The following is a 144,179-nucleotide window of genomic DNA, read 5'->3' on the forward strand; positions in this document are numbered from 1 at the left end:
ACAGAGAGGGAAAGAGTTTTCGTGAAGAAATTTGGAAGTCTAGGCATTTACAGGGCTTATGACCTGTCATTGGCTGGTTTAAGTGGCCACTTTACACACTGTGTAACATTCACCATTCTGCCCATGTTTGAACATCCACATTTCCTCAACTCTTCCATCTGTTGACTTTTGTGAAGTGAAAGAGCTGAAACCTTTATCACGTGGGTGAGATTCATCCGGCTGAACCAAATCACCTACTAGGCAACGCCTAATACCAACCAGCCAATGACAGGTCATAAGCCCTGTAAATGCCTAGACTTCCAAATTTCTTCACGAAAACTCTTTCCCTCTCTGTTGAAATAAATTTAAATATGAACAACTCCCTAGGGAGGAAATCCAGCCAGTCTGCAAGCATTTGGACATAATCAAACATTGTTTAATATTATTTTTTGCTAAAAGACCTAAATAGTTCTAAATTATAAGGAATTTAAGGAAAGAATCTGATTGGGATCCATGAAAAATAAATGTTATTCATATCCAAACTTTTTTTGTATGCAAAAAAAATACCATCCAACTATTTGTTTAGTATTCTTGTCAAATGTAATCCTGGTTGGTCGATGAATAAAACACTCCTAACTTGTTTTCTACAGATTGAATTAATTATATAAAAATCATATTGCAAAACTCATAATTTTGCGAAAAAACTTGCGTAAATCGATCCAGTAGTTATTTAGTCTATCGAGTGCGCACATACAAACATTGCCTTTTATATAAAACAAGCTGAACCCGCCAATACTTTGCTATTGTTAGATTTGAGTTCTTGCTAAATTGATTAAATGAACACAATCGAAAGTTTGATATCAATTATCAAAATAAAATTTTCAGTTCCGGTATGTTTTGCGTTTTTCAAAAATAAATATATTTGTTTACCGTGCGCCGTGCGCCCGAAAACGGCAGATAAAACTGTGCTTTTTAACGGGTTTGGGTGGTTTTAGTTCCCAAATTAAACATTTTTTTAAAAAAGAAACAATATAGGGGCACGCCAATGGTAAATATCTATAATGTGTAAAAAAGAGCTCTGCGCTGGTTTGGACATGTAGAGCGAATGGACAACGAAAGAACGGCTAAAAATATTTACAATGCAATTTTTTATGGATGTAGAAATAGAGGAAGACCAAGAAAGACATGGCATGACCAAATCCAACAAATACTTGATGGATATGGCAAAAGTCAGAATAATTGACGCGCGTGCATGAGAAGATCTATGAATGTAGAGGAAGCGAGATCTGAATGCAAAGATAGAGTGATGTGGCGTTCAGTCCTCTCTCCATACCCTTACGGGGAAACGGCGTGATAATTTGTTGTAGTTGTTTTTGAAAAAAAAACATTTCTCTAATGGCATAAATCAGAGAAAATAATTCAGAGAGAAAATACGTGAATCCGTTTGTATGAAAAAAAGTGGGACCACGTTTCCTCTTAAGGTTAAACATAATTCAGTATACTAACAAAACTTTACTAAAAAATCTTTAGTTGAAACCGTTCGGATAAACGTAAAAAAGATGTTGTCATTTTCCATTGGTAAGTAGGTACCTAGGTACATGTTTATAATTGAATTCCAAATCTAAAAATAATACGATTTTTAAATATTGAATTTAAGTAGGTACCTAAGTACTTGTTTATGTTTGAATTCCAAAACATAAAATAAAGAATTCTTTTAGCAAATGTCAAACTCTGCTCAGGGATGCACTCTAGTCAGAAATGTGATTTTCAAAAATGTATAGAATGTCAGTTGATATTATTTTAGTATAACCAAAATTCCAGTAAAAAGAAATAAATCAGTAAAAATTATAAGGAATTCAGTGAAATAATCTGACTGGGATTCATAAAAAAACTGATGTTGGCTGTAAACATTCAAAAACTAACTTTTTTTGTAAACAAAAAAATAACGTCCTTCCATTTTTTTGTATACGCATTCTCGACGAATGCAACCCGAGTGAAGGATAAAAAAACATTCACGCTCCTAAATTTTATTCTACTTAATAAATTAAAGATTTTATGAGCTATAAACCTTCTCTCGGCAAAGATGTACATTTATCTGAAAATCACAGATGTACATTTATCAATAAATCGGTCATGTAGTTATTCAGTCCATCGAGGATAGCCATAAAAACATTGCCTTTTATACATATAGAAGATATAGATATATAGATTCAATGAATCTTATGTAAATAATATATTAAACAAAATTAGGAAATACATGAATCAATGATTGGTGATTACTAGGCAGTGAGATTTAAAAATATGTTTTGTGATTGAATGGCGATCCAATATTTATCTTTACCACTCAGAAAATTCAAATTTACCCCCTGGTTGGGAGCCACTGGACCTAAAACAACTGAGCCGTTTAAACATCAGTAGACAGTAGTAAGTACATATTTAAAATGTATATCAAGTTATTAACATTCTCAAAATTACTGCAAGGAATCATTCTCGTATCTTCATTGTTTGCCAAGGCTAAGTATCCCAAACTAGTATCGAGGTATCCGTTGGGCATTGCTGTGTTTAGTTTAAAATTTCGTTGTGTCATGCCGCGTAAGATAAATATTGAAGTTACTGGGCGGAATCAGTCATTGCGATTACAATCGGGCTTCAAAAATTCACTTCTTCCGTTCTCAGTCGTGTCACGAATGTAGAGCCGCTTCCTGTGCTGTAGTGTAGATATATTTATACACATTTATATACCTACTATGTAAGAGCGTGGAATGTTCTTAATCACGAATTTAATGAAAATACGTGAAGACCGCTTCTGGGCGGTTTTGCGGAACAATAGATAGAAAGGTCAAAGTACCTTACTTCGGCGAGGCATCTTTGCTATTTCTCTTACGACTTATTTTTACATATTAACGGTCTTGTTACATTAACGGAGTGGTTATTTAATTATTCTCCCTATAAATTTAATAAATCGTATAAATATACCCTTATTCGTAATTACTGCTTACGAGTACGTGTATCACGATTAATTAATTTTATGATGGGTCTTCCAATGTTTGTGATTTCAAAATCTCTTCAATTTTTTAAGAGAATGATTAATGTATCATAGTGTGTAGCGATTATTGAAAACCATCTAAACTTAATAATTTTTCGTGATTTATAAAAACAAGCATGTAATTTAGTCCTGTTATAACAAAATAAATTACAAATCATAAATACGCCGCACATTTTACATGCATGCGTCTCCCATCACTGGCGGCCTCCGTGATGTAGTGGTCAAGACGCTTGACTCACGCACGGAAGGTTCCGGGTTCGATTCCCGGTGAGAACACAAAAATTAAAATGTGATTTTTCTCAAGCCTGGTTGTTCTGTAATGTAATTCACCACTGTTATTGTGCCTCCTGGCCTGTTGTGGTGCAACAAAAAAATTAAATGAAAAAATAAAAATCACTGTCAATAACCGACAGAATTTGTTTCACACAAACACCGGTCACAGAACAGCGAATCTACCTTCCTTGTTATGAGTTCTACTTTCGTGCTCTCTCTTTTACAGATTTATTGTTTTATTGGCGGACATTCATTCTTTGCGTAGTAAGAATAAATATTTTTGTATTAAAATCCAGCATAGTTATAAAAAAAATACTTTCCAAATCCGATGTGAAAATGTCCATTTAAAGATTGTAAAAAATATAAGTTCATCGCTTAAAAAAATAACAGAGATACTATATATCAATTGAATGTAGTTATGCAGAAAGCAGCCAGCCATAGAAAAGTGAAACTGAGATAATAGCACTTTTGTGAAAAGGGTGAATAATCTAATCTACACAACAGTTGGAATGTTTTTTACTTTGACAAATGATAAACAATGAATACACTAGTTTTTTATTTATATTAAAAACAAGAATCTAATTATGTGTTTGACCAGTTGTAACGATTTCTACAATACCGTAAGATTTTTTAGTGCTATGGGTGTTTTCTGCAAATTAAAATATGCCATTTCGTGATCGACACAATTTTCAGAAGATGATTAATACCGTTTTTTGTATGAAAGCGGTCTGGCTGTTTTTAGCAGGACATAGAATTGACTGTACTGCACCCAATAACATCAATATCTATTTTTTTCAAAATTGTGAACTGGCTGCTTTCTGCATAACTACGTTCAATTTTTGTATCGTATGTAGACTATTGTGACATCCAGCCACACAAGAGTTAAAAGCCTAGATTTTTATTTTTTTAAACAATATATGGGAGATTTACCTTGTTGTGAATATGTACAAGGTATACATTCACTTAAAATAAATAGTTATTTATTTATTTACTTTAACAAATACTTCTAAATTAACTTGCAAAGAAAAGCTTTATATTTCAGTTATTATATGTTTTCAATATGAGGATCGGATGAGATGTGTCTGTTGCACCGGCGCGGCGGACTGACCTTTGTCAACAGTCCTTCCGATCCACTTGAAGAGTGTTCGGTATTAAGCGTTGTCACGCTACCCTCTTATTACCTTAACTATATCTATCATGTATAATATAACACCGTGTAAATCCTCATACCGGCTTCCGCATCGCGCTTTTAGTTGTATTATCTGTAAGGACAATGCATCAAGAGATCATTTCATTTTAATTTATTTATTCAGATATTTAGAACATTACAGAAAAAAGACCCAATTCATTCTAAATACAATAAAAGATCACAAATTACAGTAGATAGTTATGTTATTAAAATAATATAACAAAATGTAAAAAGAAAAATTAAAAGTTAGAAAGTGCTTTTTTTAAGGGAAGGCCCACTGTCGTGAAATATGTCGACATCCGAGGCGATGCGATTAAGTGGCAAGATTGCTCTACCAACCGGCATAACCATCGGCAGGTTGGTTCTGCATCGTGGTAGGTAAAACAATCGATGCTGTCTTTGTCGAAGATGTTATCAGGAACGAAAAGACCTACATCCATCAGAATTTCTGAGTTATGAACACCCAAATGAACGTCCCTCCTCCTCCATAATGACTGATAGCCTAGCATCACCAGTAAAAAGTCGGTTGGGAAGAGCCAAGGATAATATCCACACTCTTTTAGGTACAGATAGCGCAGAAATTTTTTCTGCACTCTCTCCACCATCAAAGAGTATCGAGCCTCATGTGGCGACCAAATAATGGAACTAAACTAAAAAACTACTCTTTACCAAGAAATTATACAATATCCTCATAATCTGAGTGTTCAGAGTGAAAAGATCTTGGCATTTCTAAGAACAAAACCAAGCATTTTAAGGGAGTCATTACATAGATTAACTATATGAAGATTAAAAGATAACTGAGCATCTAACAACACCCCGAGATCTCTGGACGTTGAAGCCCTTTCAAGCCTCACTCCGTCCATGAGATAACGATAGTATATTGTTTAGGATGCTCTTGTGTATGCCATTACAAAACATTTGGAAACACTGAATAATAATTTGTTTTGTTTGCTCCATTGAATTATATTTTGAATGTTACACTGAAGTTTAATACAATCTGAGGAAGTCAGTATTTCACAAAAAATTTTTAGGTCGTCAGCGAATAAAAGAAAATTTTAAAATTTTATGACTTTACCAATATCATTTAAAAAGATTATAAATAACATTGGACCCAAATTAGATTCTTGAGGAACTCCTGAAGAGGTATTAAATGTTTCAGATTGATACAGTCCATATGACACATTGCTTACGATCTGTAAGATAATTTGTGAATAGTTTCAGAAGAATGTCACTAAAGCCAATCCTCTGAAGTTTCAGAAGCAAAAGTTGGTGATCTACCTTATCAAACGCTTCATCTTCGACAAGACATCTTGGGGAGTAGCATCATCACATAGGCAGATAGCTCTTGGATAGCTTGGATTTGTGCAGATAGCTCCTACCATAGACCGTCAGGGTTTGCGTAAGATCGTATCCTGCACACCGCATTTACCTGAAATCAACAGTATGGTGTAAACAAATAAAGATCTTTAAAACGTTTTTGTTACCTGTTAACGAAACGGCGGACTGTAAATGAAAAACGAATTTCATTCAGTTTTGGGATAGGGAAATATTTGAAGAAAGGATAGGAACATGGAATGGATACCTACCTTTAATATGATGTGAATGTTCTTCAATTTCGGGCACTGGATGACAAAATGCACTCTAAATGTAACAATGTTTTTCACGACGCGCGACGAATCCAAGCACTTTTTTCCGATTTAATGTGAAGTGAAAAATATTGTTTTGTTTTTGTTTTTAATCCGAATCTTCTAATTTTGAATTTCTTCTGTCTTGATGTTAAGTAGGTACCATAAGGATGGGTCAAGGGAAGGATGGAAATGAAACGTAATCGGTCAGGAATAGTATCGATAAATGCTGTTATTTACTTAACATTACCTTTCCTGCAGATTCTGTTAAATAGCGATCATTTTGGAGCAGTCAGGTTCTGTTTTGAATTTTCTTTTTGGCAAAACATATCGAAATCATGAGCTGTCTTCTAAAGAGTTGCATCCCGAGCCTTTTAGTCCTCTCTTTTACTAACAATAATTTCTAATGTACATGTTATGTGTTTTTTTATCTACATTTATTCGAATATTCATGACAATAGGGTTGATCGAATTACGATCTGCAATCGCATGAACATATTATTAAAATTGTATTTGGTATACCTTTTCTCTATGCGGCTAACCCTCTGAAACCAATATTAAATCTGGCAGTTGCGAAAAATATTTGATATAGGTAAGAGAAATATTTGGAAATTTTGCTTGTTTTTTTTCCTTTTAAGTTTAGAAGTTTTTACTATGTTAGTTCGAACATACATTAGGTTTAAAATGTTTTTTTTTATTAATGTGAGAAATACCAGTACCGACCAGCTAAAGGAAGGTAACCCCAACAGAAAGAAGAAGAAGTATGAGAAATAAATACCAATCGAAATACATACTTTAACCTATTTTATTAAATAAAAAACAACAATTATAATGAAAACATTTAAATGACACACGTAAATTTAAACATATTAGGTCACGTATAATTGTTTTGTTTATGGTTATTTTGGTTTTCCTGTGGACGTTACGTGATTTGAACACTAGCAGCAAAGAAAAGTATGTTTTGTTGGCTGCTGTGATTATTTTTCTGATTTCTGCTGGATCCTCATTATTCTCAGTTATACTAGAGCCCAGGTAGGTACGTGAATTGCTCGACCACTTTGAAGGAGTAGTTATCTTTGTATTGGACACAGCCTCTTGCTCTGTGCGATGAGTTTCTGCTCAGTGTCCTCATTTTTGTTTTATCAACATTGATTTGCAGTCTCACATCTCGTGTAGCTGTTTCCAGGGGATCAAAGACCTCTTTGATGGCTGTTATTGATCTTCCGACAATGTTGATATCATCCGCATATCCAACAAGTTAACTACTCTTATAACAAATATTGGAGCTAGTGTCTATCAGAGTTCTTCTTATGACATGTTCAAGCACAATATTAAAAAGAGATGGGACCAGGCCGTTTCCCCGTTGTAATCCCTGTGATACTGCAAATTCTTCCGTTAGTTCTCCGTCTATTATGACTTGACATCTTGAATCTGACATGGTTGATTTGACAAGTCTAATCAATTTTGGAGGGATTTGAAACTGTAGCATTATTTCGTATAGACATTCTCGATCTATACTATCATATGCTTGTTTCAAGTCAATGAAAAGTTGGAGTATGTCTATATCAAAATCCCAGCATTTTGCCAAAATTTGTCTTACGGTGAATAGTTGATCTGTTGTGGATCTACCAGCTCGGAAACCTGCTTGATACTCTCTCAGTATATTTCCTGCGTATGATTTAATTCTTTGTTTCAATATTGTGGTAAAGATTTTGTGTGCTATGCATAGAAGTGATATGCCTCTATGGTTTTCGCATTTTAATTTATCACCTTTCTTGTAGATATTATACTTATTTTCCACTCCTCTGGTATTTTCTCTAGAGTCCATATCTTTGTAATAAAATTATGTAGTAGATTCCTAAGATGCTCATTTACATATTTTAACAGCTCGGCAGGTAGATTGCAACAGATATACTGCCATTAAGGGGTTAACGAAAACAATATATTTTTTGCAACAGAAAGGGAAAACGTTTTTCATGGTTGCCAAATTTAACTACTACAAGTCGAGGCAAAGAAAATATTTACAAAATTAAGTATCTGCCGACGTTATAGATGTAAATTCAATGAAAAAACAACTAAATAAAAATAATTACAATTTGGAATTAAAAGACTTTACGTAACAATAAACATTTATATGAAACGTAAATCAACATCACTGCATACAAATTTATTTTTTCTTTGGATGGGGTCCAAAATATATTACATTATAACGCACAACAGTAGAACTGATCCCATACTGTATGAAAGTACTTTACGTTAAAGTAGAGACCCGAAAGCCACGCAACAATGTAATTAACCAGACTGCAATATTTTTTATTGAACTTAAAAATCGCACCTGTGCTCTGAGGGTAAATCACAAATGAAAAGCTAATAAACGTGACCATTATTCAGACAACTTATATTGTTATATTACAGTTACTCACGTGTACTTTATTATCGTTAAATTCGTCATGCCGAAGGAACCATCGTACAGTAATTAAACTTGTTATTTCATCCTTTTACTAACCGAGCATTTGAATATATATTAACTATTTTAGAACTGCTTTTTATACTAAAATACCGTTAGATTTCAGTATTTAAAAAATCTTTTTACACTACCTACATACACAAATACATATATTCATATATATAAATGTAATATAATTAATTTATTTATTATCTATTAATCAATCAATAAATAAACTATAAAATTAATAATTATTATTTTTTTATTTTATTGATAATTTGTTAGGATCATTTTTTTATATGTTTGGGCTCTTACGCTAAGGGTAAACCAGGGGTTATATCGAAAACACTTTTTGATTAGGACGTTACTTTATTTAATCTATGTTACTATAGATTACTATATTTACTACAAGTTATTAGTAATGCCTCGTGGCATGGCTGGGACCGACTCGCTTCGGCGAGGTGGCGCACGAGTGCGTACTCGTGTACACACGTGCTAGCCTCCTCGCGTGAACTACCAGACTGTCTCTCTTATCTTCTGCCCCCACATCTACCCTCTCCGAGTGAATCTCTTTGACCTTAGACTCGCGTTACTGGAGGTCTTGGTGGTGACGGTGGGGGCTTAGCTGCTTCCAAGTCCGCTGTGACCCTGGCTTCTACGGGCGACGGCAATGGCAGTATATGCTCCACCCCGCCATGATAATTGTAATGGCTACTAACCACCCCAGCATAACTCGCTGGGTGTAGTCGGTCACTGGCGTTGGTTGTTGTGGTATCAGATTCTGCGTCTACTGGACGTTGTGCACCGTCTCTTCCATTGACTTGATGTTGCCCATGGCTGCTCTACTTTGGAACTAAGGTCGGTCTTGCAATTTTTCCTACAATCGCTTGTTTTGCACAAAAAAAAATTGCCTTAGTAAAATTAATGTTATATTGAATTCAAAAGTTAATTTATATCATCAGCATAAAATTATATCTGAAAACTCTCTTTAAATCTTTTCGCACGATATTCTATACAACTATTTGCTTATCTGCTAATCGTGCTGCAGAGCAGCGTTTATTTTATAATTGAAAAAATACATACAGGAATTTGTTACCCACTAAGTCTAAAGACTTTTCGGTGGGACACATGTTTTTTTTTACGACAGGTTTATATTACATTTATTTTATTTATATTTTACAAATTTATTTATAAACAGGCACTATGAAGTATCTAGAAGATATTTTTTCAGTTCTTTTTTTTCATTTGAAGATCTTTCATGTTAATGATGGTTTGTGGGAGATCATTGAACAATCTTGGAACAACGCAATTTAATGTTCGCTCTCCCAAAGTAAATTGTCATTCGGGGAACAAACGTGGAGCCCTTAGTTTTTAATCTAGTGTTGTGAGTGTGGAAAACTCTTTTTTTATATTCCGGATCAACAAAGTGATCTACAATCAATTTGTAGTCACAAAGTTGTTTTACCGGCAAAAAAATTTACATTTCTGCTAACTAATTCATTGCTAACTCTGCGTTGCACCTTGGATGTGCGAGGAGTGCTGCTTGGGCCAATTCTTCTTTACACCGTTCAAAAGCAGAGGTCGTTTCTGTCGTCCATGATACTGGATGTTTTCCTTTCACGTTACCTATGAGAAGATCGTTTAAAGGTGCTTGCATCTCGGCAGCCTTGGGGATGAACCTTCTATAAAAGTTAAGAGTCCTAAAGAATCGTTACAAGTCTTTAGTGGTCTCTGGTTTGCTGTACCTTCTTATGGCTTCAACTTTGTCTGGGAGCGGGCATGTTCCTTTGAAGGACACAAGATACCCGATGAACTTTACCTTGGATTTGCCAAAGTGGCATTTCTCGGCGTTGACCACAACACCATATTCATGCAACCGCTTGAAGAGCGTACTCAAGTATTGCTGATGCTTTTCCTCTGTCTCTGAGGTGATCAAAATATCATCTATGTAGGCATAGCAGAAGTCCAGGCCGAGAAGAACCTCGTACGATGTCTTCTCTCTGCGTCCGCTCACTCCTGTACGTGGATATACGCAGAGGTCTACGCCGGTGTCAACCAGGTACCTGATTTTGGTACTCTGGTCCGTCGCAAATAACCGGCCGGACTTGGCCTCGGAGTCACTTGTCCCCATCAGTGACTTCCGTTGGCGTTTCCCTGCAGTGTGCTTTTCATACTGCAGAGCGAGCGGCATCGCGTTGATCGCTCGCCGAACTTTTGATGGTACTAGCATACCTCGCCTTGTTGGAGTGATTGCTGGTGTCTCCTCGGACTCTGATTACGCCTCGAGCTATTTGAAAGAGTCCTGCGACCTCTGAAGTTACTTCTGTTGTAACTACGGTCACGTGCTTGGTCGCCTGCTTGCAGGGCGGATATTTGGTCTCGCACCACTGCTTACTCCTGTTTCATTTCTGTTCGAATGAGTTCGAGGATATCTGTTGTCTCTGGTGTGGATGCGGCTGCTACTGAAGGTCTTAAGGACGCATCCGCTATAGCGTCCGCTAGTTTAGCAACTTCATCTAGCTTCTTGCTCTGCTGTGTAGCCAGGACTATCTTCGTGGCTTGAGGTAGTCGTCCTGTCCACAAAGTTCTCAGGAGTTCATCGTTGATGGCTGTGCCTGCCAGCATCTGAAGATGTCAGAGGAATTGGGACGGTTTCCGATCTCTAATTTCTTCTTGCTCCAAGAGCTGCCTGATCTTCTGTTCCTGGGATGCACTGAGGCGGCGGGTTAGCTTCCGCTTCAGGATCTCGTACCTTCGGGAGGTTTGAGTATGACATCCCGAACTTCGGCACTCCCTCGACTGTCGAGTGCGCCAATGACATGGCAGAACTTGGTGTTGTCGAGCTGGACTCTGGCCAACTCGAAATTTCTCTCCGCCATTGAAAACCATAGCTCGAGATCGCTCTGGTTGAAGGCGGGCAGCTTGACTGCTACCCTCGCCATCTCCGGCTTTCCTGCTACCTCCTCGTAGGAAGCGTCTTCCTGCATCCTCGCACTTTTCATTTATTTTCAGAAACACATTTTATATTTCGCACCCGAGATAGTTCATAAAAAATATTTTCGCACTTTTATCGCCTTAAAATAATAACATGGTTGAATTCATAATCTTATTTGTCAAACGCCCACCGCTTGGTCTGGCCAAAGAAATGTCATTGTTTTCTTATCACACTTCGCCCAGCGGTGGTATCAGTTTCTTATCTTTAACAAAATTCCACACTGGTTATTGTTCTACCTTCACCAACTAACTCGTGGGAGGTCCTTTACACTGAGTATCGGTGGCGGCGGGAAAAACTGTCTTTTACACACAAAAACCAACACTAAAAATTACACTTTTTTTTTTAACTTTACAAATCGCGCTGGTCTAACCCTAGTCTCTCATCACGTCGGGGTCACCAATTTGGGCTCTTACGCTAAGGGTAGGACCAGGGGTTATATTGAAAACACTTTTTGATTAGGACGTTACTTTATTCTCTCTCATATATTCTGCCCCCACATACGTGTATATTTTTTTTGTTTAAATTCTTTACAAGTAATTTACGATTTTTTTTTTAATGCTAACACTTTTTTTATTTCCATATTTTTTCTTTTTTAATATGCAAAGTTTCACTTTTGATTTTGCAATGCAGTATGCTTTGTATTGTTTCTACATGTATACAAAAAAGCGTTGTTTATTTTTTAAATTATTACTGACTACGTTTGTACTTACCTGTATAATTTTAGTAAATGCCCCTTGGGTGTATTGTGAAATTAAATAAATAAAAAAATAATGTACACAGTGTTTCAGAGCCAGATCGCGAAACTTCAACGGTACATTCCTCATCATAATTTCTTTTTTTTAAATTAATTTTTAATTTTTGTAATTGGAAAATCGAGTAAATCTTTTATTTCTCGGGGAAGCATCCCTTTTACAAACCCCTACCACTCCCCTACAAAAAAAAAGAGAACTTAATTGACCAACGAAGCGATAGGTACGCACCAAACGCGGACATGGGAAGCGGCTGGGTAGGGGCTTGTGGATGGGATGCTAGTTCGTGAAATTAAAGATTTTTTAGATTATAAAAATAATGTTATTTGATCAAATTTTTTTGGATTTTTCAAAAGTTTACCGTGAGGAATGTTCTTCTAAAGTTTCGCGGTCTGGCTCTGAAACGCCGTGTAGTGTATGCATAGTGTATGATCAAAATGTGGACAACAATGTTTGAGTATGTCCAAATGCTTGCAGACTGGCTGGATTCTCTCCCTAGGGAGTTGTTCATATTTAAATTTATTTCAACAGAGAGGGAAAACGCTTTTGAGACATGCCTAGACTTCCATATTCCCTTCTCAAAAGTGTTTTCCCTCTCTGTTGAAATAAATTTAAAAATGTAGACACTTCACGCGGGTGACAATAACTATTTCTACGGCAATGAGGTAATTAATGACCGTCTCTGCAAGTGCTTGTGATTCTGTATCACCCCGGCATCGCTGGAAAGGTATGTATTTGAGTGATCCCAATTGTTAGGGGATCTTTGCAACGCACAATTGCTTTTTAGTTATTTAAGTAATTTAAATACGTACAAATCCATCGTGTCGTCACGCGCGACTATTTTACTGACCAGAATAAAGCTTTTCAAAAACGAAATATTTGAACAATAAGGTGGATGACCTCAGTATAAGGTGAGTATTAGTTACCAATTTGTATTGGAGCTCAGAGCATATTAATAACGCAATTTATAACCGAAACATTAAACCCCGCGAACTCACTAGTAATTAAAGCGAAGACACGAGTAAAACCCCAACTTTATAACAACCGAAGTTTCTAGGTTTTAATCCCTGAGTAATACTATATTATTGGGTGTTATTTTAAAAGTAAGATAACTCTAAATTGAAATTAATGAAGCAATTATAAATTTATCACTGGGAGTTTGTTTTATAGTGTTTGAAAGAATGATTATAAACATCAATTTTTAAACATGATATCCGCCAAATAATGTCCTCCGCGATTATCAGTTACGTAGCGCCTGCTATCCAATTTTTTGCCAGTTTTTCCAGCAAATCCGGCGTTATTTCCGAAGTGCTGCGTGCTGTGTTGGATGAAATACTTCAAAAAATGCTGTTTTAGGTTTATATATAGACTTAACGCAACTCCATAGGAAATAATCTAATAGCGTCAAATAACAGTCGTTTAGGTAAATTAAAAAGACCATTAAATTATTGAAATAATGCTGTCGTCAAACTTTTCAAAATATAAAACAATGCACTCAATATTATTATACTGCAATATATTAAATAACAACAATTATTTATTAAACAATGTTTAAAGTTGTTGATTTTGGCATTTTACAAATACAATATATTAGGTTTGTCCAAATGTTTGTAGACAAAAAACTGGTTTTCAAGTATGTGAAATAATTTAATCAGATGAATATCTCACAACAATAAAGATTTCAGCTCTTTTACTTCACTAAAATCAACAAATGGAAAAATTGAGGAAATATGGATGTTAAATATTACAGAATGTGTAAAGTGGCCGCTAAAACCAGGCAACCAGGCAGCCCAATACCCCAAAAAAGATTATTTATACCACTCCGGATGGCAGACAAAGCAGAGGCAGACCAAAATTAAGATGGCTGGATAATGTAGAAAGTGACATTAGAGCGATTGGCCTGACGAACTGGAGAAGAGCCGTGGGGTGCAGGGACGAATGGAGACAAATTCTGAAGGAGGCCCACAACGGGCTGTAGCGCCACTGATGATGATTGTTTTATATTCATCTGTGGTCAAAACTTACGAATGTCTAAATCTTACGAAATCCGCGATGTCAATTTTTTCGTAACATATTTTTCATTAATTAGATATATTATACTGATCATATTGTGTTATTATTCTATTTTTAATTTTTAAATCTCCTGTAAAATTTCTAAAACACTAGACTTTAAAAGTAATCCAACAACCCATTATCTTTTTTTGCCAATGGAATAATTTATGTTATTTTATCATATTAAATAATAAATTATGTCACTCGTCTGAGTCATAATGTGCATTATGAAACCGCCGCGCCGGTATCAAACACACGTCTAACTACATTATATTAGAAACGTTATGATCGTCCATTCTGGGCGTTTAGCTTTATTGTTTGCTAATTTATTTAAATTGCATAAACGTTAACAAGACATGTGCGCTGGCGATCCAACTGCTGGGCAAGTCCTCCCAGTCGACACTGTTGGGGGAATAATCGAACGGGAACAGTACAACATACCTAACGTGTATTGAATGAAATTAATGCTTTTTTTTCATTTATCTAGTGCCGCTAATAATTCTGATGCTAATTTTTTTTTAGTTAATAAATTTAGGAATAACAACAGATCATTAGTTTTAACATAGCCGTCTAGCTAGTCTCGGGTTCGGTTCCCGACATGGTTGACATGAAATATTCATTTAAAAATATTTTTTTTACTTTAAATTTGTTGCAACAGAAAGAGAAAACATTTTTGAGAAGGAAATATGGGAGTCTAGGCATTTACAGAGCTTATGACTTGTCATGATATTTTTATTCTTGAATCAACTTTTGACGCGAAAGTACCTATTTTTTTATTTTTTTTAAGCTAATCAACTGGCTTAAGTAAGCCCTAATAGATTGGCATTAATGAGTAATACTTAATCTAAACATTCTTAAAATCTACTTAAATTAACAAAGTGTACAATTAACAAAATGTATGTATATAGCATAATCTAGGCGGAAATGGCAAGTGTGACATCGCGAGTCAGGAGAGACAACACCACTTGCTTCTTAAATGCCTGCCCTTGCTGTAGAAACACATCGACAGTACCGTTTAGATTGATTTAATTCACTTTTCTGAGGATCCTTGGCAGAGGGGAAAAGAATCCGATGTTAGTTTTACAATTTCCCACAGCAAAGACAGGATTGGTACGCAAGTTACGGCGAGGTAGATCAATGTTTATCTGAGCAAGGATATCATTGGCCTCTATATAGATATTAGTTTGTGCAAGAATATCAAACCAGCCAAAACCTTTCTGAATTCTACCCTAAAGATGTGAAAGTACTCTAGACGATTATAATAGTTGATTATGAAAGTATTTGACCCAATTCTAAATATTAACGATTTTAAAAATTTACGTTGCATCGATTCAATTCGCGTTATATGAATATTATAATTAGGAGATCATATTATAAAATTAAATTCAAGTAATCTACGAACAAATGATTTATACTATGTAATTGCAATTTTCGGGCTTATGAATGGCTTAGATATTCGCAAAATAAATCCACAGATTTTGGACGCTTTCTTTGAAATGAAAAATCCTAATTAATAAATTACAACAGAGATACTAAATGTGAACTTACGTTTATTGATAAATACCTACATAAAATGGAAAATACCTACTTTTTAATTACACGCGAAATGATAAATCAAACCTCGCATACACGCGTTTGTCTAATATTAATGTAAAAAGGTGAACTGAACAGAAATGTCACGTCTCAAAACGAAACGATACGGACCAAAATGGACACATTGTCGTTGGAATAATAGGCATCATCCCTCTGTAACTACACATGTGCATCAACCATCTTCCTAGAAGTAGCAAGCAGTCCAGTAGGCTACATGGCGGCGGTATCTACTTACTATCTACAAAAGCTACTCTTCGGACATCTATCTTTATTTTGTTAACCATAATGTTGAAACAGTGCTTTATTTATGTAGTTTTTTGTTGCTTACTTTTTGGCATGAACACTTCATGTATGCTCTATGTTTACGTTTAATTTTTGTAAATTTATGGATATTATTTTAACTTGCTAGAATTCCACCCATTCATGCGCTTTGTAACTGCACGACGATTGGTAATTCAGCATTCATGTTATCAACTATAAAATACCTAAATTTTGTACATGGGATAAAGAATTCTTGTATGTAATGTAACTTATTAGCTACAAAACGTGTTGTTATCTAACTCCTTTTTATTATTACTATTTGGTTTTGTTATTTTTTTAATTTCCTTAATACACATAATTTCTTGGTCAATTTTTTAAATGTGTAAATGCGGGATAGATTTCTTACCGCTCATGCGTTCTATAGATGCAAGACGTGCTGTAATCAATCTCCTATCTGGTATTATTTAAATTTATCTTAATTGGAAACTAAGAACTAGAATCCCAGCCGTTTTTATCTCGTCTTTTCGCTTGGCACGATTTTCATTTTATACCATCAGAAGGTGCTATGCTACTATTAAATGCACACTGCTAAATATTAATGATTAAATGCTGTTTTATTGAATTTGGCTATATAACTGAATTCAAATTCATGAGCAATTTATAAAATTTAGCCACTTCAATTAACATTTGTTAATGCTTATTATATTTCGTTGCTAATTCACAATGCTAATTTTATTCCAACACTGCCGCGTGTACCGTGCAGACATGTCTTCCCTTGCGAAGCTGGCCCTTGAAAATATTATTCATTATTCCGCCGACCTTTCACGCGATCTCGGAATATCATCATAAAACTCAGTTTAATTCCGACATGCGCATTACAGATTTTTTCCTCGGTGCACTTTTAAAACTTAATAGAATGCAACATTCCCCGACGATTTTTTCAACACTTGAATTAAATTGTTTAAACCGTTGCTGTTGCAAATAATTATTTATTAATTACCTTTTAGCAGTATTTCACGCGGCTATCCGTACTTCAATACCGGGAACCACTTTGCAGAAGTTAACTTAGAGTTCAAATTTTTTTTTGTTTACGAATTTATCGTAAATCAATAATTACAATTTGAATTAATACAAGGCAAATGCAAAAAAGGAAAATATTTTTTCCAGAAATGAAGAACTTCTTTGAGAAGAGAATATAATATTTTAGGAATTTATATAACCTGTTAATGGCTGGTTTTGTATTGTCTTTACACACTGTAACAATCACTATTCTATTATTGATTAAATCGGCATTAACGTTTGTGGAATAACAAAATTCAGCGCATGATTAATAAAACACTTTGTCCTTAGACCACTTGAGTTTATTTTAAAGCACTAGTTGTTTCAGAAAGCACAGATCTTTCTGTACCTGTTGATAGAAAGATCTGTGCTATCTAAAACCTGGGGCCTATTCTGAACTACTCTCACATAGTGTCTTATTATTATATATTAAAATTTAATTTAACTAAGAGGAAAAACATTTTTCAGAAGGGAATATGGAAGTCTAGGCATTTACAGGGGTTATGGCCTGTCATTGGCTGGTTTAAGTGGCCACTTTACACACTGTGTAACATTCACCATTCTGCCCATGTTTGAACATCCACATTTCTCAACTCAGGAAATCCAGCCAGTCTGCAAGCATTTGGACATACTCAATTATTGTTTTTTATTTAAATTTCATTGATAAACCCTTACGGGTTACATACATTTAACAAAATATTTTCACTTTTAAAATTCACATTCTACTGTTAATAATAATATTTTAACATCTTTTGTAAAGGTTATCTGAGTCTTTTGTTTAGTTTTGTCTGGTAGTTTATTATATACTTTTAGTCCATGGTTTATTAGTCTCGATTGTCCTTTTCGCGTTTTAAAATATTGTAAATTATATTTTTCTGATATTCTCGTATTGTGTTCATGTTTACTACAGTTTTTTTCTTCGTCTACAATTACATCAGTGGCTAATTTATGAATAAATTTTAAGGCTTCTAGTTTAAAGAGTTCAGTTACATTTAATTGTTTGGTTTGTTCAAAAAATTCTTAGTTGCTGTTAGATAGGGAAGGTCATATACTAACTTTAATATTTTATTTTGCTGTCTTTGTAGTCTGTTTATGTCATTTTGATTTCCTGTTCCCCATAGTAGTTGCATATTACATATTTTAGTTTTTACATAGGCTTCATACATTAATTTTTTTTCCTTTATTGGAACAAAGTTTTAGATTTTTAAAAATAGACTCGAAAAAGTCGCCACTTTGCTAATTAAATTGTTGATATGGATTGTCTAATTATATATTTATTCACCATTCTGCCTATGTTTGAATATTCATATTTATTCTGTTCTTCCATCTGTTGATTTGATAAGTTCTCTCTCTCTGTTGGCAATGTTGGCATATCTATCAATCTAAATAAACACGTGTGTGTGTGTGTGTGTGTGTGTGTGTGTGTGTGTGTGTGTGTGTGTGTGTGTGTGTGTGTGTGTGTGTGTTAGAAGTAATCAAATAGTGGAAATTTTAAAATATCTTTCTCGCGCACTTTCTTGGAGGTTCCGGGTTCGATTTTTGGTAAAAACACAATAATCAAAAATTTATTTTTTCTGTAAACTGGGATGTTCTGTGTTATGATTTGCCCCTGTTATTGGGCCTGCTGGCCTGGCCTATTGTGGTGTAAAATATTCAGGGAAAACTGGATGTTGCGAAACAAAGTGCGTAAAAAATAAGCGTAGAAATGTAATTTCTCTTCAATTTTGCGCATTTGGAAGTACTAACAATTCATTATGCTTTCCCTAACACGGAACTGGCTAGGAAGGATGAAAGCAAAGTGAACGCGGTCAAAATGCGATCTCAACGAATGTGTGCGAAATCAATGTTTGACGGGGTACTGATTCCGAAACCAGAAGAGAGTGCAAATCTGAGACAGGTATAATTTATTAGATCAAGAAAGGGTCACTATTATGGTTTGGTCATGTATAACGTATAGATGACAAAAAAAGATATTGTATGACAAGGACGACCAAGAAAGACGTGGCATGATCAAGATATATGAATGTGGAAGAAGATTACCCATTAGTACCAAATACTCACTCGTACAAGCATTACTACTACCCATTCCAGTGTTGCTATTCCAAACGCTCTCGCGGCCGTAGGAAAAGCTTTTATCTCGTGTGTTTACTTACAAAATACGCGAGACGAAAGCGTTTTCTACGGGCGCGTGACCGTTTGGAATAGTTGAAATTTATCTTTAATTTTATCTACAAAGTAAAATTAAGTTTTCTGTATGAAAAATAGAATATGTGTGAAGGTTTTTCCGGTCACTGTTATCAATATGAGTCTGTTTTGGGTAATACCGTGCGTATTGGATTCGTTCCGACGTTTTGGCTACCATTGCAGGAGCCATCTTCAGAAAGACGACGGGCTTAAATTAACCTCAACATGGTTCCTTGCACTACATACTACAAAACGAATAGAAATGTGCTGAAACATCGGAACAAATCCAGCACACACGGTATCACCCAAAAAAAACGTATCGAAAATAGAATACGTTCACAATTTTCTTTCTAAACATGTTACCAATTACAGGTTACCGACGAAGATACTTGAATTTTCATACATATAAACACGTTTCATACACGTGTACCGATAAAGATAGCGTTCATAATCGCGGCGCATATTACGCTGATGTTAGCGGAGAGGCTATCACTCCCTCTCGCTTTTGTTTACTGCACTTCATCGTCCTAACGCTCTTATATACCTCCGTTAAAAATTTCAACGCTTATCAGTTCATGATTTACCTCTTCGTTCTTATTCTCAAATCACTCTCTTAATACCCATCCACAAATCCTCTTACTTCTCTAACTCATATAGTGTTCGTGCGGCTCGACTGTGGAATCATTCACTATCAAAGATGTTTCCACCACGTCTGAAGAAACATGTCCTTTCTATACCTTAGTCTCTTCTCCTTTCCTCTTTTCTCTTTATTCATTTTCTCATTGAATACTAGTATTGATGTTGGCTTATTTATATACAAATACTGCTATTTTTATTATTGTCCACCTATAGTTTTTTTTCTATTGACTACGTGTTGAAACTTTAATAATATGAATAACACCTTCATTTTATTGAATAGATTGAAGAAATTGCCTTTTGGTAATAATCCCATCAATGTACAATTTATATTATGTACAAGAAGTTAAATAAATATATAAGAAGCTAGAAATGTACGTAGGTATGTCAGGATAAACGTGTGTTGCGGTCCATCCTCTCTGCCTACTCTTTATAAATTAATAAATATACCTGTCTTGAAAAGGTTGCGAAAGCAATAAAACCAATCACTGGTTGTTCCAGATTTGTAAATTAAAGTATTTACTTTAAGTAGTCTTTTCTGTCTATAAAAGACTTAAGATTATTCAATTTTCTCCCAATTAAAAAGTAAGAATAATTATGATTCAGCATCAATCTGCTCTGGGTAGTAAGATTCGTGGCAAAAATAAGCAATGATATTTTATTTATATAAGGGTTTCAGTTAAATGTTTCGCAAATTTAAGAATTGAATACAGGTTTAAAACAGGTTTTCTGACTAGCAAAATAATCGGTTAGACGCATCGACTTACCACATAGAACCAAACAACGACTAAACAGTTATTATTGAGACATATTTTTAAACATTACCAATTCATGCCCCCCAAAATTCATAAATAAATATGGAAAACTACTTTTGAATAAATTATACTCGTAGCTTCCTAAAATATAGAAAATGCCCCATTGAAATTAAAAGGCATGATATCAGGCATACCTGTTCAAGACATTCGTTGTTTACATTTATTAGGCAATCAGTAACCTTACTTCCCTTTTCATACACAATCATTTTGACTACAATAAACGAGTGACTCTTTCAACATTTGTAATTTCACGTGTCGTGATTTTAATTGAATTGAACTCTAGTACTTTTACTTCCTCTTTCACTGAGAGTTTGAAAAATTATATGGAGGTCATTTCTCAGATATTGTCATTAACCCTTATGACCATATTCCAAATACGAATGTTAGCAAAAACTTAATTTACCTGTAACACAATAGCCCATGTCCATCATTTATTTGTTTATATATACGCCCAATGGGCATTTTTAAGGACATATTTATAAATAGAATTATCACAAATAAAAGTAGAAAGACACAATGGTATTTAGTAAACGTGGTGGGAGTGGAAGCAGGAGAGAGGTATTTACGAAAGAATTTGATTCAGTTATTGTATCAAAGAAGACGACTTGTTATCAAAGAAATCGAGACTGGTATGTTTGTTGGCAGACCTTAGAATTTTGGGCATAGGGAAATGAAAACCAAAGTTAGTTTTATGATTATCGGCATGAAAGAGTAAGTTTTGTCTAAGATTTCAAGTTGTGATATTTAATTTTATTGAGCTCAGCAGTTCAGGCCCATCAAAGAGTGAGTTAAGAATTTTAAATAGGACTAGAAGATCAGAGTAATACTATCATAGTAATTTTATAAATTGAATAACGTCAGATGAGATCATTATTATCATACTTTGACGTCCTTCATAAAAGTCACCAAAAGAATAATATCATCATCATACATGTAGCATCGCTTATTTAAATGTTATTAATTACATCAACTTGTTCAAGTCACAGTGGAAGGATTGTTAGTAGGTAGGTACTACGTTTGACAATTTCAACACAAACACTAATTTCAACACTACTTCTCCTTGATGGGATATATATATATGTACTTCACTTAACCTAGCCGGACCGAAGAGAGGGATTTGAATATCCCATAGACCGATTTTAATTAGATAACTCAAGTATTATTAAAGCTATTTGCCCTATATTTGTAATCGTGAAAAAATAGAAAGAAGGATTTTCCTGTTTTTTTTTTTTAATTTTCAAATATTGTTTTTTTTTTAAATATTGAAACATAAAAAACGCAAATAATCAAGGGTCAATTTCACTTCATGTACATTAGCATTCGGCAAACTAACAAAAATGAATTAAATACACGAATGAGTAAAATATGTTTAAAATATGTTGAATAAATTAATTATTGCACATCATAAATACTCGTACTTCCAACGTTTTATTCTCCTGAGACCATATACAAGTCTTCGCTTGGGTCGTTTGGTTCCCCCGTTCAGATCATGTGCAATTTTTGGATGCTTAGTGAGGAAATGGTTGAGGTGATATAAATAATTGGTGGTTACAAATCAATTTAAGGCAATTAATAGGTACTACTAGGTAGGTTAGTAGGAAAAAGATAACAGACGGAATAATTAAGGAAATATGGATATTCAAACCGAAGTGTAATGGCAAAAGTTACACAGTGAGTAAAGTTGCTAATTAAACCAGCCAACGACTGGTCACTAGCCCTGTAAATGCATAGATTTCCATATTACCTTATCAAAAATATTTTCCCTGTCTTTTGCAATAAATTTTGCGCTTTTATGTATTGAGTTTTTATTTTTGATTTTCTTTAGATCATTTTGTATTAAATTTCATCATATCCTGTCTTGTTTCGATATGTATTTATATTGTGTATAAATATTTTTTTTCATAGTTCTTTTTTCTAAGAAGAAGATAAATCTTCTTCTTCTTCTTTAGCCTTATTCTCTTCACTGCTGGATGGCGGCTTCTTCCAAAAAACGTATCCATTCCTTCCCATCATCCATATTTTACCAGCTTTGAGGCAATGTCATCGACCTATCTTTTCTGTGGCCTTCGAACACTTTTTTTGTTTGCTCATGGTCTCCAGTTTATTATTCTGGGTGTCCACCTGCCATTTTAATTTTGCTGCACAATCCATGATATCCACGACTCCGGTTCAATGCCTTATTTTTTCGTTTATTATTCTGTCTCTTAGACATATACCGAGCATCTGTCTTTCCGTGGAACGTTGCGTGCATTTTATTTTGTCTACTTATCTGTGTGACAGATATGATCACTAGACCGTATGCCGTCACCGGCAATATGCATTATTCTAAGACTTGTCTTTTCAAGCATACAGGGACTTGTTCATTTTAAAAAATACATTTTAGTTTGCCGAAAGCAGCCAGAAAAATATATAATACGTACATATGTATCATCGGATCATAATTATAAGCACCTGCTGTAGATTGAGGAAGTTCGGTGATTTAAAAAAATATTATATGTACATACATATTTTATTTTTGTGTATCGTATCACTACGATTTTTAAAAGTTTTGTATTTTTTATTGCTCCGCGCATGACGTCACTAGTTCTCTTCGGTGAGTTGATTAGTGGGTTGGCTTCCGGATTTTTTTTTTTAATAAAGAGAAATACTAGAGTTCTTATTAATTACTCAAATATTGAAATTTTCAGATCATTTCCTAAAAATCGTAAATAACTTGTGCTGGAAAAATGCAAATCGGGTTGTGGTAGAGTGGGATTTGAACCGGGGGCCTTTGACCCATAAGTCCACAATACTACCTCGGGACCACGACCACAGAATTATATCATTGGTTATTGTAGTAGAACTTGTGATATAATTTAAAGTAGTTCATTTTTATAGATTTTTTTCATACATTTTAATGAAACTTAGCAGTACAATTAACTCCTCTTATTTTTACCGCGTGTAAGAAAACATTTTTTATATCCAATTTCCCATAGCACTGAACTTCCTTATTGCATTGATGCAATTCGGTGATTGTGTTTTTGGCAGTGTTTTTTTCATGTATTTATATTGAAATAATTTTTTTTTTTTTAAAAAACGCATGTTAATTAAACAAATTTTTAATATTGTATGTACGAGTATATGAACATTCACCATTCTGTCTACATTTGAGCATAGATGTTTATTTATTTCTTTCAATTACTTTCATGAGTAATCCACTAGTTAAATCATTTTGCCAACAAACGGAAAGATCAAAGAAATATTAAGGAATAAAAATAAGGAATATTTTAATATTTTTTTTCCTTTTTAATTACTTTAAAATAAAAAAGGACCTTCTAATCTTTTACACAATATTTCATTTTCTCTTTCTTATATTATACAAAATATTAAACCAGTATATTTATTATGGGAACAAAAAAATTATAAATATTTCTTGTACACCCCCTAACAAGCCATGCCTTAGTGATTTTTTTTTGTTTTCTATTTTTACTGTTAATATATATTTCAGGCTGGAATTCTTCCCTAGGGAGTAGACAGAGAGGGAAAACATGTTTGAGTAAAGAATATGCACACTGTTTAACATTCACCATTATGCCTATGTTTGAACATCCTTATTTCCTCAACTTTTCCACCTGTTGACTTTTGTGAAAAAAAGAGCTGAAACCTTTATCTTGTGGGTGAGATTCAGATTTAGAATTATCTACTTGTGTAACAAATGGAATTGTATTTACGAATTAAACCATATAATATCTGTTCTGCTTTAAACAGTTAGTGAAGTTAAATTATTTTCTCATCACACGTGCCGGCATTATTTTTCGTAGCGCCACGTCCGCGATACGCCATTGTTAGGCGTTGGTTTGGCTTTGTAAGGAATGTTTAACGACAAAGGTTGCAGCAACCCTCGGTGACAACTGTCATCAAGCGGAAGCGATTCGGATGGCTGGGTCACATACTGGGTATGTTCCTCAAAGACCTTAACCACCCTTACCTTATTTACAAGGCATTAGATTTTCGTGATCGTGGACATCTTCGGCTGACATTTCGTCGGGAGTTCATTTCTAATCCAAGGGGCGCGGATCTGAATTAGGAGGACTTACGGGAGTTGTTCGCCGACAGAGAAAGTTGAAAATACTTCGTCGACATCATCAGTGGACATGGGTTGACCCATTGCTCCCAGGACGTACATATTTGTTCAGGTGTAAAATACCTCATATGTCTCTTACATGTGAATGCATTCGATGTAACTAATCACTGTCGGTACATATTTGGATGTTTAAGTAGAATCAACTATTTTGAAGTAATTAGTTCCAAAAAAACTCCTGGGGATTCGTTTTGCTTAGAGCTGTCCCCCGTTTGGATGTGTAAAATTACTATTCCTTCACAAACTTTAATATTATAATTATAATAGCAAGTTCTTTTATTAAAAACGTTTTTGTGGTTTGATGTGCGGGTTTTTCATTTATTTTTGTAAAAATAACAACTTTTTATATTGCAATTCCCTGTCGTACAAATTTTTTACCACGTTTTAATAAAAAACAAGAAAAATATGTAATCGTTTTCAAGGTATAAATAACATAATTCAAAAAGAAAAAAGTTTATAAACTCTAATATATCTATGTTCAGGGGGCAAACGGTTAAGCCATTAAAATGTACCGACAAACATATTCTTGTGTTTATTTTTTAAATAACATATATATTACAAAAAAATAGGATTACAAATTCACACAGTTTTTGGAAAAAAAAAGAATTTAGTGAGACAAATTACAAAGTTTTTTAATAAGTAGATTTAAAAAAAAATACATGTAAATAATAATTTAAAATCGCGATCAATATTTTTTTTAATATTCATAGGAATTGTTTTTAAATTTATTCATTTTTTATTTATTGATAACATTGTACATACATTTATTAGGGATAGATACACATTTAATAGCGACTCAATCGGGAACGAACTATGCCTGTAAACTTGCCCCGACTCGCTAGAAAATCCGTGTTGATTCGGGGCAGTTAAATTAAAAAAAGAGTAAAAATAATAAGGTAGGTTTAGATCATAATTCAATTTTTACTCTCTGGATATGGATATGTGTTAATAAATTTATATGATTGAAATATCTTTAAAATGTTGATAATATGGCATGACTTGAATATGATGAATCAGTTGCAATTATCATAACGATACCAACTCTGAAATGCTTGGAATCGAACTGGAATCTGGTTGGAAACATTTGAAGCAGCCGCCGCATCAGAGGACAGGACAGATGTAGGGCTAGAGGGGGTGGGTTGGGGAGGCGGGGTCTCGGTGGGCGGAGCGCGGGCGGGGCTGAACTCTTACAGGGGTAACAAACCGGTGGAAAATTATGGCTTTTGTCATATACTCGTAAATACTACATCTTTTTTGTTTTTATTCTCAATTTACATATGCCTACCAAAAATAATGCTTCTACAAAATACTCGTATCATTACAAAAATAATACATGACTACATTAAAAAAATACACAATTGAATTTATAAAAACTAGTTTATTATTTGTGTAAATGTTAGTAAATATTTGTATTTTGGTATTTAAATTCGCGAAGTATTTATGTTTTGCATTTGAATATATATAATTGATTTTGATGACAATTTCCAAATAAATAAATTTGTATTAGAGTAGGTACTTACCTATCAATAAGAATTAAATGGAATTTACTTTTAAAACCATAAATAAATTCATTTTTAAATAAGATTTAACGAGATAACGCAAAGGTGGTAAAAAAACTTCGGCACGATGAACGAAGTGTTTTCAATATTTTTTTTTTCTACAATAATTATTCTTAATATAATGCCTTTTTTAAAAAAAACTTCCCACATCCCACGTCTTTGCTTTGAACCCGGACTAAAAAAATATCTATAAACTTGTAATTGAAAATAAACTTGTTTTTACTAGAAAGTATATTATATTTTTGAAAATGTGTATCGCACATATTTTTTTTTGTATTTACCATTGATGTATTAGGTCAAATATTATTGACCTATTTTTCTGTGCATATCATTATTTTTACAGCTTGCATTGCGTGATAAATTGAATGAACAACACGTAAGGTAATGCAGACTACAATATTGTCTAATAAATAAACCATTTATATTTATTTAATTGTGTAATTGACATATTTTTTGTCATACGCTTTTAAAACCTTTTGACTGGCTTTCAAGTATAAGTGTATTAAAATTAAAGCTGATATTGTGTTGATAATCAAATAAAAAGGTAAAACTGATAGCCGAAAATTGTACTTTTAATTTATAAAAATAAAATGCGCTTATTTATTTTATAAAGATCATGATTTAGTTTATAATCAATAAGCAGTTTTATTTCAAACTGTCATTTTTAGTACGCGAACTTATTTTTACACAGACTTTTAATAGGTTTTTATTTTAAAAGATATCCAAAGATTTAAATTTATTTCAACAGAGAGGAAAAACATTTTTGAGGAGGGAATATGGAAGTCTAGGCATTTACAGGGCTCATGACCTGTCGTTGGCAGGTTTAAATGGTCACTTTACACACTGTGTAACATTCACCATTCTGCCTATGTTTGAACATTAACATTTCCATTTTGTGAAGTACAAGAGCTGAAACCTTTATCACGTGGGTGAGATTCATCTTTTACTTCATAAAAGTCAACAGATGGAAAAGTTGAGAAAATGTGGATGTTCACACATAGGCAGAATGGTGAATGTTACACATTGTGTAAAGTGGCCATTTAAACCAGCCAGTAACAGGTCATAAGCCCTGTAAATGAAATGCCTAGACTTCCAAATTCCCTTCTCAAAAATGTTTTCCCTCTTTGTTGAAATAAATTTAAATATGAACAGCTCCCTAGGGAGGAAATCCAGCCAGTCTGCAAGCATTTGGACATACCCAAACATTGTTGATATCCAAAGATGAAACGAATATTATTTTATGGAAATATTTTTAATGAGGTAATAATTTAAATGAAATAATAAATTTATGTTTCAGTTGATCTTTTAAAACTAGCCACCTTCAAGAAACGACTGAAACATTATTATATATCCCTAGAATCGTGAACTCCTAGAGTTTTTACTACTTTTTTTTTCTCTAATATATTTTTTTATCCCTTTTTCTTTCCTTGGTTCCTCTTTCTCTCTCCCTCCAAACTCATTATCTGATCCCACATGCCTCATTATTTAATACGTATAACAACCATAACTTTATTTTTTTAATAAAAAAATGTAAATATGTGTCAACCAAGGAACTACAAAACACTAAATCACTTGTTCAGTTTAAAGTAGGTTTGAGGTCTTGGATTAGCGTGGAAGTAGCAGATAGACACATTCTATAAAAAAAAAAAATGTATAAATCATAATTTCGTAATTTCAGGATATGTCAATTTGGTTTTTCTTTTATTTTATTTTGTTTTTCTTATCTTTTCTTTTCATGTTCATGTCATACCATATACATGTGCCATATAGTTTTTAATATTTAAAAAAGGAATAGCCTACGCTCAGACGCTGTAATTTTTTCCAATTCACGTTATAGCTTAATTTTAAGATGTATTTTTCTAAAGTGTATTTTTGTAATTATATTTCTATGTAAAAAATATATGTATGGAAAAACAAACAAATTTAAAAAAAAAATAAAAAACAGCTCTTACTTTTTAATTAATTAGGTTTTTTAAATTTTATTTTAACAGATGTATGTATTACCATATTCGAGTTTGTCAAAATGTTTGATGTATGTATGTTTTGATATATATTTATGGTTTTTTAGTACAAACTTTTAACCAATCTCTTCTTCTGACCAGTTTGTTTTTTGGTTGGCTCGAAGATATTGCTTTTAGCAATAAGTCCGCCAAAGTACTTATTTTTTGTACTTGAAGTTTTAAATAAATAAATATAGCGGTTTTTCTTTCAAACTCTCAATTTCAACACGCGCGACTTATTTTTATACTCAAACCTGCGAACTTTAATATTATAAAAACTGTTTTTATTTTAAAAGATATCCAAACATGAAACAAATTTAATTTTATATAAATATTTTAAATGGGTTAATAATTTAAATGAAATAATAAAAATTCTGCTCAAAAAACTCTCAATTTCAGCTCGCGCACCAATTTTTACGCAGAACTGTCTACAAGATAATGGTGACGCAGAAAACGATTTTTCTCGCACGTTCTTTTCTCGCCCTAATCCTATGTGGCAGAACGAGATAACGACACGACATGTGACTTCTTCGCTTGGAATCTCTTTTTACGTCTTGACCAAGTTAAGTAGGAGGAAAAGAGACGAAAAGAAACCTCCGGGAATCTGGCCACACAAAAAATTGGACCCTGTTGTCGATTTTTTATAAATATATACGAATTTCGATGGTTTAGTCGCAGGACTATTGTATTGAAATGAATTTCGATTTATGGGTAGTTGTTCAATTTATTTTCTCTTTTTCTCTTTTTCTCTACCTCTTGCTACCAATGGTCAAGCGCAGGTGTCGACTGTGGACCTGTTTTGTTTTCTGAACTGTTGGCTACAAATTATTGATAATTTACTGTAAGTTTTGACCGGTATTTTAAAAACTTAAAATGTATCTCTTTGACATTTTGTAAGTGCAAATAAAACCACGGGGAGCATTCCTTATGTTGCCTAATAGCTGGCAAAACATAGGATGCGAGACATGTAAATGTTGTTTATTTTTATGCCGTGTTTTTCAGATTCTAGTGAAATGTTTATTTTTAACTAAATTTAAATTACAGGTTTATAAATTTCAATATTACGTATATTTATATATAAATTTATACAATTTACAATAGGAAATATCACATACTACGAATATCAATAAAAATATGTGAAATGGATTTAGAAAAAATAATTGTGGTTCCAAAATCAATATGGATATTGTGGACTCATTTTTTCATACATAACTTTTAAAACAATTTTTTTTACCCGACAGTATTTCTTAGACCTTTAATTATTTAAAATTGTTAAAAAAAATCGTGATATTTCCCAATTATTAACTTTGTAAGTCGTTCTTTGATATTTATTGTTTCATCCTATAGGTGGGTAGGTATACTGTTTAAAAACAAAACGTTTTTTAGGGGAGGCCGGGGCTGAAAGTTCAAATTTAAAAAAAATACAAAATTGTCATATCAAAATAATGTGTTGGCTTTGCGACTTACACATCTAATGAAGTAATGTTTAAACGTGCAAAAGGATATGTGATCATTAAAAAAAAGTTATTGATGAAAATCAAAAGAGAATCTGCAGATGCATTATTTGTGGCAAAAGTATAAGAGAACAATTGACCGCAGTGGGGCTGGTTGTTCCGGCATTGGAGTAAGTAGTTCCGCCTACATTTTGACCACAATAAATCAAAATTAGGTTGGTTTTGATTGAATTTTACACACATACTCGTACATAATTTATTGCTATTCGCAGTCATATTTGAATAAAAAGTCTACAAAATAAAAAATTGAGAGAAGATGTAATTTATAGAGTACGAATAATCAGCATTCCTGAACTTAAACTTCATAATTTGAAATATATATATATATTCAAAGAAGATATTCATGATTTATATTATATATAAACTTTTAATTGAAAAAAATCTCTTATTGTTTTTATGTATATTTCATTTTTACTTTTTATGTTTATTCATTTACATATGTTTTATTTTTCTTTTTAATACTAGTATTTTACACGTATCTTATTTTTTTAAAATTATAAATGGTATATTCTGTAATTTATTTTTGTTCTTCAATTTTTAATTACTAACGATACATTTTCAAATTTGTATTTATGCTTCAATTTTTATTAGTATCGGTATGTTTTCCAATTTATATTTTTGTTTAATTTCTTTGTTACTAATGTTATATTTTATGTGTATTTGTGGTTCAATTTTTATTATTATCGGTATGTTATCTAATTTATAATAATTATATCTCATTTATTTACTATTAATGGCATATTTTCTAATTTATTTTTATGATTCAATTTTTATTATTATTACTTGCATGTTTTCTAATTTATATTTATATTGATTTTTTCTAATGTTATTATTATTCTTTGAATTTATTAAGCATCATTTAATGAAATTTTAAAAAAAACACGTGAAAAAAATAAGGTCCTTCCTAAACACAGGAATTTCCTAGCTAGTCGGGACCTGAAACGAATAAACTCTGTACATTTTAAAACTGTGAAATACATAAATAAATAAATAAAATAAATATATTTTAAAGCAGTGCCTCTGAAATGTTTACAGCTGGAAGAATAAACACCTTCGCTGCCCTACTTCGCCAAAGAGCCTGGAGCCTATGAGAACGCCTGAAAAGCTCTAATAACGAAATTCTCCAAGCCACTGCAGGGTGGATCCATTCACCGCTGTTTGAGCGATGGCGCAATATGCTAAGACCACCATAAGTGCTGCAAATATAAAATTTTATTTTATGTTTATATTTAGGTTTATTGTTATATTTATGTTTACATTTATGTTTATGATTATGTTTATAATTATGTTCATGTTTATATGGTAGAATTGGCTCTGCGCTATATAGCTATTTTACTGGAATAAAATAAAATAATAATAATAACATTAATTATTGGTAACAATCATATTTATAAAAATGTGTACTTACTGTAATATTCGTATCATTGAGATTAAAGCAACTAAAAAAACATTTAACAGCATACATTATATTTAACCTTAGTACCACATCAAAAAATGTAAATATAATTATTTATTTATTTATTTATTTGACACTTTATAAACATATACAATAAATATACATATAAGGGCGTGCATATTGCCTTAAGGCAGTTTCTTCCTACCTACCCAAACCGTTCAGTTAGACAAAATTATAAATACATGGACAAATTGAATCTTACAATTTTATACAACACTATACTATGAAGAGAGGAGAGGGGATGGGAAGGAAAGAAGAAGGATAAAGGAACAATTTCAATATTTAGATAGTGACATTTCAATCTTGACTTAAATGTAAATAAAGAAGGGGCGTCTCTAACATTAGTGAGTAGATTATTCCACAATCGAGCGGCTACTACTGTGAAAAAAATTAGAGCGATGACAGGGTATTAAAAGGGTTCTCTCGTTACTAGAACGAAGAGATAGTCCGTGTTGTGAAAGAAGTTGGATGAGTTCTCTCAGATAAACAGGCGAAGTGGGATTATTTAAAATATTGTGAAGAAGTGATAGAATGTGAATGTTTCTTCTATGCCTGATACTGAGCCAGTGTAGTTGCGTGCGATACTCGGTTATGTGGTCAAATTTGCGAAGATTAAAGATATAACGAATACAAATATTCTGCAATCGTTCTACCTTATCAAGCAATTCAGAGTTAGCATCTGGATAAGATACATCCGCGTAGTCAAGGAGTGGAAGAAGTAAGCTCTGGACTAATATTTGCTTAACATCAATTGGCAAGAAATTCTGTAATCTTTTAAGTGAGTGCAAACTGCTATAATGTTTACGACTAACTTCGTTAACCTGATCGTGCCACCCTAAATGCTTATGAATGATAATACCTAAGTTTTTGACTGAAGTCATGAATGGAATTTCTGTACCATCTATTTTGAAAAGAGGAAGTGTGGAAAAATTCACTTTTGAATACATTTGTATACTACCAACATGTACAATTTGGGTTTTTGTTGGATTTATGAGAAGTCCATGTTTTTTTGCCCATGAAGAGATATGGCCGAGTGCAAGTGACATTACTCTATGTGTTTCAACAATGTCGACGGGCTCGAAATGAATATACAATTGCAAATAATCGGCATATAAATAGTACGAACAGGGTAATTATTCATACAAAGACAAATATTACAAAAAAATAATAACCTAACCCTAACTCTAAAAAGCCAAGAGCCCTGTGTTGAGTTGAGATACAACAAAATAGAAAGTGGAAGCATGCATATTACTAAAGAATACTACAAATAAAAAGTATTACACAAACATGAATTTCAATAAACATCTGAGCAACACGCTTAATCATCATTATCATTCCCTTTCCGCACCCAACAATGCTAAAACACTGCATTGATGCGCCAATCGCAGCGTATCTTGATAAAAAAAATGTTACATGAAGATAAGATGATCAGTCTCGCGCTTCAGGTACCTGTCTAAGGACTATGAAATGTTGTGTGAGAACACCCTTTTCAGTCAATATTTCATATCACCCATGTCGGGAATCGAACCCGACACCTCTCACGTTGTAGGCAAACGCACTGACCATTACGCCACGAGGCTGACTAAATATACGCTTAATAGTACCATTTAAAAGCAACTTTGGGCATATTCTAGCCTTATTGATAGTGTTAATTATGATTATAGGGGTTACTGCTATATGCTGTACGCTGCACTCTTATCATAATTCCAGGTATTTTACACATTGACTTTATTTTACCTGGATTGTTGTGAAGTCAAGCTTTTTGGGTCTTGACACAATACATTTTAAAAGGTCCGTACTCTTCTCATATCTGTCTCTTGCGTTTGTAGTTTTGCATTCTATAACAGCTTGCCCACCACTTACCGCACACCGCATCTGAGGACATAAATCTCCTTGGCGGTGCCCACATACACGGAAAATTTTCTCGTTGTCAAACGAGATTACAAAAAAACATTCAGTTAGTATCCTAAATCATCTTACCAAAATATGGCTCATTTAAAAAAAAATTAATTCAAACCCATCGCGGCAAACCTTACCCTTAAAAAATATTTTTTTTATTCTACGTACTAGAGAACATCTTTTCCGTATAGGGCCGTTTTGATAATTTCTTTTTTTTTTCTCCGATCGATCTACCGTCTACCTTTGATCTACGTCAAATATCATAGGTTAAAGTTGTTTAAATCATTTTGAATAATAATTTTAAATAAAAAAATGGTATTTAGTGATATTTTGCAAACGTGTCGAAAAAGTTACATTTCTTCAAGGAAAGTTTCAGTAATAAAGACATTCTTAAATAAAAGTAAAAATACTTAACAGGAAATAGCCAAAAAGACACACGTTTTGGAAAAAACTGTCAACAGAATAAAAAAATCGTACGGAAAGGGGGAAATTATGGGTATAATCGCCCTGGTAGTTGATGGTGGAAGAGGAAAATCACCCCCAGAAGTCAAAGAAATATATTAAAATGGTGTTGATAAACCGCAAAGCCACATCTCAAGCACTCTGTGACCAGCAGAAAGATGTTGATGTTCAGCTACAGTAAGGAGAAGACTCTTTGAAAGTAGTTTGAAAGGAAGTCATTCAAGAAAGAAACACAAGGCAAAGCTACAATGGCTATAATGGGATAAAGGTTTAAAGAATTGGACAATAAAAAACTGGAACAACGTACAATATATCTAATTGAATTTTAAAAATAACATGTAATTAAAGAAAAACATTTACGTATACTCGTATTTGAAATAATTTTATAAAAGATTTTTTTTTAATGTATAAGGGTATTACTTGTAAATATTTGAAATCAACACTGGTATGAAACGTACAAAAATGCTGTTTTTTTCAATTATTGTAAAAATTAATAAAGTTTATTTCATGCGAAGTGTATATTTGATTATTTTGTATGCTTCAGTGACAAACCCATATTTTCGGTATTGGAAGAGAAAAAACAGAGAAGGCGTTCGCAGCAGATTGTGTCTAGCAAACTGAGAAACATTTAAACCACTGTTATGGTGTGGAGTGTTATATTTGATCATAGTTCTGGTAGACTATATATTGTAGAAGGAAACATGAATCATGTGCAGTACACAAAAATATTTGAAAATAAGCTTTTACCTCAAATAAATGCATGGTACCCATAGGAGAGCTGCATGTTTATGCTAGATGGGGCTCCATGTCAAAAAGCGGAAAGTGTCACAACATTTTTAGCAAATAAGAACGTCAAAACATTACGTTATGTATTACATTATGTATAAGATTGCTTTGGGAATAAATATTAAATATTGATGTGGTCTTCATTATTATTCATATACGTATATATGTTGTAACGTTGTAAAAAACAAGTCCAACGTACCCCGTTTTGAAAGCATTTTAGTACTGGATTATAATTCTAAGTTACCTGATTTAGCGCCATCTGACGGCCGCGGTAGTAACTCATCCATACGATATCCATGCATTAGAAGTAGATTCTTTCATTCATATTTCTTTCATAGATTATTTCTTTCTTTCGCAAGGACTCAAAGAGAGGCGACCGCACATTTCAAAAATGTAGTCCTTCAAGAAAGGAAACGTTCAACGTAACGTAAGCCTATTTGTTTTAAATTTATTACCGAAATTATTTTAGAGAGAGATATAATATTCTAATGCGATTGTATTTTATACATGTTTCCTTTTCTCTACCTTTTTTTACCTTTTCTCTAGCTTTTTTTACCTTTTTCTACCTTTTTCTATCTTTTTACATTTTTCCACCTTATTCTATTTTATTTACTCAACCTTTTATCTACGTTGTCCGATGATAAAGATTTTACAATGTAGTATATTTACTCCATGATTCGAATGGATCACTAATTATTACGAAGTTTATTCGTAAATACCTGGAAAAGTCGGTGTGAGACTTTAAAGTTTTCTTCAAGATCATGAGACACAAATTTACAAATGCGAGGAAGCAGACGATCATTTACTGAATTAAAATGTCGACAAATAATCTTCTGGGAAATCATCAACTGAGCCAACCACGAATAAAAATACATCAACCGAAGACATCGCATTTCGAGTTCCATCTGCGGATTTTATATTGTAAAATCAACATTTTTTCATATCATCTCGAGAAGAAAACAATCGAGAATCTATTTCACTTGTCATTATTATTGTTACAAATATTTATTTCTTAGATAAATTTACTGTCAACCACTTACTCATATTAGCTAGGCAGAATTCTGAATTTTTATACTAACTAATCTTGGTACATTTGTAGAGAATTGCTTCTTTTATTAAAATTTTGTAGTTCACTAACGAGTGTTTATTTCATAAAATCTAGATCTTTAAGTCATATTTGTTCCATTTTACAGTAAGGTATTTTATATATAACGTTTTTAATTTCGTTCATAAAAATAAATTCATACTTATTCTTTTGGAGAATTCTCATGTTCTTGCCGATTGAGCGAAACTGGTGAATGGTAAGTTGTTTGTAGGTACTTTATTTGGTTATCTGCATTATTCTTCTTAATCTTAATAATTTGCTTATTGATTTTTGATAACCTGCCTCTATAATGTCGCCCACCTGGAACCAAATAATTTATTTCAACCTACACTGACCGTTAAAATGTATATCATCTTTGAATAAACTTAATAGTGGTGCTTAATTATTTGTAAATTTATATTTTACCCATTGCTAATCGAAGCATAAAATTATTTATTATTATGTTTATTAAATTACATATTCTACTATATAGATGTATTACTATTATTACTTTACTGTATTATTTCGTTTTTTTATTTTATTTTTTTACTATCAACTAATTACCGAATTGAATTATAAAATTACTATAAATTATTAATAACATATTGCTATGTACTATTAAATAACTTTTCTGCATTCCATTTCTTAACATGGATAAATTTTTATTATTTGTATTTTTTTAAAAATTATTATTTTGTTTATTGTTTTGATTATTTTATATATTGTTTAATATGTTTATATGCGTTTTTGATTTATATATAGAAGAGTCCCGACTTAACACGGAATTTTCTAACAAGTCGCGACGTAAAAAATTGTGCTTTGATAAAATTGTGTATTTTGTGCATTAAACAATTTTTTTTTTAAATTACCGTCACCAAATAATAGTCCAGACATGACCCAATAGCAAACTTATAAGCAATAGCTAAAAATGACATTTTAAAACATAGCATTATCAGTAAACAGCGGTGAATTGAAAAATTCATTGAAATTTAAGATCAGGACCCCAATATCCACAATTTCAGTAAAAATATTATATCGAGTATGCCGAAAGTATAAAAACGTTCATAAATAATAGAGGGATGCATTCAAAGTACTTATAGATTAACGCACTCTGAGTTGTGCCTTTTTTCTATCAATAAATTCTTAAAAACAGAAAATGTGTATAATTCTAATAATTTGAACACGCCTGTAGCTATGAATTTGTGCCATTTCTCTGAAAATTCATAATTACCGTGACGATAAAAATATTTAAGAGATTTCTCTTCGATTTTTCTGGTGTCTCTTAGACACCAATTTTCCTTCCTTTTGAACTTTTCCCACGAAATGCAAACGTTTGGAAATACCTTGTCGAGTCATATTTTATGCCTCTGCAAGTTGATATTATGTTGGCGTATCATCTTCATCCAATAACGCTTGCAGGTCAGCGTCTGTTCTTGCGGAGTGCAGCTTGTCCCCAATTATGGAAGAGCCACTTCTGAAGCGTTCAAACTAATCTTCACAGGTAGATTTTGGTATTAGAACTGATTATTGTTGATAGCTGTTTAACCTTTAAAACAAACACAACTTTTGGCATGTATGTTCACTACTCGTACGGCTAGTGCCATCTATGTGTGAAAACTGGAAACAATTTTCTAAAAAAAATTACTAAAACTTAGTAAGCCTTATGAAATACTGCATTTTAGGCTGTAATAATTAATAAGAGTATTTTTTTGCGATATCAAGTTATAATACTGCATTTTAAATAGTTTTGGACAACTTTTTGCTTGTACTAACTGATGCAAATTTGAAAATCTTTTTGGTTTTTTTCTCACAAAAACGTTATCGTAATTAAATTTTTAAACAAAATAATTTTTAATCATTTTTAAAAAGGGATATGCAAGTCTAGTCATTTATAAGGCTTACGACCTGCACATTAGCTGGTTTAAGTGACTTAACATACTATTCTGTCCATGTTTAAACATCCACGTTTTGTTAATTCTTCCACTTCAACTAGCTAATAATAGTGCATAAGCCCTGTAAATGCCTAGACTGCCATATTACCTTCTCAAAAATGTTTTTCCTCTCTGTTGCAATAAATTTAAATCATATTAACTCTCTGGGAAGTGAAATCCAGCTCAAAATATTGTTGAACACTTTTGTTTTTACACGGTCAGCATATTATTATACGGTCGATAATCTTGAGATTATGATGAGCATTAGCTTGTATGTTCCGTAATAACCTAAGACAGCATCAGCATAGATTGTTTCATATTCCAATATACAGGACCAACCTGCCGATGGTTATGCCTGTTGGAAGGGCTACTGTTATGCTTAACAACATCGCTCTGGATGTTGATCTGTTCCATTCCGAAGGGGTTTTCCGGACCAGTAGCTCAATCACAAATAACTATCGACATGTTTAAAAACATGCTAAGCATTTGAGCGATCACAATGAACAGTAATGAACATGCTTAAGTTATCACAGTTATAAGTCAACGCGTGTGTAATCTCAAAGTCAACGCTAGTGTCGGTTTGTTTTTTGTTTCCTCGTAAATAAATACAGTACACTGGCGAAAAATCGGCGTTTACTATAAAAAATAATACAATAGATTGCATTTGCAAAATAGTAAGGAGTATTTTATACAAAAAACGTGAAAATTAAATTACAATTACTATGGCGACTGCTTTTCTTAACATATGTCTTGCCAACCGCCGGCTAAATGCAATAAATAGCACGAAAAATAATTAATAAATTAATAAAAATAGCAGTTTTGGAATATTTTCCATATTTACACCGGTCAAATTCAAATATATGATTGTGCAGGAGGATTATACGTCGCGAAACGTAAATACTTTGACATTTAATATTAAGTGTGCACAGATATTCCATTGTGATCGCGAATACGATAAACAACCATGGTGAGAAATTGTTATCACGTCACTTATTAGCACGTCGATAGTTATTTGTGATTGAGCTACAGGATTCTCCTACTACTTTGACAAGAGTCTCTCTTTTATATATTTTTTTTATTATAATATATACGTCTTAAATTGAAGTTCGTAATGTACATATTATTAATGAAATAAATTTATTTGAATTGTGATCGGTGATTTAAAATATATAAGCCACTCGTATATAAACAACATAAAAAATAAAACAACTATTTTAGAATAGTTACTCTCCCGAAACAGCTCAAACCTTTTCTCCAAAACAAATAAAACTCTTATCAATTAACCAAAACGCCATGTCTAACGCAAACGTATTTTTATTTAAAAAGTTCTTTGTTTTAAATAAAAATAGTTCAAATAAAATGACTAGACAATATTAAATTTCTAATGTAACCTTAACGGGTTTTTTAAAATTGTAAATAAATAAAATAAAAATAGTAAAAAAATAAACATTGTTAAAAACAATGTTTAGTAATAAGCATAAGTAAATTATTTTTAATTAATGCCAAACTAGTTTTAGTGTTTACCCGTATACCGTAAAAAAAAAAAACATAATTGCAAGGTTCACCAAACAAACGAAATAACATTTTCTGAATTTAGAGGCATCTATTCGCGATAAATTAAAGTATTTAATTTTAAAAAGATAATAATTTTATTTCTTTGAATTGGGTTTCTATAAATTACAAAGAAAACGTTGAAAAAAGTAATTTTCTGTTTCTTTATTAGCACCAATTGGGAAATGGCAAATACTTTTTGGCAAATATTTTTTTTAAAACTTGAAGTGAAACACCAGTATTCCGTTAAACGTATATTTTGAAATTGTTCTACGAAATAGTTTAATCTGTGAAACGGTAACTGTTACTGCTCTTTTTTATCAAATAACAAAAATCCCATCTCTATTACAATGTATGTAGTGTAAAAATATCGCAAGAATCGAACGCGGACCTTACACATACTAGATCACCAGGCGGACATCTCCAAATCACCCAATCTCGTTTTTTACGATTTATTCCTGAAAGTAGCCGTCGACTTGAAAACAATTGCCTTGGACCTCGATTAGAATGAGAGATTAACAGTGATATCTTAAACGGTCGTAAAAATAGGATCGAATTCCCTGTACAAAAATGTGTATATTTGTACAAAAATTTGAATAATCTTCGTCAGTATTCTGTAATAACTGAAGAAATTTTAGAAATATATTAAAATGAACATTACATTTTTCTCATAAAGAAATTTATTTTACTTAATACACAATTGAAGATGACTTTATACTTCCCAATGTAATCAGGCCCTGGATTTTTGACCCCCACCTAACTGCTAAATAACTTTATTCAATATGCATTAATAAAAAGTAGTTTGTTTTCAATTACCCACACGGAAAAATTTGAAATAAAATGAGAGCACAATATGTGATTTGATCATCCTGCATTATTCTGACGTGTTCGAGAGGGGCTCTATCATTGGTGGGGTGAAGTAGAGGGAACGTAGGGATGAGATTTAGGGGAGGAGCAAAGCGACGCTTCTCTCTAGCGCCGGGACGCAGTTTGAATTGGAGCGTCGGAACACGAACGCGTCATACCGACCACCGCATCGCCGGTATCAATTGTACCTCTCGATCAGTGCGATCACTTAACACACGCTTCATTACTTTCGAGTGACACAATTCAACACAATTGAAATTATTTACGTAAATTTATTTTAATATTAACTAACGTGAATCCAGCTTTTTGCCAGAAATTTTGAAATGTTATTTTTGTGTAATTCGTAAGACGGTGATGGATCAGTGATTATTGAACCTAAGTTCAGCGTGGCTCCCGATATGCTTAAAGACAGAGAAGCGGTTCCAGAACAGTCTCCCGCACCCCCAGAAGGCTGTGCAGGATGTGGAGGGCAAATTCACGATAGGTTTTAATATATTACTAAACATCTTGTCTTAGAAATAGACTTTAAAATTTTAAAATAAGTGTAATGATTTTACTAAAACTGAGTATTAAAATAAGACTGGTATTTTTTTGTCATTTTTGAACATAAACAAAACATATTTACTTAAATTTTACAGTTTAAATGGATTTAACTAATTATTTTTATGAGTTATTTATTTATTTACTGGGTGGGCTTATATACCATGTTAACTTATTATGATAATAAATCTTTATTAACCATGATATGTAATGTGAAAAATACGAAAATAAAATAAAGCTATACATGGTTAAATGGCGGATATATTTTAAATATTATTTTATTATAAACGCGATAAAAAATCAACATATTGAATAATTCAAGAAATATGGATGTTCAAAGAGACGAAATGGTGGATGCTAATAAACGTGGAAAGTGATAAATTAAATTGGTCAATTCTTATCTTGATTTTTTAATAAAAAGAAACAAACATTTATGAGGAAAAAAAAACACAATTTAAACTCAACGCTTGATAATTTATAAACTATATTTATAAAATGTTATTATTAGAACACACATAAAAAATATCTATATATATGAGCAAACAATTACAAGATTTAAAACAGAAATAAATAAATATTTGTCTTCTATAGATTTATGCATGCATTTGCATTTTAAAATGCATTTTAAGGCCGCTGTTGTAAATAACTCGATAGTGAAAAATGGGAATTAAGTTGTGGCAGAGCAGGGTTCTTGCCTCGGAACTTTAATCTGTGGTCCGCGGCACTAACTTCCTTATTCCCTTTTTTAAAATATGTGTATTTATAGTTATTATTTTAATCTCTAAAAAACATAAACGTGTTGATTCGTTTATATTTTTTTCACAAATAAGTAACGAAGCGTAACAAGTGTATATTCAAAGTTTTTAAATAGTATTCATACAATATGCATACAAACCGCACATAAAAAGTTTGATCGGTTAAAACAGAAAAATATGAAACTTTTGTCAACAATGTTGCAATTGTCTAGTTGTTTTTAATGACATCCGTGAACTTGAATCAAGAATTGATCCGAAAATATCCATCCTTAAATAAACTCTAAAATAAATATTTTAATAAGATGATAGATTATGTCAGCGGAACTTTAATGAAACTTGCTCAATTCTTGTTGCGTTCTTAACAACGGAAAATACGAGTACAAGAAATACCTTTTAATTTTAGGAAGCTAAAATTTAAAAAAAACTCTACTTAAAGTCACTATTTAAGCCAAATAGTTTAAATATAGGCTGTTTAAGAATACAGTTATTAGTATTACTACTACTAACTATCACGCCATTTTTCCATAGGGATAAGCAGAGACGATGGACCGCCACACACGTCTTTCCTAACATACATTCCTAGCTTCTTCCGCATTCATACATTTTGTAATATCTGCCCTTCGGTTGCGTCTGCTTTGGACAAGATCACGCTTGAGATTTGTTATTTAGTTTATCTGATCATGCGACTTCTTTCTAGGTCGTCCACGTCCTACGTTACCATACATTTATTTTCGCCGTGTATCTGTTTTACCATGCTTTTATCGTCCATTCGTTTAATATGAATATGAAAATTTAAAGTCTGGTCATGTCAAAAGCAGACAGAACCGAAGGGCATGTATGACAAGATGTATGAATGTGAAAGAAGCTAGAAATGTATGCCAGGATAGACGTATGTGGCGGTCCATTCTCTCGGCCTATCCCTACGGGGAAATGGCGTGCTGGTAGAAGTAGTAGTAGTAGTCCTTGAACTAGTACCTGAAGCGTAAGCGTCACCTTACCTTTTCGTATCGAGTTATCGCATTCAACCATTAAGCCCCCTCGAGTGTGGATAAGGGTTTGGTGATGATGTATTTTGCGAGTGCACTTATTTTTAAATAGCAGGAAACAGTCGGATATCGTTGAAATCGCCTAATTTTCGGCAATTAAATGATTGCCAGAAAATTCGGCGCTTCGGACAGCTTTCGAACTGTTTGACTTTGTCCTTTTATATTGCTATCTCTTTAGCTTACCACCATCAAATTACGGAGAAAGCGGTAGGCTGCGAGTCAGCAACTGAAGGCTTATTACTAAGAAATCATTAAAAAATTATGTTGCGCTATTTATGCGAAAGATAATACTAAATTCGCTTTGTAAATTCTGTCTTATAAGGAAGAAAGGTGTTTTGCATTGTACGATTGTTTCCAAATTTTTCTGATTACTCTAAAATAAATACACATTTCATAAACCTTATTACATTGCTTGCACAAAAAATATCAATTATACCGGATGGTTCAATTTACCCCAACCCCTTTTTTTTAAATACTTAGTTGAATAATTCTTAATCCGCTTTGCACTAGTGAATTTAAAAACTAAAACCAAAATAAATATTGAGAAAGCGTCGCAAATACAAATATTTAAATTCTTTTGCAAGGTTTATTAAACGCGGAGACCAAAGACCAAGGCATTTTTAAAAACTTTTTGCTTGAAAATCAAACAATTCGCTTTGGCTTTTGCTTTGAACATCACTTGTGAAATGAATGGTGGGTGGTGATCGCGCCTCGGTTCCCGCTCTCTAATGCACGTTTAAATGTATTAACGTGGTATGCAGTGACGGGTTCTGGGTATGTTGAGGAGGTGCAATACGCCTCGATGTTCTTCATACTCCGGTCTACCCTACGGTCCAAAGAAAATAATTTGATTTTTACAAAGTCCATATTATATACGAGTACATTAACTGTACTTCAAATTGTGTTCACATTAGTAGTAAAGTTATTTTACTAAACGGTAAATATACATTTTTAAGCAAAAAAATTACATTAATTTAAGCTGCAGAAAAAACTTGACGTGACAGATGAAAGAATACAAAGACAACAAAATAAAATTCTTAAACTAACATACAACCTACCCTACCTGACCTCTACGACTGAACTGTACAAAAAAACACATCAGTTTGACTCAAACTACTTGACTAAAATTGAGACCTTAAAAATTGTGCACAAAATAACACTGGGAAACATACAAGACGACGACATAATATTAGTCAAAAATGCTGACATACAAAAATATAACACCAGACAACAACAACACTATCATATTGAAAAAGCAAAGACAAACACAGGACAGTCAAAAATACTACATAATGGACTTAAACACTACAACGACTTACCTTACTACTTGAAAACTTTTACTGGAGACAAATTTAAAATCAATCTGAAAAAGCACATGATGACTGAACTAACTAGACTAGACGAGACATAAAATGACTAGACAATATTAAATTTCTAATGTAACTTTAACGGGTTTTTTAAAATTGTAAATAAATAAAAAAAAACAAACCAAAGTTTAAAATCGGCATGCCTACTTAAACTTAAAACAGCTGAAAAATCGAACTAAATTGAAATTTATTTATTTATTATTTATTTAACACTTTATATACATATAAATTTTAAAATGCGTGGGCATATTGCCTTAAGGCAACTACTACCTACCTAAACCATTCAGTTTGAGAAAATTACAAGTACATGGACATATTGAATCTTACGATTTTATACAAAATTAAAAACAAAGATTAACAAGAAAAAAATATTTAAAAAATTAACACTATACTTTGAAGAGAAATTGTACTAGAAATCGAAATCACATTTAAATAAATCGAGTGATAAAACTCACTATGACAAAATCCTAAATAAGGAAATCGAGTGGAAGATAAGTCCGCCAGTTGTGCAGTGGTTGGCGCGTTTGTTCTTGAGGATTTTGGTTCCCAGACTGGGATCTAAAATGTAAAGCTGATCACCTTGCCTTCACGTTACAGATGATCGAAATACGCTGGATTACACAAACACATTGTATTACATATTATATTTCGCAACGCAATATTATTTGCTAAAGATGAGATACGGTTTGTAAGGCAAAAAACGTGTCTATTTTTTGTCAGTGACTGTACCTAATATATATTTTGTTAGAAATGGCATATTCCAGATTTGAGGTATGGTTTTATTTTTTCGTTGTGGTTTTTTCAGGTACTACCTGTTAGCAGCCGACCGTCAATGGCATGCTCCATGTTTACGGTGCTGTGAGTGTCGCCTGTCACTCGACACGGAGCTAACATGCTTCGCTAGAGACAGGAACATCTACTGTAAAGATGATTACTACAGGTAAATGCAATTTTTGATCCAGCTAACCGAACAGATTCATTCGACTCATGTCGATAAAAAGGTCACAAATCTTATTATTTCGACACACTCGTTAACAAAACGTTTTTAGTACAATTATTGCAAAAGTGACTATCACTTTTATCATTCCATACCGAAAATGTTTAGAAACAGCAGTGAATATGGTGTATTTATTGACATGTTATTTGTATTTTTCAAAATTGTTTCATAGAAACAGACAATTCGGTAGTCAGAAGGGACCATCTGTATTGTTGTCTATGTTTTAGTTTTCAAAAGTTTTAATTAATATTTCAGTAAATACACGCAGCAAAAAATAAAAGAATCAGCGTCATTTGGAATGGTAATTTATTATTGAAAAACAACACTAAAATATTTTAGTTTGTGGATTAAAGTCTTGAAATTGAGACGTATTTCAGCTCTCCTGAACATTTTTGAAAATAACAGATGGTCACTTCTGCCAACTGACGACCGAATTATTTCTCATGCTTTAAGTTTTTTAAGATATTTTTTGTTGTAAAAAAAAAAAAAAAAACAAAACCGAATTTACACACCAGCTCTCCGTCTATACTGAAATACATTTATGTACGTTTAAATTGCATATGTATTACAAAAATGTTATAGCATTGTTCGGAACCCTTTCACGTATTTCGATTTCTATGTATTACCTAACAAAATACGATGGAATTCTGCCAAAGATTTTTTTCAGCGTTATTAGGAATCTGATTAATAATGACATCTTTTGAGTTTCCTTTTGAAATATTTTCCTCAACGAAATATATTTTTAAGCTACCAAATTGGATATTCTCCATTATTTTTATTTGAGATACTAAATCGTTAGACATAGTTCCATACATAATAATAATAAAGTATGGACATAATATTCGATGTAGATTTTTATTTTCTCTCCCTGGGCTCGTATTGGGTTAGGGAATAAACAAAGTTATCTTCATTTGTCTATAAAATTAATTTGAATCTCATGTACGAAAAATTGGTTTTTTTAATGTGTTTTAGACATCGTAAATTACAATTTTCCGATACTGATACTTCAAATTTTCATAAAAAACATGCACAATTGAACGTTGTTACTCTGTAAGCTTCCCATTATAACGAAATAAGGGTGCTGTGAATTAATTGTACGATTTTATCTAACTTGTTTTTTCATTGAAAAAGTTGTAAAAGATAAAGTAAAAAAAATATTACCGCGTTAAAATAAATCAAATAAAATACGCATGGCTTAGTAACAGGGTAAACGAGCAATACAAATCTTCTATACTATTTGATTTTATTAATCTATTTATATGAAGAATATTTTTGAGACACCCTGCTTCGAAATTATTTAAACATATTATCTTCATTAAGAAAGTGATGGGTACCTACATTGGATTGGAAAGTATAAAATAATATACAAGTATACGTAAATATTTCATTTGTAATACTATTTTGTAAAATGCATATTGTTTGCAATTAAATAAACATAACATTACAAAATATATCGGACTCGAGGAATAATAGTGACACAAATCCGAAATAGACATTTATTATTTAAGTAGGCAGAAATGTTCCTGGGTATATTTTTTGTGTATGCATCATTAAAACATAATTCTTTAAAATATTTGTGTGGCCTTAACAGCAAAAATGCCAACATTAAATGTTTTTTGGAGCATTTTTTTTTAAACTCAAATTTAAGAAATAAAAGTGGCACAATGATCAATTTGCCATTGTTATTTCAGAAAAAAATTAAAAATTATATGGTTGAACATTAAGTTGTGGGAATTATAGTAATGTTAGTTTAGTGATAGCGCGGGCACGTGTGTAACTGCTCTCTTCTAAAAAATATTTATTTGCGTTGAGTCACTATTATTCCCGGAGTGCGATGTATTTATGCTGATTTTTTTTCAAATGTTTCACATGATTATTTACGAGTATTTTGAGTTTGAATATATGTTGGATTTTTATTTATTTTAAGTTGATATATAATTATTTTCATATAAACATTTTTGCACGTGCATGTTTACGTAAACAATATTATAATGATTTTTTGCCAATTCTTATCTACTGCAGCTTAATAACATGACTTTGACCTCTTGTCAATTAAGCGTTAAAACGCGTACCTATCTAAATATATCACTGAAAGAAAAAAGGTTTTTGAATGCGATACTTGCGACCTAGAAATACATATAAATATTTAAAATTTTCTTGTAGATGAGCGTTTTACACACATATTTATGTATTTTAATATTTTACTATGTGCGATTTTTTTCTTCTTTTTATTTCTTTCACTGCGTTTTTTTATGACTCAGCCATCCTAAAGCAGTGGTACTATAAAGTACCTAATCTAAGTCAAAAATTGTATTTTTACTGTTGATAAAAAATATTGCCCGCTGATTCGCGATTGAGCCTAATAATTACATATACAATATTTTGAGTGCGTTCAAATGTTAACAAATGACTTTTTTAAATTCAACAGCTCTTTTACTTCACATAAATCAACAGATGGAAGAGTTGAAGATAAACGAATGTTCAAACATAGGCAAAATGCTAAATGTTACACCGTTGTCCGTAACGTGATCATTTAAACTGAAACCAGCCGCTGACGATCTATTACCTTCTCTAAAGTATTCATTAACAACAAAGATGGAGAACATTAAGAAAATGTAATATGGAAGTCAACGCATTTAAAGGGCTTGTGACCTGTCGTTGGCTGGTTTATGTGGTCACTTTACACGCTGTGTACCATTCTCCATTCTGCATATGTTTGAACATCCATGTTTCATCGATTCATCGAAACTTTTATTGATGCGGGTGAATTTTAACTAAATATTATATTTTTCAACTATGTATTATTTTACACAAACCAGGCAACACCCAAAAAAAAATAAGTTTTCATTTGTACTAGTTGATACGATCAACAATATTTTGAGTTTATCTAAATGTTTGCAGACAAGAACTGGATTTTAACCCCTTGGTAGTTATATTATTAAATTTGGAGAAATAAAACTTATACTTTGTTTTTTGATACACTCACTTTATTTTTATCAGCTAGTTTCGGTAACCAACTGTTACCTTCTTCAGGGTATTTTTATAACTAAACATACATAAAAGAAACAGTGAACAAATTAGTGGGTGTCGATAAGGATATTTATTTTCTTTATTTCTCCAAATTTAATTTAATTAGTTATAAAAATACCCTGAAGAAGGTAACAGTTGGTTACCGAAACTAGTTGGTAAAAATAAAGTGAGCATATCAAAAAACAAAGTATAAGTTTTATTTCTCCAAATTTAATTTAAAATGATACCCAAAGTTATCGTAGAAAATATTAAAAATAGTTATATTATTTATTGAATCAACATAAACTTTGTTGAATGAAATAATTAAATATATAATTAATACAGAACTTTGTTTTTAGACCACTTGAGTTTATTTCAAAGCACTACGAGTTTTGGAAGGCACAGTTCCTTCCATCTACGGGTGATATTATATCTGGTATTATGTTATTATGAGTTGCGGATTATGATATTATGTTAATATGAATACACCACCTGTAGATGAAAGAAACTATGTCTTCCGAAACTAGTAGTGCTTTGAAATAAATTCAAGTTGTCTTAAAATAAAGTGTTTTATAAATGACATATTTAATCGCTAGGGAGTTATTTACAACAGAGATAGAAAACAGTTTAGAGAAAGGAATAATAGCCATTTACCGAGCTTATGACCTACTCGTATCTATCATTGAGTTGTTTTGAGTGGCCATTTTACACACTTTATGACATTCACAATTCTTTTTTTTTATTTATTGAGTGTTTCATGGTTAAACATATGTATACATGCATATGTCTTTAAATACGTCACCTTTGTATAATGTATGTGAGAACAGAATGTCAATTTCATTGACCGCTTTCATAAAATGTGACTTTTTAAATTAAAAACGTAAAGGAATAAATTGTGTGTTGATTTTATTTCACAAAATGATTGATAAGTTTTGTTTTAATTTCCAAAATTCTGATTTTTTCCAATCCCAGTGCTGGGAGAAACGCCAGCTGTGAAAGACTGCTCGGTGTGAATGATGTTCTTTAGTTTTTTTTAAAACAAACAGTAAACAATATTGTAAAGGTAAATACGTATAAAGTGTTAATTCTCAAAACGAGCGGATATCCGAGTTTATTAGATATACGCTTCACAATATGTCTTTTTACTTATAATTTTGTTAAAGTGTTATTATAAAACGTATTTCATTCATATCAATTAATACATAAAGCAAATAAAATGAAAATAGATAATAGATTAGGTGCGCTTTATAATATTTATTCATCAACAGAAACAGAAATATTTATTTTAAATAAGACATTAGGTTCACAATTTTTATTAATTACATGTAGACAATAAAATAAACATTTACATGAAATAAACAATGTAAATGATTGTAGTTAAATTAAATTATTTTTTTAATCAATCAATCTAATACATTATTATTCTAAAATTTTCGTTTCACACGTATAGCGCCAATTCACTCAACCCGGTAAAATTAGGGTGGGTGAACACATTATTATGTACATGGTGTACTGTTTCGTGTTTTTACTTTTTTAATGAAATAATAAAAAAATATATATAAATTAATCCACCCTATGTTCTTTCGTTGTTCAGTACAATGTTAAACGTGCCAGTGATAGAACACATACATCATTTTGTAAAGCGATTACACATGCGTCCTTAATTGTATTGTAAAGCGCTGTCTCTCTCTTTCATCACCGGAATGGTGGAATACACATGCGTCCGATTAGGCACGCTGTTATGTCAAATATTTGAGGTTATACAATTAATATAATTGATATTACTTTATGTTAGTTTGTTTATGAGTGAAAATATTGTGAACTGTGGTCATATTTAAACGAGTTAAGTTATGTTTGCTGTAATTAAGAATGTTTTGAAAAAGAGTAAAGCCATTTTCGATTATAAATATTTGTTTTTACTTGTCTATCTCAAAACTTAAGTAGCAACCCTCGTATGACGCAATAAAATTGGAGTGTGAGAATCCAAGATAAGTCATTCCACGAATGCTGCGATTCGAGTTAAGTTTAAAAAGCCAAAATTGTTTTATCGAGTTTCTCACGCACCTCTTTCAAAATGCAACCACCAAACTCAGTCATCAAAAATCATATTCTATAAATTAAAAATAAAAATATACCACTTTGTGAGATCTCTCAGATTTACTTAGGAGAATAGTTTGGAAGTTAAAATTACAAACGATCGAATGGTGTTCACTATGTTTATTATTACAATACAAATACAATACAATCTTAGTCTGCCTCTTTAAACTTATGTTAACGCATTTTTTGTATTTATTAAACTCTAAATTATCCCTAGTTTTATTTTATCACTGGTTATATAATTTATAAGAAATAAGATACTGTTGTAATATAATTTGAGTACGCTCAAAAAACACTGGAAATACGAGTATAATATGTCGTTACGGTGAAATTTTCGTTTAATTTTGTCACAATAAACGTAATCGTGTGTTAAATTAGAAACCAATAAACAAAAATAATCATAATTTCAAGCGAAAACATATCCGTTTCACCTCCGTAAAATATCTCGACGGCCCGGCGCGGCGTAGGCGTTTTGAAAATAGCATCCAAATCTCAAAATATAGCCCTTAATAGGATAATTTAAAATGATATAATAAATCAACAATATTTTGAAAATGTGCAAACGTTATTTATTAAACGAAACTGATCTAAAATGTTATATACGAATAAAGGCTACATGATATAAGGGATAGATGTCAATTTTGGTTTTAAACCAATAATGGCAGACGGCAGTTTACATCATCTACATATATGTTCAATAAAATTTGTCGTAAAGGCTTTACTTTCCAAGGTATTAAACAAGAAAAAAATACATTCAGGTGACAAAGGATGGATGTCAGTTGAATACTAGAAATCAAGCGATAATTAAAAATATTTAAGATGTCATAAAATAGTATAGACTATTTAGATTATGCAGGTTCATGAATGCCCAAAAGGTTAGAATCCAAAATCACATACAAGTGAAAGCTTATAAAAGAAATATTTTTTAAAAAAGGTTAGAAAAATTAAAAACTTTTTTGACATTCATCCTTTGCATCCTGTACCCTTCAAATTAAGAAGTATTTTCAGGCCATGCCAAATAATTCAGCCAGATGAATCCCACCCATATCAATAAATGTTTCAGATCTTTTTTTCCCCAGATGTCAACAGATGGAAGAGTTGAGAAATGAGGATGTTTAAACGAAGACAGAATGGTAAATGTAAAGCAGTGTGTAAAGTGCCAACTTAAACCGGCCAATGACAGCCCTGTAAATGCTAAGACGTTTATTGTGCCTCCTCAAAAATGTTTTTCTCTCTGTTCCAATACATTTCAAAATGTGTAAAAATACGAGTTTGGTTTCTATGTTGTTTTTATTGCATTTTATGATGCATTTATAGTTCCATAACTAATTGGAATATAATACGAATCTTTGTATTATATTCTAGTAAATAATTATTTTTTTTAAATCGAGATTATTAATTTACGAGTACATAAAACGTATTTGGGTTTAAATTATTTTTAACGTTTCCAAATCAAAACATCTTTATTTGAATAATACTCTTGTATTTATTAGAAATTGGAATAATTCTGAGAATAAGGGATATATGAGGCTTTTAAAATTAATAATACCACTCTCTTGGGTTTAACCGTACTCGTAAAATTGTGCCATTGCCTCTACACTTTTTTAGGCGCCCTGCTCCGCATGATTTTATACTAGAATGCACCCAAATTATATTCGTTAAACATAGATATATATTTATTCAGTAATTGTGGTCAGTATTACTTTACGAGTTATTTAACACATTTCGTAATGTACATTGAGAATAACCGGAAAAAATAACATTACGAATGAAAAGTTAACGAATAGAACAAAAATAACTGCTAAATCGCGATATGTACAGAAAAATATGACCATATCATGTGCAGAAGTATTCAGTAAGCGAATGGCCTATTTGTGGGTTAGTTATGACTTGCGTTTGTATGGCTTCTGGGTGTGTAAAATAATACATGTGCCTGCTCTGCATTGCGATTCTGGACGCTCTCTAAAGGGTAGAGAAATCATTGCTGATATGTAATCCCCGAGAGAGCGTTCAGAATCGCACTGCAGGTGTAGTTATTGGCAACATACGAGTACAAATTGATATCATTCAGTATATTGGGATTATATTTGCTCAGCATACAATTTTTTTCATTTTATCTGGTTTAATTAATGTTACAATATATTCCGTATCAACGAATAAACTCAAATTTTCAGTAATTGTATCTATGGGTTGAAAATACGGGAAGAAATTTTGGTAAACAAAGGACTAAATGAGAGTGTAGTAATGTGATAATATGGGTGTTCTTTTCGCAGAATGTTCTGCGTGAAACGGTGTGCGCGGTGCCAGGCAGGTATATCCGCCAACGAGCTGGTGATGAGGGCCAGGGACCTGGTGTTCCACCTCAGCTGCTTCACGTGCTCCTCGTGTGGAGTTCCCCTATCCAAAGGAGACACATTCGGCATGAGAGATGAGGCTATATACTGCAGGCCCCATTACGAACTAATCTTCAGCGAGGCGTACTGCGAAGAGGAAATTGCAGCCATGTTCAGGTAATTTTAAACTCTTTATGCAACGAGTATTAAAAGGGGGCTTTTTTAATATTTTTCCAAGACAACAAAAATAATTGTGTATAATGAAACTTTATTTCTGACGAACTGACTGACGAAGTGACAATTTGCGGCGTATTGGTTTCTGTTTAAGTTCTAGTATAAAATGCCTGGAGATCAGAGCCGCGATTACAATGGGAAGTTAAGTAAGTTCTTCACTATGACAGTATAATTAAAAATTCATTTTCTCTAGCGATTACGAAGATACATTACCGATCATTAAGTTTTGGGTAGGTACATCGATATGTACCAAAAGAACGCGTACGCCACGGTACAAAAATCTACACACTAAAGTGACATACCTTTATTATGACGTCATAGTTAAAGATAATTCTCCCGAGCGACTACAAAGATGCACTACTGCCCCCCCCCCCCCCCCCCCTTTAAGTTTTGAGGTAGATACCGACGGGTCTAGTACCTCACAGTACTCATCTACTCATTAAATGTGACAAAAACTTTGTTCCCCCTAGCAATTTTTGCTTTAATTACAATTTATTTTATTTTTTAATCATTCTGAGGTGGTTGGTTTTAATGGTATATTTAAAATATAAGAAAGAAATAAGTAAATTTTGTAGTCGAATTAAATTCTGACATAACTGTTAGTTTTGAATCCGAATGATGATCCGAGATAGATGATTATATGTTAATAGGGTAGCATCTAACCGTAAAAACATTGCAACGACAAAATATAAATTTCATTATTATATTTTTTCTATATGTTTTACTATTTACCTGAATGTACGTATCGAGATGTCAAAAGAGCCGGCTCTGTAATACCTCGGTAGATAAATACAGGCAAAAGTTACGCATACCGTCTCGGTAATTCGCAAATGTCATAAAAAAATTATGTACAAGCTATAATGTTTTGCTTGAATTGTGATTTATTTGAGTAAATAATTGCTTTGAAATAGCCACTTTTATCACATAAGCCTATTAAAAATATTAATGAGAAGGAACTATTTAAAATTTTAATTAAGTAAAGAAAGCGGATTTCATTTTTGTAAAGTAAAACTCGTTTAACTATGCTGAATTTTAATACAAAAAATATTTAACCTTGCTACCCAAAAAATTATGACTGTAAATACAACAATACATTTGTATTCGAGAGAGCACGAAGATTGAACACAAAACACAATAAACAGAGACGCTGTTCTGTAGCCGGTGTTGTGTGAAACAAATTCAGTTGGTTGTTGACAGTAATGGGGGACGCACACGTGAATTATGAACGGCGAATTTATGTTTTTTGGTTGCCATAAATTTTTATAAATTATGGAAAATTCATTATTAAACTGTATGTCCCCATGTTTTTTTTTCAATATTTGAACTTTAGAATATTCCGCATTTTGCTTGTGGTAACACGGTGTTACATCACCGCCCGCAAAGAGATTATTTACCGCAGTCTTTTAAAAGTTAACTACCTTAATGAGAAAGTTCAGTGGTTTTTTTATTTATTAAAAGACTTTATCTTAACTAAGCAAAAAAAGGTGTGTCGTAGATAACATTATATTATTAGCGCTATAATTTTTAAAGTTTTGTAAATTTTAAATTACTCCGCCTATGACGTCACAAGTTCTAGACGGAGGTTCCTGATGATAGGTGAGTCGGCTTCCCAGAAACCGGAAATCTATCATAACAATCTGCCTTTGTTGATTCTTAAAAACTCGTGATATAGTTCATTTTTATTTATTTTATAAGAAACTTAGCCGTACAATTAAATGCTCTAGTTTTTACCACGTGTAAGAATACATTTTTTATATCATATTTCCCGTAGCACTGAACTTCCTTGTTGACTAAACATATTTTCTACTAAACATATAAGTATATATTTATTTGCAAACTGTTAGTTGCAGTTGATAGAGTATAGTGGGACGATAAAAACTGAACTGCCCTCATGAGCAAAAAGGCAGCCATTTCAAAAGTCATATTTTGTGATATTTGGTACTTATCAATTTTATGCAAATTATTAAAAATCACTTATTCCTAAGCATTAAACCAGTTTGTGTCATAACGACACTGCGCTTTTGCTTATGAATCTCAAGATAGTAGGTATGTTATTGCTAAAAAATCTTTAAAAAACATTATGAATAGATTATCTATTTTATAACTAAAATATTTTTTTACTGCTTTTTTATTTATGTCAAATGGTTAAAAAATGTGTTATACATTGCCTCATGCTTAACTTATTTTATGACTTTGTCGAAAAGCAGCCTTTGAAGGCAGTGATGCGATAACTATTCATAAATATGTACAGGTAAACTTAATTTTATGAATAAATATTTCTTAAGAGAATTCTGTTAAATTCAACGCTTTTGTCTTTCTAACTGTTCATTAGTCTATTATTTCTAATATACATTTCATAACTGTGATTAAATACAAGGTAAGTTTAGATAACAATATTTTGAATTTGTCCAAATGTTTGTAGATGGTGACAGGATTTTACCCCCTATTTAGAGAAACGTATTAAAACAGAGATGAAGAACATTTTAAATAAAGGAATACTTAAACCGATAGGTAACAAGCCCTATAAATGCCTAGATTTCCTTCTTTGAAATGTTCTCCGTCTCTGTTATAATATATTTGTCAGTTTAGTTTAGGTTTATAGATTCTTGATTTTCACAGACAGCTTTCTAAGAAGAACGGCGGGGAAAGCGTTAACAACAAGTAGTCAGCTGAATAAGGGCACTGCAGAAACGAAATCATACATTTCCTGTGTGTGAACAATTGTTTACTAAAACATCAAAATTACTGATGGCAAATCGTTACTGACATGCGCGGATATTGGCCATATCGATAAAATCGCTGACAGCCAAGGAAGTAGTTCACGAAACCAAATTCCCACTGGGGAGTAAAGTGAACACTAGGTAATAAATAAATAGTTTAGTTTTGAACAGCCAGATAACACAGTCAGTCTGTTCTATCATGTGGTCCAATTCAATGCTTAGTTATTCAGCGGAAAACATCTACGAAGTTACTTTCTCTGTTACATATTTATTCATCATGTAATAAATACTCTCCAACCCTCAACATCGTTTTCTTCTACCAACCTCCTACTGGGTAGGAGCTCCCGTTCATCAATATACATAAAATCCTACATAATATGTATATCTTGTATGCGCGTATGGCAGATATAACCACATATATATAAAATCCTATTCCCTATTCAGTGGGTATAACCATTAACCCTTTGAGGTCCTTTGGCGGGAGCCACCCGCCCGAAACAAAAATACGCTAGAAGTCCCATGGCGGGTGTCACCCGCCCGAGCTAACTGTCATGTAAAAAACGCAGTAACTTTCTCATTCTTTCATAAAAAACGATAATTTTACTACCATCTGTTGATAAACAAATAAAGCTTATTTACAAACAAAGAAAAAATAGCAGATAAAACAGATTTCTATTTGAAATTACGGAACTAAATAAATTAAATTTGTACAACTGTCATTAATTTTGAAAAATGGCGGAAAAAATAGGAAGACCTTGTACTCTGGACATGGAAGAACGCTTAAATAGCAAACCACACTTCTTGGTAAAGATAGAAAAAAGCGGCTCCAAAGACTGTGCGGTGTGCACTGACCGAAATAAAAAAGGAGGAAGAAAATAAATGGTGTGATTTTGCGAAATATGTCCACGAAACCTGGTATGCATCCAGGACTGTGTTTTTAGAAATATCATACGAAGCCAATTTTCAAACAATCACAATAGTAGAAAGAAAAACCTTTTTATTTGAAATAAATACGTTGGCAAATGAATATTTTGTGTGTTTTTTTGTAAATCTATTTCCAATTGTATGCTTTATGCAAAAAATAATTCAGAGCTTCAACAAAAAGTGTAAATTAAATATACTTCAAAGGGTTAAAATTGAAATGAACGTTGGAAACTTATACTGTTGCCAAATGAATACAAATAATAACCAGTAAAATAAAAACAAATGTCTAGAAATCATAATAATTAAAGGTAGCTAAATTACTTTATATCGTGATTTGTAGATCGAGTGGTTCGCCAAACCAATACTTCTCTGTCGGTCCAGTGCAGAAAGGACGACCAAGGAAAAGGAAATCGCAAGTAATTTCACCAGATTCACTACAAGTTCAGGCCATGAGGATGTCGAACAATACAATCGGTAGGTTCATTCATTCGATACTTGAAGTTTGATAGTGATGTGAATATTTTTGTTGCAACACTTATTCGATTTATTTCATACATATTATACATATTATTTAAATCCCTGTTTCATTTCGTTTCGAAAAAATCATTTTAATGCGTCTCACACGTAAAATTTTTCGTACCTTAATACACCCAAGCTTTCCAATATTATCATTTAAAAGGTCGATTTACTAGTATCGACATTTAGTTATTCTATTTTGGAGTCAGTATATCCCTAGGCCAGGTGAGCATTCATAGATTAATCGTACTGTATTGACAATTATTGATAAATTAAGCGTTACTTCTGCTTCATTTAAAAAAAATCATTTTATAAAAATTATGCATACTTTAAAAAAATGCACATTGAATCAATTAACTCGTATTCAATGTCATAAATCGAAATATTACAGGAGAGTATTAGTACCTAATTATTTAGTCGTTTTATGGCGTTATAATGTACTGCTTGACGTTTTAAATAGCAAATATTACAAAAAACATCACAACAAATATGTGTGTTGATAGAATAGTTAAACATACCAGTTTTTTAAATTGAAATCAACCCTCTATAAAATGATCTGATATTAGCCCTTCTAGATCCAAGCCACAGAACTATTTATTTCATCATCATCATCATTCCCTTTCCTCACCCAATGATGCATAGGGCACTGCATTGGTACACCAATCGCAGCGTATCTTGATCATTTTTTGTTTCATGAAGGTAAGATGATCAGTCTTACGCTTCAGGTACTAGTCCAAGGATTATGAAATATTTTAGTGTGAAAACACCCCTTTCAATAAATATTTCATATAAACCATGTCGAGAATCAAACCCGAGACCTCTTGCATGGCAGGTTAACGCGCTGACCATTACACCACGAGGCCGACCGACTATTTATTTACGTTCTATAAAATCACTTACTTTTTTCATGTTACGTATTTTACTTGTAATTAAAAACAAAATTTTCGTAAGATTTCAAATATACCGTTTGATTTATTTTTACACCTTGACAAAGGAACAGTCCTGTTCTGAAATCGGTAGACGCATTAATTTTAATTTTGTGATTAAATCACAAAGTGAGTGCCTCAAATACTTATTTAAAAGTACCTCAATTCGATTTTCAAAAACACTTTAAAATTTTTTTTTTGTCAAATAGCGGGTTTATCAATCTATTGTATTCGAAGATCTTGTGTAGTGGTCAACGCGTCTACCTACATGTTGGTATGAAATGTTTATTTTAAAATGTGTATTTACACTATAGTCCTTAAAATATACCTTGATTCTAATCAATGACAGCTGTCAAACTAATTTCATTGGTGATGGGAAATTACTGATCACTGATCAAATCGATTTTATCTGTTATTTCATGCAATCATGAAACTCTGTTTCCGAAAATTGATATAAAAAACGCAAAAACAAGATTATTATAGTGTGTTTAACACAATTATTCACCAAAAAATAAGACATTTATACTTTTTTCATGATCAATTTGTCTCATCTCTAACGGTTTTTCAAAATGATGTAACCTTGTAAGAACATTGTTAATAATTAGGTTTATTTTAGTTTTAAAGCTGATTTTATATATAATTGTTAATTTATGTGTATTAAAAAAATAAATTAACACGCCAGATACGAATGATTTTTTCGTGTCAACATAAATAACTCGTTTGACGTTACTACAAAGTTATGTCGTCACTTTTTCTGTTAAATGTTATTCTAATCAAGCTATATTTTAAGGACTATAGAATATTTCACAGTCCCTGTAGACTGATCATCTTATCTTCGTGAAACCAAAAATGACCAACATACGATGCGATAGGTATACCAATGCACCATTAGTATGCACCGTGTGGAAAAGGAATGATGAAGATCCCTCCAAATGAAACAAACGTGATATTATTTATCGATATAAGTAATAAAATATGAAATGAAATGAAATGAATAAATAATAAAATATGAATTCAAGCTTGGTTTTCAAAACATAGAAGTACGACCTTCTAGCTTTATAAATTACTAGCTGAACCCGGCAATGCTTTCCTATAATTTTGAGTAATTACTCATAAATAGATTAAATGAACACAATCAATAGTTTGATATCAATTATTGTATTTTGTTCAAATAAGATATTTACGTATACATTATCATTTTTGTATTTCGGTTTACATAAATTGTGAGGACAGAGAATTTTGATAAATAGGTATTCAAACATTGATTTCCTGCCACGATCTTGCAGGTGTCTTCCGATACTATGCGAAAAATTGACAAAATCGACATTTCGCTGTCTTGTTTTCCGCCCCTCAAAACTTAACCGATTGTAATTTTTCTTGATAGAGTATCAGAATAAAATTTTCTGTATCGGTACGTTTAGCGTTTTTCAAAAATAGTTATATTTGTATACCGTGCGCCCGAAGACAACAGATAAAACTATGTTTTTTACGGAATTGGATGGTTCTAGCTTTCATAGTAAACTATTTTTATAAAAAAACAAAACAAAAGCGACACGCCAATGGTAAATATCTATAGTGTGTAAAAAAAACACTGCTCTAGTGCCATAATCCAGAAAGAAAATATTGGAATACGTTTGCATGAAGAAAGGTCAGACCGCGTTTCCTCTTAAGTTTTACATTATTAAGTACACTTACAAATTTTTAATAAAAAAATCTTTAATGAAAACCGTTTGGATAATCGTAGAAAAGATGATGTTGTAACTTTTCATCGGTAAGTCCAAAACATAAAATAATTCGTTTTCAAATACAGAATTTTAACAGGTGCCTAAGTACTTGTATATGTTTGAATTCCAAAATTGTAAATAATTAATTTTTAAAAATAGAATTCTTTATGCAAATGCCAAACTCCGCTCTTCTCACCAACAGGGGTGCACTGATATATATTATTTAAATAATTCAGTAAAAATCATAAAGAAGAAAAAATGGTTAGAAATTTACAGAAATTAAATGATTGGGATCCATAAAAAACGAATGTTGTTTGTAAACATTCATAAACAAACTTTTTTATGATCTAAAAAATAACATCTTCTCATTTTTTTATTTTATGCATTCTCGTCGAATGCAACCCTGGTGATGGATAAAAAAAACATTAAGGCCACTTACATTTTTTTACTTAATAAATTAAAGGTTTTAAAAGCTATAACTATGCTCGTGGAAAAGATCTAAATTTCGCTGAAAACCGCACGTAAATCGGTCCGGTAGTTATTCAGTCTATCGACGACACACATACAAACATTGCCTTTTATATAAATAGAAGATGTACTTCAAGAAAAAATGCATTTAATCTTCATCATAAAAAGATCAGATTATCAATAAAATCTCTGCTTTATACAAATTCCTTTTCCTAGATTTTCTCTTGTGACGCTTATTATAACATCAAAGGAGATTTCCTTGGAGAAAAGTGGAGTGTCGTATTTCCGATATTATAATTGTACCTACTCGTATCTAAATAAATTATTTTTTAGTTTAATAATTTATATTTTATATTTAATACAAATTATTTTAAGATTCTACGAAGCAAGATTCCTTCATTTGAAGAATATTTTAATTTACTAAAATGTTAAAATTTTAATAGCTGCTAGTTTTACACATTATTTATATTTGAATCTATAATACTATAATATAAGTATATAACCACTTACCACTTACCAACTTTTTACGTCTGCCGGTTTTGAGACGTGTCCATCTCTTCGTCAGGACTCGAACTACTCCCATATGTTAATACTGAAATACACCGTCAGCTTCACAATTGCCACAGCATGTAAAGTATTCCCAAAAATATTGTTTTTGTTTTTATTTATTTAACTTATAATGTATATTGTACACTGGCGGGCTTTTTGCCAAATGGAAATGTATTCCAACTGAACAATAAACTAGAGAAGGCAACGGGAAACCACTCTGGTCATATTTTCCCAGAAATCACTATGGCGAATACATCCAATAAGCAGTTGTCCTGGCTGCGGAGTAGCGCCGGACCGAAATGCTTTCGCTGTAGTGATCGCCAATGTTGGAAGGACCTGACAAGGCATCTCAAGAAGAAGAAACAATAAAATGAACATTTTTATTTTTGTAATTCAAGTCATAAAACATATTTAGTAGAAAATATAAATAAAAAAGCTAAAGATAGATAAAAATATAAATAAATGTATATGTGTATATATTATCTAAAATCAATACCATTACTTAATGGGAAAAATGAAAAAAGAGGAAACAGGAAAAGGGGAGAGATTAAGGAAGAGAAAAGAGAAGATTCTTTATACGTGATTTAAACAGAGATACTGTAGTAACATCTTTGATGGAGGATGGGAGATGATTCCACAGTCGAGCCGCATGGACACTATATGAGTTAGAGAAAAAAGAGAAATTGTTGATGAGTATTAGGAGAGTGCTTTGAGAATAAGAACGAAGAGGTAAACCATGAATCGATAAGCGTTAAAAAATTTCACGGAGGTATATAGGAGCGTTGGGACTATGAAGTACATTGAACAAAAGTAAGGGGGAGTAATAGTCTTTCCGCTGTCTAATTTTGAACCATTTCAGTTGCCTACGATAATCGGAAATGTGGTTATATTTCCTAATACCAAAAATATACCCTATGCATATATTCTGAAGTCGTTCAAGTTTATCGAGTTGCTCACAGCTTAAATCAGTCATGGAAACATCAGCGTAATCTAGAATAGATCGTATTCTGAAATTTTTAAACATGCACAGTTGAAGAAATGCGACCATCACAGATTCTAAACTCCTTCGTCGTGGTCTAGGTCGCATGACCAGTTTGTGAAGGTGGGATGTGTTGGGATGCGATCGTCTAGCTGCTTCATCTTTTTGGCGGCCTTCCTGGTGATCATGTCAATTTTCTAAATTCTCGTATCTTTCATGCGGTCCACGTGGTCCGTCCAGAAACGGTTTCTGCTACTTCCTCACCGCACTATGTCGTTAACTCCGCAGATAGACCTTATCGTTCCATTCCTGATCCGACCTCTGAGAGTTCCGCCGGATCTTTATTTCGTGAATGCAAAATTACATATGTTACTCTTGTTATTGGTAGATTCTTTTGTTAACTTTGTCAGAAAGAAATTTGAAATTAAAGAAAGAAAATTACGCTTTAGAAAGTTGAAACAAAGTTGTCGTGCCCACTCGCCCCAATTTAGATCCCCACGCACAGCAGCGCTGTGACGTCACCTCGCAACCCTTTTTCCGCTCGGCTTTAACTACTTCGACAATAGTCAACAAAACGGGCTATCCAGTCATAGTTTTAGATAGTCTGTAATCCTTGTAGTTTTTGCACACGGGACTCCTCGAAAGTACACAAATATTGATCGCGACAAAGCCTTACATGACACCGGGACGACCGGTAGCTAAATCACAAATAACTATCGACGAGCTTAAAAACATGCTAAGCATTTGAGCAATCACAATGAACAGTAATGAACATGCTTAAGTTATCGCAGTCATAAGTCAACGCGTGTGTAATCTCAAAGTCAACGCTCGTGTCGGTTTGTTTTTTTGTTTCCTCGTAAATAAATACAGTTCACTGGCGAAAAATCGGCGTTTACTATAAAAAATAATATAATAGATTGCATTTGCAAAATAGTAAGGAGTATTTTATACAAAAAAGTGAAAATTAAATTATATCTTGCTAAATGAAGAGAGAAAAAAGAAAAATCATTACTATGTTTTCCTTACATTTGGCTTGCCAACCGCCGACTAAATGCAATAAATAGCATGATAAATAATTAATTAATTAATAAAAATAACAGTTTTGGAATATTTTCCATATTAACACTGGTGACATTCAAATATGTGCTGGCGCAGCAGGATATTTGTGATTGAGCTTCACTAAGATGTTCATTCGCATTCACATAAAAAAATGTTCAAAAAATAAATAAAAGAAAACTGTGAGTGGATAGGATAAAAAAATAAAATAATAATCTGTTTGGCTGATAACACACTCATTTTGCAAATGAGTCGTGTGTTGTGTTTCGCTACTCTATTCATTGTAGTTCAAGTAGTACTCACATCGATGGATTGTTTCGCAACTAAGTACCTTGATAACAAATAATACTGAATTTATTGAAATCATTTGAAAACAGGAGACACAATAGGTAAAATGCCTACAATTGCAAAATCCACAATGAATTGTTTGCACAGAGGGTGGAAGCATTGTAACTTATACAAGGCACTCATCATGCCATGTTTTAACTACCCCTTTAGTCCCAACTGGATTACATTGCCCGGTAACCCTTTCAGGGAAATCGTTTTTCAGTTTTATAGTTGAAATTATTTTTTAACATTGTACAGTTGAAAATGGACAGAATTTAATACCACATAGGAAATAATTACAAATCACTGTGTGCAAGAATGTATAAATAAATTATTCATTCTCTTAACAATAAGAATAATAAAAATGTTAGTGGCTCTCGAGATTTAATGGCTAAGACGCTTGCCTCACGCACGGAGGGCTATGGTTTCGATTACAGGTGAGATCACAAAAATACAAATTTTTAAAATGACGTTTTTTAAAGCTTGGGTGTTCTGCACTGTAATTCAGTACTGAACATTGGGCTTCTAGCCTGTTCTGGTGCAAATAAATAAATCAAACAAACAATTCAAAATTGTAACATTTGAATTTATCACGAGTCTCCAAATTAATGCTAGAAAATTCACAGCCGAAAATAACAAATTTATACAAACGCAAAACTTGTATTGGGAACTGCCATTATGATGTCCAAGTATGCGCGTTTAATTTTGAATTAACATAGCCGGACCAAAGGGGGGATCCGAATCCCCCATAGACCGATTTTAATTCGATAACTTAAGTATTATTAAAGCTATTTGCCGTAATTTTTTGCAATCGTGAAATTAATAGAAAAAAAACATTTCCCTGTTTTTGTTTTTAAATTTTAAAATAATGTTTTTTTTTATATTATAGTAAGGGTCAATAAGCATTCGGCAAACTAACGAAAATGACTAAAATACACGAACGAGTAAATGAGTATGTGTACGCGAAAACATGAACAAATTATTGCACTGTCATAAACACTTCCAACGTTTTATTCTCTTGATCCCATATACAAGTAGGCGCTGGGGTCGTTTGGTCCCCCCGTTCGGATCATGTGTACTTTTTCGGTGCTTAGTGAGGGAAAGGATAATAAAATAATTATGAACAGATTATGGACCAAACGGAACAATTGGACCTTTATTTGTGTTGAATACCCACTGATTAAACTAAAAAAATATCAATTTAATGAAGTCACTAAAAAATGATTGATCATTGATTATTTTAGTGAAAAATTATACGTGTGTTTTGGATTTGTGTAATATCTCAAGATGCCTTCTGTTGGTAATTCAGAGCCCTTTATTTTGTATCACGGATAAACAGGAACGTGACATATCGCAGTATCTAACGCTCTTCTGGTAACAAAGGCGCTCCCAATAGAAAATAATAATAGTGCCACGAAGGATATTCTAAGCCACAAATTGGCCCTCGTATCAACAGTAAATATGTAGCTGCGTCACCGTATTTTGAACCTGCAATATGGTATTTTCAGAAATCGGGAATAACATTAAAAATATGGTAAATATTTAAAGCGATTTTATACGAATCTGATGAAATGACTATCAATGTATAAAAAGTAAGCTTTTATTTATAATTTTTGGGTTTAAACATAAACACTTAAACAGCTCGCATTTGGCATCACACATTTCGACGTCACCAAGGCCTACTACATACCTACGCCTTGGACGTCACACGTCACACGTCATGCCCGCCGAGCTCCCTTCTAACAAACATTGCGTACTAGGACAGTAAATACATTTTTCGTTCAGTTGTTTTTAGAAATTATTTATTTATTTAACTTTTTGTACATAATGTTATTTGTAAATTGGCGGGCTTATTGCCAAATGGCAATTACTTCCAACCAACCACTAAAAAACATTAAAAATTAAAACATTTTTATCTACTATGATAGTTTTTTTCTTTACTTTTTCCATTTTTTAAATTAATATTTGAAAGGAAATAAATTTTTTTAATACACGAGTATATGGAAAATAATAAATTAGAAAATTTAAATTATGTACCTTCTATCTAAATATATATAAGTAAATTTTTGTATGTGTTTCCTTGATAGACTGAATAACACTGGACCGATTTACATGCGGTTTTTATCAAAATAATGGCTTTTGCCATAGGTATATTTATAACTCTTAAAATCTTTCATTTGATGTCTAGAAAAAAAAGTTAGGAGCGTATTGATCATTCACCGAGGCTGCATACGAGAAGAATGCATATAAGTACTAAAAAAATGAGTAAATGTTATTTTTATTATAGTTTTTTTTTTTTATGTTTACACATAACATTAGTTTTTTATGGATCCCAATCAGATGCTTTCCTTTCTTTTGGTTTAGTTTCAAATGAAATATCAATCTTACGTCAAAACCCGGCTGGCAGTCAAAGAACGACTTAATACGCGTAGGGCAGGACTGCGTGTTTGGGCATGAGGGGATGTTTGGGCATGAGGGCATGTTTGGGCTCATGTTGGTCATAATTTTAGAGGGTTCCGGGTGCGTCTATGTGTATTAATAGGTCGATGGTTTTACTAAAGAACACCGGACATGTTAATATGGTTACGTAAAAGTAAGTTAAACGTTAATTTAACTTAAAAACTAAACTTTCACCTGATTCCATATTTTTTTATTGTTTATTTAATCTATATTTGAGTATATACTTAAATCTAGCAATAGCAAAGCATTACCGGGTTCAGCTCGTTATTATATAAATACAGCGTTTTCTTCCAACCAACTACAATGACAATAAACATACAGATAAAGGTTTACATTCAAATATACAAATAATAAGACAAAATAAAAACACAAATACATCTTTATGAGTTACGAATTTAGCTGAATACACATTTTTATTTTTTCTAGAATGTTTAAATTTTTTTCTCAGAAATTCTACATCCCACTGATCTCAACTCTTCTATGGAGTCCTTGTCTTATGACTCATCAGTGGCTTCTCCATGTAGTGCCTCAGGAAGGCACTCCCAGCGGACTAAGAGGATGAGAACCAGTTTCAAGCACCACCAACTCAGGACCATGAAGTCCTATTTCGCCATCAACCAAAACCCAGATGCAAAGGATTTGAAGCAACTGGCACAGAAGACAGGTTTATCTAAGCGGGTTTTGCAGGTAAAAAAAATAATAATTACCGTTTTTAACTTTTATGTTAGTTAAGAATAGTCCTGTGGGTCGTGACCCCCAGAGGGTCGCAAAACCTTGCTTGCGACCGCCTCCCAAGCAAGGCACAAAGTCAAGGGTAAGGATTTAAGGTCATACACTACAATAATTTCAGTGAGATACCTTTATTTTTTTATATTTTTTACAATTCATCGCATCGTGTTTTTATTTTTATGACACAAATAACAAAACCATTTTCTGATTGGATTCGTCTATCTAAGATGGAGATTTTTTTTTTGAGAAGAGAATATAGAAGTCCAGACGCTTACAGGCCTAGACTTCTATATCTTCTTCAAAAAACGTATTTATTTCTCTTGTAATTATTATTATTGATATATTTATAACAAAATACATCTTTTTACTTCACATATTAAATTACACATTACATTACGTTATATATTTTATTTATACGAAATAATTCTAATCAGCAAAAGTGCTGGTATGAGGGGATAAAATATGTAATGTTAATAGTTTAATAAAAAGTCAATAAAATAACATCACATGTCGCTTGTCACATAATTAAGAACAGTTTTTTTCGGGTGTTTTTAAGTGCGTATATGTTTTGTCATTAGAATGTGAATTGTTATTACTGTATGCACAAAACTGATTCATTTTCTGTTAGACCTAGGTTGCTCGTAACTTAAATTGTTTGCCGCTCTTGTATTTCTTGTATGTATATTGTCGTTAAAATTCAATTTAATATTCGTCTTTATTTTATTATATTTCATCTTTAATATCATCTTTACCTATTCTGTGTAAATTAATTAACCTTGTTTTTTTGTTATTTTACATAAATCTTTAGTTCTAGTATATTTATTCAAATTAAATGTTACTTCAAATGCTTTATTCATTGTTCTTTTAACTAATTATTTCATTTGTTTACTAAACTGCGACCATATTATTAATCCACATACAAAGTGTGGAAGTATAAAAGCATTATAATACATGATATCATTAATTGTGTCCTTTTATAAAATACTTCTGTTCTTCTCATTACCCCAATAATAAAACCCAGTTTTTTATAATAAAAATTTGTCATCTACTTCCAAACCCAAGAACTTAAGATTTTCGTTTTGTTTAATTTGCTGATCTTTAATTAGTAGGTTAAGTTTTATGGGGCGTTTGTTTTATTGTTTTATTGATATATTTAGTCTTATTTGTATTTATTGTTAATGAGCTATTATCTAACCAGTACCTACATAAATTTATTAAAATCCTCTTTGGATCAATAGAGTATTATCTGCATATACGAAATTCCTCCCCAACTCATTTGAATGTCTTAGGTTATGTATGTATTTCTTTAAATTATTTTTATCTGTTCATTATTTTATTTTATTTCATGTTTATTATTTTATACGAATACAGTATTATATCTGTACTCTTTTTATTTGATTATTAATTAAAACTAATTTTTGAGCACCCGATGACAAACTATTATTGAATAGTTTATCGGGACAAAACATATTTTAATACTTTGTTTTCTTTCTAATGTATTAATATTGTAATAATGTGTTTATTTTATTGAATAAAGACTCAATAAAAATCTTGAAAAACTGTCCAGAGGGTGAAATCTAGCACTTTTTTCATTTTTTATTTTGTATGTAATATTTTTTAAAATAAATCATTCCATTCTTATGATTCACCCAAAACATTCATTTTTGGGGTATTATCAACGAGTTGTTAATATCTAACTATTAGAAAATGGGAATGAAGTTGGGGTAGAGTGGGGTTCGAACCTCGGATCTCTGATCCGTGAATCTGCAATACTAGCCACGGGACCACAACACGATTTTTAAAATTGTCTTTAGTTATGTCCGGGTGGATGAAGAATTAGGTTTTAAGTGCGAAATATAACCAGAAACCTGGACGAGTGTTTTCGACTTGATGGCTACTCTCAAATAAAAATCCTGGAAGAAGAAATTTAGTGGAAAATACTGGTCTGGGAATCCGGCTCTATTTTACACAGAGAACTTTATTCTTTATGCCCGTAAACGAAAAGTTGAATAATAAAGAATTTTTGTTGTTATTATAGGTCTGGTTCCAAAACGCTCGCGCCAAATGGCGTCGTAATATCATGCGCCAGGAGACAGGAGGACAGCAAAACGGCAATAATGGAGTTCTGGGTGGTGGGGTCAACCCTAACATGCACCACACGCATATTACCGCTGCCCCGTACGCAGATGTGTACTTGCAGCAAGAAGAAACACCCCAGGATTATTGTTAAAACCTTACATCATTGTATATTTTTTTATTTTAAACCATATCGTTAGCGGAAATACAAAACGCTGTAAGGGACAAAGTATAAATTATTCAATGGAGAGAAAATATTTTTTCAAAATTTATCTGTTCGGGATATTTCAGAATCCACCTGAAGTGACTTTGTTAATACCCGACGTAATAATACCCCTGTAAAATCGAAACGAACCACTTCTTTTACAAGACGATTTTACGAAAATGTGATTTTAAAACATCCCGAACTGGAGACGTAATTCCGAGTGATACCGAAGCATCCTGAACGGATAACGCATCGGGCAATTATGAATACGCGTTTGACAGCGTTAGAGTGTTCATCATCTGGGCTGATGTACACCATCACATCAGCCCAGATGTTTTTAGGACATCAGAACAAATCTCTGGTCTAATGGTTTGCCTACCATACATAAAGTCTCAGGTTCGATTCCCTATAAGGTTGTCTTAAAATGTTTATTTAAAAGGTGTTTTCAAACTTTGTGTTTTTCCATTTTAGAGTCCCCGAACTGCCACCTGAAGTGTTAGACTGATCATCTTGTCTTCATTCAACAAAAAATTATCGGTCATGCTGTGTTTAGTAGGTATACTAATACAGTGTCATGAGCATAATAATTGTTCTAACATATTAACAATTAATATATTAACAAACACAAAAAATTCAATTTATTTTTTATTCGTTAACATACAAACTTGTATTAAGTTCTTTAAAACAAACGCCATTTTAAACTTGATTTTGTCTAAGCGAAAAGACTAGAGATGGATGAAACAAAACTAGTGCTAATTTTTTGACAGTTTGAACCCCAAAATATAAATATGAATATATTTCATTATCAATAATTTTGAGACTTATAAAAATAAATATCATGATAAAGTGCGGTTATGCACTCGTATGCTGTTTTAATAAAAAAAATAGTTATGACTGTTTGGCATGGTGTACTACATTCCAAATTCTATTAAATGTCATACTTAACTCAAAACAAAGTTTTTTAAACTTATGAGTGCGACATAGTGCTGCGTGTTGATTCAGCTAACAATATATCGTATATTTATAATATTATAATTATATATAGTTGTGGAATTGTTATTCACGTTATAATATCTCACATATTAAAAATAATAGAACTACATACTTATTTATTGTACTAAATAATATTTATTTTTGGTCTCACGAACAATTTACACTTTGTCACTTAGTACGCCGAGGCGCGAGGGTGTTTTTTGTATTTCGTTTATTAAGTACTGTAAATATATTTTAAAAAAAAAACAAAATAAGCAAAAAATATGACTTAATTTGTTTCAACAGATAAAGAAAACATTTTTGAGAAGGGAACATGGAAGTCTAGGCATTTAAAGGGCTTGTGACCTGTGTTTGGCTGGTTGTTTGTTTTTCCTCTATGTTGAAACAAATTTAGATTTGAATAACTCCCTAGGGAGGAAATTCAGCATATCTACAAACATTTCGACATACTCAAAACATTGTTGATAAAACTAACTGGGGATAAAAATCTCCCCCACATGAAAAAGGTTTTGGCTCACTTATTTGACATAAGTAAACAGACGGAAGAGTTGAGGAAATGTGAATGTTTAAACATAGGCAGAATGTTACACAGTGTGTAAAGTGACCACTTTAACCAGCCAATGTACTTTGCCTAGACTTCCATATTTCCTTCTCAATTTTTTTTCCCTCTCTGTTGAAGCAAATTTAGATCTGAATAACTCCGTAGGGAGGAAATCCAGCCTCTCTACAAACATTTGGATATACCATGTTGAAAAAATATATCAGTTATAATAAATAAAAAACCTCACAAAAACTTTACCTGTTCGAAGTGTTCATAACGGTAAACCTACTGAATAGATAATTTAATATATCTTTGGGTACACCTTTATAAATCTAATAAAACACAAATCGAACTGATAAAAGTAAAAATGTATGAATTTGTTTTTAAAAAAAAAAAACTTTATAACGTTTTACTAATACTTAATAAATTAACAATGCCCATGTACCAGACTTTATTAATGAGACGGTAAATATCATTGACATATAATACATAGACATGCCCTATAGAATTTTTTTATTTTTTTTTAAAGTAGTGACACGAAAAAGTCCAAGGTTACTAAGTACTGTTTACTCAAACCAGGGCTACATTCAACAAGCATGCATATGCTACCAAAAATTGAAGGATACTAATTTTTGGTACGCAGAAAAGTTTGTATTTTAACGTTAACAATCAACATTTTTTAACGTTTTTGGTAGATCCCAATCAGGTTCTTTTCTTAAACTCCTTAAAACGTCGATCCATTTATTACTTTACACTGGATTTTTAGGAATGAACGAAAAGTTAATATTTACTAATGTTTGTTATATTTTTAAAACGTATTCCTATTAGTGCATCACTGTAACTAAAAAGAGCTTCGCAATTGCGCCGCTAGGCGTAGTTTGACATTTACATAAAACAATATTTATATTTGAATACGAATTGTTTTAAGCTTTGTTAATCACTCATTAACAAATATTTACCAATAAGTTACACAATCCGTTTTTAAAAGTTTATCCGAAAGGTTTTTATACGTTTTCATGGCACACTTAGGCATTTTTGTTTTGTTTTGATTCTAAACGTCACGCCAAGGTGGCGGTCGAAGGATGACTGAATACGCGTTGCGCATGACTTAGCGTTTGGCCATGAGTTAGTGTATCATTTTTGAGGGCTCAGGGCATGTCTATGTATTAATATTCCAACGGTAAATATGTTTTACAATTTCCTGTTCAAAAAAATCAAAATGTTTCATTCATTTTAACAATTAATATTTTTTGCAGTTAGTGAGAAAATATTCTAATTTCAATTGACCAGTTTTTGTAAAAAAAAAAAACCTTTAGTTTCACACTTAGCTTAAACACTCACATTAAACTCTTTTTTGAACAAAAGTCAACAAGAGGAAGAATCGAAGAAATAAAGTTGTTCAAATTGAAGCAGAATAGTTAAATTTACACAGTGCGTAAAGTAATCGATCAGCAGTCTTGAAAATAGCGATATAATGTTGTCAATCATTTCACAAAACAAATAAAAGTTTTTTAATTCAATAAATTAATTCAAAAATATACAAGCGTTTTATAAACAATATACTTATCTAGTTTTTATTTATTTATTCTTTTCACAGCAATAGCAAAACTAAAAATTAAAATTAATGAATATTATTACTACACAGATAAAGACATTTCATATAAGGGAATATATGTATGAGTAGAAGTTTTTAAATGATCATAAATGTATGAATTTAATTTAATTGAATAATAACAAATGTTTAGCCGCACCTCAACATATTTGCACACTAAGTACATGTATATTTAGGCATAATAATGGTTTTGGAATTTACAGATATATTTTAACAGAGATGGAGATTATATTTAAGACGGGAATATGGTGATCTAGGGTGACAAGGCTTTTACTGATTTAAGTTATCACGTTTATTATCATTCCCTTTCCGCACCTAATGGTGCATAGGGCACTGCACTGGTACACCAATCCCAGCGTATCTTGATTATTTTTGTTACATGAAGGTAATATTATTAGTCTTACGCTTCCGGTACCAGTAAAGGGACTATGAAACATTCATTGTAAAAACACCTTTTTAAATTAATATTTCTTGTCAACAATGTCGGGAATCGAACCCGAGACCTTTTGCATGGTATGCAAACGCCTTGACAGCTACGCCACGAGGACGACTGTTAATTTGTACAAATACCTATGTAATATTTTTGTCTTCAATTCTTTTATCTTTTGATTTTCGTGAAGCTGAAAATTTTTGTGACGATATCATTCTATGTCCGCTCCCTAGTTGGAGCATATGGTGTTCACAAAGAGCCTCCATGCATCTCTATCGACTGTCAGCTCCTGTACGTCCTCCTAAGTCAGGTTCTCGTCCCGTAGTTCTGACTTAACTGCCAACAAACAGTCGGCAATGGACAGAGAAGAATAAGTGTTATGCAGGCGTTATATAAGGTGGCATTTGGTTTTCACTGAGTAAATATCCGATTTCCAGACAGCCCTCATACTGTTGAATATGGCGCCTGCTACTCTTAGCGGCTAGCCGCACTACCAGTTTTTTTTTAATGCTGCCATTTTTGGTAACACATACTCCCAGGTATTTGAAATTAACTTTCGATCTAGTGGAATTAACTTTCTTAGGATGATGTCCATGAGAATTATAAAAAGAAACGGTGCAAGGACGCAACCTTGACGAACTCCGGTGGTGACCTCAAACCAATCTGCGCCAGCATCATTAATTCTGATTCGGCATTCACTATTTGAGCGAAGGACTTTAATAATACTTTTTATACCTATCGTTAAAACAAACAAAAAATACAATAATACAAAAAAAACTGTCTCATCCGGGAAATTTTATTATAGCCACCTGTATATTGCCCCCATAAGCAAAAAGGCAGCAATTTGCTAGTCATATTTTGAGACATGACACTTTGTAGTATTTATCAAGTTCATGAGAATTAAAATAAACCTCTAAATAATCATAAGTAAAAACACAATATCTCAATTTTTTCTAAGCATAAAACCTGTATGTATCATATCGATTCTGTATTATTGATAAAAATATGTACCTCAAGTGCTTAATTATATGACTAAAGATAAAAATATAGTCAATTTAATACAAAAAATAATTGATGAACCGATCAACAAATTAACAAAGGAACTGTTAGGTAAAATCTCGCCAGAAACCTCAGAACTATTAGCGAAATGCACTGTTGGTAAAATGGCAATCTCAATGAGCATTCTTGAGGGTAAGTTGGCAGCCTATAAGAATTTACCCCAGCCTTCTGGGTCTGCAAGTAGCTCGGTGAACACCACTGATTCTTTCGAACCCGTCTCAGAAATTAAAGAGCAAAAGGAGAGATCAAAGAATTCAATTATTTTTAACATACCAGATTTTCCACCCAACTACAGAAGATTGAGGATGACACAAAAACAACCCATCTTGTAATTAATTCAATTGAACTACTAGCAAACAGTGACTTGATAAAGATTTATAGACTGGACATACATCGGGAAGGAATAAAAAGGCCAATTAAGGTTGAGTTGCACATTTTTTCTAAAAACCAAACGGCTTCTGCGCTTTAAGGCAAAAATACCTAGTGGTATTAAAATAAAACCTGACCTAACAATCAAACAAAGAAATCACCTGACCGATTTAAGAACTGAGCTAGCATCTAGGACAAGTAATGGTGAAGAGCATTTAACAATTAAATGTATAAATTTCATACCGAAGATAGTTTCCACAATACCAAACAAACCCGTAAGGGTTTATCAATAAAATTTAAAAATATTAAAAAAAAAAAACAACCTCTCAGCATGGATTTATGTCTGCTAGATCAACACTAACTAATTCCATATTCTATGAAAATGTGATAAGAAATTCATTTACATTACGGAAGCAGGTAGATTCTATTTACACTGACTTTAGCAAGGCCTTTGACAAGGTGTGTTTAAAAATTCTTGTCACCAAACTATCTAAACTAGGATTAAGTGGTCCTATGATTAAATGATTTCAAAGCTACTTAACTGATAGAACACTAACGGTAAAACATTGCAATACTTTATCACAATCTTTCTGTGCTACTAGTGGTGTTCCACAGGGTTCCCATTTAGGCACAATACTGTTCATCATCTTTGTTAATGATATAATGGATATATTTGATGATGTGGATATATTGCTGTTTGCCAATGACATGAAGGTTTTTTAAGTTATTAATACTGTAAATGATTGTGGGACTGCAACGTAATATAGCTTACATGTTTCAGTGGTGCTTCGGTTAGCTACAATTAAATGTGAAAAATACTAATAATAATGATAACGAGATATTTTTAAATAAGAAATCCCATATTAATTAATTATCAGATTGGTAATATACCTATACAATTAGTCTCAACTTCTGAGGTGCGCGACTTGGGTGTCGTTTTCGATCAAAAATTATCCTTCATTAGTTACATAAAAAACACAACTAGCGAATCACTGAAAATGTTGGACTTTGTGCTACGTGTGACTAAGGAATTCAAATACAAAGGAATTCAAGTACAACTCTGCAGTATGGACTCCTTACGATCATTGTCACCAAAATTCTCTGGAAAAAGTCAAAAAAAAATCTTAAGGTATATAAATTTTAAACTTGGAATTTGTTATGAATTTTTAAACTACGATTTTTTATTAAAAACATTAAATTTATTAAAACTTAACGACAAACGAAAAGTTATAGACTTCAATATGGGATTGCCCAGAACTTTTATCTCTCATCAACTTCAGGGTGCCTGGAAGAATGACTAGACAGGTGCCACCGTTTTATAGCAACAATTCACGGACAGTGTATACTTGTATTGCTGTATTAAATAGACTCCAGGAACTCGGCAATAGTTATTCCCACGTATCGGATATATTTAGTGTAGGGTATTGTTCTTATAGATCAAACCTGTTGAACTTTTTCAAAGATGGTGAATGGTAATTAAACATTTCGTATAATTGTTTTATGAAACAGTTTGTACTTTATGACTTTCTTGTTATATCAATCCTTTAAAATATTTTATTACTTAAATTGATTTTTACATTTATTTTTAATTGCTTAAACTTCTACTGAATATGTTGTATAATTTTTAGGTTTAATTTTTGTTTCTGAAGTTTCTTGAGTATAAAGTAATGTATGTTTTTTTTTCAATACTAATTAAACGAAATATGTTTCTATTAAAGTTTTGTAAAATACAGTTTTTCCGTATATGTTAATAAAAAATATAAATAAATAAAAACACAAAAAAATAAAAATAATAAAAATAAAACATTAAAAAACATTATTTTGTTTTTCGTACTGAAATCATTTTTACGGCTTTTTGTTTTGTATCAAATGCTTTAAAATTTCTAATAGAAAATTACCTCATAATAAATTCGTTTTATGATTTTTATTTAAAACCTACCTTTTTGCTAGTGAGGGCAGTATAAGCACACAAGCATAATGAGCACATGAAATTATTTTTTAAGTTTTCTGAAAAAATTTTTTCTTCAAGTTCCATAATCCTATTCGGCATGAACATGCTAATGTGAATATTTTATTATTAAAACACTTTTCACTTTTTACGTACATATTTATATTTTGTATTGTTAAATGTTACCGTCACATAAATTTTGTAAATAACATTTTTATTAACGTGCGTATTTCAATTGATATCTTATATATTATAACATAAATATCATATGAGTTAAGTGGATGTGCTATCTTCGTCGTTATTTTAATTATCGCAGACTGTACCTACAAAAAATCGCAATGGGAAATATACAAGACGATGACATAAGAGTAGAGAAATGTGCTAACATTGACACATATAATAATTCCAGACAGCAACAACACTACAAATGTAGGATGTCAAAAATACGATACAAAGGACTTGCTACAAAGGTATACCTGACTACTTGAAAATTTATACTGGGAACAAATTTAAAATCAACATGAAAAAGTAGCGATGAACCGTATAGTGGTTAGGCCAGATATTCGGTGAGTCCCTAAGCCGGATAGCCGGATCTGGCAGCTAGATACAGAATTTCGCTCATAGTTAAAAAAGTTCATTAATCGACATAAAATAAAAAGAGGTTGCAATATTTTCATGATATTTTTAATAAACTTTTTATAAATATATAAATATTGTTTATAGGTATGTTAATTCAATAATTTTAATGGTTTTAAGTAGTTTCATTCCTTGCGCTGTTTTTTTCACACAAATACATTTTTAATTATCATTTTTTATTTGCGGGCTAAATTCTTTTTCTAAAGTGTAAACTGAACACTGATAAACGTTTTTGTGTACAAAACATTTTTTTAAATAATGAGGGTTATTTCCTTTCTTTAGAAACACGGTCGACTTCATAAATTTTTAGCAGTTTAATGAATATTAGGTATCCACCGGATATTGAAATACTATCCAGTATCCGGCTGGATAGTGAAATTAGGCCGGATACCGGATAGTTAGCGGATATCCGTTTCATCTCTATTAAAAATCTCATGATGACTATACTAACCAGACGAGACATGACATGACTTAACCTATAATGTGTTTATATAACATTTCAAACCATAAATATTTATTTAAATAAAATACTGTTAAAGTTAATGATCAAATTGCTGTAAACATTGTAGTAATTATTAGAATTGTACATTATAACAAAATAAAGGTCTTGAAAGAAAATTAGTTTTATTTTTTGAAAATCTGTGACAAATTAATAATAATAATTGTTTCATAATTGGCGGATAGGGAAAAGTTCTCAATAATAGTTTACAAAAACTGTATTTCTTATAATTAAAGTACCTAAAATATATTTAACCCTTTCTTGCCTTTTGGAATTTGTGGAATTATTTGAACGAAATAAAATCCTGGATATCAATATAGCGTTATCATCAAGGTTGATGATGGGTGCTATTACGGTATCCGAAACGTCGGAAAAGAGTGCAAACGACACACGGCACAGTAACCCAGAAGAAATCACTGTGCACCTAATTTTTTTTGTTGTATTTTTATTTCAAAGTGATGAATTTCAAATGTGTTACAGCGGCCGGTGTTAGATGCTAACAGGTATATATTGAAACACGATTTTTATATTAGGGATATTGATCGTTTTAATGCAGTGTTCTCAACAAAGGTATTAATTTTTATTATTTTTTTATTTAGCTTCTTTTACATAATATATAATGTACTTTGGCGGGCTTATTGCCAAAAAATAATTTCTTCCAACCAACTGTAGAAATTATGCGTGTTCAAATGCATGAGAGCGCCTACCCAGTTGGAGGTTGATAGAAAAGGACGATGTTAAGGGTTGAAATATATTTATTACATGATAAATAAAAAGAGTAACTGCGTAGACGTTTTATCTTGAATCACTGAACACTGAACTGTCTGAGGCTGTCCGAACTGTAACTAAGGCTGACTTATTGAACTGACTGTGTTACCACTTAAATATTGTCGAGTATTCACTTTACTTACTAGCAGGAATTTGATATCGTGAACTACTTACTTCCTTGGCTGTTAGCGATTTGCACGGCCTGCAATTCTTGGCAACAAAAGTCTACGATGTGTTCAAAAAAACCGATTTGCTAATGAATGTTGAAAAATCGAAAGTAATAGTTTTTGAAACGGATGAAAGTATACCTAAATGTGAGATGTGTAAACGGAGATATTCTGAATCAGGTAGAAGAATCTATGTAATATCGAAAGAGTTCAACATAATGTTTTAGGTTTCGTCAAATGAGGTATTCCAGTTAAACATATTAATTATAAGTACTTAAATAAACATTTAAATGTGCAGACGTTACTAAATAAAAGAAAACTTAGTGATTTGTTATTTTAAAGTACTAAATTCTATATTTAACTGTTACCAACTGTTACAACGAATTTACTTGCAAGTGCCTGGCCGGGTAACCCGATTTAATAAACTCTTCTATGTAAATGTATCTACAACAGTTTAAAGTGCACACTCGCCAATAAGGAGAATTCATGCATTTGCAAATGAATACGCAAATTATATAGATATTTGACCCATTTGTATACCCATATATTTTTTACTAATATGTAAGATGGTTTTTCATATTTTTTATTTTTCTTATTCTTCTTAATTCATTTTTATTTTTTGATGCTTTTGTGTAAAATACATGTCTGTAAATGTAAAAGTCTGTCATATTTATAAATGTAAAAGCCTACAAACCGTTTGAATAAATAAATGTCAAGAGTGGGAATAATCGGTGTGCGTGCATGAGAAGATGTATGAATGTAGAGGAAGCGGGGTATGTATGCAAAGACACAGAGATATGGCCTTCTATCCTCTCTGCCTGCCTCTGGTACCTACCTGTACACAAAATAGAAATAACAATATTCGACAAAAAATCAAATTTATTAAAATCAATATTTGATGGGAAAAGAAAATAAAGAAAGAGGAAAGGAGAAGAGATTAAGGAAGAGAAAGGAGATGTTTCTTTAGACGTGATGATATGCGGTGCCACAAATTAATGAATAGGTGTTAGTTTGAACATTGTTTTTCTGTTGCTCTCTCGCAAACGCCTCCCCGATACTGTGCGAAAAAGACAACTGCACGTCGGCGTCGGACTAATTATGCTTAACTAAAATCGACGTTTCGTTGTCCCGTTTTCCGCACCCCAAAACTGAACCGATATTGTTTTTTTAGAGTACCTTTCAGATTGAAATTTTATTATTTTATTTTCTTTTATTATGTTATATAATTATCGCTTAATTTTTCCGGTAAAGAATATAATATTTTAGACACCATTTAAAAAAAAAGAAAATGGATCGTTAAGAATGAGCTGTGTTGCCATTTGAAGTTCTTGCAAGTATTTAACAAAACAATCCATATTGCGATTCTGCTTGTATTCTGCGTCGGAAACATTTTGGTTTTTCAAAATCATTTATCATATTTGTATACCGTACGTTCGAAGACGGCAAATAAAACTGGGCGCTTTTTTGAATATTTGGATGGTCCTAGCTCCCATAAAAAACAATTAATTAAAAAAGGATAACGCGGTAGATACGCTAATGGTAAATATCTATGTTGTGTAAAAAAATCACTGTTCTAGTACCATAATCCAGGGAGAAACTACAGGAATACGTTTGTATGATGTAAAGTCAGACCGCGTTTACCTCTTATAGTTTCATACACACAGTCCACGTTTTATGTTTATCTTTTTATTTATAATTCCTCTGTACGTGTGATGTCACCGTACTCCTCTAAACGGCTTAACCGATTTACGTGCGGTTTTCGTAGAAATATAGATCTTCGCGCTGTGCATGTTCGTAGATATTAACATTTTCAATCTTATATGTAAAAAAGAAGTTAGGAGCATAAATGTTTTATTCATCGATCTGCCAGGGTTGCATTCGAGGAGAATGCATTTGCAAAAAAAAAAAAGTAATTTTTTATGTATAAAAATAGTTTGTTTTTGAATGTTTACAAACAGCATTTGTTTTTTGTGGATCTCAATCAGATTCTTTCCTTAAATTCTTTATAATTTGTACCCATTAATTTCTTTTTATTGGATTTTTGGTGACGCCAAAATAATATTAAATTCAATACATTTTTAAAAATCGTATTCCTACATAAGTACACCCCTTTGTTGGTGAGACGACCGGAGTTTGCAAAAAGAATGCCATATTTGAAAAAATGTTTGTTTAATTTTTTGGAATTCAACCATAAACAAGTGCCTACTTAAATTCAATACTTTTTAAATATCAAAAAATTTTAGTACCTAGATGAAAAGTATTTTTCTAAGATAATAGCAGGCAAGCCAACGTTCGGACAGGACAACGTCTGTCGGATCCGCCAGTATATTATATTTTAATTCGAAATATTATTGAGTGACATCTGTGTACTTTCTTTGAAACTATATATTGACCCCATAGAAAAATTAGGTTCTATCTTACACTGACACTCAACTTTATGCAGTTAAAACACTTTTTAATTTCTGGAATATCCAGTAGATGGCGTGTATTATTATTATTTTTGTATAAATCACCTGAAGAGCGCTGTTCAATAAATGTCCCAAAACTTCTTGCAGCTGCATAGCTGTTGGGATTCTAATTGCTCATTTCCAATTATAATTGAATTTAATAACAGATGACAGATATGAACTAGATCACACCACGTCTTAAAGCTACAGAGCACACGGACAGATGAAATCTAGATAAATAATAGTAATCTAGACAAATAATAGTAATCTAGAAAATCCCTCATTCACATTATTTAAGAATAGAATGAATAAAGACTATTACAAATAGATGTTATTCCAAGGGGTCTTAATTTTTATGATACATTTTTTAAACATACAGCAATACAACTTTGTAACAGATTTCAGTTTTAGAAAATTAGACAAGTAAATCAAATCATCACTATCCCATTATCCGCAGTAAATAATGCATAGGGCCCTGTATTGGTACTATAATTGTAGTGTATCTCGATAATTATTATGTACATGAACTGCACTTTAAGTGACAGTGAAGCGACCATGAAAAATTGCAGTGTAATAACACCTATTTGAAATAAGTATTTCATGTCAACCTTACTGGGGATTGAACCTGAGCCGTGCAGTGCTGGACCTACCTATCAATAAGAATTATAAGTTAACTGCAGGTATTCTTATAAGGTAAGTAAGTAGGAGCTACTAAAAAGTTCATACATACACTATAACAGGTATATTAGGTTATTCATTAAAAAAATACATTTTGTTATTTTTATTTTTACAAATAAAATTAAATGTTTATTTATCTAGCTTACTGCTAATGCATTCACAAAGCATTCAAAAAAATATGTATTCATACATTTTATCATATTATATACATTTACAATACTTTTATTAATATTTTATTTTTTGCACCATTGCAGTGGTGAATTACATCAAAAATCACACAAGCTCAGGAAAAAATATGATAAAGTAATTATACTCCCCAGTTGGTTGGTTCTCAGTTTTCTGGGGTAAATTAAGTTAAACAGTTAAGGTTTTATAATTCTAATATATAATTTAGCTGGTTGAAAAAACTTTTTTAACATTAACATCAATATAAATAAATTCCTAACTTAAATTATTTGTACAAGGTTGCTGAACATAATTGATACAAAATCCTCTATTTCCAAAATCGTTAGGAGCTTCTACGCTGTCAGTGTGGTAAGCCAAACGGAAAGGTTTCACAGTACCTGAAAGAAAAATTATTCATGATATTAATTTTACAATAATAATTAAAACCAGTATACAGGAGTTTTTTTTGTATGAATAGCAAGTATAAAAACCTCAGAGTAATAATGCAAGTCTGAAGAGACGGCATTTTGCTCTATTACATAGAACAAAAGTGCAAATTTTCGGTATAATAACAGACGTGTAACGGTGGTGAGCACTGAGTCGACTCTGGGCTTGCAATTCTCAACCTGAGTACCTCCTACGGCCCATTGTTTTGACGTAAACTATAGCTAACTTCGCGATTAATAATCCTAGAATGATTTTAAACCGTATGGGCCACTCTACAGTCGTAGCCCCTTATTACTCCGTGATAAAAATGTATATGTTTTGAAAGCACAATTAAATCATTATCATTATTTCCCTATTCGCCCCTAGGGCACCACATTGGCGCTACATTTCCATCGTATCTTGATTTTTTTAATTACATGGAAGGTAAGGTTATGGGTCTTACGCTTCAGACGCCAGTCCAGGAACAATGTAAATAATTACTGAATAAATAAAGGTTTTAGTTCTTTAACTTTACAATTTTTTGTCCTAGCTTTAATTTTCTTCATTAGTATTTTATTTCAATTGTGTCTGTATGTGTTATAAGGATATGTGTTTTTTTTTAATGGACTAAGTCCGTTAATAAATAAATAAAATTCAAAATATGGATGAATTGAAGGAATATAAATGTTCAAACATAGGCAGAATGGCGAATGATACAGGGTGTGAAGCGGCCACTTAAAACAGCAAATAACAGGTCATAAGTCCTGCAAATGTCTAGTCTTTAATACTCCCTTCTCTGAAAAGTTGTCGATCTCTGTTTTAATATGTTAAATATTGATTTTTGCATTTCAATTTCAAAACAGTAAATTTATAGGCATTATTACATACACATTTCATTGGACGTGACAAAATAATATAATAATCTCAAATGATTAACACTCTTACTAAATATGGGGGACGCCTGAAGAGAAACTTCGGCCGCAAACGTTCCCCCACATATGCGGTCCGTGCAAGATGGCGCCGACGCAGGAGGTCTACCAACGTTGGAAGCACAGGGAACGATGATCCAATCTGCAGGACAGCTGTTGGGAGTATTGCTGGAGCCTACCATGGCTGGCACTGCCAGGTTACTGTTTCCTGACAGCGTAAAGCTTCGAGAGCGGTTAGCGGAACCAGCTAAAATCATTCATGTATTTCATTAAAGATTATGCAAATTTTCTCTTTGCATTACATTAGTTGAATTGTGCCAACGTAGAAGGGAACATAACTAGTAATTTAACAAAAAGTTTTAAGCAAAACTCTATTGCTAATTTCATTGTTTTTTTTCAAATGAAACAATTCTTATTTCACAAAAGTGACAGTAATTGTTAGTGGCACCTCGTTGCTATATATAACGTTTTATATTTAAACGACACTTTTTTACACAAAGGTGGACACAATCAAACTATATCCATACCTACATACTAGATTGTTTTGTCTAAGAATTGGTGTGACAAGTCATTTATAAAACTTTTTAATTTTTTAATATTAAAACAAGAATGCATGATTCTAAATCGTTGTTTATAACTATACATTTTGAAAGAGAAATGGATTACTTACATACAAAAATTAATAATAAGTGGTCGTTGATGACATTCTATAAATATTATTTACAAGATCTTGTATGCCTATTAGCTTTAATAAATAGCCTAGCTTTTATAAAATACGTATTTTCAGTAACAATAAAAAAAATGGAGATAAAATTATATAATAAAAAAACATAGAAGACAAATTTATTGGCCAGGTGAAAATTTGCAGCCTTTTATTCTGGCAAACATCTATCAAAGGGAGCATTACAAGGAAGCAGAGCCGGACCTACCAAAGGTTTCAGTTGGCACAAAGAACCAGACACTTGCTTACAAGGGAGGGGAGAATAATATGTTTTATTTAATCTACAAACATGTATTTTCCTGTCCCTTTTCACTAAGTGACAGGGCGCTAGATCGGAAAATGTAAAGAAGTAATCAAACAGTTTTAAAAATGAGTTCCAAAGATAAAAAAGGAACAAATATTGATAATTATGACAATGTCAGAGATACATAAACATAATATTGTTAATTAATTAGTGCATTTTAAAGGATACTTTTTCCACTTTTTTTTATTTTAATTTAGAGTACAGAGAAACCCCAAAATTACGTTCCCACAATTCGAGTTTTCCTGCTATTTACATAAAATTTTTGAAGTTCCATTGAATTTTGATTTTTTAGTACAGAACCCCAGTTTTACGCTTTTTTCCCTGTGATGAACGTCGGAGACATTTGCAATCCGCACTGAAAACTGGCAGCTTAAGAGTCTGAAGTTAGTCTTTATTATTGTATCAAATTTTTGGTAGAAGAAATTTGCAATTTTAGTTGTGTTTTTGAAGACAGTTTATTGTATTTTGATTATATTTTTATAATTAAATAAAATTTTTAAGAAAAAAATTATTTGGTAAATTATTTTATTTTAGTACCCTCCATTTAGATTTTCCCTCAGCATAATTTTTTTTTGCTGGTCCCTTAAAAAACGTAATTTGCGGTTTTACTGTACTTCTAAAAAATGATTTTTTTAAAGCTTTTCCCTCACCATGTAAGTAATAATATAATTATTATTTGGATCAATTTTAATATATAAGTTCTTTGTTAATTTTTTAGAGCATATTATTATTGCGGTGTTTCAATGAATTTGATACTTCAGCTGGTAGTGATATATTATTTTGCATTTAGAAAGTACAGTACAAAACATTATGATTAAATTCGTTATCTTGTTATAAAATGAAAACAAGTAACATATTATTATAATTATATTTAGTAAGTAAGAAGCGAAATTGTAACATTTCTTGAATTATGTATATTGTAAATTATAGTAATCTATTTGTACGTTTAAATTATATTCATTAAAAATAAGTTAAGATTCTGAAAAGCAAATGTTTATCGTTAATGGACTACCAATAATTATTTTACTACATGATTTCTTGTTTTTCTGAATTCTTATACTTTCAAAAGACATGGTTTTAGAATTTACTATCTGCCTCACTTGGTAAAGTACAGGAATTAAATATTCTTATCAACCAGTATCAAATTACATGTATAAATTAATATTTTAAGCACTAACTCTGTGATTTTCCTTTTTCAACAATTAAATTATACATTCAAATTGTTTAAAATCACTTTATCAAACAAAATCAACTAAAAAATTTATTAAAACATCTCCAATATTGTTCCATTCCTGAGAATATTCAGTATGGATGTGGAATATTGAACAAATGTTAACAGATGTGTCTTAACACTTATTTAGTGAAATGTTTTGTTCAATTATGGTAAGATTTAATAATATTTAGTATAATTCATTTTTATGCCTTTTAATATCTGCATTCTTATATTTACCCAAATATTACAATTTTGAAGCAATACTAAACTAGTAGTAAAATGTGTGGTAGAAAATGGGAATCAATTTGGAGTAGAGCAGGATTCGAACCTTGGATCTCTGTTCGGTGAGTCCACGATGCAACCACGGGACCACAACAAAGGAACAGTCGTGTTACAAAATCATTTTAATAATTAAGTGATTTTAAAGAACATAAACATTAAATGCATAGTTAAATTGTTCGATGAATATAATACATATTATCTCATGAAAACGAACACTTTGATTTTGACAACTCATTATTTATTTACTTACATATCAGTTTGGAGCCTACACATGCTCCTATATCGAGGTATAATTGAGAATTGAATTTTATTTCAATTCAATTATACCTCGATGAAGGAGCATGTTTACTTCCAAAACTATTCAGCAATTAAATAAATAATATTTTTTAAAAAACAAACTGTTTTTATTTTAATTGTATAATAAATAACTACTAAGTTAGCGCTTTAAATACAAATTTTATAATGTTTACTTTTATAATAGATTAAATTTTGTGTAGTTTTAGTTAGTGCAATTACAATATAATATGTTTGTATGTATGTATGTATGCTGGTGATATCTAATTATAAATTTCCGGGAATGGCTAAAGTTAGTCACTTTAGTAATTGCCACCAAACCTTTCAGCATCTGCAGTTAGCTCCATGAAGCAAATGATAATGAAATAAAGGTTTTACTCAGAGGGTCGAAGGTGCCGCCCTCACCTGGCACATTGGCTGTGTCGGGGCATGCAGTGTACTGCACTCCACAAAAATTTTTCTCCACCCTGATGCAGATGCTATAGTCTTGATTTGATAACTGCAAACCCCCAACAGGATCATAATTAAATGATTTTAGCTGTCCTGAAACTCCCGTGTGGTATTGTAAACATCCTTCTTCAGCTGAAAATAAAAACATAAAATAATTAAGAAATTTATTTTTTTATTCAAACGAAAACATCTTTGGGCTTAGTGTAAATAAACTTTTTTCTGGGCAGTGAATGAGTCTGATCCACCTCACTTAGAAGTAAAATATTCATTCAGGTTAATTCAGGGTAGTTGGGTTTAGTAGGGCGTATGTAACACATTTTCACATCGGTCGTGCGGTCTTAAGTAAACACAGTTTTTAAAATTATTATTACTACTATTATGTGATTGAAATAATTCAACAATATTCAAATTTGCATGTTATTTTGACACTACTACAATATTTATATTTTTAAATACTGGCTTTCTATTTTACATGTTGTATTGTGCGTTCACTGTGTCACCCTTTCCGAGGAGTTGTTCCACAAAATTGATTTATCATATTTTTTAAGGTTATTGTGGGAATCTAACTGGTTGTCTTTCTATCACATTATTGATAATTAAGATAATAACAGATATTGTTCATATTATTATGGAGAACACCTTTAAAATGCATAATTAGCATCATTCTCTTATCCGAACCTAATGGAGCTTAGAGCACTTTACTACCAATAATGGTATTTCTCGATCATATTTTTTGTTATATGAAGGCAAGATAATAACAATAAATAATTGTTGAAGGAAAAATCTGTACAGGTTTCTTAAAACACTTTTTTAACTTTACATATTATTATACATACCTCTGTATATAGTACTGCATGGAATCTGGGTAACTTTAACTTTCCAGTTTCTTTGAAAGGATGGACCACTTGTAACAAAGGTAAGAGTTATAGGATTGGTAGTTCCAATTCCAGCATCAATGTACACTGAAAAAATATGTATTTAATGTATTAAGGAAATTATTTACTAATAGATGGAAATACTTTTTTTAAATGTATACCAACAAATTTATACCGGATATCATCAATACTATTTTACATATTGTGAATTTCTCAATTTAAATTATAATCGCAAAATTTAAAATTTTAATATGCGCAAATCCAAAAACGTACATTTGATCAAATTCGGTAAAAGCCATATGAATTATTACTTCGCTTATACTACCGAGGGTCAACCGGGGAATAATAGTCCGGGAGGTAACGTTATATTTCAGGTTTTGTTTTTATGCCTATCGATTGTTATCTTTTTCGATAGATTTGGTAAGACTAATAATTGAACCATGCGTCAGCTGACGTACCCGCAGTGGATGTGGGTGTGAGAAGCTAGAAAAGTGATGAAAAAAATATTTTAAAAAGTAATAATACGCCGGTTGAAACTTTTTTTGTAAATAGTTGACATCGTAATGAGTTTAATAAAATCGTCAGCTGCATAGTGGAGGGGCATTATGCGTCAGCTGCTTGCATGAACTTGTAAAAAAACACGTAAAATAAAGTAATAGTACGCTGGATGAAGTTGATTACTGTTTTCATACTTTTAATTATATTAACAATCATTTAGTTAAATTTCATCCATCGTAAAATTACTTTATTTTGTGTGTTTTTTTATGAGTTTATGCGAGCAGCTGACACATAATCCCCCCTCCACTATGCAGCTGATGATTTTTTTTCAACTCACTACGATGTCAACTAAATATAAAAAAAGTTTCAGCCGATGTACTATTACTTTACTTATCTATTTTTTTTTACCACTTTCGCAGCCTCCCACATCCAGACCTACCGCTACTCGAGCAGCTGACGGTCGGTTAACTGATTAGTTGTACAAGATCAACTATTGATATAAAAATCAGCCGGCTTAAAATGACTTTTTCATTTGCAACGCTACCTCCCAGACTAAACTTGAACTAAAACCAGACAATTGAAGATATGGGTGGATAAATAAATTGAACATATGGATCTGGGGTTAAAGTTTTAATCACCAGTACAATTATTGATAAAAAACACCTTCATTTGTTTTCAAATTCATTTTTCTGCTATTTTTTATGGTGTAGTGTAAAATCTTCATTTATGTATAAAAAAAAGTAAAATACAAAAAATTTGCAACAACGCCTTCATCCATTCATGTCTTCAATTGAAAAACAGAAAAACATGTTAATATGCAAAATATTTCGGGTGTAGGATTATATTGTGGTTACTTCAAAATCAGAATTTTTGAGTTACCGACTAAAACACATATTTGTATCTTTTCCTCCATGAGTGCTACAAATAGGCAAGTCGTAATGCATTTAGATAATATTATGATAATTTGAATGCACGACTTATCTATTTTTTTTCAGAATTCATTGAGGTTACACAAATATGTTTTTAGTGGCTAACTCAAAAATTATGCTTTCGAAGTTACCTAGCTGCTGTAATACCCCGCGATATTATATGAAAATAAGAAAATGCATTTTACTGTTTTAAAATTATGCACAACATATCGCACCTTTAGGACGAAAACGACTCAACTCAGAAAATCTACTTTTTGGGAAATCGCAAAAGAAGAATGTAAATTGTGACACCTTCGTATTTTTCAAAGTAAGCACCAAATTTTGAGTAAAAAATTATACCGAAAGCTTTCCGCTATGAATCTATGAAAAAAAAGCGTAATAAAAATAATAAAAATAATAATAATAATAATAATAATAATAAATTTATTATAAGTTTAAACAAGATATTTATTTAATGAGTCATAATTGGGTTGAAAAAAAAAACAAATAATAGCATTTTGATAACTAAGATAATGACATACTTTTTATTAGGTCAGATCAGGTCACCAAACACATGTTTTTATTTATTCACTAAATGACATAAACATAAATAAGTCACTCAGATTATCGATAATTTCAATAATAAAACGACATTACCTTAAATAAGTCACTAAGTTGGAATGAAACAATCACTAAGCTAAATTGGTCATTTTATTTTTTTTTTAAATAAAGCAAACATGCCATTCATATCGGAGTAAAATCGACTCAACACAGTCACTATATGTTTGTCTGAGTTGCGTCCTTCACACAGCAATATGAACACAACACTATTTGCGTCACTTCCTTACTGACACAGAATCTAAAATCTCTGAGTAATAAAGAAACCAATGTAACAGTTTTGTCCTATTCCTATCTGAATGTTGCATTTTTTTTTAATGCAGAAAGATGGATAATGTTCATAGAAGTCGTTTTATGATCCTAACTAATTTTAATATTTTTTTGAGTTAAGTCATTTTCATCCTAAAAGTGTATATTATGAGCAAATTATATTAATAACAAGGTGCAACGCAAGTATAATAAACACGAAATGTCGCAAACATAGATTGCATCTGTGTGTTTGAGGGTTGCTGATGCGTTATATATAATATGAAAATGAAAAACACATTAATTAGATCGCCCTGTAGGAACAAAGAGTTAATACCATACGTATTGAACCAATGTAACATAAATATTTGAATGTGTTTGTGCTCACTATGATTTCCTTGGTTTATTCCACATATGGCTGGAATTGGGTTGCCACCGGATACAATAAACTGGTCATTATTACAGATGTGATTCACAGTCTCCGGTCCAGTAATTTGAAACTGATCAAAGTCCAACCTTTAACATTCAATATCAATTAAATTACCGAGAATTTTTGCAAAAAGTGTAATGGAGTGGACGAGTGCAGAAATACCTCGTTGCGGAGGAGCTAAATTTAGTGGACGGTATAAGTGAAGGGAAGGTTGCGCAACTCCACAAACCCACTGATCATGCGCGGTCCGTTCATAGAATGCATGGAACCATTGGTTCCCCTACATTTTGGCAAATAATGTTTATAAAATATGTAGCATATTTAATAAATTAATTATCAGTCATATTACCTTACATTTAAATTACTATTAACAAATTATGTAATAAGAATTTGATTAATAATCGAGATAAATTGTGAATGAATTTTACTATCGCCTTATAAAAATATGTTAAAAAGCAACATAACCTCTCGTACATCCATTTACCAGCGCTGTCATGCGCGTACTGATCGGCGCGTACTTTCTACTGGCTGGCTGGATATCGATTTGAAGAACGATCGTGATGGAAGCATATTCGAAATTCCGTTCCAGCGCTGTACTGAACGCGCAATCCGGGCGCAGACGCAGACTTCAATTCTCACTCCGCAACGGAAGCAATCGAAACATATCGATACATTATTTTCTATGTAATTTACATACGACGCGAACGCAACGCCGCGCTGCGCCGCGCTGCGCCGCGCAGCACAGAGATGCGATTTTGGTATTTTGGCGCTGGACATAATAGTTTAATTATTATTTTGTGGTAGAGTCGAAATACAAGGTAAAATCTAGAATTAAATTCAAACATTACATCAATATAATGTTGATTTTTTATAAGAAAAAAGTTTATAATCTACTACATATGTTGATTTTTCGGGTTCAAATAATGATTTTTTTTCCTTGAAAAGTCGTGTTTTTTAACAAGATAATATTTATTTTGGTTTCACTGCATTTTAGTCAAATAAAATGTAATGTCACAAAATACTTTGCAGTTTTTTGTTAGTGAAGTTGGTTGATTTGTCATTATAATTTATTACTAGATATGTTAAATTATTGTTTTTATTTCTAATCATATGTTTAAAGTATTTAGTTTGTCTTTAATTTCTTAAGGGCAGTGTTTATTATTATATACAAATTACTTATATATTAATTGCTTCTCTAATCAAAAACCCCACCGCACGCCCTGCCACTGGCGTATTGAATAGGGTTGCCGACCCTCCCGGAATTCCCCCGGAAATTTGCTATCAATATTTTAAATCCAGCCAAAATCTCCCGGGATTGATTGCCGTATGGTGATTACTGTTTTTTGCGAGAAGTTCATGAAGTTGTGGTGGGCGAAACAAATGAGATAAACGTTGGGTATTTTTTTTTAATTTGTGAAGACGAATGCGGGAAAGATATTAAAATGCAGCATTTATTAATCAATCCCAATCATAAATGCTGCGGATGAGCGTGTTTTTAACGTAGTAAATGACTTTTGTCAAAAAGTCTTAATCGGCTCAATGAAATTGAGATAAAATCAGAAATACAGAAACTTATTTTTCAATACCTACATTTTATGTATTCTATGATGTTTGAAAGTTATATGTATAAATATCTGTCAGTGATAAACTGTTATACCTACATTCAATCTAGTAGAAAATGATAGTGTTTCGAAGGAAAGAAACATCATTAAAAATTGAGATATTGAATCGTAAATTTCTCGATCTTCGAGTGCAATATTGATAATATAATTTTGAATTTTTTGACAGTTATTATTGTTACCCATAGATGACAGATTACACCAGAGATTATACCGAATACAGATACACGTCAATACACGATTGAAATACACTACAGACTACTAAAGTCTGTGTTTTTTAACGTGAGCTCCCATGTAAACAGACAAAATGGCCGAAATTCACGTGATCGAATATGGCCAGTTTTTTAGTCGAAACTATTAATATCTCTCGCGCTCCTTTAAAAAAAAACTTTAGGAGCGAATATTTTCCAATAAATAATATGTAAAAGAAGAAAGAATATTCAATTAATTATTGATTTAAGTTAATAGGTATACGTGCAATGCGTAATGCTATAGACAATTTATTATGCCAGACCAAAACAGAGATTCGATAAATCCTTATGGGTGGTATTATTGTGATGTCAGCTTCGTGGCTTATTGGTCAGCGTGCTTGTCTACCATGCAAGAGGTCTCGGGTTCGATTCCCGACATGTATGAAATAAAACATTTCTGTAAAAGATTTCTTTACAGAAATAAAACATTTTTGTAAAATATTTTTTTACAAGATTATATTTCAAAGTCCCTGGACTGGCACATGAAGCGTGAGGCTAACCATCTTACCTTCATGTAATAAAATTGATCGTGATGCGCTCCGATGGGTGTACTGAAATGTAATGAAATAATTATGATGATTATTGTGATAAGGCAGTGTCCGGGCGGATAAAAAATACAGTTTACTACGTAAAATTTTCAGATTTTTCATAAAGAAGCTAAAGTTAGCTAAGTGTTCGTTAATTTATTCCTACATTAGCAATATAAAATGGCAAGTCTGATACAACATCATCACTCTGCTGAGGACAAAATGCTTATTTTTAATGAAAACTTTTACCGATAAAACCTGTAAATATATTAATCACTCTTTTCGACACGACTTTGTCTTGTCAGATGACCGAATGCACGACTGTCGTTAAAAACAGTAATTAGCACAAAATGCAAAAGTATAGTGAGTACTTTAAGCTCCATAAAAATATTTTTATTTCCCTTTCTGCTTAGTTATCAAAATATAAAAATAATGTGAAAATATTAAAAAATTTTAAATGCCGGTATATTTTTTCTTACTACGTCAAAGATGCCGTGTTCTACATTAAATCGGGTGAATTAAATAACTGGCGGTTATATGTTAACCATATTCTGGAAAAGGAAAACAGCATTATTTTTAAAAGAAAGTCTTTGAATAATATTCAAATGTTCAAGATATGCATTAAAGTGTTTTTTTTTACGGAGAAATAAAAGTTGCTGTAATCGGCTAGTTCCTAATTTTATTAGGAATGGGCTGGACACGCTTTATCGATACTTGTTTTTATTTTTCGAGTGAAATCAATCGCTAACGATGTTCCTTTTTCTTTTTCCATAAATACTGTTGGTATAAAACATTAATATCGATAATAAAATATTATTGTAGGCTGTACATAATCACTTATATCTTTCATTCACCATTGGGTAAAAGCCACGGGTTAAATTCCTGAGATGGCCAACTTAAAACAATTGTTTAAAGGGTCAAATCACCCTGTAATATTTTATCATTATTAAACTAGCACCTGCAGCGTAAGACCGATCGCCTTACTTTATAAGTAAATGGTTGCGATTAGCTGCATTTATTTTATCTTACATCGCCTTACGTTCCATCAGGTGCATATAAGGCTGTGATGATGCATATAAGGTGTAAATAAGGTGCATATAAGGTGTAAATACGTGATTATATAACCACGCTTTCTGTCCCGGTCTCGTGTTTTTGCGTGGTTTACCAGCTGTCTAAAAATGTGTATTTTATTGACATCTAGTGACTTTTATTAGTACTTTTTCGTCGCTGATAAACTACGTGAAAACACGTGACCGGGACACAACGCGTGGTTATTATAAGCATGTGTTTACACGGCTCCGGGATACAAAGCACAAAAAGGGAGCGAGACCCTGTATGTGTGCGAACATTGCAATGCGGCTCTCCATAAAGGCTTATGTTGGCAAAACTATCATACAAAAATGTTTCATATTGTTTTAAATAAATATGAGAAGTTTCAATTGATTTATCCAGTATTTTTATAATTACAATTTAAAGAAACCCTTCACAAAGCAGGAAATTTCACAAAAATGGGCCGGGCACAGAGTAAATTCTATGTGTATTCAGTCGGTGCTCAAAGTGTTCATACGTTAATAATCTACAGTTTGTCACAAGTTTTTTTATATTTTAAATGTATTTGTAGAAACAATAATTAAGCAGTATGGCGTTCTATCCTCCCTGCCTACTCTTTTGTAAAAACATTATGATGACAATATCCTAAATTATTTGTTAAAGCCTTATTTTGTAATAGTGGGTATTCGTAGTTATTATTAAATATCTATATTTTTAATAAACAAAAATGCAGCATGCAGTTATTGCAAAACAATAGGAAAAAAATAATGGTTATTGATTATTTGAAAGTTTCAGTTTTTATAATTTAATTTATTAGATCCATTGTTAGAATTATTTTCATTTCGATATTACGCACTTAGCTAAAACTGTAAAACTGACCCATGGTTCGTTTTACAGAGCGTCTAGACAAATATGGCCGACATCTAGACGTTGCTAGCATCCACTGAGCTCTGAGCTCGTGGTGTGCACGTGGACGGAGACCTAGTCTCGTTGAACAGATAATACATTGTTATTATAAGTCATAGAAACTAAAAACCATCACAAATTATAAAGAAACGATAATCTTGAGTCTGGACAGCTGAGCATAGACAAATAATAGCTACGATCAGAAAATCACGAAATGTAATTTTATTACAAAAATTTGTAGAATTGAAAATGAGGAAGATTAAATTTTAAAAATCAGTTCGGATGAAAATACGACAGGTTATAAAAATAGCAAACTTGCCGACACAGAAATGCATTTTCTGATACTTATTCTTTAAAAAAAGAAATCGGTTCAGTTTAAGTGTAGGGAAAAATCGGCATGAGAGACCTCGATTTAGTCGATATTAGTTAGGCACAATCGGTCCGATGTGCAGTTGTCTTTTTCGCATGTTATTCGGAAGGCATCTGCGAGAGAGTGACAGAAAGACTATATTTAAATACCTATTTATCCAACCTCTCTACCACTGCATATCCTTTTAAGCTGGCGATCTAAGTGGATGCTGGCACAACTTGGTTGTAAGAATATGTGTTAAGAGCCCTGCACTTGGGTAAGTTAGTTGGGTACCAGAGACTTAATGTTTCGACAGGCACTCACATGTGTGATCATTGTTGCGTGGAGCTCTGCTAGGAAAACAGGAGCGAGGGGAAGCTTGAGAAGGGTATGGAGGTAGAGAATATTTGAAGGAATATTTCATGTCCATGTATGAATTGGTCCGAACAGTGTTATTTAGATGGATAAGAATATTAATGTATCACATTCAAGTTTTATTGAATTTGAGTTAAATGGAGAGATAAAACAGCTTTCAATATTGAAGATTGTAATTGATTGTGTGGATATCCAAATTTGAAATCCTTACTATGAACATTTTCACAATAATAAGAGATAGGTTATTTTGTAATCCAATCACTATTGCACATTGTCAATAAGTAAACAAATAATTATAAACTGTTAAGGGAAATTTTAGTGAAAGCTTTTAAAAACACACCACTTTCTAAATTTCATATGCAGATAAATAAACATTCATATTCTTCCACAAAGTTGACACTGTGGATAAGGATAAAGATTTTCTTTTAATGCTTTAACATTTTTCCATAAACTAAAATGTCAACAAATGTTTCCTCATTACATCCGAGATCTTGCTATTTTTGTGATCGTGATGAGCAAATTTGACTGTATATTATACTTTCTTTTTTGACTATTTATTTCAAATCACCCATTTACAATAAAAATATGTTAATTTGTTTGCAGTGAAAACATCCTTGGATTTTATTAAAGGTTCTTGCCTTGATCAACTTGATTCAATAATATTCTTACCCCCCCATTTATAATAATTTATCAAATTCAGCAAGAATGAGAATAACTATTCAATCATTTTGAATATAACTGATCATGCATTTAAGTCTCGGAATAATATTAATAATAGCCCCTAGTCCCGGGCACCCCTTCAATGGGCAGAGGGTGCGATGAATCTCCCCGCTCAACATAGTGAAATCAATGATAAGAATTGGAAGTTGGAATGTCCGGAGTATTTGTGCCGATAAAAAGTTTGATAACGCAACGAAGGAGATGCTTAGACTAAAGTTGAGTCTTCTTGGTATAAGCGAGCTAAGATGGACAGGTACAGGGACACATAAATATAAAAATAGAAATTTGTGCTACTCTAGTAGCGACCCACAGGATAGATCTCGAAGAAATGGAGTTGCTGTCTTTGTAAAAAAGGAGTTTACAAAGTATGTTAAAAACTTTGCACCCATCTCGGACAGAATCACGGTATTGCAACTATTGGGCCAACCATTTAATATTAATATCTTGCAAGTATAAGCACCAACTGATGAGCCCAGGTACGATGATGATGTTTAGAGATTCTATGACTCCTTAGAGAGGATATTAAATGGCTTGAAATCAAATGAGGTCAATATAATTATGGGAGACTTTAATGCTAAAATTGGAACAGGAAAATGTGCACACATCGACGGTGATTATGGCCTCGGGCAGAGAAACCAGAGGGGTGATAGGCTGTATGAGTTCTGTCAAGATAGAAATATGGTCATAACTAATACCTGGTTTAAGTCACCAAAAAAGAGGTTATATACATGGAAATCTCCTCAGGATGGTGTTGAATTTAACATAGTTAGAAACCCGATAGATTATATTTTTATTGATAATAGATACAAAAACTTTATTAAAAAAGTAACAACATAGCCCGGAGCAGATATAGGCTCTGATCACAATCTTCTTGTGGCAAATATGACCCTGAAGCTCAAAGTCTTGACTAAACAGACTACCACTAAAAGCATATCAAAGAGTCCAGACCAGAATGAGATGTGTGGAAGAGTTGTTCTGGGCAGCGCAAGACAGAGAGGCCTTTTTAGAAGTGATTGCCAAAGTCGGGGATACCTGATATGGCACAAGAAGAAGAAGAAGGTTGTTTTACACTGTAATATTTAACTGTCCCTGTTAAGATCAGTAAGGCCGATCACCTTACATTCCTATAACAGATTATCGAGATACGCTGCATTTACTTTACAAATACAGTACCCTATGCACTATCAAATCCAGAAGAGGTTTTATGATGATGAATATTGAACTATTTAATTTATTTTCAAAATTGTAGTCTTTAGTACTGGTAGAGTTATGACTCAACAATAATTTACCATGTTATTATGTCATTCGAGCCAACCATTTTATTGTAGAGTTCAATATGACAATATACAAGTTGACAAAACAATTTATACAATCATAATCATAATTGTATTTTGGATACCTTATTGTGACATAATGTACTTTTTTTAGATCGTGACAATTTTAAATGTAAAATGTCAGCATGTCAAGGTTTAACTGCAATTACACTAATGTTTGAAGTTATTATTTGTACGAGTATGCGAATGTATACACTAATAACGAAATAAGTATGTAAAGTAAATTAAATTACAATTATCAAAACAGTATCCATCTAAAACTGATATTAATATTACATATACAGACAGATTTAATATCATCAGATAATTTATTATCCAACAGGGAACACAAAAAAACAGTTAAATAATTAGGTCTCCAAAATAAAATTTATGTTGTGATTCCAATGTAAACATAAATAACTAATAAAGAAATGGGCTTACCCAAACAAATATATAAATAAATAAATATTAAATAGAGTAATATTCATGAAGGCAAAAAAAATCAGTCTTACGATTCAGGTTCCGGCTCAGAGACTTATTACAGTAAAAAACCACAAAATATTTTAAGTTGATGCTGCTGGGAATAGACTCTAGAACCTGAGGCGTGGCAAGCAAATGTACTTATCAGTACACCATTTTCATTTTCATTAATTTATTTTTTAGTTACATTGAGAACATTAGAGTATCCAATTCATTATCAATACATTGCAAAATATACATACTTATAAGATTTGTTAAATAGAAAAGAAAAAAAAAAGTCATGTAAAATGGACAAAGATATTACAATTTGGAAATTGCCTTCCTTAGAGAAATCTCACTGTCATGAAATATATCGACATCCGAGGTGATACAATTGAATAACTCGATTGCTCTGAACCATGAGGCGGAGTAATCTCTATTTCTCAGGAGTTTCACTCTAGTAACTATTGAGTAGAAAATTCTCATCCGGGGTTCTAGTTCTAATTGCACACAAAACTGTACTTTTCATTCCGCCAATACATCAGACACTGATAAAATATATGTATAAACATAAAATATTAAGTTTTCTTAAAGCTAACCTCACACTTTTTCTAATGGTGATAGTCACAATAATGGCAAGTACACGTGAGTCAAGAGCCTTAAAAGTGCATGCTCTGAAAAACATTTGTCTCAAAGCTTAAGTGTAGTTTACTAACTCAAAATGATTGTTGACCAAATCACTCCTCAACGTGCCCCATGTGTGCTTACTTGTAAATATTTCTTTTTTTGAGATCAATATACAATTTATAAAATACCTTATTTGACAAACATCGGGATGAGATTTAAGAACAGTGAGTTGACAAGAGCCGGTTCCATCATATCGAGACGGGTAGCCATTATTCACAAAATATGTTCCATTTTCAGCAGTTGTACTTCCACAACTTACAATGACTATAAAAAATAAAAAAACATCGTAATTAAATTCATTGCTTTTTATTAAAAAACAAATTTCAATCTCTTTTTATTGTTTGGCAATTAGAAAACGTTTAATTTTGTGATCAAATAGAGTTTAAAAAAATTCATGTTCAATATTGTTTTAAACTTAGGAAGCACTTTCTTTAAAAAATATGGTTTTGTATACCAAAACAGGGCAAGATGCCCTATTACCTATTACAGTAATAAGTATACCCATGAACAGGCCATGCCTTTGTGGGATTTTTTTATGTATCTCATGTTTCATTATGCTTTATTTTTTAATATTCTGTTTTATCACTTATGTTTATTGTAAAAAATACAAAAAAATAAAATAAAAAATATAAAAATTTATTTTTTTAATGTAACAGTTAAATTTTCTAACTACATCATATAATAATTGTATAACTAAAAATAATAATATTGTATTGTAAAGTTAATTCAATTTAGAAAACAAGTTGTACAATTATTCCAAAATTTTAATTATACTATGCGAGTACTCAATGAGGAAGTTTAATGGTTTTTTCATATATTTTTATTTGTTAATAGACGCTGTAGAAATCGGTTAAGATAATATTTATTACTATAACAGTACTGAGCACCCGGCCATTACAGAACAGAGGATAGCAATCATAATGAGATTGGAATTATTTTTGCTTTGTAATATAAAGCAAATAAGTGTGAAAGCACTCCACTATAATGAAAATTGTGAGTCTGACTACTTACACATACAGCAGACTCCAAAGCCATTAGCACAGGTTCCATCAGGAGCGCCCTGTCTCACTCTACAGTCCTGAGAAGCTAAACATGTTCCATTGTTGCCTGAAGCCCCAGTACATGAGTCGGCTGCGAAGTTTACCACAGTCAACAGAGATAAAACTGAAAATCAAGTAGAAAGTTGTAATTATTCTGGTTTAAGTTTAGTTTAATTCTAGTAATTATAAAATGTAGCACATATTATGTAATCGGAGTAATGAATAACCTTGAAATGAACAGAGTTAATTGCATGATTATGGAAAAAAAAATTGGTGACTTGTATGGAGGGCATCGGAGTTAAGTAATTTAATTAGGATTCATTTAACTGTATGATATTTTATTTTATTTTTATTTTCTTTTATTTAGGAAACATACAGTACAGTTACAAAGTTTAATATTTTACACAATTAGTCTTAACTCTAATGGACCAGTGAAGTTTCCATATTATAAAGCAATTATATGTAAGGTTAATTATAAAAGTATAAAAAAGAGAAGGAAAAAAAAACATACATAAATTAATATGATACCATTTGTAACAGTAATATGGTCATGGGGAAGAATGACAATATCCAACATAAGCCTTCAATACAACTCTGGGCGAAAGCGCAATGAAAGCAGTATAGTACAATTTAATCAAAATTGCGGATTGTTAAATTTAAATATTAAAAACTAACTAGTTTCATGTTTTTTTAAACATTTCATCACTTTTTTAAACGTTTCTTTAAAAATGTTGTAATAAATATGCTGATCCATTGTTGTGTCGATAAATTGAAGTTTACCCACCACCCGGGTAAATATACAACTCAAACCATCACAGATCCTCCGCCACATTTTTTAGCTGAAATGTTTATTTTTTTACAATTTAAATCATCATTTGGTTTTTGCCATATATTTCTTCGTCCATCTAACCCAAATATTTCAAATTTGCATTTATCAAAAATTAACCCACCGTCTCAGTATGGTCTGCGTTAAGAATTAAAAAAATAATTAACTGATGTTTCGTATTTCGATCACTTACAAATGGTTTTTTCTTAGCCAACTCTACCTTCATAGTTAATTCTTCGCATTTTTTTTCGTCTAGTTTCTAAAGTCACAGGAAACCCCTTATGCTGTTACACTAAAGAAACCAGTTTCGGAACACTAACTTTAAGATTTTTATTTATATCTTACAATTCAACATTCATTGTATTCAAGCACCCACTTGAAACCCGTTTTTCGTGTCCACTATTCGATTTTGCTTAAAATTGCTATTTATAACGAACTGTATCTTAGAGTAACTGTTTTGTGCAATATTGCGATATGTCTTTCCTTTTTTATAGAGCAGAATAACAATGTCGGGCACGTCAATGTGTAAACGTCTTTTTAGATTTTTGACCAATTATTCAAATAATTTATTTATACATCAACGGTTTAAAGAACCTTTTCCAAAAAAAATGTTTTACAGAAAGAGTCGCAGCAAGTGAACAATAATTCATTATGTAATACATAATATGAAATATAATAGAAAAATTAAAACTAAACAATTTAGTGAAAATAGAAGGTAATAATAAAAAAGAAAAATAATGCAACAATAACTCTTTATAAATAACAAGTTTTTTAGAGCAATACGAAATCTTCAATTATTTTAACAACACCTCTATTTTATCAGTTGTTTGAATTTACTACTGTGAGGGGATTCTTTAAGTGATAAATCATGTAATAACTCTATATAAATAATATCATATACATATACGTAGATTTGAAATGTTTTTCCACAAGTAAATGCTGAAACAATAAATAATACTGCCTTTAAAATTTTAAGTTGAACCTGCTAGAAATCGGACTCGAGACATTAAGCATTGTAGGCGAACGTAGGCGTCAACCATTACATATTATCATAAACAGTACATATTAAATTTGTTATCAGGAGATCAATCTTTTTAAAACTTATTTTAGTGTTTTAACTTAAAAATTTAAATGTTAGGTTTTAACTTACAATTCAGTAGGACTTTAATATTATTGTGTAAATATATTTTTGAAATAAAAAAAATAATCAAAATTCTTACAAAAAATATGTACATAGAGATGGCAGTTATTAAAAATATATGATTCAAATATAAGTAATACTTACTTAAAAACAAGGGTTTTGAATTATTTATTTCAAATTGAGTTTTAGAAGTTATCCACTACTTTATATTTGTAGAAATAACACTTCAAATAAATATACTTTTCAAAAGAAATCCGAGATGAAAAAATAATGGGAAATAGAGCATATTTTTTCTTGGATTGAAGATAATACAATTCTTTTATACCTAGACATTAAAATAGTTAAAATTTAAGCTTACAGCGTCCATTTCTTTCTGGCCTAGTAGGCAGTTTGATGGCCCGATGAGATGCACCTTTAGCTTGCAAGTCACTGGAGCGCTGACCAAATAGACTGTTCATGAATCCAAGACGGCTGCTTGTCCAAGAACCTAATCCAGTGCGTAGATTTTTGGGTGGATTATATGTATCATTTATCTCCCCTGAAACTGATTTCAAAGAAGGTTTAAAATATGAAAAAATAAAGAGTGATGATAGAAAATGTGATGATTTATGCGAGGCAGGTCAAAAATAGTAGATGCCTACAAAGATTAGACATGTGGGCATACTCCAAATTTTGGAATTACTAGTGCTTTATTTAAGTCTTTAGAAATTTTTAAATAGGCTAATGCAAGTATGGGAGAGGGTGTAAGCGGTTTACGAACCTAGAGATTAGTTTGTGAGAATTCAGTTCAGTTGCCTTGGAGGGTTTCACCGGAGCGGAGCAAGCTTTTTGTATACGCGAGTTTTGAATCTTGAAACATTATCATTTACACAACTTTAACAACACTCCATGTGTTCAAACAATCAAAAAATTGGGTTGATAAGTTTGAGGAGACTGGCACAACATTAAATTAATAGCGGTCGGGCCGAGTGGGAACATGGTGGACGGAGGAAAATATCTACAGAGCAAATGACTCCATTCATGGGAATCCAACCCTGTCTACTCATAAGCGCTCGACAGCAAGGATTGAGGAGTTTTTCACAACACGGTTTCAACAGGATGAACGGTGGTCCATACCTCTAACAAAAGTATGCCGCTCATTCGTTAGCTTTTTGATTGAAGAGGAACCATTTCTTGGCCACTACGAAGTCCAGATTTAACTCCAGTGTACTTTTTTATTTGGGGTTACCTTAAAATCAAAGTATATCACAAAAATCCGAGGTCTATTGATGACATTAAGGAAAATATCCAAAGATAAATTAAAAACATCAGGGAACTGACTTGTGACGCAGTCATTGATAACTTAGTTCCCTTACAGAAATGCTGTAATTATAACGCCTCATATTTAGAAGACATTATTTTTATAACATGATTCCCATAATTTACGTGTTTTTTTTAATGATAAATATTAGTTTAATAACTCAAGTTTTTGATTTATTAAGATTTAAAATTACTAAGGACGTGTGGCCCACCTATACCTACTTATAATTGATTTCTTTTATTAAACATTATTTAGCATACCTAATATTTTCTTAGTCCTATACTTGGCTATTGAGTGATTTGAATTAATTCTATGCAACTGTATAGTTGCATTATCTACAAGACTTCTATCAAACCGACATAAAAAGTTCTAATAAGGTAGAGGAATATTTGCAAAGATTATTCTTGCAAACTATTATTTGAAGAAATTTAAACATTTGAAGTTTTTGTTTTCCCTTCTATTGAGGCCTACCATTGACATATTAATACACATAGATATGCCCTGAGCCCTCAAAAATTATGAAACGTAACTCATTCACAAACGTTCAGTCATGCCCAACGAGTATTTCGTCGTTTTTAGACAGCCAGCTAGGTGTGATGTTTAGAATCAAAACCAAAATGCCTGCCTGTGTCATGAAAGTGTGCAAAAACCTTTCGGACACACATTGTAAAAAGGATTGTGTAACTTTTAATTGGTAAATATTTGCTGTGATCAACAAAGCTTAAAACCATTAATATTGAAATATAAATACTATTTTTTTCTAAACGACAAACGGGCTCCATTCAGATATTTTTTTTTATCTCTAAAAAAAGAGGGGAAAAAAAGAAAAACACGGGTATACTTTTTTGTATTACTTTTAAGCAACGCAGGTACCAGGGTTTTTAATTTAATATTTTTGATTTCGCGCCGAAACGGTCACTTTTGCAAATTTTCGTTGTTGTGACTAGAGATGAAAATAATCGACTAAATTTACTAATCGAATGATTAGTAATCGAATGAATGAAACAATCGAATGAATAATTCGAATGGATCACTCATTTCCGATATACCAGACACATAGACAATAGATACAGAAATTTATTCAAAGACAAACTCTGTTTTTCGGGAGAAATATCTTTAGGAATGCTAGGTACTTTTTTTTCCTTTATAAGAAAGAGCCTTTCACCAAAATGTTTAAACATCGGCCAAAAAACAAGTTACATAGATTTATAAATTAAAATTAAAAACAACACAAATAGAAAGGAATAACAATATGAACACAAGCAAAAAACGATACCTACATTGCATGAAAACTTCAAGTTAGTAACATTCTAGAATATTTTCAAATGTTTTGAATTTTTATTTCACTTAAACTAATAATATTATATGAAAAACAGAAGTCACGTTCTAATACAGATTTTATTTCTAGAAAGCCGGGACGTGAATACGAAAAAAATCGTGTGTTTATTGTAAGTAACCCTAATAAAAAGTAATACAAAAAAATATTTTTAAAAAAAACAAATTAATACTGATTTCCAAAAAAACAAATGGGAAAATGGAAACGGTTTGAAAATTAAAAAATGCCATCCGTAGAGCAACAAATTATAAACCTACATACAACGTACGTCAGTTTGTTTTTTTTTTTTCAACCATGGCAATAATAATTTAAACCATTTACTTTATGGTATTTAGAATATTTACATGGGTATAATTATGGTCTGTGATTATCATTACTTGACATAACCTTATATTTATCTGCCAAACAAAGGATGAAAATTAAAATATTTTTGTTTCATATTTACTGTTTAAGTCACGCATGTAAAACTACAATCAGCTGTTATTGTGTTGATATTTCAGATCGGATGGATTTGATATCAATTTTGTTATTATTAAGTAATCAAATAGGCTAGCAGCAGACCCATAAACAAATGTCACTTTATTTTATTGTTATGTTTATTGTTAAATGATGCACTTTTTATATTAATTATATTAAATATACATTTTTATTTTACCTGTGATGACATAATTACAAAAAAAACAAAAGCATTTTATTTCAACCGTCACGCACGTCTGCCAGATCCCAGCGCCCATTACGTCATAACGAATTAGTTGGCGATGAAAGTAGTCGAATGAAAGTAGTCGGCGTAAAGCTCCCCCATTGGTCTATTTGTAGTCGAATGAATTTTACGCACGCCTATTAGTATATTTGCATTCGATTGAATTCATTAGTTTGGAAATTACTAATTCATTCGATAGTCGGCGTTAAGCTCACCCATTGGTATATTTGTAGTCGAATGAATTTAACGCATGCCTATTGGTCTATTTGCATTCGAGTGAATTCATTAGTTTGGAAATTACTAATTCATTCGATAGTCGGCGTAAAGCTCGCCCATAGGTCTATTTGTAGTCGAATGAATTTTACGCACGCCTATTGGTCTATTTGCATTCAAGTGAATTCATTCGACTACTTTAATGCATTCGGGCTTTCATTCGACTGAATTAAGTAATTGAATGTAGTCGACTACTTTCATTCGACTACTTTCATCGCTAGTTGTGACGTCATTTATCGCGTACCGCGAAACCGTCCAATTTTGCCCCGGATGGATATTTTGCACAAAAAGTCTAATATATGATCAATCTTTAAAAAAATATATTTCCATTTGATTTCGGTAAATTTAGTACATTAAGGACGAAAGTAGATTTATGTCACTAACTTCCCTCAGAAGCTTTAGTCATTAACTTTACTTAGTGGCTTGTCAGAACCTGTCAAAGTGCGCGTGTAATTTGTTGCGGGCCAATTGCGACTCTGTGTTTTTTAATATACTGCTCGATAGCAAAGACAAATGTAAGTTTTTCTTGTTGCATAATATAGACAAAGGTTCCTAGATCATTTCCTGTTTATATTATGTGCTGTCAGTAGCTTAAATCAAGAATTATGACGATGGGCAAATTAAAAGGCATAAGCAGAGCCTCTGAGTTGTCAATTTTGCCCAAACGAAAAAATGTATAAGGGTTGTCACTTTCTTATTTTAATAATTAGTTTAAATCAAATTAAAACTATTATGAAGATTTTGCACACATTAGTTATTTTTGATTTTCAAAAATATTATCATTATTGTGGATAATTTAATTTAATTATTCTTTACTTTTCTTCATTCATTTGATAATGTGTTTTTATATTCCTTATATTGCTTTTTAATAGTTTCTGAAGCATTTCTCATTTTTTGCATGGTATACAATTTGTTTCCATATTATATCATTTTCATTATATCTGGAGTTAACCAGCCTCCATTATTATCCACCCTCAAACGATATTTTTTTACTTTCGTAGCTATGGACTTTGATTCCGAAATAATTTATATTAATCTTTCAAATTGATGTCTTCTAGTTTTAACCTCTTTAGTTGTTCGTTAACTATATTCCCGAAGCCGTTATTATTTCTCACAACATAGGTATATGTATTTATGTATAGTAAAAATGTGTGTACCTACCTAATATTAGAAATTGTCATTTAGGTAATTAAGACTAGGATTATTGGTATGTGTACTTAAATAAAGCAATTCTTTAAATAAACAAGATTAATTAATTTTTTTAAAGTTATCAACCAGATTTTGACAACCCTAAGACCTATAAATTGCTTGTATGAAAACAAATAGAGTTCGGTAGGTAAATTTGCCTAATCGTTTTTAGACGAATATTTTATTAGTTAGCCATTAAAAATATGCTCAAACGTCAATTTTGCCCTTGAATTAATAATTCAATAAAGTAGTTCTTAGACAAGAACGCCATATGGTTGCGGGCAAATATGGAGGAACATGGACGTAATTTTGCCCGCCATCAAAATTTTAATTTGCTTGAAATCCTATTTAAATATGACTAAATTTACAATTGCAACCCAATTCCATGATTACCAAGGTCATTCTTCGTAATTAAAAAGTAAATGACAATTTACATTTTTTTGAAGAAAATCAACATGATAGCAAAAAAGCGGGCATAATTGGACGGCCTCGCGGTATCTGTCAAAACGGAACTAGTTGTTGAGTTCGATCGAGTTGTTTTGTTTTTACTGCCGTGATATTAAAATTAAAGCTTATTGTGTTGTAATTATCGAACAATGGCTCATTACAAATACCGTATTGTAGGTACTCCTCTCGCATTCGCGTCTAAAACTACAGGTGATTACCATGAGGAAATGAACTTTGAGGTTTTTAAAGAGTGGTTTGAGATGTTGCTAGTCACCTTAGAAAACCATCAAAAATTATAATGGACAATGCATTGTGTCATTCTGTACAAATTGATAAACCACCAACTCGAGCAAATAAAAAGCAAGAAATTGTCTCGTGGCTGGTAAAAAATGGTGTGGAACCAAGTCCAACTTTATTAAAAGTTGAGTTGTTAGATCTGGTAAACGCAACTAAGCCGTCTAAGCCCCGCTATGTAATCGATGAACTAGCCCTAGAGCATGGACACGAAGTTATTCGATTGCCTCCCTACCATTGCCAGTGAAACGCTATCGAGCTTATTTGGGCACAAATAGAGGGTCATGCGGCGCGGAACGATACTGAAGCACCCTGCTGCAAACTGCGTGTGCAGAAGTCACTACAGAAGACTGGAGAAAGGTCGTAGAGAAAACAAAGAAAATAATTTTACAAGAGTTGAACGAGATGTGAATATAGACAATATTATTGAAAATGAATTAATAATATCTCTGAGTGGTGAAGATGACAATACTAGTTACAGCAACTGAATAAATGCTATTTTTTTTGTTAAATTATGTACTTATCTTTTTTGTTCCTTAAATTTACGATAAAAAATAATAATGGGACAGGGATTCGACTTATGATTTTTAAAATAAAATTACAGTACCTACCTATAAGTACGTTTTTCATAGTAACTGAATTTAATTCACATAGCGTCTACGTACGCACAACTACCAACGGAAATCACGCGGGAATAAACGACAGCGTTGTCGAACAAGATAATGACGTCTTAAACACGATAACCAATCACGAAGCGTTCGAAAGCCACTCGCCAGAAATCAATGTTTAATTTGAAAATTTTATTTAAAAACGGCCGATAAATTAAATTTCACTTAACAAAATTAAAAACTTTTAATTTTCTTCCGGAATCATCAATTACTTTTATATTTTCTCACATATGCATGGAGCCCATCTGATAGGAATACGTTTTTAAAATATAATAAATGTGAGTTAATATTATTTTTGCTTACCCTAAAATCCAGTAAAAAGAAATAAATGGGTCGAAATTAAAAGGAATTCGAGAAAAAAAACTGATTAATATCCACCAAAAAATAATGTTTATTGTTAACATTAAAATACAAACTTTATTGTATTTCAAAAATGAGTATCCTCCGATTTTTGGTAGTATGTGCAATAGAACAATATCACATAGAACATTTCAAAACGATACAAGGAGAATCGAGACTAATAAATCAGGGACTGAAATTATACAATAAACTAACATCTAAAACTAAACAAAAGACTCAGACAAACTTTTCAAAAGATGTAAAAAATATTATTATAAACAGCAGAGTATGAATAAAAAACTATATATATTTTTTGTAAAATGAATGTAATAATCCGTAAGGGTTAATAAGTAAATTTTAAAATAAAGAAAAATCTATGTAAAAGAACGCAATGTAGAATATCACATTAAAATCCAATTCGAATTAAATTTATTTTGTTAAATTGCATTTTAAAGTTACACAGCCGCGAATCGGAACTTACGTTGGTTAGTGTCATGCCCATGCCGCATGTTTTCAAACTGAATATTGAAATAAACATGACAACAAACCGCCGTTTCCTCGTAAGGGTAGGCAGAGATGATAGAACGCCACGTCACTCTATCTTTGCATACATATTTCGCTTCCTCTACATTCATACATCTTCTCATGCACGCACGCCGATTATTCCGACTTTTGACATGTCCGTCTTCTTCGTGTCTTCTCGGTCTTCCTCCATTAAACATAACAGGGAAATATCATACTACGAATACCGATAAAAATATATGAAATGGATTTAGAATAATTAATTGTATTTTTAAAATCAATATGGATATTGTGGGAAAATGTTTTCATGCGTTTGTATAAATTTATACAGAAATTTAATAAAAATACGTTGCGACAAAAACGCGACGTGTTTGGCCTTGGTTGTTGTGACGTCAAGATTCGTGATAATGTTCTAAACAAATTTCAATGGCCAGGAACAATGGAATAACCGTTTTTGTGGCAAATCAATATTACAATTTTAAAATCATTTTTTATGCTTCTAATAATTAGCTAATTTAATTTTTTACTGGACAGTATTTTATAGACCTTTATTACTTTAAAATGTTAAGAAAAAAACGTGATATTTCTCTATTGGGGGGTTTCTGAAGGGAAAAGTGCATGCAAATAATTCACAGACGATTCCGGAACTCAAAACGGAAATTAAACGTGTAAGGGCCGGTTGCATCAAAGTTGGTATAAATTTAGTTTAAAGTTAAATATTTAAACTTAGTTAAGGCTCAAAATCTGGTAACTGAAAAATTCCGTTGCATCAACATTATTTTAGTTAAGTTAAAGTTAAGAATGTTGCCACTAAAAAGGTTCAAGTTTCACCCTAAAAATTGTTGGGATTTTTGCGCAAGCACGTACTTGTTTATTTACATGTAGCAATACACATGCCCCGCGACGCGTCTTTGGGCACAAACTTTTAAATTTCGTTCCAATTTTCAGTGTGTGCGAAAGGGCGAAGCAGCACTGCGAATTCGGAGAAGAAAAGAACAAATGGGACATCGTCCTTTTTGAACTAGATAAAAAATTAAAAGAGCAAAAGCTAAAACAAAATGAAGAACTTTTTACTCTAGAAATAGAGCAAAAAAATGACATTTTTCGGGCAACTATGGCAGCCTTAAATGCGCAGAAAGAGTTAGCTGAGCTCAATCCAGCTCTATTTAAAAATAAATAAACAGCATTTCAATACAGTAATGATTTAGATTTATTTTACACCACGCCCGCTGATGATCAAGTCCCGTGTTTTGAAAAATAATTAACAATTAAAAATTCAAATAATGAATAGTTCTTCACTTTTTTGACATTCGAAATATTGCGATAATGTCGTTCTCCTCCCACAAAAAATGGTCCGTTCGTGGTTTAAACAGTTTTATTTTTTCGGTTTAGAATATACTCGATGATAAATTCGTCATCGGAAGACGAAAAATCAGATAAAATTGACATTTTGTGCAATTTTTCACAGATCGATCAATAGATTTCAACACTCACGACGCTTTTTTGACAGATGGCAGATCGCATTTAACTTTAAACGGCCCGCTAGCGGCCGGTTAAATAAAAGTAACTTTTTTGTTAATACTTAACTTTTGTCGATGCAACCGGCCCTTATTGACGAAGATTTCGTGAAAAGGGTGAATGTTTGCCAACGAAGCCGAGGTGGGCATTTGTCGGGTGTTGTGTTCTACAAGTAACCTCCGTGTTCATATTGCATATTGAAAAGAAAACATCCTCAAAATTCAACTGCAGTATGTGTTTTAAAAGATTCAAATAGATTTTGAGACACCTTTATTGAATAAAAAAAATACAGGCACACAAAAATACATAAGGTACATAGGTTACTTACTAACATTCCACTACCACTTACTAAAAAAATATGAATAGTAAAATTTTCACACATTTGAAAAAAAACACTTACCCGCGCTAACCACCAAAATTACCACCGATAAAATCAAATTATATTTCGACATAACGAATTGTAATTGTATTTTTTACTATCGTTTATTAAACGACATGCGCTGCGCACAAATCGCTTCTGAATAATAATCCATATAAACAATGTTTTTATACAAAGCTACAGAGGTAACGGTCGGCTTATTTACGACAATAGATGAACGAACTATAATATATCTATCAAGCATGTTCTTCTTCATAGGAATGGAGGCGCGATTGTCTCCTCGTAATTACCTACAAAGTGGCACATAACATTATCACCATCATTCTCGCATCCGCACCTGGTGGTGCATAGGACCCCGCGGTGGCAGACCAAATGCAAAGTGCTCGATCACCGGTTACACGATGGTACGATGGTACGATGGTAAGAGGTACGATGATCAGTCATAGGCTCATGTTATACGTATTGTCGAATTTTAAACGACACGGCAAAATCAGGGTAGATTGATACTTATTGTTTTATTTTGTTTTTGTATTTTTTGCACCTCAACAAGCCAGGAGGCCAAATGAGGAAGTTCAGTGTTAAGGGAAATTTGATATAAAAAATATTTTCCTACTTTCTCGAAAACGTATGAAAAAAAAAATGATATGAATAAAAATGAACTGCTTTGAACTGCGTCCCAAGTTCTTAAGAATCAACCAATGATAGAGTGTTCTGATAGATTCCCGGTTTCCGGGAAGTCAACTCACCAATCAGTAGAACTCTCCAACTAGAACTTGTGACGTCACAGGCCGAGTAATTTCAAAATTACAAAACTAAAAAATCATCGCGCTGATAATACGATTCATGAAAACTTTTTTTTTGGCCTAGTTCGATAATCTTAGAATACTTAAGTAGTATTATTATTTTAAATAACCATTTAGATTCCTTATTACTGTGAAGAATCACAGCACATAACAACACCCAGACTTAAAAATATCATGTTTTAATTTTTATTTTTTCGTCTCGCTGCCCTAGTTCTTGTTTGTCATTTTTCAAATTTTCCTAAATACATTTTATTTGTTTTTAAAGTCAAATAAGTAAAATCAGTAAGTGGAGATTGGCACTCAAAAAATTCTTAAAGTACTATTTAATAATGGAAAAATAACAATTCTTTAGCTACGTGGACGCGTAATAAGATAATGAACATATTGGCATTCATGCCTCTATTTTCTAAAAATAGTCGATTAAACAAATATATTATTTTTCTGTTGATTTCAATGATACTCTTATTTTGTTTGTTTTTTTAAACTACTGTATTTTACTATTATTTTGTTGATTTTAATGATACCATTATTATGTATCTTTGATTATGTGTGATTCTTAATTTGTAAATTTTATATTTCAAAAATTATTTCTGATTATCTTTTTTGCATTGCATTCTTTGGAATTTTATTATTTATTACTTATACATTTTTTCTAGATTTTTATTCTGTTGCATTACATGTCATTATAATTTAATCTAATTAATTTTACTATGTATTGTTATTGTTATTTATTGTGGCTTGACACGGGCATAACCTAAAAAGCCTTAATAAGTTAATTAATATTTAAACTAGTGTAATTTTGAATGAATAAATAAATAAACATACAAGAACTAGGGCAGCGATCGGGAATCAAACTTGGAGCCTTTCGTGCGTGAGTCAAGTGTCTTATCTATCAAACCATGGAGGCTGCCATTATTTTTATAATTAATTTATAATCTACTCTCAGATAAAAAAAATGCAAAAGAAAATCGAGTGGAGATAAGCCGGACTCATGATTAGCGTATTTGCCTGCTATTATAAAAATAATTCTAATAAATCCACCCTATGTATAGTAATTTTATAGTATGTGGAATTTTATGATCATTGTATGATGAAATGGGCCTCACGTTTCTAGCGCCAGTCAAGGGACAATCAATACTGCAGCTACCTTGGAAACGCGGACTGAGTTTTTTTTCATACAAACATATTCCGGTATTTTCTCTCTGGATTATAACACTAAAGCAATGATTTTTTTTGCACTATAGATGTATATCGTTGGTGTATCTCCATCGTTGTGCTTTTTTGATAAATTGTTTCTTATGGGTGCTAAAACCATCCAAAAACCAACAAAAGCGCCCAGTTTTATCTGCCGTCTTCGGATGTACGGTATGCAAATGCATATGATACATAATTTTTAAAAACGGAAAATGTACCCACACTGAAAATTACAATCTGATTTTCACTTTTAAAAAAAAAAAGAAAATCAGATTGCAGAAACCGCAAACCCAACTAAGCGTCGATTTTAGTTAGTAGGCATAATTAGTCGGACGTGCAACTTTAAAAAAAATAAAATTAAAGTAATAAAGGTCGATGAAATACCGTCCAGTAAAAAAAAAATGTTTTGCAGTAACATAAAAGATATTTTTAAATTTGTAATTTTTAATTCCTGCAAAAACGGTCATTCCTTCGGCCACGCCTCTAATACGTCACGATTCATGTTTATTTGTTCCTCGCCATTGAATTTTGTTTAGAACAATATCACAAATCTTGACGTTACAACAACCAAGGCCAAACACGTCGCGTTTTTCTAAGGCCGTATTTTTATTGAATTTCTTTTTGTCATTTTTTATTTTTTTATTTTTTTGTTTTTTTTACAATATACATAATAGGTAAAACAGAGAATTAAAAAATAAAGGATAATTGCAAAGCAATGAAATACATATTAACAGTAAAAATAGTAAACAAAAAATCCCACAAAGGCATGGCCAGTTCGGGTTTACAAGAAATGTATGAATTTTGGCTCCTATAATAAATAGAAAGGTATAATATTTTTTTGTTGCATAAGAAAGAGAAAAGAAAATATTCTGTAAAAGATAAGGTACTTTTTTATTTTATAGTAACTAGGAAATAAAAAATATCTTTAAAAAAAACATTAAAATGTTTATTTTTAAAGGTCAACAAAATACATCATAGAATATCGAAAATAGAAAAATCCAGGATAGTGCGTGTTTTTTAAAAGAAGTACAATTTTGAAAGTTTGGGATCAAAAAAATATTATCAGTAAAAAAAGAATGAAACATTCAGAATGGGCCTATAAAACATGCATGTCTCTGTACGAGCCTCGTTTTACAATGTGGTATTTCTAACACACGATTCTTTCTTTGACTTGATCTATTTGAATTCATCATCATCATCAGCCGTCTATTGTCCAATGTTGAACATAGGCCTCCCCCTTTAGTCTCCATATTTCTCTATCCTGAGCCAACCGCATCCAACCACTTCCTGCAACTCGTCTTATGTCATCAGACCACCTTGTCTGAGGCCTGCCGACACTTCTTCTACCCGTTCTGGGTCGCCATTCCAGGACTTTTTTGGTCCATCTAGAGTCTGTGATTCTGGCTATATGACCAGCCCAGCTCTATTTCTGGTTGGCAGCCCTATGGACCACATCGGTGATCTTTGTTCTCGCTCTAATCCATGTATTGGTTTTTCTGTCTCTCAACGAAATACCCAGCATTCTCCTTTCCATGGCTCTCTGTGTCACTGATAATTTGTGTAAATTTTTTTTCGTGAACAAAAAAGTTTCACAGCCATATGTCAGTACAGGGAGAACACAAAGTTTCTTCTTTAAGTAAATTAAATACTTCGGAGATTTTAGGATATATGAGAGCTTACCAAAGGCGGCCCATGCTAAACCTCGCCTTCTTTCTATTTCTACATCTTGATTATCTTTGCCGAGCTTTATTTCATGTCCTAGGTATATATAACCATCAATCTTTTCAATTATTTCTCCATTTACTAAGATGTTACATGATTGGTTTGCATCATTCATTACTTTAGTTTTTGAAGCATGAAGATTTTTCTAATATATAAATAAATAAAAATAAAACAAATAAATTTGTGGCACCCAGTGGCGGAGGTGGTCCGACCCGGGTGCTCAGCACCAAGGGGTGACACCGTCCCCAGTACAGCTCAGAAAAAATACTCGCACAACCACGAGCACGCGCGACAAGCGGGGTGAGCGCGGGGTGCCAGTGAATTCTTCATTCACTTATCCATATATGAATGTCTTATAAGACACAAACATATATATTTTTTAAAACTCGATCGTAAGTTGTTGTCGTATGTTTATGTACGTAAATATGTTCTTTGTTTTTTACGTTTTTGAAACCATTAAATATATCAATATCTACCCTAACTTTTACATAAAAACTTAAACTGTCAATTCAGCCAAACGTCGCGTCGACCATTCAATATTCCACACAGTTTTTGTTTTATACGGGACAGTTTACTTACTGCACAAGAAACTGTACAGTTAATTTGGTTAAACTGTCAAATTTTCCATACTCGAAGATATGTGTGATTCCAGCAGCAGCAGAGATAACGTTGACACAAAAGAAGCAGCATCCACACTTTTACCGGCTTTATGTGACTTTAATTGTTTTATGCTACCTTTCTTTTTGGCGTGAAGTCCTACGGTCCTAGAAGAAGTGAACCAGACACAAAGTACATACAGACATCTGTGTTATTGCTGGAGAAGTGTGTGATAAAAATTAAAGCGCTCAAAATGTTCCTTTAAAGTAAACGTATCCAAATAGTGGAAAGAGCTATTTCCCAAGTAACTAAAAAATGTGAGAACTTGGATATTTCAATTGAAAGAAGAGAAAGGAGGAGATTCCAAAAACGTGTGCCAGGAGAAGAGGCCAAAGACTCTGGACTTACATTGCCAGAAGAGCTCCGGAGAGCAATGTTAAAATGTGTCGATAGATTTTATGAGGATCTAAACCATCGATACAAAGCAATAGATGACATCCTAATAATATTTGGTGTTGTGCAGCCTAAAACTTTGTGAACGTCAACAAAAGAAGAACTTTGTTGTATAGTTCCAAATTTGTAAAAAAATCTATGATGAATTTTCTGATGAAAAAATTATTTCGGAGGTTGTCCGACTGCGGCGCACTTGGAAGCCACCAGCATTTCTTGACAAGTAGCAGTCCAGTGGACTACCCTGCAGGTTCTGAGATTCATTGTAAAATGGAACTATTCTGAGTCCTAATTAAGCGCTGTGTCTCAGATTCTTCCTAACTATTTGCGTTTTAGTGGCTTCTTGTTAATTAAGTTTTTTTTAATTAAAATTAATTAAATCGTATTTAAGATCAAATATGAGCCAAGCGCGACTATCCAATTTCTCTATTTTGTCGATTGAAAAGGAAAGAAAAGTCAACTTTGACCATGTTATTGCATATTTTAGTAAAATAAAGTCGCGTAAGCACGTAAGCGTAGTAAGTATTTGTTGTTTTATTTTGGGAAGTGCTTATTTGAAAACTGCCCGGGTGCCAACTGCCAACCGGGTGCCAACTACGCTGCCACTGGTATCACCCTCAATCTAATTTCCCCGTTCTGACGGCTATAGGGTATGTTTTTTTATTAGCTTGTTAGAAAACTGCTAAAAACAATTCCGATCGGGAGCAGTGATGTATTGTGCATTTAAATAAATAAATCACAACAATGGAGATACGTCAATGATATATCTATAAAGTATAAAAAAATCATTGCTCAAGTGCCATAATGCCCATAATCCAAGGAGAAAATACGGAAATACATTTGTATGAAGAAAATTCAGACCGTGTTTCCTCTTAAAATTTTGGATTCACACACATCTTTCAAAAAGGCGTGTTTTGTTTTTTGTCGAAATTAAATCATGAATATTTTAATAAAAATTACCTAAGTTACACTTATGGAATAAATGGGCATCGTACTGTCTTAAAATATTTTTTTTAAAACCCTGCGAAATACAGTAAGATTATTTTTTTATTATTTTTGAAGGCGAAAATTTTCCAAACAAATTCTGAAAAAGTCATTAAAAAATTAAGAAATTCGAGATACGCCTTTTTGAAAGATTTGAAATTTGAAAGAAATTTGCAACACTGTTTTACACGACTGATAAATTTTCTGATCCGTATTATATTATATCGTTGTAGGTACTACGAACCACGAAGCAGGAAATAAATTGCATCAACATTATTTTACTGTCTGCGAATTAAGTTATTGTTTACTGGGGGAACAGGGAACAGTAAATTATTTCATTTTTCATATATTATTCCTCAGTGCAAACTACAAACACGCACCGCTGCTCTGCCACCATTTTTACACGCGTTAGTACGCAAAGCAGCTTTGTATTATTGCATAATAACAGCTTTATTGTTGCATGTCTGCCATTCATATTTTATGTTTATAATATCCATGGAGTATTATTTATTATATTACGTCACTTAAGCGGTAACATGACCTATCTCATTTTTTGCACTTTACAGGAAAGACATGACGACATGACATGATATACCGTCAAACATGACAATTTTGCCCAGCCATGACAATTTTGCCCACTGCCGAAATCCTTAATAAAATCATGTATTAAAGTTAGAAAAGTTACTGGTGTCATAAAAATTACATCAGGTAAGTATATTTTGATAGTTCCATGGCAAAACTAAATATTAAGTTTACCGCCAGCTTCAGTTGATCACTTGAATTTTGAAGTTAAACTTAAAGGTCTGTTTGTGTATATCTACAAATATTGTCAAAACTTTTGTTGTTGCGGAGTTTGTGTTGAAAGGAGGCAAGTAAGCTTTATATATTTCATTGCATACATAATAAAGACGCTATAGAACGAATTTCTGTATATCTATTTGAACAAACACAATAGATATTTAAGTGGGCAAATTTGTCTTAGATTTCTTAGCTAGTGTTTTGACAATTTTGCCCACGTCTAGGGTTGTCGCTACATACTACATTGAAAAAATATTATCCAAGAAAGTACAAAATATAAAAGAAAATGAAGTAAATCATAGGAACGCAAAAAAATCTTTTTTGCAATGAAAATAAAAATAAATAAACATTAACGGTATTCAACAATCATTAAATTAATCTAATATGAATTTCCGATATTATAAAATACATTATTTCACAGAAAAATATTTTGCACATAACTAAATGTATTTGCGATCTTATAATTCTTCAATTTCAACGAGTTGTAAATGAATTGTAAGTAGTGTATATATATATGAATGCATAAATATAATACGTTAATACGTAAATTTTATTTTTATCTTACTTTATTATTTTATTTTATTTTTCTCATAAAAACAAAACTCATTTTGGAATTTATACAATAGTTTCAATATGTCGCGACATGTCGGTAGAAATCTATATGAAAGGAGGTAATGAAAAATACACAACACCCAGACTAATTGAGAAAAATATATTTCTTGGATTTTTTCTTGCAACTAGCGGGAATCGAACCCGCGACGCCAGTTTCACAGTTGGCCGTCTAACCAAACGCGTTGACCACTACACCATGAGGCCGACATCACAATAATATCATATCATCATTAATTCTAAGATTTGATAACCCATAATAATTTATCAAATCTTTATTTGATTGTCTATAACATTACGCATTGCACGTATATCTAATAATTAAAATCAATAAGTTATTTAATATTCTTGCTCCTTTTACTATGTATATACTGGAAAATATAAAATGCAAATATTTGGAGGACAATCAAGTGACTTCAGGCAGATCACATGTTGTGTACTACAGGGTTCCGTTCTCGGGCCACTACTATTCTTAATCTATATCAATGATATTACACATTGGGGTATTAAAGGTACACTTCAACTGTATGCAGACGATACAATTATTTACTATCACAATCGTAACGTTAAAGACCTTGAAAACGAAATGCAACTAGATGTTCACCATCTTGCAAGTTGGCTTCGTATCAACAAGCTCAGTCTCAACATTAAAAAATCGAATTACATAACATTTGGTAAAAAGCGAGATATTTATCTGAATATCGCACTTGGAAATGATTATCTTGAAAAAACTGACGTGACAAAATATTTGGGAATCTACATAGATTTACAGCTCTCATGGATTCACCATTTTGATTATGTTAAATCTAAAATCTTTTCAATCACTGGTATAATGCATAGGTTTAGGGGAGTTCTTCCGATCTCACTTCGCCGCGCAGTGTACTTCTTAATGATACACTCTCATATAATACGTGACCGCGTCAAAATATTCACGTACCTGGATCACGCACGACAAGGTATGGTCTAAGGTCTCTGCTATACCTTGCTTGTAGTGAGTACAACAGGCTACCGGAGTCCTATAGAACGTCAATAAATAACTGTATTCATTAAAAAAATTACTACTTGAGGAGGTACGTGGAGGGTGAAATTTAGTTTTAAGTTATTTTTGCCCTTAAATATTTATTTCTTGCAATATGTAAATATGAAAAAAAATATTTTTTATTTTTATTATGGATTGTTTAAAGGATGGCCAGCAGATGTATGATTTGTATCATATATTTGCTTGCTATCTTATTTAAGTTTTTATGTACATATTATTACTTGTTACTTTATTACTATTTGTTGCTATATTATTATTGTTAACATACCTATATGTAAATATTTTTCTGTCCCAAAATGAGTTTGTTGTAACTCCTGGGAGTACAAAAAAAATAAATTTGTATGATTTAATAAATAAAAAAAAGTTTTTTCAAAAAACAGATATTAATGATTTGGATTGAAAAACTGGCCCCTATTCGTTTTGCCAGCACTTTGTATTTGCGTGACATCCACGTGATAATCAACACGCAATGACGTGATTTTCGCGCATGTTTGCATGGAAGCTCCCGTAAAAAGCACAAACTTGTAAAAAGGATCAACACGTCCTGAAAAAATATTTGAACTATTTTTGTACTTTTCGACAAGCGATTTCCCTCAGCTTACCGGGGTCGAAATCCGAAGAAAGTAATGTGTCGCGGGTCGCAGTTCGCAGTGTCAGCAATGAAAGAATACAAGAATATATTTTTTAAATAGACCTTTTGATTACGTGTCATACATTGTTTCTGACAATCATGATGTATTAAACTGTCGGTTACTGTAGTTACTTACTTTCACGCATCATGCGTTCGATGTCTGATCATTTTAGTGAAATAATATATTTTTTTAAGTTCGAGATTAGCAATTAGCAGAAATTGACAAATCTACTTTCGTTCCAAACTTTTATTTTTACTTGCTTTTTATATATTTTGATGTTTTTTTCAATATGTATTTGTGTATTATTTAATTTAGCACTCAATCTTATTTGGCATATTATTTATTACTCATATTTCTTACTTACTCATATACACACATACATATATGGTTACATTTATGTATGTATAATATGTGAATAAATGTAATAATGATTAATTAAGAACATCAATAATGAAGTTATTTGTTCATAAAAATTAAAGTTAAATATAAAAAATATGTATTCAAATTGGAATATGAATCATTTTTTCATGTGTGAACATGCATCTATGTGTGCATACAAACTATGAACATTGCACAAGTATCTTTTTTCTACGTCCGTCCGGACAGATAAAAATTACAGTTCTGAATGTGAAATAGAACCAGAATCCTGGACGAGTGTTTTCGACTCGGAGACTACTCGCAGGTAAAAAATCTGAAAAAGGAAATTGAATGGAGATAAAGCTGCCTTGAAGTGCAGTGGTTGGTTCGTTCTCCTACCATATTTAAGGTCTTGGGTTCGATTCCTGGACATATTCTACGTGAAATAATAGTTTCAATAGTAAATCTACGCTGCAATTATTCATCGGTTATCATGGGTTTAACGCATACTTTAGTTTATGCACGATTATGGTATTTCTCTTTTGGTGACTTATTAAAAGGGCTTCGGAATTAGAATATTTAAAAATAATTACGAAAATAATCTCATCTGCTGTTCCGAAATTTATGAAATTACTATTATGGACATAGACTATTGTGATACAAGTAAATACCGTTTTTCCTACCAGTTATGCTTGCCATATACACATACATGTTCATGAGGATGAATGACAATATCCGACTAAGCCCCTCCAAATAATCTCCCAAACTCACAGTGAAAGGGGCGGTGAACGTAGTAGAGTCAAATTTAATTGATATCGGTATACATAAAATATAAAATTGGAAAATGTAAAAGATCAACTCGTTTATTGACAAAAAATATTGCTTTTTGTATGAGTAAAACCGTTAGGAAGACCCGCAGTCTTCAAAACGGTTTCGGGTATGTGGAGGAATGTTCTTTCACTGCAATTATTCATTAAGAACCTATTAAACTGTCAATTGGAGCGTAAGACTGATCACCTTATCTTTCATAAAATAAAACGGATCAATAAACGTTTGCATCGAGAACAAATGCAGTGCCCGATGCATCACTGAATGCAAGCGGTGTAATGGTTTATGTTTTGTTGCGAACTATAAATAGGTTTATTAGTACACATGAAATAAGAAAGAAACGTAGATGGACACCTGCACTTGCAAAGAAACCAAGGGTCCGTTTTACAGATTTAGGCGAGCAATGTTAAAATTTAAAAAATCTGGTAACTGGAAATAAATTAAATTATAAAAACTCCAATTTTTAAATAATCAACAAGCACCATTTGATTTCCAATGTTTTTTAATAACTGCATCACAGTGTTTTTGTTTATTGAAAGTCATTAATATATAATAATATTTTCGAATGCCTACCATTACAAAATATTTATTATTTTAAGCGAATTAAAGTCTTTGACAATGCGAAGCAGGAAACCTAATGTTTTCATACTTTTGTTTGTAATGTTGTTTAATTGGGTAAAGAAATCAGGTTTCACACCAAACAAACCCAGGTCTCTTATTTTCATCACTCTTTCGAGCAATATGTCATTTTTAGTGTATTCATACATAAAAGGGTTTTTTTCGATAGAAAGTAATTGATTTGCATTTACTTACATTCAAAAATAAATTATTTTGTACGCACCAACTATTCAGTTTATTTAAGTTAAATTGAAGTGTTTGACAATTATTAACATTTGATATTTCCAATATATTTTTATGTAGTCTGCAAACAAGAGAACTTCTACATCCTCAAAAACTGAAACAATATCATTAATGAAAATCGAAAAACAGTACTGGTCCCAAGTGACTTCCCTGTTCTAAGCAGCTAGAAGCGTAAAATGGCTGTGATTTTGTAGAATTAACCTTAACATATAATTTTATGTTAAATAACTTGAAAACCACTCCAACAAATTACCTTCTATCCACAACGCTTGCAATTTCCTTTAAATAATTTTATTAGACACCATCGAATTAGTGTATACCAAGTACTTAATTTTGTTGATGTAGCGACATGTTTTATCTTCACTCTTTAATCTTTATTTTTTTATTTGTTTTATTTTTTTCTTTATCTTTTTCACATCGTGAAAATTTAAACTACATCATGTGTAAATAAATGAATATTTTTTCACAATTATTATTTTGACATACCATTATAAAAATATTTTTATTTTATTATTTTTCTTCTAGAATCATTTTAAGATTTAATTCATTTGAAGTTTTTTTTACAGGTTTATAATTAAGTAAAAACCTTCAAAAAAATATTGAAAAACTAAGTACTTCTTGTTGACGTAATTAACGATTACTATTTGTTGCGTTTAAAAATTGATATTTTTATTAATAAATGTTGCTACTGAAACCATAAAAGAATTCAAATTGAAAAAGCCACGATGTCATTTTTTTTCATCTTTGGTCTTTTATTTTATCGCATCAAGTCCTCTAAATCACTCGACGGGAGCTGGCGACATCACAATAATATCGCATCATTATTAATGAGGAACTTCAGCCCTACGGGAAATTCAATACAAAAAATGTTTTCTTACGCGGGGTAAAAATTAGAGCATTAAATTGTACGGTAAAGTTTCTTGAAAATGTACAGAAAAAATAATAAAAAATATTTTGATAAAAACGCACTACTTTAAATGACGTCACTGGTTCATGTGAATCAACCTATGATCTGAGAGCTATGGAAGATTTCCGGTCTGCTTGTCGCTTCTGGACCAATAGGAAGGACTGAATGAGAATAAGCGGAAATGAACCTCTGACGTTACACGCGGAGTTATTTCAGAAATACAAAACTTTGAAAAATCGTAGCGCCGATAATACGATATATAAAAATTTAAAAAAAAAAATTTTGACTTAGTTTAACAGTCTATTAACAAATAAAAAATTCAAAAAAAAACACTGAACTTCCTCATTCACCCATAAGAATTTACTCGTATTAAATCTTTGTTGTGGGCGGAAATATTTTATTGTCTTTAACATTAAGCATTGCACTCGTACCTAAAAACTTCAATCAATCAACAATTAATTTAATATTCTTGCTTCTTTTACATTTTATATACTGGAAAATATTCAATGTAAAGGCTTTTTCAAAAAAGAGATATTAATAATTTGGATTGAAAAACTGGCTCCTATTCGATGTGCCGAGCACTTTGTATTTGCGTGACACCCGCGTGTTAATAAACACGCAATCACGTGAATTTCGCGCGTGTTTACATGGAAGCTCTCGTAAAAAACACAGACTTGTAAAAAGGATCAACACATCCTGATAAAATATTTTAATTATTTTGGACTTTTCGACGAGCGATTTCCCTTAGCTCGCCGGGGTAAAGGTCCGAAGGAAGTAATGTGTGGCGCGGCGTTTGCAGGATAAACGCGGAGAGTTACCGGGCCGGGTGGATTCGCGTGGCATGTGCGGAAACGGCCGAGAGAACTAATTCTAGCAATGCGCGCGATGCGGGGGTAAATATCGACTACTAGTTGCTAGTTGCTAGTTGCTAGTTGTTGCCACGCTGCCACTTCTGCACTTCTGCACTTCTGCACTTCTGCCGGTAGCATTGTATGTGTCTTCCGCAATGGATCGTGATCGTATTATTGCCATGTGGTTATCGCATTGACGCCGTTAACGTCGAAAACAAAGAAAACGAACATATTGAGTTCACCCGATGATTATAAAAAGGAATACTATGTGGTCGTTTTATACTCTATTTGGAGACTTGGAGAAATTCCTAAAACATTTCTCCATGTCCATTTCTTCTTTTGACGAATTACATGGCCGTCTAAGTCTAAGGGGATACTCTCCAGCTGGAGAGTAGCTACGTAACACTATTATGAGAGATTGTATTCAACCAATACTGATGTTAGTAGTTACAATTTACAATTAGGTAAGAAAAAAAAGCTTCATTTTGATTTATTTCAGTTTTAGTACAAATAATTCAATATTACCGGCATATTATCGGTACATAAGTTAGGTATACTCATGTTAGTCAAATGTTTTTTTTGTTTTTATTTATTTTATAATAACTTTGTTTAAACGTTATAGATACAATCGACAAAATGAAAAAGGGTCGCTACTATAGATTGGAGATGTAAATGTATACGATGCGCAAATTGATGAGCGCGCAAACCGAGGAAGACCGAAAAATACATGGACAGGGTACGAGGGTACCTATTGCCAAAAAAATAAATTTGGTAAAATTCAATAAACACTTGAAGATGCCATTTTATGTGGACGGTCGAAGTCAGAATAGTTGGAAAAGATGAAATAATGTAGAGGAAGGGAGGTATGTACATTGTACAGTCCATTCAAATAACCTCTGCTTTATGTGCGCGTAGCAACAAGTTTTCAATAAATCACTCAAATGCAAAAAAATGTATATTTACTTGGTTTACCGAGATTGCCGAGAGGCGTCAACACATCAACACGGAATTATTAAACATTCGAACGCACTGTACATATTTAAATGTACGTATTTTTATGCATGTAGGAACTGTAAGAAACATAGATTCTTTAGAAATTCGTTGAACCTTTGCCATTGTTGTCCTAGATCGTATTTTGTAGGTATATAAAAATAAATAAATGTAGATTAGTTGTTTGTTTGTTTTAGTTTTTTTATTTAGTCGTTTTTTTTACAATATACCTATTACATATATCATTTTACATAAATAAAAATTTCAGAACGTAATATTTACAAAAATCTATATTTTCAAAAAACTTATCAAAAACTATAAGCAGCACTTCAAAAAAAATAATTAACAAAAACAACACAACAATTCTAAAACCTCTTTTGACAATATTGATTTCATCTTACGAGGCAAATTCCTAAGGCTTATTTAGGGATCTGAAGTAAGAAGAAGTCCATATAAGAGATCGGTATTAGATAAAGTGCGTGACATTTTTCGTGTGTTATCGCGCCTATAAAGCTTAATATTTTTGTTGCCTGATTCCGCTGCTTCCTCAGATAACTCTCCAATAGACAATAACGCATGTTCAATCACCTCAGACCCATGAATAAGTATTTTATATGAAGAAGATGGCTAGTAGTACCATGGATATTCCTGAACTAGTAGTTGAGCAGTGTGTAACGCGTATATATATATAGTTGGATAGTTTATATAGCGCCATTTTTGTGAAAATCTCCTCAAGGGCGCTGTACAATTAATAAATATCCCAGCACGTCTTGCAGCTACAGAGCGCATGGACGGTTGGGAGTCTAGTTCCTCGTTTTCAATTAAGATCAATTAAAAATTATAACAGAAAGGAGCTAGATTACAGGACGTCTTGCAGCTACAGAGCGCATAGACAGTTAGAAATTTAGCCCCCATTTTTGCATTTTAAAAATTGACAAATAAATTTAGTGTATTAATGATATTTAAAAAAAAATAAATAATATGAATAATAAGAAGGAGTATGATTACAACACGTCTTGCAGCTACTAAGCGCATAAACGATTGGAATTCTAGACCCCATTTCCAAAATTTAGGTATTTAAAAAAATATTGTGTGAATAACTGCGGCTACTATGTTATGTACATCAAAAATATTTGTAAATACGTGGTCTAAGCATGAGGGTCGTTAACCCTGCCCATTTCGAGTAAATGAATTTATGCATGATATATAATTTAGTTCCGCTAGCATATTAAGATAATAATCTTTGTCATTTGAAATATTTAAGTTTATATCGCCGAAAATAATATTTTTTTTATTTCTAAAACCATTTAGTATATTTTTTAATTCATCTGTAAAATATGAAATTATTGATAAATGAGTACGATAAATAGCAATTACGTTAAAATATTTGTTATTTCCTTTAACTTCAATATTTAAAATGTTGACATTATTTACATGATTTATTTCTTTTACTCTAATTATGTCAAAATTGGTTTATATATGCAAAAATATATAAATAAACACACGGATTATGTATTTTAGATAAAATAAACTCGCGATAATGCCAGATGTAAACTTTACAACCTGAGGGGCTCTGGCTTGATGCTCAGCAGAGGCTGTCTATAATTTGTCTCACTTATTTTTCAAATCTCAAAAATTTGCAAAATCGTGTACACTACAAACTCCACTTGGTTTCTACGAAATCTTGGTATTAGGTAACAGAAATCTATTGGATAAGCATAAGACAATAGAAATTTAAAGAGTTTCAATGTATAGGTCACTTTTGATTTGTGTACTATAATGTATGTCAGGAATTGTCTTATATTTTGTGTTCTTTAAATTTAAACAACTTCCTTAAAAAATAATAAACTCTTGTTACCTATGCTACAGAAGATTCTTATTATTTTTCCTAATCCGCTCATAAGTGGAGCACAATCCAAAAATCCAAGTTTTATCAGCCGTCTTTCTCGCACAATATCGGGGAGGCATTTGCGAGAGAGTGACAGAAAAACTATGTTCAAATACATATGCATCAAGCTTCTTTTGTACCGCTTTTCGTCTTAAGCACCTGCATTTAGCTGTTGCTAACGCTACCTTCAATTAGTTATGGATTTTTCAATTATAATTTTAACAATATTCCATCATAACTGTATAATTATACAAAATGAAATAAACGAACATATCAAAAGCTATTTTTTCTTGCACATTTATATGGTTGAACCTGGGATCAAGTTCTTGGCAGACTTCTACCCATGCATTCCTTGTTAGATCTTACTCTTGTATATTTGAAGGGTTTTATCCGACATAACAGGTTTAAATTCAACTAAACCTATTAATTAACCTAGTTGGATTGGCATAGTTTAGCTCAAAGTTTTAGGTCCTTGTATATATTGCATACAATTATTGTTTTGCTCTTGTTTGTCTTTGCTAAATAGTTTTATGTTTTTTTTGTTCAGTTTCTTGCATTTATGTTTCTTCGTGTAACTGTTGTAATTGGCTTAGGCCGTATATAATAAATAAATAAGTCTACGTCCACATTTAGTACCATTTTTGAATAGCTAGCAAAAAACTAAAATATCAAGTACGTACCTTCCTAGCTAGTGACTTTACAATACCTAACTGACAAACTGACCGTTCTAATACATGAATCATTATTGTCAAAAACAATGTAACGTATGGATACAATAGGTAAGCAATAATTGGTTACATGTAATCAAAAGGTCTGTTTAAAAAAATAATCCTCTTGTGTAAGCTTTCATGACTGATACTGCGGCTCATTACTTTTTTTGGAACTTGACCCCGTTAAGCTGAGGGAAGTCGCTCGTCGAAAAATAAAAAAATGTTGAAATATTTTATCAGAATGTGTTGATCCTTTTTACAAGCCTGTGTTTTTTTATGGGAGCTCCCATGTAAGCATGCGTGAAATCCACGTGATCGCGTGCAGCTATCACGAAGATATCACGCAAATACAAAGTGCACATCTTTCACTAGATCAAATGGGGGCCAGTTTTTCAACCCAAATTATTATTTTTCGAAAAAACCTTTACATTTAATATTTTCCAGCATATAAAATGTAAAAGAAGCAAGAATATTAAATTACATGTTCATTTAAATTATTAGGTACACACGCAACGCGCAAATGTTATAGACAATCAAACGTATCTGACCACCACAAAGATATGATAAATTTTTGTGGGTGAATTAATAATGATGTCGGCCTCATGGTGTAGTGGTCAACGCGTTTTCCTACCAATCAAGAAGCCCCGGGTTCGATTTCCAACATGAAATATTTATTTACAAATGTTTTTATGCTAGAATAATTCACAGTCCCTGGGCTGACTCCTGAAGAGATCATCTTACCTTAACGTAATAAAAAATATCGAGATACGCTGTAATCGGTGTATCAATGCAGTGCCCTTTGCACCGTTATGTACAGGAAGGGAATGATGATGATTATTGTGATTGGTTTGTGAACGGGCGGTAGAGATTTACAGGTCGCTGTGTAAAATTGAACCAGATTCTTGGACAATAAAACTCTTTGGCTAAGTTATTCTAACTTTCTTTAAACAAAAATCGACTGCCCAAAAATCCACCTAACAGTTTAGTTGACGCGTTCGCCTACCGTGATTGAGGCCACTGCGAAGGGTGACTTTTTTTTCATGGGAAAGTAACATTGAACGTTCAATTTGTCCATATATAAGTAATATATAATTAGAAAGATTCTTATATAATTGGAAATTCTTAATCTGCTTAATTTTTATGTCATATATAATTCAGACTCATGTTGGATAACATTGTTTTTAAAAAAAAAATACCAGTTTACTTTTTTCTTAACAGATCAAAGATGCCGCGTTTTACATTAAATCACTTGAATGAAATTCTGGTGGTCATATGTATGGATGAAAAATTACGTAATTTTACCAAAAGTCGCGGTAAAAAACAAAATTTCACAGCCGCGCGTTGCTCTTGACAATCGGCCATTACATTTTCTGTGAAATGGAAAAAAATATTTCACTAAAAAAAATCTCACAGACAAACTGGTACATTCACAGCAACAGAACTTCGCACACTAACTCAGAAGACGTGCCCCTAACGGACATCGGATTGAAAATGGGTATTCCCACTCTTTCTCGCCACCACAGCGCGATTCCCGTTACTTTCGGGTCCCTTATTTCAAGATTTTGATGACATTTTGTGTCATGCAATCGATTCCTTTTATTGTCTCAACCGACTAGTTTCAAAGTTATTTTATATTTGTTACCTTTATTACCATGTACATATGGGTGCTGGTTATATTGATTAGTCTTGAAAAGTGTCTATTTTTCCCTTTCACATGCCATCCTTATCGAATAAAAGTGATAGAGGAGGAGGATCTTTGTGAACACCATATGCTCCAACTAGGTAGTGGACATGGAATGATGATGATGATGACTTTTCGTAGGTCAACCATCAAATAATTAGTAAAAAATTAGTGTAAATACCGCTTTTCCGTCATTTTGGTAAAATGTGTTTGATGTTCAAACGTGTATCTTGGAAAATAATCATCCAAATAAAATAAAAAAATATTACGATTTTTAAGTAAATTTTATCTTCTCTGGCTTTTGTATTTTTTTTTCTATAAAACCTTCAGGGACGTAATTATACACAAAAAACTGATTTTAAGCACCATTTTTTTCAAAATCGTGGCATGAGCGGCGGTCGTTCAAGGTCACAAACTTAAGATTTTACCTATGTCACCGATCCTGTTAAGTTTTAAAACATAATAACCTTTTTTATAAAAAAGTGAATAAAGTACATACCGAATGACCTTGAACGTCTCATTCTTATAATAAATCTCGACAACTAACCGATGGATCTAAACCTGGTGTTTGCAGTCATGTAAAGTGTCTTAAAACAAAGCTACTCGTATTTGCAATATCATTGAAAAATAAATATTAGTACGTCAAATTCGTTTCTTACCGAAAAATACCGTATTTTACCCCAATCTGGTAAAATTCCCGTAAAATACCGCGGTAATTTTACCGCCTTGCATCTCTAGTCATATGTCAAACTTATTAAAAATGAAAATAGCATTTTTTTCAAGAAGAAAGTGTTTAAAATATAAAATAAAAGGCCATTGTTCGGGGAAATTAGTTTTTGTAGTCGGATAGTTTTTTCTTTAACTTTGAACGGGCTGGCCATGCTTTATTAATATTTACATTTATTTTTGGAGTGAAATACAAACGCCGACTATGGTGTTAAATTGTTTTTGGGAGTTTTAAAATTTAAAATTTTTATTTAACATTTTTAATCAATTAAAAAAGTTTAACAAAAGAAATACATGAAAGTACATATGAAGAAAACGAAACGACTAACGCATCAAAAAAGAGGAAACCTTTTGTGGTTGGTGTGGGACTAAAATATTGATAACTAAAGTACAAAATTTATTTTTTCAAAAAAAATAAAATATTAGTATAAGACATTAATATCGACCATAAATTATAATAGTAAGTTACGCATAATTGCATAATCGATTACAAGGACGATTCATCATTGGAATGAAGCCCCGGGTTTGGTTCTTGGGATTGTGGACATGAAGATCGTATTAAGCCGTATTAAGCTAAGCCTCTATTTTGAAGCTTGTCAGCAGGTGGGATAAAGGGGATATGAAAGGAGGTAATGAAAAATACACCACAACACCCCGACTAATTGAGAAAAATATATTTCTTGGATTTTTTCTTGCAACTAGCGGGAATCGAACCCGCGACGCCAGTTTCACAGTTGGCTACAAAAAAAGTTTGAACTTATCCAGAGAGTTTATTGTCCAATTTTACATAGCGAACCGTATATCTCATCCGCCCGTACACAAATCAATCACAATAATCATCATCATCATTCCCAGCGTATTTCGATATTTTTTCATTACATAAAGGTAAGGTGATCGCTTCATGTGCTAGCCCAGGGATCAGGGACTATGAAATATTCTAATGTAAAGACATATTTTATATCAATATTTCATGTCAACCATGTCGGAAATCGAACCCGAGGTCTCTTACGTGGTAGGCAAACGCGTTGACCACTACACCATGAGGCCGACATCACAATAATATCATATCATCATTAATTCACCCATTATAATTTATCAAATCCTTATTTGATTGTCTATAACATTGCGCATTGCACGTATAACTAATAATTAAAATCAATAAGTAATTTAATATTCTTGCTCCTTTTACAATTTATATACTGGAAAATATTCAATGTAAAGGTTTTTTTCATAAAAGAGATATTAATGATTTGGATTGAAAAACTGGCCCCTATTCGATTTGCCGAGCACTTTGTATTTGCGTGACATCCACGTGATAATCAACACGCAATGACGTGATTTTCGCGCATGTTTGCATTGAAGCTCCCGTAAAAAGCACAAACTTGTAAAAAGGATCAACACGTCCTGATAAAATATTTGAACTATTTTTTACTTTTCGACAAGCGATTTCCCTCAGCTTACCGGGGTCGAAATCCGAAGAAAGTAATGTGTCGCAGGTCGCAGTTAAATCGCAGAAAGAATACAAGAATATATTTTTTTAAATAGAAATTTTGATTACGTGTCATACATTGTTTCTGACAATCATGATGTATTGAACTGTCGGTTACTGTAGTTACTTACTTTCACGCATCATGCGTTCGATGTCTGATCATTTTAGTGAAATAATATATTTGTTATAGTTTGAGGTTTTAAAGCAAAAATTGACAAATCTGCTTTCGTTCCAAACTTTTATTTTTATTTGCTTTTTATATATTTTTATTTTTTTATCATTATGTATTTTTGTATTATTTAATTTAACACTCAATCTTATTTGGCATATTATTTTTTACTCCTATTTCCTCCTATCAGAGTAGAATGAGTTTATAGAAACCATATCTCAATTATTCGAAGCGAACGTGATGTGGACTAGGGAAATTGACGAAATATTGGTTGATTTTGTAAGTAATCGTGAAGCATTGCGTAATGGGAAGGGTAAAGACTTTACAAAAGTTCAGTTAAAACCAATTTTTTTGGAGAAATATCATGACAACACTTAAAATATGAGGTTTGTACGAGTACTTTCACGTATGAAATAGATTCTTCACCCTTAGAAAAAGTAAACTTGTATTTCTTTAGCTCAATATTAAGGGTGCAATCACTGCAATTAAGCAAAAATAGATACTTGTTTAGTGAGTGATTATTTTCAGCTTATTATAAGAGAGAAGAATTACTTTAAAACCTTCCACTCATGCACGTGTATAAAAGGAAGGAAACGTTTAGAACAATGGTAGTTATCTGCCCATACACTTTCTAATAATTGCACGAGAGTGTCAACAAGTCGTGTTCACGGATCGGCAGATCTCTCGTGACGTAATCATTCAGCAGAATATAATCATTTGTCACGGCTTCATTGTAATTCTTACTACATATATAAATATTATCTACGAGTACATATGCTACCTACGTGTAATCGAAATATCCTTTTGTATTCATCATTGTTCACATTTCTCTACATAAAATCACTATTTTGTTACTTCTTCCGGGGTATTAGAACGTCTTCATAATGTTTTACGAAACGTCAAAAACATTGTAGATTGTGCTAAATATAATACAAGATAGGTAGGTTTTTAAAAAAATATACTAAGGTAATGAGGAAATTCCGAATACAAACATAGGACCATTTCACACCTGTCGTCCAAATCAAGGGCCGTTCTTTTCCAAACTCGACATTTGCTTGAAACACCATTATTCAGGAGACGGTTTTTTGTGATTCGCATCAAATCGCGTGAACAACATTTTCTTTAAAAATACACCTTACAACTAAACCCGAAGAAAATCAAATTTATAATTTCCAAAAAGTTTATAATTAATTTCTGTAAATATCATTAGCATTTAATTTTTATTTTTTTTATTAATAAATTTCATAAAAGGTACATGTTTTTTTTTAAATTCCATACAGATCTACTTAAAAATCAAATTATTGAAATTAGGGATCAATAAAGAGAGAGTCAGGCAGTACCGCCACCCTAAAATGTATGTAGAATAAAACGAAATTGACTTAAATTGTATGTTAAATATGTGCTGATTTGTGTAAAGAAATTATTAGGCTTTGAATGGAAATAATAAAAACCGTTTTTTTTTTAGAAAAATACTTTTTTATCAATACAATTAGAAAGTAATAATAAATAGACATTTAAAACGTACCTAGTCCTCCAATACCGGCCAGTATAAAATGTTGTTTCAAAAGGCAATAATCTCAAACATATTGATATGATAATTCCGAAATATTGGCGCAAGCCTCATGGACCCAAATTTAGCATTTTCCGCATTGTACCCAACCCTCTTCGTGAGATTCAAGGCACAAAAGGTAAATTGCCTCTTCTTGAACAATATGAGGGAGACTTTGGTTTTCATTTCTCTGTTCTTGCCGACTTATTTTCCTGAAAGCAAACTTTTGTTTTTTTTGCTCACGTTCTTACCTGACAGTAAACTTTTTACTCGGGTAACTGAGCCACAGTGTTTTTCTGCTCTCTTCTCTTCAACGATCTTTTTGTACGGTGAACTTGTGAAAATGTCACTTTTTCAGCTTTACCACGTCGTGCAGTGGCTCTTTTTGTCAAAGCATCAGAAACTGGTGACATTTCTGAATCGAATGCTTTGAAGTTACCAACTGATTGGTCAATAACAGCGATATATTAAGACGCTGATAGTTGAGAAGAAGATTTGAGATTCGGACGCAGAAGAATCATTTTGTGGTCCAACTTATTGAGGAGCTGAATATGATTCTGGCTGTTGAGTGGACAAGTTTGCCCGTCTAGATGTTGAAGCTATCGGTTCTGAATTTTGAGATGATAGAACCAATGGTTCTGAGTTTGATTGACGAGTTTTTGAAACGTTGGTCATATCCGAAACAATGAACTCTAAAGAAAGCCATTCACGCCAATATCTCTGTTACCTTGTACCTTGTATCTGTTACCGAGTACACATCAGAATCATTATAAGTCCCCCTTTCCCACCCAGTGGTACACAGACACTGTTTTGGTAAAAAACATGCAGTTCATCTTGATCATGTGTTACAGGAAGGTAGGGTGATCAATCTTAACTTAAGAAAAATTAAATATTGCAGTTTTAACAACCTTCAAAATCAATATTTCACGTCGTCCTGCCAGGAATCAAACCCATGACTTTAAAAATGGCGAGCGAACGCTCCAACCACTTCACCACCAGGTGTACTTATCTCCGCTCGATTTCCTTATTCAAGATTTATACCCGAGTCGAAAACACTCGTCCAGGGTTCTCGTTCTATTTCACACAAATAATTGTAGAAATACCACTGCGATTGTTCCGCAACTCTACCTACTTCTGCACATGTAAGATATATCTATTCAAATTTATGTTACGTCCTTATAAAAAAGTATTTATATGACCAAAACCTTAGTTTATTTGAGTAGGTTGATTTGATTAATCGAATTATATTTTCACGTGTTTTGAAACATAATAATACAATTAGGAAGGTAGAAAATAAACTTATATATAAAAAAACTTTGAACCATAAAGGATTTTGAATCAGTTAACATAATAAAACTCTTGTTTATCTTTGGTTAGAAGCCAATTAGAGTACAACTCTACTATATGGTCTCCTTTTTACAAAATTAACATAAATAATTTTGAAAGAGTCCAACGAAAATTTTTAAAGATTCATTAATTTCAAGCTGCAAATTCCTATAGAACAAATTAACCACATGTCTTTGTTCTTTTTTAAATATACCTACTCTGGAGGATCATTGGACAATAACTGACCTAATATTTTTTTATTTAAAATCATTTTTAATAAAGCCTCTATCTTACAAACTTTTAAAGAAAAAACAATTGAAGTGCAAAATTCAAGTAACTCTAGATTTTCTAATAATTTAATTTTGCACAGATGTAAAACAACAGCAGCGTTAAACCATTATACGTACATGGGTAAAAAAAACTTTAATAAACTTCCGGAAAACTTAAAATCTATAAAAAAATATCAAACTTTTAAAACTAAAATTAAAAAACATTTAAGACTCACCCCTTCCTAGACTCCATACCAAAGAATGTTTATTTTTTATTTTTAATTTACCTTGTTTATTTATAATTTCAATTTTAATTTACTTTGTTTTAATTTACTTTGTTTATAAAAAAAAAAAAAAAGTGAAACGAACTCCCTCTCTAAACACAAGTATCTACTTTATTAGAGAGGTAGAAACGTTATATATAAGATGTTCTGTATATTTACCTATTTTGTATTTAAAAAATGTATTTTGTAAAAAAAAAAAATATTCAATAAAAAAAAAAAAAATTCTAAATTCGATTGTTGCGAACTCCTGAATTTAATAAGTATTAATATACCAACACGTAGAACTAGACAAAATACTCTATTGTTGTCACCCTTCTCAAACCAATCAACTTTGTCACTCACCTATACCGCGTATACACAGACTAGGAAATGAATGTACCTACCTCTCATATCAACATTTTTATCTCGAGTCTCTGTGAATTCAAAGTATCTCTTTATAAATATTTTATGATGTTCTAGGTACAGTAACGCTTAAATAATTATTCACAGTAGTTACTTATGCTAACGATATGGTGATATACCTACCGAATGTTTATATCTTTTGTATGCCGACATACATGTAAATATATTTTTTTCTTCTTATTTTTCTTTTTCTTTTTATACCCATGTTTAAGTATTGTTTTTTTAATTTTTGTATATCTTACTAACTAATTGTATTATTATATTTTATATTGTAAAAGGCACTTGTGCCGTATAAAAAATAAATAAATAAAATATGTATGTGTTTATTTAAGGTACGATCATAAATTCTGTAAAAATAAAAACTTTAAACAATGACCATAGACAATGCTGTAGATGACTCTATTGAGCAACTAAAATCAGTCCGTCAAAATCCGCGAGTTAAATTAAGAACTCCGCATACAAAGGACCCAATCAACACAATGCCGTGTTAAATGCGTGTCAGTATTATTAATATCTTTGCTACTTCAAAGTTCGTGAATATGATGGTCCGGCTTAGGTTAAAATATTGCCCAATCCATACGTTAATATTAGGTAGATACAGGCTATTTGAAATTTTTCGTTTCACGTTTGACCGTTGCATCATAGCGGAACGGCGTCATTACCGTAAGGATTCTAGAAGGGTCTAGGAGGGCCTGAAGAGAAGCGTGGACGGAGTGAGAAAACCTTTTAAGAACACGTAATTATAATTGATTGGTCAGATATTCTTGTTTAATTAATGTGCCTTATGTGTATCCCACTGTAAAAAATATGATTTTGTATCTTTTTTGCGCCGATAATGACTAATGCATTTTCGATATTTATGTTTTCAGAGCAAGAACTAAATACCTACCACGACAAATCGCCCGACAATGTCCTCTAAACGTAAGTATTTAACATATTATATTTAAATTGCATGATAATGTGAAGCAAATTATTGTTCGTTCCAAAATCTATCTAGTGATATGTGTTTTCTTTCTTTTTAAATGATATTACTTAGTTTATTAGTTTTTCAAGTTATCACAAGTAAGTTCCAATATACTTATGTAGACATGACTAAAATATAAAATAGTGAGTTATTTGCTTATGCAATCCGAATGGTCTCGGAGGAATTTGTAGAAGAAATCAGATAATATTTGTAATTCATTTTACGACGTTGGGTAATTTATAGTGTTCAATTGTCATGAAATCGCGTTAGTATTGCAATAGTGCTTTCCGGGAATTAGTATGGAAACTGCAAATAAGCTTGTCCAAATCTCCCAACTGCGGTGCACAAGCTTACGTGTTACGACTTGACGCGAGTCAATCTCAAATTTCTGCCGTGCGCCATTTGTCGACAAGCAAATGGCGTCGCTTCGGTTCGTGTTTTTGCAACAGACGAACTGACCGAAAACAGAGCTTGGTTTTTCTACGAAATAGGCATAATTAATGAAATCAGCCCAATTATTAATGAAAATTTATTTTTTACAATATTTTGAGTTTGTCCGAGTGCAGACAAAAGACTGGATTTCACCCCCTAGGGAGTCATTAAGATTAACAAGTAACAAAAGAGACGGAGAACATTTTAGAGAAGGGAAACGTAGGGCTTACGACTTAAAGTGGCCACTTTACACACCGTGTAACATTCACCATTTTGCCGGTGTTTGAACATCCATATTTCTTCAATTCTTATTATTTTTTTTACGTATAATTGGTATTAAACATTTGAAATTACACTAAGATCATGTTTGTTTGAATATTGGACATTGAGATTGCTGGATATTGGACAAGAGAAACCGGATGTTGGTCGAAAGCGCGCACGCTTCCGGTCTGCTGTTTTTGTGTTTGCTATTATAGATAATGGTGGGAATAATCGAATTAAAATAATTGAAATATTCGATTATTAAAAAGGTCGAGACATTTTTGTGTGTCGTATCATCAGCACTGTGATTTTAATTTTATTTTGAAATTACTCTGCGTGTGAAGTATTAACTTCACGTCTGTTAGTTCGTTTCCCGGAAATAGGATAACTATCATCGTCATCATCATTCCCTTTCTACGCCTAAGCATAGGGCACTGTATTGGTAAACCAAGCGCAGCGTATTTTGATCATTTTGTGTTACATGAAGGTCAGATGATCAGTCTTACGCTTCAGATTCCAGTCCAGGGACTATGAAATATTTTAGTGTGAAAACACCCTTATAAATAAATATATCAAATCAACCATGTCGGGAATCGAACCCGAGACCTCTTGCATGGTAGGCAAACGCGCTGACACCACGAGGCCGACATATAACTGTCACAACGTTATATTATTGGTTGATTTTGGCGAACTTTCTTTCATACATTTTCAAGAAATTTAGAATTTATTGTTCTAATTTTTACCGTGCGTAATAAAACATGTTTTATATAAAATTTCCCGTAGGGCTGAACTTCCTCATTACTATTTTGAAGTACTTTGTTATTACACATGTATTTTTTACCCCCGCACCCAACAGTCAGCAATGTTTTTTTTTCTGGCAGTTTTCTTACAATTCACGGTAAAAAAATATTTTAATTCGATGTTTGAATTCGATTATTTGCATGTCTCGAATGCTTGTATTCGATTATCTAAATATTTCGACTATTCCCATCATTATAGATTATAGGTAATGGTGGGAATAATCGATAATTGAAATATTCGATTATTAACAAGATCGAGACATTTCGAAATGCTTACAATTAATCGAGTTCACTCGTAATAATCGGAAAAATAATCGAGATATCTCGAGTGAATTCAATCGAAATGGTTTTCCGAGACAATCGAGATATGAATTCGGACTTGAGATTTCGAGACAATCGAGATATGAATATGACATGACATTTCAAAAGCAATGGTTATTAATTTTAATGATTTTTCGGAAGTGTAAAATATCATTCGTGCTCAATAAAATTCAAGTATCTAATGTTTAATAAATTGTTGCTATGGGTTCATGTTTATAATGAAAAGAGACTAACCTGAGCTGATTAAGATGTGGGTAAATATTCACAACTTTTAACATTTTTGTGTGTCATAGTATCAGCGCTATGATTTTAATTTTATTTTGAAATTACTCTGCGTGTGACGTATTAAGTTCACGTCTGTTAGTTTGTTTCCCGAAAATAGGATAACTATCATCGTCATCATCATTCCCTTTCCGCACCTCATGGTGCATAGGGCACTGCATTGGTAAACGAATCGCATAATTTTGTGTTACATGAAGTTAAGATGATCAGTCTTATGAAAAATGTGTGTACCTACATGATATTAAAAATTTCCATTTAGGTAATTAGGACTACGATTGTTGGTATGTGTACTTAAATAAAAAAATTCTTTAAATAAACAAGATTTATTAATTTTTCTTAAGTTATCCACCAGAATTTGACAACCCTAAGGCCTATAAATTGCTTGTATGAAAACAAATAGAGTTCGGCGGGTAAATTTGTCCAATTGTTTTTAGACAAATATTTTATTAGTTAGCCATTGAAAATATGTTCAAATGACAATTTTGCTCTTGAATTAATAATTCAATTAAGTAGTTCTTAGACAAGAACGCCATATGAGCTACAGTTCAACAAATAATGGCTGCGGGTAAACATGGACGAATATGGACGAACATGGAGGTAATTTTGCCCGCCATCAAAATTCAGTGATTACCAAGGTCATTTTTAGCAATTAAAAAGCACAGCATAACTTTTTTTGAGGTAATCAACATAATTGTAAAAAAGCGGCAAAATTAGATGGTTTTGCGGTACTTATATTTTTGAGGTTATTCTCGAAACATATAGGTGTATAATTTTAAAAATAATCTCAGATAATTTTCGTAGTGTATCTTGATAATTTTTTGTAACAAAGGTAAAAATAATAATAATGAAAATAATACAGCTTCTTAAATATAATTGCATTTATTTTAGGTAAACGCAGCGATGATTCCTCCTCCAGTCCAGGCAGTTCGGTAAGAATAGATTTTTAGTTACTAAAATAATTTTATCATCATTATTCCTTATCAAACCATTCGTTTACATGACACAACAGCCTTCTGTCGGCTGACAACCGTCATCTCCTATCTTTTTTTTTTTTAAATAAATATTTGCATTCTAATGATATACCCAAATATTTCATTTTGAGGGCCATTATCAATGAGTTGTGATTAACTCACTATTAGGAAATAGGAATATAGTTGGGGTAGAGTGGGATTCAAACCACAGACCTTTGATCCGTGAGTCCGAGACGCTAGCCACGGGACCACAACCCGATCCAAATATAAGATGAGTGCCGCATCCCGTAGTTCAGACATGAACTGCTGACGAACTGTGATTACTGGGTATTAACCTAGATAAAGTAAGCGATTCCCTCAGAGAGCATCCACAGTAAGTGGCCTGGTCAACCAAATAGGTCTCCACTTCCTGTCAGTTGTCACTCGAGGTTACTGCGTTCGTTGTCTTTTCTACGTTCGTTATAAATTCAACATTTTATTGGCACTACTAACAATAAGAAGAAAAAAAGATATGGTTGCTGCTTGAATAATTTATGCCATTATGAAAATACCAGCAGGATGAATACTATCAGTAAAATTATTCATTCAATCAAAAGCCCATCTGGTGTTTCTGTTTCACACAAATAATGCGAAAAGTCAATTTTCTGTATGATTTTTTACAATATCTTCTTAATTTGCCTATACGGGGCAAATTGTCATTTAATCCCCGTAAGCTAAAACTGAAAGAAAGAGATAGTAAAAAAAAAGTTCAATTTGAAAATTTTTAAACAATTGAAAAGTTAGAAAGATGTGCTGACACTATTACCCATTTGATGTATGTGCACCGCAGCAAGAGACGAATAATATGTATTATTATTCACCATCATCATTCCCTTTCCGCACCCGATGGTGCGCAGGGCACTCTGTTAGTACACCAATCACAGCGTAACATAAATACAAATACACGGGTAAATGTATATATATATATATTAATTACTTTCAATTGATTAGCAAATAAAATACTTCTGTTGCTCTGTAAAAACAAAGTTTTATTTTGTCAGTTTTACATCAGGAAACGAACATAATGAACATATTTTTATCAACACTTTTACAAAGAAACAACATTTAAGTTTATTAAGTCAATCTCTTTCCAATTTGCTTTTATGATTTATTCAAACAATCTATATTCTTTATTTACTTCGGCCATGTAAAAACCTGACGTAATGTCGCCATCTTGGTTTTATCTGTTTTGGAACGTGGAACGCTGTTAAATTCAAAATGAAAGAGAATACATTTCCTTAACATATATCCATAAATAAACACACATATTTATAGATACGTAAATCCGCAGGAAGAACAATAAAATACAGATTAGTGTGTCTTAGTATATATTTTCTAAAAAAATGTGAAATACGTAAAGTGATCCCGAAGTATATTAATTCGCAATTTAATAATAAAAACAAATTAACGTACAATAATAAATTCTTATTAAAAGCAAAAAATTTACTGTTGAAAGAAGACATAAAAAACGCGTATAAAAAACGGAATTATATCAAACTCCTAGTAAAAATTTTACATATTGAATTAGTTCATGAACTCCACCCTATTGAATGGGATCTACTAGATGATAAAGTTCGCGAATTGGCAAGCTATGACGCCTACAATAAAAAAGTAATCCTTGATAAAAAACTAAAAAATCTGTGCGCGAATCAGATAAAAAATAAAAGTGTGAAATCAAATCCAATCGAGACTCCGAAATTCTACGAACGAGTCACTAACTTATCAACCCAAGTATTCCATCCTCAAGAAATGTTGTCATTGTCAAAAGGGTTAAAACATAACCTTAACTACCAGCCCAATAACATGCACAAAGCAGTAGAAAATTTAGCTGTCGACATTGAAACTGCGCTCTCCAAACATTCCAAATATTTTCATCACATGTGTGCAAACAATATTCAAAACTGTTCTAAACATATGGTGAATCCCGTAAACAACCAAGAGATTAAAATAACTAAAAATATCCAAAAAGTGTTAAAAAGTAAAAATTTAATAATAACACGAGCCGACAAAGGAAATACGGTAGTCATTATGAATAAATCAGAGTACGCCAGTAAAATTAAGGAATTTCTTCAAGATGATAATTTCGAAGTTTTACCTAAGGACCCGACAAATAAATTTCAAGACAATGTAAAACAGTTATTAAAATACAATAAAAGTGATTTATGGGATAATGTTAAAAATCCATTAGTGCTAAAGAACCCTGAGTGCCCTAAATTGTATGGACTATTAAAAATACATAAAGTGGGAAATCCCGTAAGACCTGTAGTTTCCAGCTGTAATTCTCCATCATTTCAATTAAGTGCACATGTCTCTTATATTATAAACCATTCAAATATCTTCAATCCGGGATATACGATAAAAAATTCCCAACAATTAGTCGATTTACTTAATGAACAAATGTTTCCAAATAACACATAAGTTAGTGTCATTTGATATAAAGAATTTATTTACTAATGTACCCATTAAAGATAGTAAAATCATAATTAAAGACTTGATTGATAATTCAAATTCACCAGAAGAATTTTAAAAAGATTTATATAAATCTATTTGTATTTGTTTAGATCAAAGTTATTTCCGTTACAATAATACAGTATATAAACAAAAAGAAGGGCTACCTATGGGGATGCCAACAAGTCCATTAATAGCTGATATATTTGTAAATGATATAGAAACAAAATTATTTAACTGTAAATCAGTATTATTAAAACATGTTATTTTTTAGAAACGATATGTCGATGATGTGCTATGTGCGTTTACCGGAAGCGATCGCCAACTCAAATTATTTCTCAACCTCCTAAATTCCTTTCACCCTAAAATCCAATTTACTGTAGAAATAGAACAAAATCATTGTTTAAATTTTCTTGATTTAAATTTATCATTAATTCATAACAAAATCGAATTTAAGATATACCGCAAACCTGCGTACACTGACATAATAATTCATAATTCCTCCAACCATCCAATCTCACATAAGCACTCCGCATTCCATTCTATGATCCACCGTTTAGTAAATATTCCCATGTCAAAAAATAATTTTCTGATTGAACTTAACACAATAAAAACAATTGCATTTAATAATGGGTATAACCCAAATATAATAGATAATATTTTAAACAAAAAACAAAAACTTAATAATAAATACCTTTATTCAAGCAAAATAGATTTGAATGATAATAGACGGTGGAGGAGATTTTTATATATTGATAACCTAAGCAACCAAATTCTTAAGGACTTGCCTAGTGACATAAGACCGGCATTCTACACAAATAATAATTTAGGAAATTATATAAAAAATACTAAAGATATAACAAATAAATTAGATAAATCAAGTGTGTATAAATTAACTTGCCATGATTGCAGATCCTTTTAAATAGGAAAAACATCGCGTTCATTTAATATAAGAATCAAGGAGCATATGAGATGTCTCAATAACAATAATTTTTCGAAATTTGCTGACCATATTATAACAAATAATCATTCTTTTAATTTTGAAAATGGAATTGAAATATTGCATTTAAATAATAAAAATAAACTAATTAATCTTTTTGAAATTTTAGGAATAAAAAAATCGGTAAAATAGAACTTAGACATAATTAATAATCAATTAAACTTAAGTCATAGTCCCATTTTTAATATTTTTCCTATAAAATCGAACTCTACACTGAACGCAATTACCCCCTTCCCTTCCCCCACCTTAAACACAATTACCCCCTCCCTCATCCTTATCGACACCCACTAATTTGTTCACTGTTTCTTTTATGTATGTTTAGTTATAAAAATACCCTGAAGAAGGTAACAGTTGGTTACCGAAACTAGTTGGTTACCAAAACTAGTTGGTAAAAATAAAGTGAGTGTATCAAAAAACAAAGTACAAGTTTTATTTCTCCAAATTTAATTTAAAATGATACACTAAGTTATTGCAGAAAATATTAAAAATAAAATAAAAAAATAAAATTTGTATTTTTTCATTTGGGTATACTCCTGCTCCGTCTCAGCATGATGAAAGTAGCTTTGTATTTTGAGCCCGTGTCAAAGGTATTCGCATTTTTCAATGCTTATAATTGAACTAGCAGGCAACATTCGGCTATCGCCGACTGCTACGTGCTAGGAAATTCGGCCCTTCGGTCTTTAGTTAATTTGTTAGGATCTCGGTCACCGTGAAATTTCACTCCTTTGAGCCTCAAAATTAATTTTTTTGTCTGTATGGAGCAATCTAAATGTAATAATGAACCGAGTTTGGTCCCTTGGCTAGTGTCGCGGATTCGCGGATCAGAGGTCCGAGGTTCCTACCCCGCTCTTCCGCAACTCCGTACCCATTTTATCATAGTGAGTTATTTATGGCCCCCAAAATTAAAATATTAGTGTAAATCAAAATAATATAAATTTTTCTTTAAAAAAAAATAACAAAAAGAACCATCAGTCTCTCAGAATAATGCTACCAAAACCACATAAAATTTACTCGCGCACGGTAGGTTTCGGGCTCGAGGAATCAAACCCGGAACCTTCTGTGCATGGGTCAAGGTCTTAACCATTACACCACAGAGGCCACTTAATATGTTATTTATAATATAATGCCTTTATTTATTATTATGAATACTACTTATCCTTGGTAAATAGTGATTCCCGGTTATTTTCAAAGTTGATGAATTGAATTAATGTCATTTCTCTTCATAATTTCTATTTTATCAAATGAAATGTCAGCAGATCACTTAATAATAATGAATCGTTATTAACATAAGTATTTTCTGCTCAAATGTATTATCTATTTCATTATTCAAGCTTAAAATTACGATAAACCTAAACATTTACGTACATTTGAGCCCGAAACTCAGAGTTGTCATTTTAGACAAAGGAAGAAATTTAAGATTTTTGAGTTGAAATCAACCGCATATAGAACAACTGATTAAAATATAGACCACAAATAATACTATTTTGTGTATAAAAAACATACCTTGTATCCTTTATTCTTTTAATTTCAACACTTACAAAGTCAAATACTTTTTAATTTAAAGTCCACAGTTCACCGAAAATAAAAGTTACAAACAAACAATCACAGCGCGTCTATGGATTTTTTGATTTTATACTAATTAAAAACGCAATTTAATAGTATAAAATTGAATTTTAACCGCTATTTTAGATGCATAATTTTTTTTTTTATAAATCTTGGGTATAAGGTAATTCATGCTTAAAAAAAAATATTAAGCCAAATATGTTAATAATATAAATGTTTGTAAAAGGCAGATTTGCCGTTTATGTTTATAAAATAAAATAAATATAACCTAAAAATATTTGACCTTCACATTTGATGTTTAAAGAAACTAAAGTGACTCCCAAATTTATATAATGTTGTCTCTGTCGTACCAGTCCAGGGTAAAATAATTAATGTAATACTGAGAGAGAGCGCCTAACAAAATGATTCAGGACGCATGTGTATTGCAATTGTTTCGGATCACTTCAACCAAAGTTTTAAATGTCGAATTGTAACTGGTGAAAATTAATCCCATTTATTTATAGAATAGATGTCAATTTCCTATCCACCAATGATGTTTTTACATACCACGGCCCCAATAAATAACGTAGGGTGGATTTATTTATTATTATAGTTTTAATTATTTAATTTATCAATAGGCAGGTGAACACACAAAATCGTACACCATGAGGTCATGAATCTCCACTTGATTTCTTTTAGAAAAATTTTCACCCGTGAGTAGAAACTAAATAAATTAAACCAAAAAAGTATCCACCCACCCTAATTTTACCGAACTGAGTAAAACAGGCCCGTACGTGACAGATACAATCTAATCATTTTTAGACTTTAAATATGTTGTAAGAATATCAGATTTTACGAGCATCTGACCGTGGAAGGCTAAACTGGAGGTTTGGACATGAAGAATAATGAATAATCATCAATGAAAGAATATTTTTAAAATCATTGTTTTTTTTTGGTTTTTCAGAGAGTTAAAACACTAAGAAGTTATAAAAAAGGCGAAGAAGCTATAAATACTCCAAATAATAGATTATCAGAATCAGAAGCTCTAAAATTAGATGTTTTAGTAACAGGTAAATTAAGTAAAATAATTAATTTGAAATAATTTAATTATGATTATGTAAAAAAAAAACCTATTTCTGGAATTTCTTGAAATTCTTTTTTAGAAAACCAGCAATGCAAAGAAGAAAAAAATTTTTTTTATTTGACCGATTTTGTTGTTTTTGACGACACAAGAAACATGCAAGTGTTTAGTGATGGATCTTTAACATCTGGCAAAAAACTATTTTTTTCCGGCTGTATAAAAAACTTTTCAAGTGGTACTTCAGTTTATGTAAAAGATTGCGGACCAATTCGGACATGGTGATACATCTTTTTTATATTTTTATTAATATATCATTCCAACAATTCATACAAGTCACACCTGTATAAAAACTATTTTTTTTCATATTTTAGGGCAATAGGAACATCTCCGATAAAGTATGTTCCAAATTTATATACTGAATTAGGAAACTACATTTTACTAGAACCAATAGCGAAATATTCACCTTACATGAGAGAAGTGAATGAAATATGTGAAATCTGCAAAGTTACTGCCGACTTTTTGTATGACCAAGTACTATGCCATCCAACGTGTTTTGATCTAATCAGGCACATGAGAAAGAAGTTGAGTCCTACTCTTAAAATAAAAGCTGAAAAGCTTTTGTTTAAGCATAAAAGATACATTTACTTGTTATTACAACAATGCAATCCAAGGTCAGTAAGATGTTTCAAGATTATAATGTACAATCTCCAAATAAAGATGGGAGAAATTAAAAAGGTACGTTGTAACCCAAAATTGCTCCTTAAAGCTGTTACTACGCCTATTGTGGAAGGCATTTTCAAAAAAATGTTTCCTAGCCATTTACAAAATCTTAACAATAAAGGAAAAAATCTTACAAAGAAACGTTCCTTGAGTCAACAATCTAAATCCGATAATGAAGACAAACTCACACACATAGGAGAAATTAAATTTTCTTTTACCTCTAATCTATTAATAAAACAGAATCATCTAAGTTACTTTTCATATATTACGTTACTTGGCAAAATCAAAAGTGAATTCATAAA

General features: G+C 31.9%; 3 protein-coding genes and 1 long non-coding RNA gene across 7 annotated transcripts in view; 3 read left to right on the top strand and 1 right to left on the bottom strand.

Moving 5' to 3' along the window:
- The first annotated feature begins 40,529 nt into the window (after window positions 1-40,529).
- LOC148280365 (LIM/homeobox protein Lhx9-like) lies at window positions 40,530-68,160 on the top strand. Its single transcript, XM_088228503.1, has 7 exons — window positions 40,530-40,615; window positions 44,645-44,779; window positions 52,216-52,452; window positions 53,260-53,274; window positions 56,494-56,627; window positions 65,607-65,845; window positions 67,926-68,160. The coding sequence occupies exons 1-7, from the start codon at window positions 40,530-40,532 to the stop codon at window positions 68,115-68,117; spliced, it is 1,038 nt and encodes a 345-aa protein (XP_088084629.1). The 3' UTR covers window positions 68,118-68,160.
- Window positions 68,161-80,407: 12,247 nt separating this feature from the next.
- LOC148280366 (uncharacterized) lies at window positions 80,408-109,041 on the bottom strand. 4 transcript variants are annotated; one of them, XM_088228505.1, is made up of 9 exons: window positions 108,923-109,041; window positions 100,296-100,481; window positions 97,942-98,094; window positions 97,059-97,194; window positions 88,633-88,760; window positions 85,936-86,061; window positions 85,055-85,231; window positions 81,852-82,082; window positions 80,408-80,878 (listed from the first exon to the last, which is right to left on the bottom strand). In XM_088228505.1, the coding sequence occupies exons 1-9, from the start codon at window positions 108,972-108,974 to the stop codon at window positions 80,757-80,759; spliced, it is 1,311 nt and encodes a 436-aa protein (XP_088084631.1). In that variant the 5' UTR covers window positions 108,975-109,041; the 3' UTR covers window positions 80,408-80,756. The 4 variants fall into 4 exon arrangements, with proteins under 4 accessions (XP_088084631.1, XP_088084630.1, XP_088084633.1 ...); XM_088228504.1 differs by having other exon boundaries at window positions 85,028-85,231; window positions 108,923-109,034; XM_088228507.1 differs by lacking the exons at window positions 97,059-97,194; window positions 97,942-98,094; window positions 100,296-100,481; window positions 108,923-109,041 and adding an exon at window positions 90,476-90,517 and having other exon boundaries at window positions 85,028-85,231.
- Window positions 109,042-133,881: 24,840 nt separating this feature from the next.
- LOC148280367 (uncharacterized) lies at window positions 133,882-143,146 on the top strand. The gene is made up of 3 exons (XR_015822625.1): window positions 133,882-133,937; window positions 136,965-137,005; window positions 143,041-143,146. It is a non-coding gene; the product is annotated as an uncharacterized LOC148280367 (long non-coding RNA).
- A 540-nt stretch (window positions 143,147-143,686) lies between these two features.
- Window positions 143,687-144,179, top strand: part of LOC148280368 (DNA (cytosine-5)-methyltransferase PliMCI-like) — a 15,009-nt gene continuing 14,516 nt past the window's right edge. The window contains exon 1 of the mRNA XM_088228502.1: window positions 143,687-144,179. This exon is cut by the window's right edge and continues 2,059 nt beyond it. Coding sequence (XP_088084628.1) covers window positions 143,728-144,179 — 452 coding nt within the window. The 5' untranslated portion in view covers window positions 143,687-143,727.

This window comes from Micrasema longulum, unplaced genomic scaffold (genome assembly GCF_059751315.1).
Source record: "Micrasema longulum isolate JH-2025_06_02 unplaced genomic scaffold, ASM5975131v1 h1tg000588l, whole genome shotgun sequence".
NCBI classification, from domain to species: Eukaryota; Metazoa; Arthropoda; class Insecta; order Trichoptera; family Brachycentridae; genus Micrasema; species Micrasema longulum.

What these genes read in the sequence shown, in the direction of transcription:
- LOC148280365 (XM_088228503.1), top strand. Translation starts at nt 40,530, where the DNA reads ATGCTTAAAGACAGAGAAGCGGTTCCAGAACAGTCTCCCGCACCCCCA. An exon ending in GATGTCGAACAATACAATCG is followed by an intron (nt 56,628 to 65,606) that starts GTAGGTTCATTC and finishes TTTTTTTCTCAG; the next exon opens with AAATTCTACATCCCACTGAT. An exon ending in TATCTAAGCGGGTTTTGCAG is followed by an intron (nt 65,846 to 67,925) that starts GTAAAAAAAATA and finishes TTGTTATTATAG; the next exon opens with GTCTGGTTCCAAAACGCTCG.
- LOC148280366 (XM_088228504.1), bottom strand. Translation starts at nt 108,974, where the DNA reads ATGTCGAAATATAATTTGATTTTATCGGTGGTAATTTTGGTGGTTAGC. An exon ending in CTTTGGAGTCTGCTGTATGT is followed by an intron (nt 97,195 to 97,941) that starts GTAAGTAGTCAG and finishes TATTTTTTATAG; the next exon opens with TCATTGTAAGTTGTGGAAGT. An exon ending in ATGCAGTACTATATACAGAG is followed by an intron (nt 85,232 to 85,935) that starts GTATGTATAATA and finishes TTTTATTTTCAG; the next exon opens with CTGAAGAAGGATGTTTACAA.